This window comes from Oryctolagus cuniculus, chromosome 14, assembly GCF_964237555.1.
Source record: "Oryctolagus cuniculus chromosome 14, mOryCun1.1, whole genome shotgun sequence".
Lineage (NCBI taxonomy): Eukaryota > Metazoa > Chordata > Mammalia > Lagomorpha > Leporidae > Oryctolagus > Oryctolagus cuniculus.
Window position 1 is genome coordinate 3967717 of NC_091445.1, and position 116510 is coordinate 4084226.

The window sequence follows — 116510 nt, forward strand, 5'->3', positions numbered from 1 at the left end:
TAATTTGCACTGGGACAGGGTGTTACACAGGAGTTCAAACCTAGTCCCGAGGTTCTGAACTTGTATTTGTGCCAATGGCTGTGGAAGAAAAATGAAACTATTAGGAATTGGAGGAAATATATTAGCTTCAAACCACTTCATTGGCTGAATCAGATTCCTCAAGTGGGGCTCCACTGATACTTTAGGTTGGAAAATTCTTTATTGTAGGGGTTGTCCCATGCACTGGAAGTCATTTAGCAGACTGCTTGCCTCTGCCTTCTAGCTGTCAGCGCTTTTCTTTCCTTGTGAAAACCAAAAATGTCTTGGCATCGTCAAAGGTCTTCTGAGAGGTAAATCACTACCATCACCACCACTCACTATTGGGAACTACTGGGTTAAATCAATAGTCATTGGTCTACAGTTTGTTTAGTCGGATGATTTCACCTGTTATTTTGACTACTTTACAGATCACAAGTTTTGTGGAATCCAAATAAATTCTCTTCTGAGACATAATTAGGGAAGGTCATTATATTTCTCAAATTCTATATCTATTGCAATGTTTTCTTTAGCTTCAGAATTAAATTCTTCTTTGAATTAAACATTTGGCTTTAAAAGGTAATCAAGGGCTGTAAATCCTACGTATGCAAACTATTACCTGTTCAAAATATTTACCTGGCCAGAAATATTATAAGTCATCATTAGGAAGGAATCGTGGAGTGGTTGTCCAATCCCTGTATCTTGTCCTCAGTTTAGTAAACTAACGAATTCAGGTTTTAAATCCATTTAAAGGGGAACAGGCATGTGGCAAGGCAATTAAGACACAGCTTGGGGCCCCCACACCCAGTATCAAAATGTGTGGGTTTGAGTTTGACTTCACTCTGATTCCAGCCTCTTAACAATGTGTACCCTGGGAGGCAGCAGTGATGACTGAAGTACTTGGGTCTCTGCCACACACATGGAAGACCTGGATGCAGTTCCTGACTCCAGGTTTCAGCCTGGCCCAGCTCTGGATGTTGTGGGTATTTGGGGAGTGAATGAGCAGCTGAAAGAGCTGTCTCTATCTTTCTGTCAAATACATATAAATATATAAAATAAATTTAAGTATTTGAAGGCAATTGCGCTCCAAAGAACTGATGTGCATTAGCCAAATTCACAGAATACTGATTTAACAACATGAATATACAGCTTATAAAAATAAATATAGCCACCAAGAATGATTATTCATTTATACTAAGTGCCGCTTTTGAGCACTTTAGATGGATTATCTCCGGCAGTGCATCGGTTCTATCATCTTCTGACTGGAGAAGCATCTAAGCTTAGCAAATTTAGGTCTCACTGCTAATAGGAGAATTCAAATTCAAGTAGACTCCAAAGACTATACTCTTTAACAATGGGAGGATTAGATTCTTAAGTTCTCTGATCAACTTACCACATCTACTGCTTTATTTTTTTAGAATAAAAATATGCCTTGTAGAAAATTCAGAATGTCCAGGGTAGTATTTGTACACTAGTCAGACATGTTAGTGTATGTTTAAATAAAAAAGACCTATTTATTTATTTGAAAGAGTGATAGGGAAAGATAGAAAGAGGGAGATCATCCATCTGCTGGCTCATTTCCTAAGTGGCCTCAACAACAAGGGCTGAGCCAGGCCAAAGTCAGGAGCCAGGATCTCCCATGGAGGTGGAAGGGTTCCAAGCACATGAGCCACCTTCTGCTACTTTTCCCAGGCCATTAGCAGGGAGCTGGATTGGAGGAGCAACTGGGACTGGAAACAGCACCCGTATGGGACGCTGGCTTCGCGAGTGAGGACTTTCCATGCTACACCATTATGTTGGCCCCATGTTAGTGTATTTCATTCACTCTTTAACATGTATTGGACAAGCATAACGACTTCATACTACACACACATTGATAAATATTTTTAAATATTTAAAATGCTTTATCATGATTTCCTCAAATTATCAGAATTCTTTGTAAAGGTAAATTTAATGGTTTGACACAAATATATAGTCATCTTTTTTTTTTTTTTACTATTTTCTTATTGTATTTTAGAATGTTGTCAATTTTAAAACACAAATATTGTCATGGTAAATATATTTCCATTATGCGTAAACCTTTGTTTTCTGGAGTAACTCCTTATACATTCCAAAAGGAAAATTATAGAATTAGGTCATGTGAACATTTAAAGGGTCTTGATATGATTTGACAGATAACTTTCCTAACTGGGGCAGGGGGATGCTGTGGTGTAGCGGGTTAAGTTGCTACTTGGGAAACTCATATCCCGTGTCAGAGTACCGATTTGATTCCTGGCTGCTGCACTTCCCATCCAGCTCCCTGCTAACGCACACGGGAAGCAGGTGAAGATAACTCAAGTGCTTGGGTCCCTGGCACCATATGGAGACCTGGTGGAATTTCTGGCTCCTGGCTTTGACTTGGCCCAGCCCTGGCTTTTGTGGCCATTTGAAGACTGAACCAGAGGATGCAAGATCTGTCACTTGCCTTTCAAGCAAATAAATCTTGTAAAAAATCCTAACTTGGTCTAATTTATATCCCCATCAGAGTGTGAGTGTTCACCCTACTCTCGCTGATGGAGTTTGTTCACACTCCAAAGTGGCTAAACTGGATCCATGGGACCTGTCATTTTTTGTCTTTATGTGATTAATGAGTTTGAACACTACAATAACTTAGTAAAACGTTTAACTGTTGTATTTGTGGATTCAGCGTTCACGTACACACGTTTTTCCTTTGCCGGGTTAGGGTCTCGGTGTCTCGCCTACTCCTGCTCTCGGTCCTTGCGCTGCTCCAGACTTCTGTCCAGGCTGCACTGGACCCGACAGTGGCTGCACGAGGCCGTGCCCCTCGGGTTGTGTGTGTCAGCCGCGGAAATGCTTCCTGGACTTACTGAGAAGGCCAGCAAACGCAAAGCAGATGCCCAGTACAGTTCCGGGCAGTCAACACTTTACACCTGGACTACAGCCAGGCCACCCCCGCTTCCAGTGCAGGAAGCCCGAGATTCGAGATTCTTTCCGAACGATGGAAAACCGCAGATTGGAAGCTCGACTCTCCCATCCTTCACCACAAACCCCACGTGTCTGGAATATTCTTGAGATAGTATGATTCCTGTCACTTTCGGAAAAGCGGACGTGGGCCTGAGCTTGTTGAAACGCGGGCTTTCGCGTTCGCGGCGGTGCGGCCGCTCGCTCGGATGCGCGCAGGGGCCTCGGCCCCGGGCACGCGCTCGCGGCAGAAACAGCGACGCTCCGCCACACACACACACTCGGGCCGCTTCTGACAGAAGTCAGCGTTTGTTTCCAGTCAGCGCAGCTGTTCTCCGGCCGCTGACTGAAACGCAGAACGGCGGCGGCGACGGCCGGGTGAGCACCGGACCGGACCGGACCGGACCGGAGAAGGCCAGTCGGCACCGGGGCCGACCGGCCCGCCCACTGCAGCGCTGAGTCGGCGACGGGCAGGGGTCGCCGGACGCGGACGAGCGTCACCCCTCCTCACGATCCGAGCCCGAAACGCGCGGCGGCGCCCACCCCAGGGCCTGGTCAGGCACTTCCGGCTCGCACCGCATCGCAGCGCGCAGGCGCCCGGGACCGCGCGGGCGGGGGGCGTGTGCGCCGCGCGGCCTCTCCTGCGCCTGCGCGGGCCGCGCCGCTCGGGTCGGCGGGGGCAGACCCTGCGCCGACGTCGCGCACTGCCGCGGCTCCGGCCGGGGTCGCTCTCGCTGCCCAGCGCGGCGTCCGCGGCGAGGCCCCGAGCTCCGCAGGGCTGTGGGGAGGTAAGTGGCCGCCGGGGCCTCGCCTCAGCCCTGCCGCGCTCCCTCACCAGAGCCGCCGGCTCGGGGCCCGCACTCGACCCCCGCAGCAAGGGGCAGGCCGGCCGGGAGCTGAGGGCCGCAGGGCCGCCGCGCAGTCCGCTCGGGGGTCCCGCCCTGGGGCCGCCGCGGGGCTGACCTTCCTGGCGGCCAGCGCCTTTGTGGGCCCGGGTCCCTCGCGGGCCGGCGCCGGGACGCGCCTTCGCGAAGCCAAGTTGGTCTCTGACGGGCGCCGGCGATGCGGTGCGGGGTTCGCCGCCGCCGGGCGTCCGGCCGAGGTGCGGTGGCTCGCTGCGGTGGAGCTGCGTGGAGTGGTCCCCGCGCTGCTTCCTTCACTGCCTCCGTGCCTTTGCTGAATTAAGAGGACGGGGTTTCGTGTATAGGTAGTGGCATTGGGTGTTTTCTTGCTGAAGTTTGCATTTCAGTTTCCCAAGTTCTAAATAAGCTTCGTAGGCATAACTTTGGCTTTTGGAGTACACGAGCACAACGGAGTTGGAAACGGTGAAATTGCGATGGAAGCCAAGTTCCCGTCGATCTGTGGGCCCCAGACGCAGGGAAAAGTGATGGGCTAGGATAGTGCCACAGTCCACTGAACATTATGACTGGGGGGAGTCACGCTTAAAAATGAACGGCCCCAGAGAGTTTTTGTTCATTAATGCAGTATATTTACCATTTTGGAAATGAAAGCGCAGAACATAATTAACTTGTTCATTTAAAAGTAGCAAGCTCCGCTGTAAGGAAAAGTTAAGTGTTTGAAGAGAAATTGGCTTTGCATGGACATTGCAAACATTTGCATATATATGGAAACACTGCTTGGTATGCCATTGGTCTGTTGTTTTTGAGTATAAAAGATTTATTTATTTATTCGAAAGAGTTACAGAGTGAGGAGAGGCAGAGAGAGAGAGAGAGAGAGAGAGAGAGAGAGAGAGGTCTTCCATAAGCTGGTTCACTCCCCAGATGGCTGCAGCGGCCAGTGCTGCGCCGATTGGAAGCCAGGAGCCAAGAGCTTCTTCCAGGTCTCCCACGTGGGTGCAGGGCCCAAGGACTTGAGCCATCTTCCACTGCTATCCCAGGCCATAGCAGAGAGCTGGATGGGAAGAGGAGCAGCCGGGACTAGAACCAGTGCCCATATGGGATGCCTGCACTTCAGGCCAGGGCGTTAACCCGCTGTGCCACAGCGCCGGCCCCTGAGTATTAAACTTCTAAAGAGAGTTAGTGGATCAAGTTATTAGGAATGTTTTTGAGGCTGTTGATATAAAATATAAATATATATATTTCTAGCCATATTATTTTCTTTAGAGATTGTACCAGTGTACTTTTTGTCATCACATCTTTGCCAACATTTAATACTTTTATTATTTAAAAAAGTAGTTTTCACTTAGTAAGCACCAAAAAAAATGTGGAGCATTACTTTGTTAGTTCATTGAGCATTTTAGTGTAATATTACAGTTCTCTGTTGATATTATTTGCCCAATTATAGTACAATGCCCAAGTGTCTTTATAACAGATTTTTAGGAAAAGAACACAATTATTTTTTCCTGTTTACCAAAGTATTGCTTGTAAGAAAATGAAATGTCATAGAGACATAGAGTGTAGCTATGAAATGCTTACATAATCCCATGTCCAGATTTATGGAATTATTGACAAATGTTCCTCATATTTCCCCATGTGTCTTTGCTAGTGCAATTTTTTTTTAACAATTCATTTGTAATAAGGGGCTTATAACATGCAGAAACTTTGCTGTTTGATTTTCGTTCATTTAACATTGTAGGTTGGATATTTTTCCTCAGCAGTACGTTTAACTGTGTGGCAGAGTTTTACCCAGAGTGGTTTTGGGCACGGGGACCGTGATCTTCAGTTCCCTGATGTCAGGTCTGTGTCCTCTCTTCTGGGTGGTCTCATCCCACAGCTTAGGGTGCTGGTTTCTAAATCTCTGTCTCAGGCGGCTCTCCTGCATTCCGATCCTTGCCCTAGAAGGATGTTCTCGAGGTTGTTCAGGCAAACAGCAGTCCAGGAGTGGGCGCGTGCTTGACTTCATCCCTCTGCTCTTGGTGTTGCCTGTCATAGCCAGTGGCACCACCGTCTGTTTTCAAGATGGAAACCTGGCAGTTACCCTCATCTTCACTCTCACGCTCCATAAAATCTCATTCTTGAGCCTCTTGTACATCTTTCTCTCTTCATCTCCACTACGTTGTCTCGAGTTCTTGTCTTCTCTCATCCTAACCATGTTAGGAGTCTACTTGTCATTTCTGATCAGTTTTTCCTATAACTGCTCTTTGTTTTAAATCCTGAAGGATTTTTTATACGGTAAATAATGTAAAGATTTGTTTGGAGGAGCAGGCATTTACCCCAGCATTTTGCATGCTCACGTTCCACGTTAGAGTGGCTGCATTTGTTTCCTGTCTCTGACTCCTGACTTCAGCTCCTGCTAATTTTGGGAGGCAGTGGTGATAATTCCAGTGTTTGGGTTTCTGCCACTCTGATGGGAAACCTGGATTGATTTCTTGGCTTCTGCCATGGCTGTTGTGAGCATTTGTGGAGTGAACCAAAAGATAGGAGCTTTCTCCATTTCTCTCTCTCCCTCTACCTTCTTCTCTTCCTCTGTGCCTCACAAAAAAATTGTTTAAGAAATCCGAGAGTACATAATGGCCAAGTGAGTAAAAGTTCCCCAAACAGGCTATTCTGTGTATGCATATATAAACTTCGTTAGAACAATCTTACATTTGTTTTTTAAGTAATTGATTAATTTGAAAGGCAGAATGACAGAGGGGGAGAGAGAATGAGAATGATCTGTGGTCCACTGCTTTATTCTCTAAATGGCTGCAACAGGCAGGTCTGGGCCAGGTCAAGGCCAGTATGAACTCTATCCACGTCCTCTGCATGGGTAGAAGGGGGCACAGGTTGGGACCGGCTTGTGGCGTTGTGGTAAGGATACCGCCTGCAGTGCCAGCATCCCATATGGGAGTTGGTTCAAGTCCTGGCTGTTCCACTTCCAGTCCAGCTCTCTGCTATGGCCTGGAAAAGCAGTGTAAGATGGCCCAAGTCCTTGGGCCTCTGCACCCACAGGGGAAACCTGGAAGAAGCTCCTGGCTCCTGGCTTTAGATCTACGCAGCTCTGGCCGTTGCGGCCAATTGGGGAATGAACCAGCGGATGGAAGACTCTCTTTCTGCCTCTCCTTCTGTCTCTAACTCTTTCAAATAAATAAATCTTTAAAAAAAATAGAAGAAAGGGCACAAGTACATGTGCTGTCTACCGCTGCCTTCCCAGTGCGTTAGCAGGAAGCTGGATTATAAGAGAAGCAGCCAGGATATGACTAGGGACTCCCCTACAGGATGTGATTGTTACAAGTGGCAGTTTTAACCCACTTATGTTTCTTTTATGTCTTCTACTATAGGTGATAGTTCGCTGGCACTAAATGTATAGTTGGTTGTTTGAAATGAGAAGTATATGCAGCTTTTTAAGATTTAATGTTAAAAACTCAGCATACAGCATTTACATTGTTTTATTTATTTATTTATTTATTTTGACAGGCAGAGTGGACAGTGAGAGAGAGAAACAGAGAGAAAGGTCTTCCTTTGCCGTTGGTTCACCCTCCAATGGCCGCTGCGGCCAGCCTACTGCGCTGATCCAATGGCGGGAGCCAGGTACTTATCCTGGTCTCCCATGGGGTGCAGGGCCCAAGCACTTCTGCCATCCTCCACTGCACTCCCGGGCCACAGCAGAGAGCTGTCCTGGAAGAGGGGCAACCGGGACAGAATCTGGTGCCCTGACCGGGACTAGAACCCGGTGTGCCGGCGCCGCAAGGCGGAGGATTAGCCTAGTGAGCCGCAGCGCCGGCCTGTTTTATTTTTTAAAGATTTATTTATTTATTTAAAAGGTAGAGTTACAGAGAGGCAGAGGCAAAGAGAGAGACACAGAGAGAGGTCTTCCGTCCGCTGGTTCACTCTCCAGTTGGCTGCACAGCTGGAGCTGCGCCGATCTGAACCCAGGAGCCAGCAACTTCTTCCCGGTCTCCCACGCAGGTGCAGGGGTCCCAAGTCTGGGCCATTTTGTGCTGTTTTCCCAGGCCACAGCAGAGAGCTGGATTGAAAGTGGACCAGCTGGGACTCGAACTGGTGCCCATATGGGATGCCAGTATTGCAGGAGGTGGTTTTACCCACTATGCCACAGCACTGGCCCCACTGTTTAATTTTTTAAAATAAGAAGGATATAAAAGCTTATCTTTCTTTTTTTTAGGCATCTTAAATAACATAATGCAAAGTGGTTGTTTGGCCTAGTGGTTACATACCAGAAAGGATGCCTACGTTCTACATGGGGGTGCAGGGGTTCATTTCCTGGCTCCAGCTCCTGATTCCATCTGCCTGCTAATGTGAACCTGGGGAGGCAGCAATGATGGCTCAAGTTGTTGGGTTCTGCCATTTACATGGGAGACCTGGACTGAGTTCTTGACAAGCATGAGCTCTCTGGCCTCTCTGCCTCTCAAACAAATAATTTTTTTTATTTTTTTGACAGGCAGAGTGGACAGTGAGAGAGAGAGACAGAGAGAAAGGTCTTCCTTTTGCCGTTGGTTCACCCTCCAATGGCCACCACAGCTGGTGCACTGTGGCCGGCCCACCACACTGATCGGAAGGCAGGAGCCAGGTGCTTATCCTGGTCTCCCATGGGGTACAGGGCCCAGGGACTAGGGCCATCCTCCACTGTACTCCCGGGCCACAGCAGAGAGCTGGCCTGGAAGAGGGGCAACTGGGACAGAATCCGGTGCCCCGACCGGGATTAGAACCCGGTGTGCCGGCGCCGCAAGGCGGAGGATTAGCCTGTTGAGCCGCGACGCCGGCCTCAAACAAATAATTTAAAAATACTATAATGCTCAGTGCTTCATCAGACATTGTAATAGAGATAGAAACTTTTTAAATAGATGATGTTCAATGAATTTCATAATTTATTTAAGAAAATCCTTTGGTTTTGGCTAATGAGTTTTCTTGACTTTTCAGTTCCTATGTATTTTTAAAATAGTCTGTATTCAGAGTTCCTTCATTACTTTTTACCATGTTTTTTAAATGTAATGCTTGTTTATCAAAGGGGATACCTAAACAGAATCTACACAGTAAAGTATACTGCAAGACTCACAGTGAAAACCAGCAGTCCTGTGCTGCAGTGTGTCTCATCTCCAATTCCCACTCCCCAGTGGCAGCGTTTCTGTCAGTGGCCCTGTGTGCATCAGAACACAGAACATTATTTCAGCAGCTGTTTTCTTGCTAGTAACTAGTAACACTTCCGATGCAGAGGCGAGAACTTAACCCTTAACTGTATGTGAAGTGGTGCCTTAGTGCACTCGGATTCTATCTCTCAGCTGTTTTTGGGAAAAACTGCTCCAGTGTCAGTGACTTTAACTCTCACCTCCAGGTTTTTTTTTTTCAATAATGTGTTTGGCTATACAAGGGAACTTCAAGAAGTTTGTGGGAAATGGAATTAAAAGATAAGTGGATTAAAATATTTAAAAAAAAAACATGTTTTGGTACAAAAAGATTTTGAACTCTATTGGTAGTTTTTTCATGATACACTTTTCCATGAACTTTTTGTTTTTTTTTTTAAAGATGTATTTTTATTAGAAAGGCAGTTATGGGGCAGAGGGGAATAGATCTTCTCTCCTCTAGTTCACTTCTCAAGTGGCTGCAACAGCCAGGTGTGTGCCATGCTAAAACCAGGAGCCAAGAGCTGCTTCCAAGTTTCCCACATGGATGCAGGGGCCGAAGCACTTGGACCATCTTTCACTGCTTTCCCAGGGTGCTGGATCGGAAGTGGAGCAGCTAGGTCTTGGACTGGTGCCCATATGGGATGCTAATATTGCAGGGAGCAGCTTAACTTGCTATACCACAACACAAGCCCCTTCTGTGAACTTTTTGAAGACCCCTCAAACAATTGTTTACCCTTTTCTCGTCTACCTACCCAAGTTTTAGGTATCATTTTGTATCATAGAAGTAGGAGTTCAGTTTTGTACTGCACTGCATTTCTCTGTCCTTTATTTTCTAAAATTAGTTATATACTAAATTTAGTGTATGTATCATTTTAACTATGTTAAGTTCATGTATAGCTGATGTTATTTTCTTTCTTAAACTTTTTTGGTTTTGGGAGGCCAGAGCTGTGGTGCAGCAGGTAGAGTCGCCGCTGCTTGCAGTGGTGGCACCCCATGTGGGCACCCGTTCATGTCCTGGCTGGTCTGCTTCCGATCCAGCTCCCTGCAGATGTGCCTGGGAACACAGCAGAGGACAGCCCGAGTGTTTGGGCCCCTGCACCCATGTCAGAGACTTGGAAGGAGCCCTCAGCTCCTGGTTTTAGCCTGGCCCAGCTCCAGCTGTTGAGGCCATTTGGAGAGTGAACCAGCAGATGAAGGTCTCTCTGTCTCTCCTCCTTTTTTCTCTCTTTCTCTTTAAAAAGCAAATTTTTTTCATAGAGTAAATAATTATCTTAATTCTTTTCTATATTTACATGCTTGTATCTTTTTTTTTTTTTATTTGAAAGAGTTATACCACAGAGAGAGGAGAGGCAGAGAGAGGTCTTGCATCTGATGGTTCACTCCCCAATTGGCCGCATCAGCCAGAGCTGCGCCGATCTGAAGCCAGGAGCCAGGAGCTTCCTCCAGGTCTCCCACACGGGTGCAGGGGCCCAAGGAGTTGGGCCGTCTTCTACTGCTTTCCCAGGCCATAGCAGAGAGCTGGATAGGAAGAGGAGCAGCCAGGACTAGAACTGGCGCCCATATGGGATGCCTGTACTTCAGGCCAGGGTGTTAACCCGCTGCGCCACAGAGCTGGCCCCATTTTTGTATCTTTATAAAAGTATGTTTTATATCTCCTTTGTATGTCTTTTTATATTCTTTATTTGATCTATTTACCCATCAACCAAGATAGGTCGGTCTCCTCCTAGTCGTCCTGAACAGTCGTTCTACTACCCTGCTTGCCTTGGTGCGGGCTGTTGCCGTTTCACAGTCAACTAAATTCCATCTGTCTCTCCTGTACTGGATTCCCCCTCGTGTTGGTAGAGCACATTTTTTTAAAAAGATTTATTTATTTATTTGGAAGTCAGAGTTACAGATAAAGAGAGGCAGAGGTATAAAGAGAGAGCTTCCGTCTGCTGGTTCACTCCCCAAATGGCCACAATGGCCAGAGCTGAGCCAGGCTGCAGTCAGGAGCCAGGAGCTTCTTCTGGATCTCCCACATGGGTGCAGGGGCCCAAGGACTTGGGCCGTCTTCTGCTGCTTTCCCAGGTGCAGGTGCATTAACAGGGAGCTGGATTAGAAGTGGAGCAGCTGGGATTCTAACTGGTGCCCATTTGTGTTGCCGGCGCTTCAGGCAATGGCTATACCCGCTATGCCATAGAACTGGCCCCAGTAGGGCACATTTTACAGTAGCTTCCTGAGAAAGACTGAATGGGAGGCAAGGGCTTTTTTTTTGGTTCTTGTTTTTTTATTCAGCCCTTATACTTGATTGATAGTTTTGTTGAATATAGAATTCTAAATTATAAAGTCACTTACTCTTAGAATTTTGAAGGCATTGTTTTCTCACTTCTGTGTAGCTGTTGAGAAATCTAATGCCAGATGGCAGAACCAGCCCTTTATGACCCATCATCCTCTGGAAGCTTTTATTTTGATCTGGCAAGTGTGTTTTAAGCACATGTTACGTGCCAGCCACTGTTCAAGGTAACATTGAATATATAACAAATAATAACAAATTTTGGGAGAGAGGAGTTCAAAATGGAAAACAGTGTATACACATAAATAAATTGTACAGAGCATTAGAGGGTCATAAAGTAAATAAATGCTTTAGGAGAAGAAGAGAACAGGATGGGTAGGTGTGTTGGGGAAAGGAAAGGTGGGGATGCACATTCCAGTATGAAATAGAGTGACTTCCCTTAAGCCTCAGGGGTCTGGCAATCTCACACGGGTGTTGTTGGATAAGGGCTTTTCATTCACGTGGTAGGCTCTATGTGGCCTCCTCCCCCTTCAGGTTGGGGTCCATGACTTGACAGTGCCTTCTTGCTCCCTTCTTGCCTCCGCTTTCTGCACCTCTTGGTACTTGCATAACAGATCTCATTAGATTGATCATATGATATTTTTTCTTTTATCTTCCATCCCTTTATTTTTATTCTACTTTCTGGGATATTTTCTCAACTTTATTTTCTAATACCGTGGATTGCCTTTTTAACAAGGAAATTTTTATTTTAGAACAAGTTTAGATTTATAGAATTGCCGCAAAGATGTGCATTTTCCATATACCCCACACCCAGTTATTTATAGCCTATGTTAATGAGATATATATGTCATGATTAGTGAACCAGTAGTGATGTATTATAATTGAAGTCTGCACTTTATTCACATTTTCTCTTTTTCTCTAGATACCTTTTATGCCCCAGAATACCACCTCTGTTGGCTAGGCATGTCTTCCTGGCCCTCTGGTAGTGGCAGTTTCTCAGACATTTCTTGTTTGCCCTTGAGTTCTGAGCATTATTGGTCATGTCTTTTGTAAAAAGCCAGTTGTCTCGTGTTTTTCCTTGAGTAAATTGGGGCATGGGTTTCTGGGGAGGAAGACAACACAAAAAAAGGGCCATTCCCATCACATCACATCACAGGTGTATGAGGGTGCTTCAGAAGTTCTTGGAAAATGGAAATGCAATTCAAAAGATACGTTCATTTTGGTACAGATGTGTTTTGAACTCCATGCATAATTTGTTTTTTAGAGGGGATGTCTTTTTTTCTTTAAGATTTATTTATTTCACATTCAGGGTAAAAGTGAGGGTGGGAGGAGAGAGATGTCTTCCACTGATTCCCTCCCCAAGTGGCCACAACAGGTGAGAGTGGTCCAGGAAGCCAGGAGCCAGGAGCCCAGTCTGAGTCTCCTATGTAGATAGCAGGGATCCAAGCCTTGGGCCACCATCTTCTTCCCAAGCACATTAGTGGGGAGCTGGATTGGAAGTGGAGTAGCGGGGACATGAACTGGCACCCACATGGGAAGACGGTGTTGCAGGTGACGATTTTACCTGCTATGCCACAATATTGGTCGCTCCATGAACTTTTTGAAGTCCCCTCCTATACTCTCAGTGTGATTAATGCTTTTGGTACTAACCTTGATCACCTCTTTGAGGGAGTTTTCAGATTTCTGCACTGTAGTTTTCTGTTCTTTTCAGGGGAAAGTCACTATGTGCAGCGCACACTTAAGGAGCAGGGGATTCTATTTCCTTGAGGGGAAAAATCTGCATGTATTTAGAATTTTAGAATTATTTTTGCACGAGATATTTGTCTTTTTCTTATTTATTCAATTATTTATGGTAGTATGTACACAATCTTTTGATACTCTGGGTTTTTATCAGGTACAACTGTTTTATTTATTTAAAGATGTATTTACTTGAAAGAGTTACAGAGAGAAGTAGAGACAGAGAGAAAGAGGTCTTCCATCCACTGGTTCGCTTCTCGAATGGCTGCAGTGGCCAGAGCCGAGCTGATCCGAAGCCAGGAGCCAGGAACTTCCTCCGGGTCTCCCATGTGGGTGCAGGGGCCCAACAACTTGGGCCATCCTCTGCTGCTTTCCCAGGTGCATTAGCAGGGAGCTGGATTGGAAGTGGAGTAGCTAGAACTTGAACCAGTACGCATATGGGATGCTGGCACTGCAGGCCAGGGATTTAACTCATGGGGTCACGGCGCTGGCCCCTGTATTTATTCTTTTTGCTCACTTTATTCTAGTTGTGACTACTGGGAGCCCTCTCACTTTGCTCCTGTATCCCTTTTACACACTCTGATTAGTGTGTGTGTGTATGTGTGTGTGTATGCGTCTTCTTACTTTCTGATAGTTACAAGATGCTTGTTACTCATCTTGTTTACTTCCTGCCCCAATCCTAATGGTTTTTCCAAGGAACCCTGGTTCCTTTTGTTAGAGAATGGTATTAGAAACCAAAATCTGGGGCCAGTGTTGTGATGTAGTGGGTAAAACCACCTCCTACAGTGCCAGCATCCCATATGGTCACCACTGTGAGTCCTGGCTGCTCCACTTCCAATCCAGCTCTCTTCTGTGGCCTGGGAAAACAGTAAAAGATGGCCTAAGTCCTTGGGCCCCTGCACCTGTGTGAGAGACCAGGAAGAAGCTCCTGACTCCTGGCTTCGGGTCAGAGTCTGGGGAGTGAACCAGTGGATGGAAGACCTCTCTCTCTGTCTCTACCTCTCTCTCTTTAACTCTGACTTTCAAATAAATAAATAAATCTTAAAAAAAAAAAAGAAACCAAAATCTGGATAATATGTCTATTAATTCTAGGCCTTCTCAGCTGACAAGGCAAGGAGACATGTTTCTACTGATGTGTGTATACGTATTTACAAATATTTCTATGTGTATGTCTGTTATGCTAAGCATGAGTTTGTACTGATAGCTCCAAGTCAAATCCATTACTGTATAGATCATTCTAGCTTCCTCCTTTTGCTTACCTAAAACTTTCCCCTTCAGTGGGGAGAAGCCTGGCTCCTTCTGTCACCATCCTTTCACTTAATTGTTCAATTTCAGATTGCATGTATAGACTTGTTAAACTGTGCCCCTGTGGAATGCAGTGCTGTCAGCTAAGATAAAATAGTGTGATCCTTTTGCCTTTAGTCTTGCAGACTCCATTTATTTCCAGAGGTCAGCACTGTATTCCTCCAACCCATGACATGAGGTGGTTTTGTAGATTTGGAATATATTTTGTATACTGTTGCATTCTGCATTACATTCTGGGGTCTCTCTACCTCCTAAATACTTTCTTTAAAACTATGTACACTGAAGTTTATGTTGTAAAGTTCTGTGAATATCGATAAATGCTTAATGTCTTGTAGTCATCATTACAGTATCATATAGAATAGTTTCAGGACCCTGAAAATACTGCTTCACGTAGCCAACCCTCTCTTTCCAGACCACTGGCCCTCACTGGTGTGCTTATTGTTTCTGTGGTTTTACCTGTCTTAGAATTTCATATAATTGGAATCATACAGCATGCAGATTCTTTCACTTAGTATGCATTTTAGACTGACCCATGTCTATTTGTGACTTGGTAGCTCATTTCACTATGTCACTGTGAATAATACTCCATTGTATGGATGTATCATGGTTTATCCGGATGTCCTGTTGAAGGACATCTTGTTTGTTTGCAGCCTTTCATAGTTTTAAATAAAGCTGCTCACATATATTCACATCTGAGTTTCTATGGGGACAAAACTTTTCATTGAGATGTGTAATCACCTAGTAGCGCAGTTACTGGGTCAGGTGGTAAGATCTGTTTGGTTTTGTGAGTGTGCTGAACCCTCTTCTCCTCCAGAGTCTCTGTGCCATTTTGCTTTTCCGGCAGCAGTAAGAGTTCTGTTGTTCGGATCTTCATAACGCTTGGCATTGCTAATCTGTTGGACTTGAGGCCTTCTAAAAGGTGTGAGTGCTCTCATTATTTCAGTATCTCGGTATTTCAGTCGTAGTTGTCGAAAGACAAATGATGTTGAGTATTTTTACATATTTTTATTTGTCATCTGTGTATCTTCTTTGGTGAGGTGTCTATTCAGAGTGTTTGTTCATCTATAAGCTGGTTGGCTTCCTTGTTGGGTTTTTGGAGTTCTTTCTGTATTTTGGGTGCAATTCCTTTATCAGATAGGTGTTTTGCAAACATCGCCCAGTCTGTGGCTTATTTTCTTATTTTTTTTAAAGATTTATTTATTCATTTGAAAGGCAGAGCTACAGAGAGAGAAATCTTCCATTCCGCATGGGATGCTAGCCCTCCAGGCAGCTGCTCTACCTTCTATACCACAGTGCAGGCCTCAACTTTTTTTTCTTTCATAACAATGGTGTTGTATTTAAAATCTCATCACCAAACCAAAGGTGATTTTATTTCTTGTTTTCTTCAAGAAGTTTTATAATTTTACATTTTCTGTTTAGAAATATTATCCATTTTGAATATACTATCATTCAAAGTGTAAGATCTATATCTAGGTTAATATTTTACATGGAATTTTCCAGTTTTTTCAGCATTTCTTGTTGAAAAGACTGTTCTGTTAAATTGCCTTTACTCTCAGTGTCAGAGATAAAGTTGACTATTTGTGTGGGTCGTTTTCTGAGGTCTTTATTCTGCTTCATTGATCTCTCTGTGTGTGTGCTTTTGCCAGGAACACATTGCCCTGATTACTGTAGCCATCTTACATGTCTCAGGTATGCTGATTCCTACAAGTTTTTTATATTATTCAGTGTTGTGCTAGTTATTCTAGGTCCTTTGTCTTGTCACATGAACTTCAGAATTCGTTTCTTAAGGCCTACAAAATAGCTTCTCAGGATTCTGGTTAATACTGCATTGCTTCTACAGTCTAAGTTGATAAGAATTGGTATCTTACTGAGTCTTCTATAAGCAAACCTGGACTGTATCTCAATTTGTTGAGAGTTTTTGCTTTTCTTTTTTCCATTACTATTTTGTAGGTTTACATACATAGATCTTCTATACATTTTGTTAGATTTATACCTAAGTATTTCATTTTAGATGCTTTTAAGTGCTATTTTTAATTACAGATTACTATTATTCATTTTCATGTATAGGGATACAAATGACTTTTGTATATTGACGGTATATCATGCAACCTTGGTATGCTCACCTCATCCACTTTTTGGTTCTATTTTGGGGAATTTTCTGCATAGAAAATCATACTGTTGCAAATAGAGTTTTGTTTCTTCCTTTGCAGATGGCATTTTCTTGTCTTACTGCGCTATCCAGGGCTTTCAGTATGATATTGGATAGGAAAGGTGAGAAAGGACGTTCTTGCTTTGATCCTAGTTCTTGAAGGGTGGCAGTTTCCCATGAAGTATGTGAATAGTCTTCAGAAAGTTCATGGAAAATGTATGTCGTGAAAAAAAACTATGTGTATGTTTCAGAATTTTTGGCACTAAAATAAATGTACTAATTTGTTGAAATGTTTCTGATCAGGATCTGGTTTAAGGCACTAAAAAGGGTAAGACATCAATTGGAATAGAGCCCTTATCAGAGCAACATGAATTCTGCTAAAATTGGAGAAAGAACAGACATTACTGTGAGGCTTGGGTGGAATGTGGTGAAATCATTGATCCTTTATGATAAGTTTATGGGGATAATGCCTGAAAGAGATCAAGTTGCAAATGGATAACTCCTTTTAAGAAAAGGAGGAGACAATGCTGAAGATGAAGCCTACAGTGGCAAACCACCCACATCAGTCTGGGAGGTAAAAAAATGCTGGTTTGTTCCCTGATTGAAGAGAACTGGTTATTAGCAGCAGAAACACAGGGGACATCCTAGACATCTGAATTAGTTCAGCGCACGTAATTGAGACTGAAAAATGGAGCACACTTTCTGATTGGCGAGTGCCAACACTGTTGCCCCAGAGCAGCTGCAGACGACGGCAGAGCTTTCAGCGAAGTGTTAAGCAGTGAGATCAGGATCCTGAAGCGTTTCTGCGAAGACTTGTAACAGGACATGAAATGCGCTTTTACCAGTATGACCTTAAAGCGCAGACACAGCAGTGGCTGCCTGGACTTGGACATGGCTAGTCAAAGGAGAAGCAGTCTGGCCGGGGTCAAAATCAGGGCGTTTTTTTTGTGTGTTGACTTTCTGGAGGTCTGGAGAGTGATAGCATCTGGTTATTAGGAGAGTGTTGTGGGAAACCAAAGCTTTAGCAAATTCCCAGGAAAGCGATAGAGGAGAGTCCTTACCCATAACCATGCTCCTGCTTGCTCTTCTCATCAGTTTCCATGGGAAATCATTAGGCATCCGCCTTACAATCCTGATTTTATTCCTGAGGTCTTTTTGTTTACTGATTGTTAAAGGGCACTCTTCTCATTGTTTAGGTTTAAATTGCTATTTTTCTAGATTTCCAAGGTGGAAACTTAAATTACTGATTTCAGGTTTTTCTTTTTGTACGTATTTAGTGGTAAAATATTGTCAGTGTATTCCACAACCCTTTCTTGAATTTTAAAATTTCTGCTGTAAGTTTCCATGATCATTTTTTATTCTGCGTATCTTTCCAATTTGTGGTTTCCTGTTCTCAGTTTCATAGTTGCATTGCTTTTCTCTCTCTCTCTCTCTCTCTCTCTCTCTCTCGTAGAATAGTAGTTTCTTGGAAATTTCCTTCTACTTCCTACATTGTATTTTCCTCCGAATTCCTCTTTTGATTTGGTCTCAGTTTTGTGCATTCTTCTATATTATGATATAACCACATTTGAAACAGGGAAACAGAAGTGTAAGATTCTTCATTGAATTAGAATGTATTGAAAGTGCTTCTGAAGTATACTTGTTGCTTTTAAGTTGTTGCTAGTCTGATCTTCCTTGAAGATAATCTTCTCTGGCTTTTCTGTCTTTGGTGTTCAATAGTTGCACTACAGTGTATCTGAGAGTGAATTTCTATTTGTAATGCTTGGTATACTGTGTTATCTCTGTATCTGTTGAGTTGTGTTTTTCAGTTATGCTAGAATGATGGTGTTACTCAAATGGTGTTATTCTATATTCTGTTTTCTCCTAGGGAACTCCGTTCTTATTCTGTCACTTGTACCTCAAGCTCTTTTTCATATTTTCATCTTTGTCTCTCTGGGCTTCATTTTAGGAAATTTCTTCAGATAGGTCATCCAGTTCATTTAATTCTCTCTTAAGTTCTAATCTTTTTTTTTTTTAATAAATTAATTTATTTGAAAGTCACAGTTACAGAGTGAGAGGGAGAGACAAAGAGAGGGATCTTCCGTCTGTTGGTTCACTCCCCAGATGGCAGCAACGCCTAGGGCTGAGCCAGGCCAAAGCCAGGAGTCAGAAGCAAGTTCTAATCTTTTATACTCATCTTTAAAGTACTGTTTTTTTCTGGATGTCACGTGTCCTTAGTTTATGACATACAATCATAGTTAAGCCTTGTGAAGTCCTCTCACCTGTTTGTTGTCTTTTATTCCTTTTATTCCTTATTTCTTATATTAAATTTCCCACTCTAGGCAGCTGTTCAGTGTGTTTAATAATGTATATCCTTGTGTGTGTTTTTTTTTTTTTTTTTTTTTTTTTTTTTTTTTTTGACAGGCAGAGTTAGACATTGAGAGAGAGAAACAGAGAGAAAGGTCTTCCTTCCATTGGTTCACCACCTAAGTGGCCGCTACGGCCGGCATGCTGCGCCAATCCAAAGCCAGGAGCCAGGTGCTTCCTTCTGGTCTCCCATGCAGGTGCAGGGCCCAAGGACTTGGGCCATCCTCCACTGCCTTCCCGGGCCGTAGCAGAGAGCTGTACTGGAAGAGGAGCAACTGGAACAGAATCCGGCACCCCCACCGGAACTAGAACACTGGGGTGCCGGCGCCGCAGGCCGTGCTTGTTTTTATTAGACAAAATTTGTTTTATTTTATTGTGTTCTAAACAGTAAGATCAGAAGTATAAAGAAAACCTAGGAAACAGTTTGAAGAACATTGTGTAGAGTGTTCTATCTTCTTGATTAGCTTAGCTAATTGCTTTCTGTGTCATGAACTTAGCCCTCTGTGCTTGAACTTCCTGTACACATGCAGTTAATTCCAAAAATGATTAGATTGAGGGTCAGATTTTTTTTAGGCTATAATAGTTTTTAGATGATGCTATTCTTCCACATTTATTAGTAAAGAAATTGACCACTGTATTTAGATATTTTGACCTGATCTCACCATTGTGAAGTCGCTGATAACCTTTTCCTCTAACAATTTTTTTAAAAGATTTATTTATTTATTCGAGAGGCAAAGTTACAGAGAGAGAGAGAGAGAGAGACAGAGAGAGGTCTTACATCTGCTGGTTCACTCCCCAAATGGCCACAATGGCCGGAGCTGGACCAGTCCAAAGCCAGGAGCTTCTTCTGGGTCACTCATATGGGTGCAGGGACCCAAGCACTTGGGCCACTGAACCAGCACTCATATGGGATGCTGGTACTACAGACAGATGCTTACCCTGCTATACCACCGCACCAGCCCCTCCTCTTCCCAGAGAAACCTTTTGTTTAAGGAATACAGGCTTCATGCATTTCATAAGTACGACTTCAGGAATATAGTGATTCTTTCCACCATACCTGCCCTCCCACCCATACTCCCACCTTTCTTCCTCCTCCCTCTCCCATTCCCAGTCCCATTGTCCATTAAGATCCATTACTATACACACTATACACACTTACTATACACAGAAGACCAGCTCTGTACTAAGTAAAGAGTTCAACAATTTGCACAGAAAACAAAACAAAACAAAACTATTCCTTAACAGTTGAGACAAAGGATGTTCAAAGTCTTTGCATCTCGGTTATTTTCGCTTCTTTTTTTTAGAGAATTAATTAACTTTAAAGAAGCATCCAAGAGTGATACATCTTTTGTGAGCATGTAGACATAACTATAACTTAAGAGATGTAAAAATATCTTCCACTTAATACATTAAAAAAATAAGTACTTGAGAACGAGTTTTATCACTAATTAAGGAAACACCTAAGGAAACAAGGAATGGGGTTGGACACTTAGGCATAACTAAAACTTATGGGACATAAGAATATCCTCCACTTAATATACTAAAACAAAATAAACCTTTGAGAACAAGTTTTACTGTTAACTCTCATAATACAACTCTTTGACAATCGCTTTAAGTAACATTCTGACCTCAGAATCAGCCCTTAAGGCATTCTGGTCTGGCTGAAAAGCCCTGGAGAGCATTTCAGGCATTGGAAGCCAAGACATTGTGGCAAAAAATGTCCTGCATGAAAGACCTCAGTGGGTGTGACCCCAGTGGAAAGAAGGGGCTATCAAAGAAGAAGGTACTTTTCTCTGAAGGGAGAAGAGTATTTCCACTTTGCTCATGGCATTGTCTAAATACTGATGGAGTTTGTGTATTCAAAAGGCTTCCATAGCCTAGGCAGCTCATGTCAAGAGCACGAGTGATCACTGATGTCATACATAAGAGTGTTAATTTTTAAATTAACAACAGAAATCACTGTTTGCTAACTTCCCAAGCAGGACCTCTGTCCTCTAACAACTTTTTAGCATCCATTGCTAACCATCACCTGGTCCATTGATTGTATTAGGGACTATGAATAAATGATTTAAAGATTTTTAATATCCTTCTGAGTTCATTAACTGGAATCCTTATCTTAAGAACTATCCCCGCCACCCAACCCCCTGCAACTATTTTGTTGTCCTAAAATATATTTTGTAAATAAAGAGCAGGATAAATTATTGGCTGTTTTGCTTTATCAGTTTTCAGGGTAATGGGTTAGTGCCTTAGCAGTCCTCTACTAAATAGTAAGTTCTGTTTCTGTTTTCAGTATCATGATCTTGTGGATTTTTATTTTTAAATATTCTAGTTATTTGAGAGGTAGAGTTACAGACAGAGTGGAAGAGACAGAGAGAGAGGTCTTCCATCCACTGGTTCACTCCTCAATGGCTGCATTGGCTGGAGCTGAGCTGATCCAAAGCTAGGAGCCAGGAGCTTCTTTTAGGTCTCCCACATGGGTGCAGGGGCCCAAGCACTTGGCCCATCTTCTACTGCTTTCTCAGGCCATAAGCAGAGAGCTGAATTGAAAGTGGAGCAGCTGGAACATGAACCAGCAGCTGTATGGGATGCCGGCACAGGGTTAGCCTACTACATCACAGCGCTGGTCCCTGATCTGATGGATTTATGTCTGTTGATTTGTGGGTAGTCTTTCACAGTTGAGTTTGACATCCAGTTGTCCCATTTGAATCAGTGAGAGACCGTTCAAATTGATTTCAGTAGCCTATTGATATTACCCTATGGGTTGATTCCTGCAGGCTGTCTCGGGCTTTACTTGGTGGAGTTTCTGCTGCAGACCAGAGATTCATATGCCTTATTCATCTTTTTCATAAATGTTTTAATTTTCTTGGGCCTTTCTTACGTGCCTATTTTCTGTTTCTTTAATTTCTCTTCTTAAATGATTTGTTTTCAGTCTGTATGCTTTTTCTAGTCAAAGACTAAGTATCGTTTCAAATTTCAATTTCTGAATCCCACAAATTTTATATCACTGCTTTGTGTATTTTTTAGCTTTATATTATGAATTCTTCTTTGAGGAATTATTAGATGAATCTTTTAACATTTTTATTAGTCTGTGTATGCAAATGGTATGTGTTAGAGTTGGTTTTCATGTCATTTTACATATAAAGAGGCAGTTTCCCCAGCTAAATTACTGATTCTTCAAAGCAGTTCTCTTTAAATTTTATTCCTAGTTCTATTCCTTATGTTTCCTGGGCATGGACTAGTTGGTGTACTATTTATATGTTTGATAACTAAATGAAATAGCATTCTTTTTATTTTCTAGGCATACAAGAGTTAAATTCGGAATAAGTCTACAGGTAGAATGGACAGCTACTTTAAAGCAGCTGTCAGTGACTTGGACAGACTCCTTGATGATTTTGAGCAGAACCCAGGTTTGTTGATTTTTCATTATTGCCACTAATGAAAGTTTAAAAATAGCTGTAACATAGTTACCTCAGGCATACTCTTCTTCTTTTTTTTTTTTTTTTTTAAAGATTTACTTGAAAGAGTTACACAGATACATAGAGAAGGAGAGGCAGTTGCTTCTCGACCTTTTGGCTAAGATCAAGTGTGGAGAGAAGGAGAGGCAGAGAGAGAGAGAGAGAGAGGTCTTCCATCCACTGGTTCACTCCCCAGTTGGCTGCAACGGCCAGAGCTAGGCTGATCTAAAGCCAGGAGCTTCTTCCAGGTCTCCCACACGGGTATAGGGGCCAAAGGACTTGGGCCATCTTCCACTGCTTTCCCAGGCCATAACAGAGAGATGGATCAGAAGTGGAGCAGCCGGGTCTCGAACCGGCACCCATATGGGATGCAGGCACTTCAGGCCACAGCACCGGCCCCCTTCAGGCATGTTTTTAACATTCTTCCATTTCAGTTTTGGTCACATGGTTATCTCTGCAAAAGATTCACTTTATGTCATTATGTGTAACTTACTGATTTATTCGTTTTTTTTTTTTTTTCTTAAAGATTTATTTATTTTGTTGAGAGGCAGAGTAACAGACAGAGAGAGGGAGAGACAGAGAGAGGTCTTCCCTTTGCTGGCTTACTCCCCAAACGGCCATAATGGTTGAGGCTGGGCCTTTCCAAAGTCAGGAGCAAGGAGCTTGCAGGTCTCCCTTGTGGGTACAGGGACCCAAGCACTTGAGCCATCCTTCATTGCTTTCCCAGGCCATCTGCAGGGAGCTGAATCAGAAGTGGAGCAGCTGGGACTTGAACCAGCACCCAGCCCAAACCACTATGCCACAGCATTGTCCCACTAGTTTATTCTTACACTGAGTGAAATCAATAGCCAGAAATAAAAAGAAGACAACTAGAGTTTCTTCCAGACATAAACTTAATGTATAAAAAAAAAACTTTAAAAACCAGTATATTAGTAAGCTAAAGCAATTTGAAAGCTCTACATAACTTGGAATTTTATTGCTATGAGCAATGAAATACCATTTTCCAAGAATGAAAACTAGGAAAGTAGAGGACAGAGCCAAGAGGTTAGATTGTTTTGTTCCCTTTAGTCTGGTTTTTATAGTACAATTGAATTTCATGGACTTTTTATCACTTTGTGACATCACTTTCAAAAGTAAAAGTCAGAAAGCACTTTAAAATAAAATAAAAATAACTTTGGATATTAATTACCATTTTACAAAAGAATAATATAGCTATAGTCTTTAAAAATGTTTGGTATGGAAGTCTTACAAAATCTACCTTTATAATAATTTTTATTTGATTTGAGTCTACTGAATAACATTGTGTCTTATTTTTAATTAGATGAACAAGATTATCTTCAAGATGCACAAAATGCAAATGATTCTAACCACTGTTCAGTTTCATCAGAGTTAGCTTCCTCACAGCTAATACCACTGCTCCCAAAGGACCAACAATGCATCGATAGTTGTGGCTCATCAGAAACATGCTTTGAAGCAAATGAGATTTCCTTGAATGAGAAAACCCTTGAGGGACGAACTGCTATACAAAATGAAAAAAATGTGACAGGACTGGACCTGCTTTCTTGTGTGGATGCCAATACTTCAGATGAAACCCAGCCTTCATATATGGGACGGTGTAGGAAACCTGTTTGTGATCTGATAAGTGACACGGGCAACTTAGTTCATGCAACTAGTAGTGAAGAGGATATTAAACAATTATTGCCAGATGATATTAAGTCTAGTGCAGATTCTTTGATTGGATGGGACTTACCTTCAGTGTCAGATACTCCCTGTGTTTCTTCAACAGACCGTGGTAGTAGTCCCGTCAGAGAAGAACAAAATGATAACAACTCTGAATTACAAAATAAAGAAATCACTGGAACCAAAGAATTAGGTTTAGAAGCTGACACAGCACTTTTAGATTCTAGTAATCATGACAGAACAGAAAGTTTAGAAGATAAAAAGATCTCTAACCAGCTAGAACCAGTTACTGAGTTTAACACATCATCTGCTTTGACTCAACAAAGTTCCAAAATATTTGACGCCAAAGACAACCTACAACACAGGAGTCAGCCACTTGAATCCTTAAAAGATGATGGCTGTTTGGAAAAAGAGGAGGTAGTAGATGCGGCTGTCATTACTGCCACAGAACTTTTAAAAGAAGGAAGTAGCACAAGTGCTTTGCCTTGCAGTCTTACCAAAAATGAAGGTTTATACTTAAATGATTCACATGCAGAAGATGAAAACTTCAAGTTACCTGATTTATCCTTTGAGGAAGATACACCTGCTTTACTTATAAAGCAGTTTGCTGATGAAGACGTAAGAAGTCTAGATTTTAAAGACGATAATGATGCAGTGCAGGATTGCTCTCCAGCTTTACCTGCTTCCAAAGCAGATGTCTCCTCCCCGCTGTCCTGTCTGCCGTTGGCTGGGTCCTTGTGTGGAGCGTTAATGGAAAGGAAAGCGCACGGTGATTGTTTACCGCAGAGGGAAGACAAGGATAGTGTGCAGGATGCGGTGACTGTGCGGGAAGTACAGGCGCGCATTCCGCATGGCGAGCCCTGCAGAGCGGCGGAGCTCTTGAAAGAGGAGACGTGTAAAAGCACACTTCTGCAGCCATTCATAGAGAAGAGGGGGGATGGAAAGGTGGATCCTGACCCGACAGTAACCCGAGTTGCATCGTTGAGTTACCCTGGTAACACCAATGCCTGTACCGCCTCAGGACCCCAGATGGAACTTCCTGGTGCTGCCGCGCCAGAGCCTCCCGACCCCTGTGACGGCCTCGCTTTCTCATGCAGTGACATGGATGGGCAAGATTTGGATTACTTTAATATCGATGAGGGTATGAAGAGTGCTTCACTAATTAGTGATGCGGAGCTTGATGCCTTTTTGACAGAGCAGTACCTTCAGACCACTAACACACAGTGTTTTGAAGAAAATGTGAATGACTCAGAATCTCAGAGCGGTCCAGGAGATAGGAAAGGCTTAGGAAATGGACATGTTGATAATATATATTTTAATGCCGAAGCAGGAGCTGCCACGGAAAGTGGTAACATTAATATGATTTGTCAGACAGTTGATAAGCAAAATACACTAGAAAATAATGAGCTTTCTTTAGGGCAGAAAAGCATAATTCCAGGTGAACAAGGGTTACCTACCAGTAAGTCTGAGGTGATGAGTGAATTACCAGTCTCTGATACTAACAGTCAGTCTGTTTATGTTGGAGGGGCCAGACCTAAGCAATTATTTAGCCTTCCATCAAGAACAAGGGGTTCAAAGGAACAGAATAAGCTGGATGTTCCAGACACGTCAGAAAGCAAACCCAGCATAGCGAATAGCATCGCTCCAACCAGCTGTACTGCAGATCCTGCAGCTGATCCTCAGGCTAACTTCAACTCTAATTATATCGATATAGAAAGTAATCTTGAAAGTAGAGCCAGTCTTGTAACTGCAAATGAAGAGTCTGTGCCTGAAAACACATGCAAAGAAGGCCTGGTTTTAGGCCAGAAACAACCTGCATGGGTCCCAGACTCAGAGGCTCCAAACTGCATGAACTGCCAAGTCAAGTTTACCTTCACAAAACGGCGCCACCACTGCCGAGCGTGTGGGAAAGTAAGTGCTCAAAGTCTTTGGAGTCTTTTACTCTTTTGAAATAGTTAAAATTAAACCTAATGATAGAAAAGGCTGATTAACAGATGGCTACAAAATGGAGTTAGTTTAAAATTAGCGTCTTTAACCTAACAGCCATGGAAATATATAAGCCATTGTCGTTTTGCAAATTGCTTGATGGTTGAATGTATGTCATGTTTTCATGGGTATTAATTACATTCTGGAGAATGAAGGACACTTATTATTAATTCTTGTAAGATTTAAGAATGCATGTTCTTATCTCTTAGTATTGACACATTAGGGATTCCACATTTATCTGGGTCCCCCTTTATCCTTGAATATTTAAGACCACCCTGCAGCTAGTGTGACTGATGCTCAGGTAGGAGCAGTTTGGTTTGTGTGAGCTTCAGGTTCTCCTGGCTTTTGCCTGACCCAGCCCAGGTTGCTGTGGGCATTTGGGAGTGAACCAGTGGATGAGAGCTCTGTCCTTTTTGACCTCCCTCCCTCCTGTTTTTTCTCTCTCCCCTTTCCTTCCCTCCACCTCTTTTCCCTCTCTGTCACTCTGCCTTTCAAACAAATTTAATGGTTTTTAAGTTTCAAATAAAGAACTACAGAAAGCTGTGTTTTTTGTTTGTTTGAAGATTCATTTTATTTGAAAGGCAGAGTGACAGAGAGTAAGAGGAAGAGATAGAGATCTTGCGTCTGATGGTTCACTCCCCAAATGGCTGCAAGTGCCAGGCCTGGGCCAGGTTGAAGCCAGGAGCCAGGATCTTCATCTTGGTCTACCACGTGGGTGCAGGGGCCCAAGGACCTGGGCCATTTTTCACTGCTTTTCAAGGCACATTAGCAGGGAGCTGGATCCAAAGTGGAGTGGCCAGTACTCAAACCATTGCAGGTCTTGGTTAAATAAACCACGTTAAATAAATATGTTACAGTGCTGGCCCCACAAAGTTTTTAAAAGTGTAAATGCTTTCCTTAAAGAAACCTTTGTTTCTTTTCCAATTAACAACTTTTTTAAAGGATTTTCTTATCAGAGATGGGGTTTTAACTCATAGAAACCTCATTTAAGTAAAAAAAAAATCATGTTGGTACTCTACCTGTGATTATGGTGATTAGAAAAGTAATTTATATAGTAAGGAAAATGGGTTTGGGTTAATTAGGCTTAGAACTTCACCTTCCTCTGCTCTAGTGTTTTGCTTGAAACAAAAATTTATTATTAAAAATTAAAATAAAAAATTTTTTAAAAGTCAGATTTATTATTCGATTCTTTATAGGTGTTTTGTGGTGTCTGCTGTAATCGGAAGTGTAAGCTGCAGTATCTAGAAAAGGAAGCAAGAGTGTGTGTAATCTGCTATGAGACTATCAGTAAAGGTGAGTATCACCCTGACATGTTTTCTTCCAGTAATTGAATGTATCTTAAAAACAACTGGATTGTGACAAAGATAAACCTCTTTATTTTCTTAAGGCAAGGACCTAGTGTTGGCTTATCTGACTTAGGTGGGACGTCCCAAGGCTTGGTTCCTCTTCTTTTTCTTCCACTCTCACAGTTAACACTGCCAGTCTGAAAGGAAGCATTCAGTTTCTGGAGTGGCAGTTCATTAACTTTCCACAGGCACCAAGTCTCTAATGCTGCGTTTCATCTACCTGTTCGTTTTTTATCACCGTTTTCATCTTCATCATCTTAATCTAAACATTTATAGAGTACCTACTTTAATAATCGGAAATATTACATTAAATTGATATTAATAACATAAGGCAAGATACTAGTTTCTACCTTTTAGAAAATAATCTAAAATGGGAGTATAAATGATAAGATAATAATTTATGTCATTTTATAATTTATAGGCTAACACACTCTTTGCACATTTTTGTCTCATTTTTTTCCCCTTCTCAGTTTTAGAGTTGTATGTGCGCACTTCCCATTGTTCCTCTGGCTCTCTAGCTACCCTTAGCAGCAGTAGTCCTGGTGATTTTCTTTGATTTCTCCAATCTTGTGTGTGTGTGTGTGTGTGTTGTGTTGTATCTTTCTCCAAAGTACATGTTTGTTCTTTTGAGTACTTCTTGATATATTCAAAGATTTGTCGACCATTTAATTCCCAGCAAATATTATTTGGGCCCTTTTTGACCAGACCTGTGCACTAGCTCAGGTGTTGTTTCCTATTAGCCAGGAGAATAAATACCTGATAATGATTTGTTTTTCTCTTTTGAATGAAGATAAATTTTTTCAGCAGTTCTCCAAAAAACTCTGATGTGAGTCTGTTAGCCTGAGGTAAGCTGCTCTACTCCCTGCTGTTGACTTCCACTCTGGAAGATAATAGAGTAAAAGTGTTTTTTTGATTTCCACGTTACCATCGTTGTTTATAGAGAGGTTAGTTTAAGTACTCATAATTTTTTTTTTATACACTGTTTCAGTAGCCTAGAACACAACTGCTGGTGCTGTTAGCCTAGGAAATCTGTTAGAATTCAGAAATTCTAGAGCAAGCCCCCACATAATTATCTCCCGTACAGGTCACATTTTGGGGTGAGCATTCCGTTTGTGGAGGTTCAAAATATGAGAAATAGGGTCACTGAAGAGGCTCCGTAGGATACTGAGATAAACTCTGGTTTATCAAAGAACATATTGTGGAATGAGTTATTTCATTACCTATTTTATTTATTTTGATGTGGCATATAGTTTACTTTATGGTGTTATTTATCATTAATTTATACACCACAAGAAAACAAAGTTATTTTAACATCTACTGTAGGGTTGAAAATGATCAATGTGATCATTTAAAATAATGTTATGAAGTAAGAGAAGAAAATGCCTCAAGGAGTGTGAGACACATTGAGTGAAAGAATGGAAGAAAATGTTTGCTTGAATAGAGATCATGGATGAGAAAGTTGTACTCAGGTTGTATGCAGTTTAAAGAAGCAAGAATGTGAATGCCATTAGGTAGATTTGGGTGAACTGGAAGTTGCTTGAAGCCCAGAGTGTAAGGTGTTTGGATTTCACTTAGTGAGACCCATTTCATGGCGTGCTGCCATTCAGTGGCATTTCAGAGCGATTATGTCAACAGTGGAATAATTTAGAGCAGACTGGTTTGTAGAAATGTGGAAGGGAGAGCTACCAGTCGTGTCCTGTTTTCTTGAATGGAAAATCGGGCACTATTCTGCATTCCGGAGCTCCAGCTGAGAACAAAACAGATGTCCTCTTCTCACGGGGGGAGAGAGAGATGCTAAGCAGAGGATACAGATGGTGGTATTGCCCTAGGCAAAGTTTAAAGTGCAGGAGGAATAGATAGTAACAGATGAGCAGCAAGGGGCAGCGTCTCTGTAAGGTGGTTGGAGTATGGCTCTGTGATAATATCACGTGTGAACAGAGACTTGAAGGACGTGAGAGGATGAAGCCAAGTGAGTCGCTGTGGGAAGAACATTCTAGGGAGAGGGAGTAATGAAAGCAGAGACTTGAGATGAGAGAGTACCTGTTTAACTTGTGAAAAAAACAAGGAGGCCTAGGAGATTCGGTAGAACAGGTCACCAGAAGGTGTAGGGGGTAGGGATGCTGACTATGTAGGATCTTGTGAGCCCCTGTAGCGCCCTAAATCACTGCTCCAGCTCCGCAGCCAGTAAAGGATTTTAAACAGGAATAATGAGCCAGTGATTTATGTCTTGAAGAATCAGTGTGAACTGTGTTGGAAATAGACTTCAGGGATAAAAGGACAAAAACAGAAGACAGTCGTATTAAAAGAGGATGATTTTCTGTGGGAGATGTGACTCATATGACAACTACAATACTGAAATACTTCATAGAGTAGCTCATTGCAGTGGAGGGCTGCCAGCTAAAGTAAGGGGCCCGTGCTGACTGAACAGTGTCTTTGCCTAGTGCTACTTCTTTTCCTTGATTGGCTATTTAGTGTTCCTTACAACTTGAAAAATGGAAAACTTACTATAATTTACTGTGGAGCTCAAAAGCACCTGAGATGTTAATACTATTGTTTTCCCCTTTATAGCTCAGGCATTTGAAAGGATGATGAGTCCAACTGGTTCTAATCTTAAATCTAATCAATCTGATGAGTGTGCCACTGTCCAGCCTCCTCCGGAGACCCAAACAGCCAGTGTACCTTCACCTTTGCCCATCTCAGCACTTAAACAACCAGGTATTGAAGGTAATGAGAAGACAATGCTGTCTCAGCCTACCGATGAATTATTAGACCCAAGATAAATAATTAAAATAGAAATGATCTAGTGTAGTCATGGTCCAGTCAGGAAAGAGAGCCCAGACTAGGCTTCTGGAGGAATGTAATGAGGGTATTGGTTGCACACACATGTTAGAAGATGGGAAATGCAAAATGACACCCACAGGTGCTTCAGAGATTGGGAGCTGTAGGAAGCAGCCACCACCACTGGGGTGGGAGGCGGAGTGGGGAGGAGACAGTACTGCTGGAGTTCAGTGAAGGGTGCCATCGTGTGCTTGGTTCTCAGACCAGACAGTCGTGGTTTAGTGCACCACACGGCCAGTGCTGTGTCCTCTGGGGAAATACAAGTAGCAGGGCTGGAGCCATCGGCTGACCTTGTGGGGTTGGTGCTGACGAAGCTGAAGGAGAGTTCAGGGTGCATGCTGGGAGTACTGAGAAGCGTGGGACATGCAGCGTTGTCTGCGGCTGCTGCTGCAAGAATCCTGGCAGCAGCGAGAGCAGGAGGAGTCACTGCCTGTGCTTCCCTCTGGCTAACAAGGGAATTGTGCTTCCCGGACCTCCAGCCTGGCATCAGAGAACACCGTACCAGCGTGGGCTTGGGGCTCAAAGACAATAGGTACATAACTGAAACATCTCCTTTTCATTAAAAAAATCTACGTTAGTTGTATGTTTTGCCACAATAACAAGCTGCTTTTTAAATCTATTTTAAAATCTTTCAGTTATCTTTTTTAAAAAATAATTTGTTTAGAATCTTTAAAAATTTTTTTAAATTAATTTTTTTGAAGAGCAAAGAGACAGTAAGCTTCCGCCCTCTGGTTCACTCCCCCAATATCTGCAGCAGCTGGCACTGAGCCAGACTGAAACCAGGACCTTGGCACTCAGTCTCGGTCTCCCATGTGGGTGGCAAGAGCCCAAGTACTGGAGCCACAGCCACTTGAGGCACTACTTGCTGCTTCCTAAGTGAGCGTTAGTGGGAAGCTGCAGGCAGGAGTGGAGCTGGGCCTGAAACCAGTGCAGGTATCCGAGCAGCACTGAGCTGCTGCATCGGGTGTCTGCTCTCACTTGAATCCTGAGGAAAGCCCATGTATGTTTTTAAACATAATCTCTTCGTCTGTGACATGCTAGAAAATAACTGTTAATAGCAACCTCAGACCCTTTTGACAGCCATTTTGGATTTCAGTTTATCACTCAGCAGCTGTTCTTCATTTATTGTTGTAACTGAAATAGGGAGATTCAGCAAGTGGTTGTGTATTATATGAGATAGCTGTAAAGATGAGTCAGTCATGTTTACAAGTTTTACATATTCTTGGGGCTGCACAGTGGGTTAAAGCTCCAGCCTGTAGAGTCGGCATCCCATATGGGAGCCGGTTCGAGTCCCCGCTGCTCCACTTCCCATCCAGCTCCTTATTAATTACCTGGGAAAGCAGTGGGAGATGGCCCAAGTCCCTGGGCTCCTGTATCCATGTGGGAGACCTGGAGGAAGCTGCTTACTCCTGGCCCAGCCCCAATCATTGCAGCTGTTTGGGGAGTGAACCAGCAGATAGAAGACCTCCTTCTCTCTCTCTGTGTCTACCTCTCTGTGTAACTCTTTCAGATAAATAAAATAAATCTTTTAAAAAAAAAGCAAACGGCCGGCGCCACAGCTCACTAGGCTAATCCTCCACCTAGTGGCGCCGGCACACCGGGTTCTAGTCCCGGTTGGGGCGCCGGGTTCTGTCCCGGTTGCCCCTCTTCCAGGCCAGCTCTCTGCTGTGGCCAGGGAGTGCAGTGGAGGATGGCCCAGGTGCTTGGGCCCTGCACCCCATGGGAGACCAGGAAAAGCACCTGGCTCCTGGCTCCTGCCATCGGATCAGCGCGGTGCGCCGGCCGCGGCGGCCATTGGAGGGTGAACCAACGGCAAAGGAAGACCTTTCTCTCTGTCTCTCTCTCTCACTGTCCACTCTGCCTGTCAAAAAAAAAAAAAAAAAAAGGCAAACAAAGTTTTGCATATTCTTATATTGACAAGGTAAATTATTAAATCATAAAAATAATTCAAATAGAAGAAAGATACCATACGTAATATCTCCACCCATATTGCAAAAATATACTTGGATAAAATTCCCTTTTTTAATGTTATCTCTGTTGTGTCCTAGGAAGTAGATGATTCTTTTGATTATTTTCATATTATCCTAAAATTATCTAGTGGTAGTTTTCATAACCATTCTCAATTGATGTTTTATAAAAAGAAACAACAAATGTTTATGCTAATATTTAGTCATTTTCTTCAGATCTGGGAGGAGATGTTAGTAAATATTTGTGAAGTCCATTATCCACACGATAAGAACAGAAAACCTTATGCTTCTCTTGCTAAATAGAAGTTAGATGACCTCTGCTGCACTGCTGATCGTGTTTCCATGTCCAGACTGTTTTTCTTCTTGTTCTCCGTGTTTTTCTTTGCTTATCTACTGTGTCGTGATCTACAGCGTTTTCACCTGTGTCCTAGTCCTTAACCTCACACTTGCAAATTTGGCTCCAGTAATACAGGTTTACCTCTTTCCGCAGTGTCTTTAAGGTATAATCTCTGCTGTCTACTTTTTTTCAGAGTATGAGATTCCCAGGACTCTCTTTCTATGAATTATACAGAAACGCACTCTGCAGGGTAGATCAATCACAAAAAGTCTTGTGAATTCAGGGCTTGCTAGTGGACAGCAAAAAAGCTTTTGAAATCATTTCGTGACCCATTTGAGTAATCAAATTATTGAATTGAATAATTGAGTTAAATATTGAATAATTAAATTGAACATTGAATGATTGCAATATCATCAGATTAAAATGCTTTATGTTTTCAACTGATTGCAGGACTGTGCTCCAAAGAACAGAAGAGAGTGTGGTTTGCAGATGGCATATTGCCAAATGGTGAAGTTGCAGACACAACAAAATTATCAACCGGAAGTAAAAGATGTCCTGACGGCTTCAGTCCTCCCTCACCTGATGTGCTGACGGTAAAGAAGCTAAAAAATAATTTATTAATTAAATAAAATTTTATTTTATTGATAATTCCTTATATGGTTATTAGAGTACATATCTTTTTAACACTTTGAGTTTTCTAAAATAAGAAATGAATAGGCATAGCTTGTTTTTTGCATTTCACTTCACCAATATTATGTTATTTACAAATTGAAGATATGTGGCAACTCTACATGGAACATGCCCTTTTGTTTAACATTTATTTATTTATTTGAAATGTAGTTATAAAGAGAGTGGAGGAAGGAGATAGAGAGAAAGGGAGTGAGTGAGAGGGAGGGAGAGAATGAACGAGAGAACTTATATATACTGGTTTATTCCCCAAATGGCTGCAATGGCTGGGACTGGACCAGGCCAAAGCCAGGAGCCTGGAAGTCCATCTGGGTCTCCCTTGTGGGTGGCGTGGACCCAAGCACTCGGGCCATCTTCCACTGCTTTCCCAGGGGCATTTGCAGGGAGCTGGATTGGGTAATAGAGCAACCAGGAAGCAAACTGGATTTCACATGGGATGCCTGCATCGTAAGTGGCTGCCTAACCTGTTGAGCTACAACACTGGCCCCTGAATCACATGTTTTTGGTTGCCATTTTTCCAACAGCTCAGATGATTGTTAGCATTTGATAACAATACTATATTTTTAATTAAAGTATGCATTTTTAAAGATAATACTATCGCACACTGAACACATTATAGTGTAGTGTAAACATAACTTTTATATTCACTAGGAAACCAAAAATTTGTATGATTCTCTTTATTGAAATGCTAGCTTTATTGCTGTAGTCTAGAACCAAAGAAATCTTTGAGGTATGTCTTACTGATGTAGTGAATATATGTATACATATATATTTAAAGGGTTCTTTTTAAAAAATTCTAGTGGTGTGTTTTCATTTTATTTTAAAGTCAGAAGCATACAGGTGTCTTCCATATTCTGATTTATTTCCCAAATGCTCACAACAGCCAGAGCTAGACCAGGCTGTAGCTAGGAGCCGAGAGCACAATCTGAATCTCTCACATGGAAAGCAGGGATCCAACCAGTTGAGTCATCATCTGCCCCCTCTAAGGGTGTGCATTAGCAGGAAGCTAGGGGCAAAGCCAGGACTCAGACCCAGGCGCTCTGATGTAAGATGCGGGAGTCCCAAGCAGTGCCTTAACTGCTGTGCCAGCACCCGCTCCAGTGACTATGGATGAGATTTTACTCTTTATAATGTAAGTTGAAGCCCTTGGTTCTCAAACCAGGATTCTTTATATTCCCAGGATTCTTTATATTCCCAGGATTCTTTATATTCCCAGGATTCTTTATATTCCCAGGATTCTTTATATTCTTTTTTTTTTAATTAATTTATTTATTTGAAAGAGTTGCAGAGAGGCAGAGGTAAAGAGAGAGAGAGGTCTCCCATCTGCTTGTTCACTCCCCAGATGGCCGCAACAGCAGGAGATGCACCGATCCGAAGCCAGGAGCTTCTTCCAGGACTCACACACAGTTGCAGTGGCCCAAGGACTCGGGCCATCTGCTGCTTTCCCAAGCCATAGCAGAGAGCTGGACGGAAGTGGAGCAGCCAGGACTAGAACCAGTGCCCAAATGGGATGCTGGCACTGCAGGTGGCAGCTCTACCTGCTGTGCCACAGCGCCAGCCCCCAGAATCCTTTATATTCTTACAAGTTGTTGAGAACCCCCCAAAAATTGAGGTTATGTGGGCTATACTTCTTATTTATTTATTTATTTATTTGCATTTAAGACATTGCTCAGGGCTAGTGCTGTGGTGCAGTGGGGAGTGATCTAGCCTTTGGGGAGTGAACTAGTGGATGGAAGACCTCTCTCTGGCTCTACCTTTCTCTGTAACTGTCAAATTTTTTTTTTTAAAAGACATTCCTCAATTTTTTAAAAAATTGTATTTATTTATTTGAAAGGGTTTTACAGATAGGCAGAGGCAGGTCAAAGTGGTCTTCCATCTACTGGTTCACTTCCCAGATGGCCACAATGTAGCTGTGCTGATGCGAAGCCAGGAGCTCATTCTGGCTTTCCTGCATGAGTGTGAGGACCTGAGGACTTGGGCCATCTTCTACTGCTTTTCCAGGCTGTAGCAGAGAGCTGGATCATAAGTGGAGCAGCCAGGACTTGAACCAGTGCCTATATGGGATGCCAGCACTGCAGGCAGCAGCTTTACTCACTATGCCACAGTGCCGGCCTCAGTGAGTTAAACTTATGAATAATTGTATTAAAATTAAAATTCAGAAAATTTACAAATATTTATTAATTGCAAAATAAACTCAGTACATTAATGGAAATAATGTTTTATGACAATTTTTGCAAAACAAAAGTTCAGTGAGACAAGTGGCATTGTTTTATATTTTTGCAGAATTCATTAGTATCTAACTTAAGACAAATTTTCACATCTGCTTCTACATTCAGTGTTTTATGATTAGTTGTTTTCATTAAATTCTAAGAAGAAAATCCTAGGAGCTCATTTGCTGCCTAGATTCCTGGACCACATTTTGAGAACCACCGGAATAGGGAAATGTAATGGAGATTTAGTCAGTTAATTTAGACTAACAATTACTGAATGGTGTTCAAACATTCAGGAAAGTGATAGTAATGTTGGGCACCAAAAAGTATGTTGTGCCCAAATCGTTAGATCCCCGCAGAGACCCTCAGAGAGTTGGTCACACCGAACTGCAAAAGCAAGGTTTATTCGGGAGTACAAGCCGCCACGGGGACCCCATCCAACCAACCGGCACAGCGGAGGAAGGAGTGAGGCCCCGGTCTTTGTTAGGGAGAAGTTTTTAAAGGAAAAAAGGGCTACATCAGCAGGAAAAAAGAGTTACATACAGCACAGGAGCTCTGGGTACAGGGAGTTACTTTGTTCAGCAGTCTCTACTGTGCTGTCCTTGGTCTACCGAGCTGGCTGTCCCTGGTGAGCTTTGATACCTCTGGAATGCCTGAATGCCTGCTTCTACGAGGACCCGGGTCTGCTATGGGAAACGGAGGCTGCTTTTTTTATTGTTTAAAAATGGAGTCACTTTGGTTCTTCAGTAATATTTATGTTTGCATTTATACAAATGTGCTAGTTGTTAAGTAGAAGAGAGATAATACAGAATTCTAGCCCACTGGGAACTCTTGTAAATCACAAAGTAGCCATAGAAACAATTACTGGTTATGCATTGGAGATGATTTAACAAATATTTATTGAGCAGCTTCTGTCTGCCAGTCACCTAATTGATCCTGGGAACACTGAGTAGACAACAGGCATACTATATAAGCATACGCTTTCTGTGTTGAGCTAGATTTCACAATACCCATAATTATCAGAAGTATATATTCCTTAGTAAGTGCATATTTGAATCAGTATTGTAACAATTTTAAATTAGAAGTAAATTCACTTGATTTCAGTAATATTTCTCATCTAATACTGATGGTGTCAGTCTAAAAAAAAAGGGAGGAGGGGACGGCCATTCAGCCTCATGGTTGAGGCACCACAGACAATCTCAGAATACCTGTTTTCAGTACCACAGCCCATCTCAGGGTACCTGTGTTCAGTACCCAGCTCCATCCCAGGGTACCTGTGTTCAGTACCACAGCCCATCTCAGGGTACCTGTGTTCATACCACAGCCCATCTCAGGGTACCTGTGTTCAGTACCCAGCTCCATCCCAGGGTACCTGTGTTCAGTACCACAGCCCATCTCAGGGTACCTGTGTTCATACCACAGCCCATCTCAGGGTTCCTGTGTTTAGTACCACAGCCCATCTCAGGATACCTGTGTTCAGTACCCAGCTCCATCTCAGGGTACCTGTGTTCAGTACCACAGCCCATCTCAGGGTACCTGTGTTCATACCACAGCCCATCTCAGGGTACCTGTGCTCAGTACCACAGCCCATCTCAGGGTACCTGTGTTCATACCACAGCCCATCCCAGGGTACCTGTGTTCAGTACCACAGCCCATCTCAGGGTACCTGTGCTCAGTACCACAGCCCATCTCAGGGTACCTGTGTTCAGTACCACAGCCCATCTCAGGGTACCTGTGTTCATACCACAGCCCATCCCAGGGTACCTGTGTTCAGTACCACAGCCCATCTCAGGGTACCTGTGCGCAGTACCACAGCCCATCTCAGGGTACCTGTGTTCAGTACCACAGCCCATCTCAGGGTACCTGTGTTCATACCACAGCCCATCCCAGGGTACCTGTGTTCAGTACCACAGCCCATCTCAGGGTACCTGTGTTCAGTACCACAGCCCATCTCAGGGTACCTGTGTTCATACCACAGCCCATCTCAGGGTACCTGTGTTCATACCACAGCCCATCTCAGGGTACCTGTGTTCATACCACAGCCCATCTCAGGATACCTGTGTTTAGTACCACAGCCCATCTCAGGGTACCTGTGTTTAGTACCACAGCCCATCTCAGGGTACCTGTGTTCATACCACAGCCCATCCCAGGGTACCTGTGTTCAGTACCACAGCCCATCTCAGGGTACCTGTGTTCATACCACAGCCCATCTCAGGGTACCTGTGTTCATACCACAGCCCATCCCAGGGTACCTGTGTTCAGTACCACAGCCCATCTCAGGGTACCTGTGTTCAGTACCACAGCCCATCTCAGGGTACCTGTGTTCATACCACAGCCCATCTCAGGGTACCTGTGTTCATACCACAGCCCATCTCAGGGTACCTGTGTTCAGTACCACAGCCCATCTCAGGGTACCTGTGCTCAGTACCACAGCCCATCTCAGGGTACCTGTGTTCAGTACCCAGCTCCATCTCAGGGTACCTGTGTTCATACCACAGCCCATCTCAGGGTACCTGTGTTCATACCACAGCCCATCTCAGGATACCTGTGTTTAGTACCACAGCCCATCTCAGGGTACCTGTGTTTAGTACCACAGCCCATCTCAGGGTACCTTGTTCAGTACCCAGCTCCATCTCCAGACTCCTGCTAATGCGGATGCTGGTGGGCACCGTTGATGGCTCCAGCGATAAGGGTTCCAGCCACTCACATGGGAGACCTAGATTGAGTTCCCAACTCTCTACTTTGTCCTCTTGCTGGAAACTGGGGTGAACCAGGGGGTGGGAGCTTCCTCGTGTGCTTTCCTCCCCACCACCCCCTGCTGTCTCTCAAATAAATTTTTAATAACTTTTGAAGCTGGTGCTGTGACATAGTGGACTAAGACTCCACCTGCGGCATTCGCATCCCATGTGGACGCTGTTTCTAGTCCCAGCTGCTCCTCTTTTGATCCAGCTCTCTGCCATTGCCTGGAAAAGCAACAGAAGATGGCCCAAGTGCTTGGGCCCCTTCACCTACATGGGAGACCTGGAGAAAGCTCAGGCTGTTGGCTTCGGATTGGCCCAGCTCCGGCTGTTGTGGCCATTTGGGGAGTGAACCAGAGGATGGAAGACCTTTCTCTGTCTCTCCCTCTCTCTGTAACTTTAAATCAGTGCATAGTTTTTTTCTTAAAAAAAAAAAAAAATTGATGCTGTGCCTTTAAAAATCAAAGGGCTTTATTGAAGCAGGTTTAGGTCGTTTATTCTAGGTGATTGCTGTCACGGACTGTGTACCTGTCTGCCTCCTAACCATTTACCTCTCCTCATGCCTTTTTCCTTTCTCTACACACCCAGTGACTTCTTAAGTTCTGATGAGAAAAGGAGGGCCGTGGGCTGAGCTAAGTTTGCTCATTCTGTAATATGTACAGAAGTTCTTTTTGCCACACCACAGCGCCAACCCCCTCAAACATCTTTTTTTTTTTTTTTTTTTTTTTTTTTTTGGACAGGCAGAGTGGACAGTGAGAGAGAGAGGCAGAGAGAAAGGTCTTCCTTTTCCATTGGTTCACCCCCCCAGTGGTCGCTGCAGCCGGCGCACCGCGCTGATCTGCAGCCAGGAGCCAGGTGCTTCTCCTGGTCTCCCATGCGGGTGCAGGGCCCAAGCACTTGGGCCATCCTCCACTGCACTCCCGGGCCACATCAGAGAGCTGGACTGGAAGAGGAACAACCGGGACAGAATCGGGCGCCCCAACTGGGACTAGAACCCCAGGGTGCCGGCACTGCAGGTAGAGGATTAGCCTAGTGAGCCGCGGCGCCAGCCAAACATATCTTTTTAATAAGTAAAAACTGAGGTAGGCATTTAGCCAAGCAGTTACCATGTCAGTTAAGATGTGAAGCTGCCATATGCAGTGCCGGCATCCCATGCAGATGCCAGTTCAAGTCCCGGCTGTTCCGCTTCCAATCCAGCTCTCTGCTGTGGCCTGGGAAAACAGTGGAGGATGGCCCAGGTCCTTGGGTCCCTGCACCTGTGTGGGAGACCCCGAGGAAGCTCCTGGCTCCTGGCTTCGGATCAGCACATCTCCAGCCATTGCAGCTATCTGGGGAGTGAACCAGCAAATGGAAGACCTCTCTCTGCCTCTCCTTCTCTCTCTGTGTAACTCTTTCAAGTACATGGATAAATCTTAAAAAAATAATAATAATAAAGATATCTTTGGCTACAAAAAACATTTCACTGTTCATCAGTGAGCGTGAACTGATTTGTTTACTTTGTATTTTACAGATGGCAAACACAGTGGATCATGTCCATTCTTCTACAGTGGAAAAACCAAACAATGAATTAGGAGATACTACAAAAGTGGAGATAATTCAGAGTCCTGCTTCTCAGGTTCCTTCTGTGGGAAAACTGCCTGTATACACAGGAACGGAGGGCTTGCCTCCTCCCGGTTCTCTTGTAGATGATGATGTTTTTACAGAGAGTGAAGAGCCTTCTGCTCCTCCTGCTGTCACGGTTAACAGCACCAGGCCTGCTGCTGGTACTTCAGACTATCAGTTACTGTGTGGGATTGAGAAATGTGTTTGCAACAAGGTCAGTCTTCTTCCTAATGATGAGGACAGTTTGCCCCCACTTCTCATTGCTGCTGGAGAAGAGGGATCAGGTAGGCTAGCAGTTACTTCAATTTAAAAGTAATTTCTTAAAGATTAGATTAATGGATTTTATCTATGATATATGAAATGCATTTTTTAAGAGCATGCTTCCTTAAGAAAAGGTTGTTAAATTGACAGAGCTAGGAATTTTAGTTCCTATCTGCCACTTTCTACATATATAACTTCAAAGATGTTATTTAATCTCGCTGGGCCTCGAGTGCCTTTGTGAAGGAATAGAGCCCAGTTGATCTTTGGGGTCCTCTTCAAGCTGGAGCTACTGTAGCTAGCTCCTAGCTCAGGTGGTTCTCTGTAATGGACATTTGTCACGTTGGCATTATGTTGCCTTGTCCAACATGAAGAGGTGGTTCTTTGCATGACGATTTGGGGAGTGAAACTCAGGATGTCTGTTGTATCAGCAGAAGCCATTTCCAAAGTGAAGTAGCTGTAGTAGAGAAACAAAGTGAGCTCTGTTCTGTGCATACCATGTCTGTTTGCCTGTTGATTGTCAAGATCTTTTTTTCTTTGTGCCACCTGTCACAGAGGTAGACGAAGCAGGCAGGATGTGTAACTTGGGACTAGACTAATTTTACAAACTTGTGAATTTCAGAAGTTATCAGTGGGGTAACTGGCACACTGGAATCCTTTTTATAAAAGTGTATTAAAACTGATGTGGTAAAATTATATTAATAGGCTATTTAACAAATATATGAAATATATTCTATATAAGAACAGATTGAAATTTATATGCAGTACATTATTGACTTGAGTAGAAAGTAAAAGTGAATGTATCACAGTTGTCCAGGGTATTGATTGATTTTATGAAACATGATTGCTTTTGTTGATTTTGATGGGCCATTGGTAGATTTATATATTTTTCATTGTAAGTGTGTTTGAAAGGATATTTATCCTGATGAATGTATAATTCCCATTATTTAGTGCCTATAGTTGAAGAGCACCCAGCTCATGAGCAGATCACTATGCTTCTCAAAGGTGAAGAGTGGCGTCCTGTTACGTTTGTCCTAAATGCTAACCTCCTCGTGAATGTGAAGTTAGTATTTTGTGAGTAGTGGTTCATCTTTCTTTGCCTAATTGGTAAGCGGGATTTCTGAAGTAATTTTATTTTCAGGTTATATTTGGATTTGCCATAGTGAAAAATTAGTAGCATTGTACATTGGTTTTTCAGCCAGATATAACTATATGTAAATTTTACAAATTTATATTCAGTGGAATTTGAAATGTGAGTTTATAGATGTTTACTGGCATTAGTCTTAGGTTAAGGTCATGGGTTCAAAGCTGAGTTGTATTTGGATTTTGTGATACAATTGACTTGTCTTCTATAGCTTTTAGGTAACTTGAAACCAGGATATAAGCAAGAATCCTGGTTTAGTGGCAATAAAAACAGTTTTATGAGTGAATGTTTGGCTTAGCAGTGAGGATGATGGTTAAGACACTTGTGTCCCTTATTGGAGTTCCAGCTCCTGACTCCAGCTTCCTGCTAATGCACACTGTGGGAAGTACTGTGATAGCTCAAGTGGTTGGATTCCTGCTACCTACATAGGAGACCTGGATGGAGTCCCCAGCCACCTGCTTTAACCATCACCATTCCTGGCCATTGCAGGCATCTGGAGAGTGAAGGGAGCGCTGTCCTTTTGCCTGTGTCTCAAATAGGTCATTTCTTTTTGAAAAAGATATTTCTAAAGTAGTTGACATGTGACCTAATTGAAAGTGAAGAAATAAATAACCTTAATAATAAGTAAACCTCACAAATCATATAAACTTTTCATTCCCTTTGAAATTAACCTAATTCTCACTGCTTTTCAGTATATGAGAGTACTTTAAAAAGTTTGTGGAAAAATGGAATTAAAAATAATGTGCATTTCCACAAACCTTTTATAATAACCTTATAATATTGTATCTTTTATTTTACTGTTATTTGTTAATTGACTTCATAGGATAATTATTTTTATATGAATCTGATACAATTCAATTTTAAATTTTTATGAGGAGAACTTTGGGAAAATAATAAATCAGAGAAGGTGTGCTTTATGAAAAATAATTTATTTTGGTTAATAGAAGTTGATGTTTATAACTGTATGTTTCTATCACTTAAGATTCCTCAGACAAATATTGGTACTTCTCAACCAATGGATTGCATGGCTTGGGACAGGCAGAAATTATTATTCTGTTGTCATGCTTGCCAAACGAAGATACTATTCCTAAGGACATCTTCAGACTGTTTATCACCATATATAAGGGCGCTCTAAAAGGTATTGCACTTTGTTTTGAACTCTGCAGACAGGGCTAGAGCAGTTAAAGGCATTTCTGCTTTGAGCTGTGCTAGTTGTACTAAAGATTTTGTTTATGTGGAGATTGCCGATTTCTTAAAAGGTCTTAATCATTACTTTCAGTCTCCTTAAATCTAGCATTCAGTATGAATAGTGAGTAGACACAAAACTTACTATAAAAATGAAAATATATTTGCCTTATTGAGAGACATGATAATGTTTCATTTGACTAAGCAGTGAGGAGACACTAAAGGCATGTGTGGTTGGAAACATTTGCAGATTTTTGTTTACAATTTCTGATGTGTAGAAGTAATTGAGCTTTTTTGCACAGAGGGTACTTCTTTAAGAGTAGATAAAAGTACTTTTCATTGCTTTTGACTTAAGAAAGCTTATTTGAATTCATAATATTTCTTCAGAATACTTAGTAAACAACTTAAAATTTTTGTATGATGAATTTATTTCCAGGAAAATACATAGAAAACTTGGACAATATTACATTTACTGAGAGCTTTCTCAATGACAAGGATCATGGAGGATTCCTGTTCATCGCACCTACTTTTCAGAAACTTGATGATCTCCCCCTACCAACTCGTCCTTTCCTCTGTGGGATTCTTATTCAGAAGCTCGAGATTCCCTGGGCAAAGGTTTTTCCCATGCGTTTAATGTTGAGATTGGGTGCAGAGTATAAAGGTAAGTTTAGAATTATAAGTTATATTACATATTTCAAATATAAGATTTTAGAAAGTTATTAAAATAAACTTTAATGTATTAGTGGAACTCTTTTGTTATGGTATTGTGGGTTTTTTTTTTAAGGATTATTTATTTGAGAGACAGTATCCCTCCACTTGTTCACTCCAGAAATGCCTGCGGTGAGTAGGCCATGCTGAGGCTTGGAACCAGAAACTCCATCTTTGTCTCCCAAGTGAGTGGCAGGGACCCCACTGCCTTAGCCATCACCTGCTGCCTCCCAGGTGTATGATGGTAGGAACCTGGAATTGGAAGCAGAGATGGGCCTTGAACCCAGCACTGATATGGAATGTGGGCATCCCACGTGGTGTGTTAACCACTGTCCCCAGTGCCCACCCCTGAACTTACCTTTTAACTCCTTTTTTCCACAAGCATTTTGAAGTACCCTTGTATTTTGTTTCTGATATTAATATATGAATGCTGTTTTATGGAAGATTATGGTAATAACTGTCAAATCTTAAATCATTATGGAACATTTAATCTGTAAGTATGGCCAGTATTTTGGCCAGTAGAACTTCTAGGTAGCAAGTTTTTTCTTCTCAAGTTGAAGATTGGGAAATCTTGGAGCAATGTGAGAGATTTCTCAGAAGATCACAGGAGTTGGAACTGTGAAATTGTGATGAAGGAGAATCACCAGTTATACATAAAAGTTAACTAGCTTCTGATACATTCTGATGTTCTACTATATTTTAGATAGAATGGCACTTTGATATTATTAGGTCCATGCCTCTTTAGACATGAACTTGGGTCTGTATGTGCTTATGATACACAGATAATGCACAAATAGAAAAAGCTGGTGGCAAAAGTTAAAGTTCCAAGATCTGATTAAAATCCTAAAATGATTAATTTAGTGATTTGCAGATGGGGAATGTCTGCTTTATGCTGAGATTCCTTTTTTAGAACAGTATTAGATGAGATGAGATAACATAGTGTTTTAAATAAAATCGCCTCTACCCCATGGTGAAGGTGCTCTCTCATTCATACAGATTGGGTACGAAACTTTGGCATTTACATTCCTCATGTCCTTTATCATTTTAATGGCTTTTTAAAAAATGACGTATTTACTTAAAAGGCAGAGTTAGAGAGAAAGGGAGAGCCAAAGATCTTCCATCTACCATTTCACTTCCCAAATGGCCAGGCTGAGCTAGGCCAAAGCCTGGAGCTGGTAGCTTCTTTGGGGTCTCCCATGTGGGTGCAGGGGCCCAACCACTTGGGCCATCTTCTGCTACTTTCCCAGGTGCATTAGCAGGGAGCTGGATCAAAAGTGGGGCAGCCAGGATGTGAGTTGGTGCCTCTGTAGGATGCTGGGTTCGCAGGAGGCAGCTTTACCTGCTATGCCACAGCTCTTGGCCTCCATTTTAATGGCTTTTCAAAACTATCTTGTGGTTTCTTTCCAGTCTAGACCCTTTGTCCTCCAAAGTTAGTTGCCCTTTTTAAAAATCACAAAGTACTTCAGCAAGCATGTATTGCTCTAAGTCTTTAAATTACTAACAGATAATTGTCAGGTATGTGACAATTTTAAGCAAGTTTGCATAGTAGATATTAGAGGGTTCATTTAATTTTGAGTGAAGCTGAGAACTGAAGGTTGAAAACACTGCTTCTTTTCACTGTGGAGATAGTCTCGCCTTCTTTTCTTTCACTTTTCTTTTCTTTCAGAGTGCCTGCTGCATTGCCAGTAAGTCATCTTTTCCTGTTTGGTGTTCAGTATTTGTAGTGTCCTTGAGAGAGAGAAAAGTGGTTAGATGACAGACCCTATGTCCCGTTCTCTCTGCTGCATTGGTTTCTCTGACTGCAAGTGCTCCTTTCATCATGCTAAGAGCTATAAAGGTTTACTAGCATTCATGGATTAACATAATTACATGTAAATTATAAATGCCTTAGATGTCTTTCTTTGGAGAGAGAGAGAGAGAGAGAGAGAGAGAGAGAGAGAGGCAGGCTGTGGCATAGTGGGTAAAAGCCGCCTCCTGCAGTGCCGGCATTCCATATAGGCGCCGGTTTGAGTCCCGGCTGCTCCACTTCCAGTCCAGCTCTCTGCTATGGCCTGGGAAAGCAGTGGAAGATGGCTCAAGTCCTTGGGTCCCTGCGGCCACGTGGGAAACCTGGAAGAAGCTCCTGGCTCCTGGCTTCGAATTGGTGCAGCTCTGGCCATTGCAGCCAGTTGGGGAGTGAACCATTGAATGGAAAACCTCTCTCTCTCTCTCTCTCTCTCTCTCTGTGCCTCTCCTCTCTCTGTGTAACTCTGACTTTCAAATAAATAAATAAATCTTTTTTTTTTTTTTTTTTAAAGAGAGATTCCATCTGCTGGTTTACTCCTCAAATAGCCGCAAAAGCTGGTGCTGGGCCAAGCTCAAGCTAAGAGCCAGAAGCTTCAATCTGGCCTCCCATGTGGTTGGCAGGGATCCGAGTCATTGAGCCATCTGCTGCTGCTTTCCCAGGCACATTAGCAAGGAGATGCATTGGAAGTAGAGCAGCCAGAACTTAAACTGGTGCTCATATTGGATGCCAGCGGCTTAACTGCACTAACCGTACTACAGTGCTGGCTGGCCCTTGTATTTATTTTTAAATTATCAGAATTTTTTACACATCTAGCCAATTATTGTACTTTTTACTCCCCATAATTCTGCAGAAACAATATGTGTAATGAGAAGATTAAATACTTTGGAGCCGGCGCCTCGGCTCACTAGGCTAATCCTCCGACTTGCGGCGCCAGCACACCGGGTTCTAGTCCCGGTCGGGGCGCCGGATTCTGTCCCGGTTGCCCCTCTTCCAGTCCAGCTCTCTGCTGTGGCCTGGGAGTGCAGTGGAGGATGGTCCAAGTGCTTGGGCCCTGCACCCCATGGGAGACCAGGAGAAGCACCTGGCTCCTGGCTTCGGATCAGCGCAGTGTGCCGGCCGCAGTGCGCCGGCTGCGGCGGCCATTGGAGGGTGAACCAACAGCAAAGGAAGACCTTTCTCTCTGTCTCTCTCACTGTCCACTCTGCCTGTCAAAAAAATAAAATAAATAAATAAATACTTTGGAAGGAGGTAAGGCCAGTTTCACATCTGTTTCATCAGATATTAATTTAGTCACTGTGTGTCTCACCTTTCTCATCTACAATACTTTCTCATTGTGTTGTGCAGGGTTTAAATAAGATAATGTGTGTAAAGTTCCCAGTCCAATATAGCATGTAGTAGAAACATAGTAAGGGCCACTTCCTCGAGAACCAATTAGGTTGTATTTATACATAATGTTTACTTGAAAGATGAGAATTACAGGTAATAAATTCAAGCCTTGGTGGATTTCTGTTGGCATTAACCTGGTGTCCTTCCTTATCTGTAGCATATCCTGCTCCACTTACCAGCATCAGGGGCCGAAAGCCTCTCTTTGGAGAAATAGGCCACACTATTATGAACCTACTTGTTGTAAGTAATTGGTGTTCTCATACTGTTACCTTAAAATTGCATTTAGCAAATTTCATACATTTGTTTTCCTGCTTTAATGGCACGTTTGGTATAATAAAGATTTATTTATAATGAATCCTATTTGCTAAACATAAATGGGCTCTGTTTGGTGAATTGCTGTTTTAGAACATAGTATTTCCCACCGTATATGTAATTGATTTGAACTCCGGGTAGTGTGTTGTGCTTCAGGTCTTCCATGTGTAGGGAATAGGAGAACCCTACATAGGCTTCTAGGGTTGTTGGAGCGTTCATGAAAGTATTAGTAAATTTAATTTGTTTTGTGGCTTTTGAGCAGTTTCTGTTTTTAGTTTCCTCTTCTGTGTTGGGAAGAATTGGATAATGTGGAATAATCCAGTCACATGGAGTTGCACCTTTGGTTTTTGTAATTTTGTGTTCACCTGTTACCAAAGAAAAGAATTTCAGAGGATTCACTTTCAGTTTTCCATATCTGCGTGTGATTATAAAGTAAATTGAAAGTATGCCATTGTAAAAAAAAAAAAAAAAAAAGGAAGGAGGAGTAGGATGGGAAGTATCATGTCCTTCAAACTGTATATATTAAATACATGAAATTTGTTCCCTTTATATAAATGAAAAAGTTTTTAAAAAGAACTTTTTTCTACCTCAAAAGAGCTGTAATTAGAAAGAGGAGATTCCCCAAAATACCACAGAATTCTTCCTGAGAATGATAGTCTTTATTACTATTGTGGAGTAGCAGAAAGATTTCTTTTCTAGGTGGGTGTTGTCTTTTTAGAGGGCATTTTGATAGTTCTGTGTCAGAAGCCTTACAGTGACGGCTGCCCCTGGGAGATGTGATGGATGGGTGAACTCTCCCGAATGTGGTGGTTCAAGGATTATGGAAATACGTTATCTTATTTAGGACCTTCGCAATTACCAGTATACTTTGCATAATATAGACCAGCTGTTGATTCATATGGAAATGGGGAAAAGCTGCATTAAAATACCTCGGAAAAAATACAGTGATGTAAGTATACTTGCATTGTTCAAATTTTAAATTAAATGTTATAATTCTTTAAAATTGTGTCAAATTATTTTTTGTTTTGAATTAGACTCATAATGGTAATAAATACTGTTCTTAAAACATTATTTTTTGGAGCCGGCGCCGTGGCTCACTAGGCTAATCCTCCACCTTGCGGCGCCGGCACACCGGGTTCTAGTCCCGGTTGGGGCGCCGGATTCTGTCCCGGTTGCCCCTCTTCCAGTCCAGCTCTCTGCTATGGCCAGGGAGTGCAGTGGAGGATGGCCCAGGTGCTTGGGCCCTGCACCCCATGGGAGACCAGGAAAAGCACCTGGCTCCTGGCTCCTGCCATCGGATCAGCGCGGTGCGCCGGCTGCAGCGGCGGCCATTGGAGGGTGATCCAACGGCAAAGGAAGACCTTTCTCTCTCTGTCTCTCTCTCTCTCACTGTCTACTCTGCCTGTCAAAAAAAAAAAAAAAAAACCACTTTATTATTTGTTTACACATAAGGAACTTGTTTAATCCTGTTTTTTATCTTTTGTCCTTATTGTTTGATTTGTTAATTAAGATGATTTTATTTAAAAAAATTTTTTTCTCTCACATTCCCAGGAATTTGTCCAGATTAAAGCTTTATACTTTGGAAGCTTGTCAGTAACGTGATTCTCAGAATAGACATAAAATGTTAGACGTGATTCTGAGCAGGTGCTGCTGTCACTGTCTTTGCAGGTGATGAAAGTGATCAGTTCTTCTAACGAGCACGTCATCAGCATCGGCGCTAGTTTCAGCACGGAGGCCGACTCTCACCTGGTCTGTGTGCAGAGCGATGGCGTGTATCAGACACAGGCCAGCAGTGCCACTGGCCAGCCCCGGAAAGGTCAGCAGCGTGCTCCCAGCGCTCACTGGCACAGCTGCCTCAGCTCGTGAGACTCCTCTCAGAGGGAAGTCTGCCTGTCTTTCCTGTTTGCTGAACTGGTGGTGATAAAACCGTATGCCTAGGAGTTCAGCTGCACACGTGGAAGTTCAAACAGTATTGCTGCTTTTTTTTTTTTGGACAGGCAGAGTGGACAGTGAGAGAGAGAGACAGAGAGAAAGGTCTTTCTTTGCCGTTGGTTCACCCTCCAATGGCCGCCGCGGCTGGCACGCTGCAGCCGGCACACCGTGCTGATCCGATGGCAGGAGCCAGGTGCTTCTCCTGATCTCCCATGGGGTGCAGGGCCCAAGCACTTGGGCCATCCTCCACTGCACTCCCTGGCCACAGCAGAGAGCTGGACTGGAAGAGGGGCAACCGGGACAGAATCCGGCGCCCCGACCCGGACTAGAGCCCGGTGTGCCGGCGCCGCAAGTCGGAGGATTAGCCTAGTGAGCCGCGGCGCCGGCCAGTATTGCTTCTAATGTGTAGTTTTCTCTTGGGCTCCGTCAGGCTTGAAGACTATATTCCTTTTGAAGTCTCTAGTGTCTGAACTCCACCCAGGAGTAATTTTGCTCTGGAATAAGGTGTTTTCAAATTTGTTCCCTCTCTGCGCCAGCCCTCTTAGTTAGGAGGTGCAGATGGGGTAGGGATAAGGAGAAAGGTGATTCAGAAAACCATAAATGCGGTGGAGTGAGCAGAACTGTGGATCCTGTCTGCACTCTGGCTTCGTGGCCTCCGTGCTTGCTGCAATGCCAGAACCTTGGAGCGGAGTGCCTAACAAATGGAAGTGCTTTGGACACCAATGTGTATTATAGAAGAGCATATTGGAAGTTGTTTCACAATCCGACTGCTAATGGAATGTTGTCCTCTAATTGTAGCAGTAGTATGTAGTCATCCTTTGATAGCCACTGCGTATTCATTCCAGAATCCCCAGAAACAAGGCCTAGGTGTTTGCATATAACCTGTAAGACTCCCACACGTCCTTCGTACGCTTGAAATCATCTCTAGGTTGCTTACATCTAATACAGTGTAAGTGGTTATTTATTTTTAAGAGAATAAGGGCAAGAAGAAAAAAATCTCTACTTGTTCAGCACAGGTGCATTTCTTTTAAATATTTTTTTTACCTGTGATTGGTTGACTGTGTGGATGCACAGCCCATGGATTCAGAGGGCCAATTTTGTAGTCACTTGCGGTAAGCTTGAAAAATACATATTAAAAAGTCAAAAGGAGAAAAGCACCAAGATATGGCCATAGCGGACATCCTCTTACCTTCTTCTCTGGCACCCAAACCGGTGTTAATCAGCTTTTTTCAGAGACATTTTCTGCTTTGATGTATGTCTAAGCAAATACACATGCATGCGCATGAGTGTGTCTTCTCTTCCTTTCACTAGATAAGTCATAACATTCGTTCTGTTGGGCATGTTGCTTTCTTTCAGTAACACAACTTAGAGATAATTCTTTGTTGGTATATACTGCTTTCACATTCTATGGAGCTTTACATTTTATATGTGTAAATCATTTAACCGTCTTACTGAGAGTCATAAATTATTAACCATCAACTATTTAAAACAAACGCTTCTGTAAATGACCTTGTGTGCATGCCATTTTATGTACATTTGAACCTATCCATAGGATAAGGTCCTGGCTGTAGACTGGATGTGTCAAAGGATACATTTATTTGTAGTTTTAGTAGGTAATTGTCAAGTTAAATCTCCATTGAGACTGTTTTGATTTAAACTCCTAGTAGTAGTGAATGTTTAATTTCCCACACTCTCACCACCACAAACATGATCATTTAAATTAATAGTCTATCATTTATTAGATACAAACATTAAATTGTTTTATTCTATGTTTTAATTTGGGGGACTTGGTTTTTTAATTCGCTTTCTAAAATAAGTGAAATAGATAGAATGTTTATCAAGCACTTAAAATGCACATGTTGCACATTCAATATTTAGCCAACATAAAAATGAGCAGGTTAAAACATAAATAATCATGTTTCGTTATCAGTGACAGGTGCAAGTTTTGTGGTATTCAATGGAGCACTGAAGACATCTTCAGGATTTCTTGCTAAGTCCAGCATTGTTGAAGGTATGTGTTTCTTTTTTAAGATTACTTTAAAAAAACGGGGGGTGGGGGAGGCTGGTGTTGCAGCATAGTGGTAAAGCTGCTGTATGTGATGCTGGCATTGCATATGGGCACTGGTTCAAGTCCTGGCTGCTCTATTTCCCATCTAGCTCTGCGTGAATGGCCTGGGAAAAGCAATGGAAGATGCCCCAAGTCTATGGGCCCCTGCCACTTAGGTGGGAAAACTGGATGTACTCCTGGCTTCAGTTTGCCCCAGCCCTAGCTTTTGTGGCCACTCGGGGAGTGAACCAGCAGATGGAAGCTCTCTCTCTCTCTGTTACTCTGACTTTCAAATAAATAAATAAATATATACAAAAATTTTTTGATAACTTGCACAAGAATATATGTAAGTTATAAGGCATAGTACCATAAACTTAAGTGAAGTTACCACCTAGCCTAAGAACTGGAGTTATTTATATGTATTGAAATGCTCCTATCCAATAAGAAAGATAATCTCCTATATTTTTCCTGAAGAATTAAAGTTTTGCCTTTTACACCTTAGTCCTTAATCTATTTGGAATTTATGTTGGTGTATTTTGTGAGGTAGGGATCCAGTGGCATTTTTCTGCATTGGAGTGGGAGGTAATCCAGTATCAGTGAAAAGTCTCTTTTTCCCAATAATCTTTAATGTCACATAACACATTTTCCCAAGAAGCTGTTTCTGGGCTCTGTTTAGCTTTTGTTTCAGCCAGTGTGTTTAACCCTGTACAAGGACCATATAATCTTTTTTTTTTTTTAATTTTAGCTTTTTTTGTGGAAAACATCAAATGTATATAAAAGTGAAAAGAATAAAAAGCCCATAATGGAGCCATCACTCACCTTTTTTTTTTTTTTAAAGATTTATTTTATTTATTTGAAAGACAGAGTTACAGAGAGAGAGTGTGTGTTCTGTCATCTGTTGATTCATTTCCCAAATGGCTGCAACAGCCAGAGCTGAGCTAATCTGAAGCCAGGAGCTTCTTTCAGGTCTCCCACGTGGGTACAGGGGCCCAAGGACTTGGGCCATCTTCCACTGCTTTCCCAGGCCATAGCAGAGAGCTGGATTGGAAGAGGAGCAGCCAGGACTCAAACCGGCAGCCATATGGGATGCCGTTGCCGCAGGCCAGGGCTTTAACCCGCTGCGCCACAGTGCTGGCCCCAACCATTACTTACCTTTAACAATGATCTGGGAGCTGGAGCCATGACACACTAGATTAATCCTTTGCCTGTGGTGCTGGCATCCCATGTGGGCGCTGGTTCTAGTCCCAGTTGCTCCTATTCCAGTCCAGCTCTCTGCTGTGATCTGGGAAGGCAGTGGAGGATGGCCCAAGTGCTTGGGCCCTGCACTGGCATGGGAGACCAGGAAGAAGCACCTGGCTCCTGGCTTCGGACCGGCGCAGTTCCGGCCATTGTGGGCACTTGGGGAGTGAACCAATGAAAGGAAGACCTTTCTCTCTCTCTCTCTCTCTCTCTCTCTCTCTCTCTCTCTCTCTCTCTCTAACTCTCTCTCTTTCTCTCTAACTCTGCCTGTCAAATAAATAAATAAATATCTTTAAAAAAAAATCTGTCTTCATACCCCTTAAGTACTTTGACCTCACTGGATTATTTTTATACCATTTCATTTGTAGATATTTCAGTATATAGCACTAATAGTACCATTTCAGAAACATAACCCCAATGCTATTATCTTACTGTAATATTTTATCAGTAGTTCCTATTTATGAAAGATATCTAATCAGTGGTCACATTTTCTCTGTTGTCTCACTTTTAAAAAAAATTTGTTCAAATCAGAATTCAAATTATAGCCTTTTCTTTTAAGCTTCAATTTTCCTTTTTAATTTTAGGATCAACTTGTAGGATTTACATTAAGCCCATTGGAATTATTTTTAGGATTGCATAAAATCATTGGCTTACTTTTGAGAAAATTGGCATATTTCCCACTTTGAGTATTCCTTTCTGTGATTGTGGCATTTTTAAAGTCTTTCAATAAAATTGTAAGGTTTTTTGGCTTAGAATTTGTGTATCTTTTCTTATTCCTGCACCTTGTATCTTTTGAAAAATTTTAGCTGGGCTGGTAAATAGAAATAAATTTTTTAAAAAGATTTATTTATTTTACTTAAAAGTCAGAGTTACACACAGCGAGAAGGAAAGGCAAAGAGAGAGAGAGAGAGTTCTTCCATCTGCTGGTTCACTCCTCAGATGGGCCACAATGGCCAGAGCTGTGCCGATCCAAAGCCAGGAGCCAGGATTTTCTTGTAGGTCTCCACACGGGTGCAGGGGCCCAAGGACTTGGGTCATCTTCTGCTGCTTTCCCAGGCCATAACAGGGAGCTGGATCGGAAGTGGAGCAGATGGGTCTCAAACTGGTGCCCATTTGGGATGCTGGCACCACAGGCAGCAGCTTTACCAGCTGCGCCACAGCACCGGCTCCATTTATTTTTATTTTATAACTATCTACATAGATAAACTCTGATTTGTAATTTATTTGTTGATTTTTTTTTTTAGTTTTTTTCTGTGTGTAGCTAATTATATCATCTAATAATTAAGATAATTTTGCTTGTTTCTCTCTAGTTCTCCTGTATTTTCATTATTTCTCCTGGTTGTTGGCTAGGACTCCTAATATGAAAGAAGCATTGATCATGAACACTTTTCTTTCTTGACTGATGTTTATCAGTTCATGACTTTGAAAAAGAAGTGAACTTTATGATTCATTTCTGTGTGCCGTATCTATTCTGATGTTAGCATGTGAGATACCCAGTTATATTGACCTCTTGTATATCTTCCAAGCTTTTGGGTTTTATTGCTAGAGTGTTTTGTTGTTGGTTTTGACTTTGTTAAGTTTTCTGGGCGCCAGTTTGCTCCGTGACCTTAGTTCTAAGATGCATCTAAGAAGAGTTGTTTGTTTTCAGTTTGTTTAGTATTTTTGCTTTTGTTCTGAGGATAGGAGTGTTGACTTCTAAACTCTTTACATGTTGTCATGGGAGCTGGAAGCCTGTTAGTGTCTTTTGTAAAACAATGCTGATGGCTTTCATTTATCTGAACCTGTCTTTGTTTCATTCTCATTTCTGAAGGATTTTTGCTAGCCATACAATTTTGCTTTGAAGTTTTTTCTCTTAGTATTTTAAAGATACCATTTTGTCGTCTTCTGAGCACCAGATTCTTTTCATTATTACTATTATTTTCTGGTGTTATTGTGGTAAAAATGTTATATGAGGTCTACCCTCATGTCAGATTTTAAGAGCGTGATACTTTCTTGTTGACTGTGGCTATAAATTGCACAGCATATGTCTAGAACATGGAATGAAGCTTTGTGCTTGTTGATCAGTAAGTCCCATCTCCCCTACTCAGCCCCTGGCAGCCACCTGTCTGCTCTGCGATTCTATGCATTCCACTACAAATATCTTGGATAACTCATAAGTTGAGTTATGGTATATTTGTCTTTCTGTGACTGGGTTTGCTCAGCGTAATTCCTGAAGGTCCATCCATGTCGTTGCGTATTAGGCAGTTCCTGCCAGTTTAGAAGTTGAATGACATTCGTTTTCTCTTCCTCTGTGGCTACTGTAAATATTGGTGCAATGAACATGGGAATGCTGATCTCTTGTTGAGGTCTTGGTTTCAGTTTTTTTGTATTAGTATACCCAGAAGTGGGATCCTGGATTGTATGGTAGTTACATTTTTAATCTTTTGAGGAACTTCTGGCCTCCGTTGTTTCTAATGAAAAGTCAACAGTAATTCTGTGTGTGTTTCTGTGTATGAATGTGTCCTTTTCCTCAGCCTGACTTGGAGAAATTCTTACGCTCTTGTTTTTACTGGCTTAATTGTGATTTGCCTGGATGTGGCTGCTTGCATTTATCCTGCTTTGCATTTTTTTTTTAACTTTTATTTAATGAATATAAATTTCCAAAGTACAGCTTATGGATTACAATGGCTTTCCCCCCCATAACTTCCCTCCCACCTGCAACCTTCTCCTTTCCCGCTCCCTCTCCCCTTCCATTCACATCAAGATTCATTTTCAATTCTCTTTATATACAGAAGATCAGTTTAGTATATATTAAGTAAAGATTTCAACACATAGAAACACAAAGTGAAAAATACTGTTTGAGTACTAGTTATCCTGTTTTGCATTTGTTGAGCTTCTTGAATATATATGAAGGGTCTTCAAAAAGTTCATGGAAAATAAGTATTGTGAATAAGTTGTGCATGGATTGCGATTTTTGCACAAAGATAAATTGATCTTTTAATTCAGTTTTCCGTGTTTTTGAAGTACTCTCACATGTCAATATTTTTCATTAAACTTGGGGAATTCTTCCCTTTTTTTTTTCTCTCCAAATTTCTCTTCTCCTTCCAAGACTTGGACCCCATGTGCATGTGTGTGTTGTGTTGGATTATCTTATATTACTCCATCAGTCATTGATACTGTTAATTTTTCTTCAGTCTTTTTGTATTTTTCTTATTGGATTATTTTTATTGGTCTCTATTTGTGTTATCTGGTTAGTTCTTTTCTATCTTCAGTTTATGAAGCCTGTCCATTAAGGTTTTAATTTTTTTCAGATGCACTTTTCCAGTTCTAGCATTGCTTTTTGTTTCTTTTCCAGGTTCTGTTTCTATGTTAGCATTTATTATGTGCTTATTCATTTAGTCCCTGTTTGCTTTTTATTGTTTGAATGTTCCTGTTGGACCTGTGCATGTATTTGTCATAGCTTTTGTAGAATGTGTGCTCAGATAGCTATCACAGGGTTGGTTTCAGTTACCTGTGGGGTTGCATGTTCCTGTTTCTGTCTAGTAATTTTTGATTGTATATATTATTGCTTTACTGTAGGGATTTCAGATTTTATTAGCTTTTTATGAGGAAAGTTTTATTTTTATTTTTATTTTTTGACAGGCAGTTAGAGAGAGAGAGAGAGAGAGAAAGGTCTTCCTTCCGTTGGTTCACTCCCCAAATGGCTGCTATGGCCGGCGCACTGTGCCGATCCGAAGCCAGGAGCCAGGTGCTTCCTCCTGGTCTCCCATGGGGGTGCAGGACCCAAGCACTTGGGCCATCCTCCACTGCCTTCCCGGGCCAGACCAGAGAGCTGGCCTGAAAGAGGAGCAACCGGGACAGAATCGGGCGCCCCAACCGGGACTAGAACCCCGGGGTGGCGGTGCCACAGGTGGAGGATTAGCCTCGTGAGCCGCAGCGCTGGCCTGAAAGTTTATGTTTTAACAGGTGAGTTCATGGTCAGTCACCTTGAGCTTGTGTTGACTTGGTTTTTCATTTTGTTAAGATAGATCTGTGGAAATCCTAGGCCCTTGAACTTGGCGGGTTTCAGTCTCCAAATTTGTCTTGCCTGTAGATTTTTTTCTTTTTTTGAAAGGTTTGTTTGTTTAAAAGGCAGAGTGAGGTAGAAAGAGACAAAGAGAGACCAGTGTTGCAGCACAGGGGTTAAGCCACTGCCTGCACCGCTGACATACTGTGTGAATCCAGGCACTCCAGCCTGGGATGCGGTGTTTTAGCCACTAGACTAGACCAGACCAGTCTCCCATTCCCTAAGCTGAACTCTGACTGAGATCTCATCCTACAAGGGGGTTTGTAGGTTTAGTAGATCACCTTGCGGAAATGGCCAGCCGGAGGACTGGGCTAGTTGTGGGCTTAGCTCTTGAGGTTTGGATGTGGTTTTTGAACGTGGGATTGTGCATACTGAATCTCAGCACGTTTAAGAGATCTCCGTGCTGTATTGTGTAATGTCCAGGCCCTGAAAATGCTGCATTCGTTTTGTCTAGTTTTATGTTTGGTTGTCATGAAAGAGTTGCTTTGATACTAACTATTTCTTCATAACCAAAGCAGAAATTCCAGTTGTTGAACCTTAAGGAAAAAAAAGCTTAACTCATGATGTACTTTTCTTATTTCTTAGTGTAAAATGACCATTAATGTGTTTAATAAATGATTTAAAACTTGTATCTTAGGTAGAAGATATTTTGATGGTGGATTTTATAGCCTCGACATACAAACTGATATTTGACAAAAGGAATGTGAAACATGACTTTCATTTTTAGATGGCTTAATGGTACAAATAACTCCAGAGACCATGGATGGCTTGCGGCTCGCTCTACGAGAACAGAAGGACTTCAGAATTACATGTGGGAAAGCTGACGCAGCAGACCTGAGAGAATATGTAGATATCTGCTGGGTAGACTCAGAAGAAAAAGGAAACAAAGGGTAGGAATTTTCTTGTTACTAATGTATAATTGATCTGATGGAGGGCAAGGATTAATAAAAATTGGATTTTTATTAAAATGTTATGAATGAAAAATAAGAATGATTCCATTAATTTAAATGCTTATCTGCTGAATGCAGTCTGTTTGTTCACCCATGTACCTAATCAGCCCTATGACTGTTTCCTTGGCAAGAAGGCTGTCAATTATTAAGGGGTGGTCAGGTAGGGAGGGGCCAGTGGCGAGAGACTTTTTCTGTCACGTGAGACCTAGTTCTGTTCAGGAAACCTCCATGTGGTTTTGCTGTACTGTGTGCACTCCCACAGCTGGCTGTAGTCACACCTGAGAGGCCTTGCAGAGCACCACTGTTGCTCCTTCCTCGCTGCCGGCACCCCCTTTCTTTTTTTTCTGGGGATTAGTGAGGGGCTTTGGTGCACAGAAGGAAAACAGGGCTGATGTTGAAGGGTTCCACAGGGGAGTTTTCAAATCCGTGGGGCGATTTTCCTATCAGACTGTTTAAGGCACTTTAAACCAGGTCTGGATCTGAATAGGCCATGTAAAAAGGAGATAGAGTTTATGGATAAACAAAAAATTATTATTTAATCAAAAAAATCTTGGTAAATGAACATGAACTATTGATTTAAGTATTTTTTCTTTAATTGAGCTGTCTTGTTTTAAATGTGGAACTTCTGTGATTTTTCTCCTCATTCCATCTGTTCACATTTCAGAATTCATTTCATAAAAACCTCTCTGGTACTAATAGCGACACTGTTTTCCTCTGTAGTGTTATCAGTCCGGTGGATGGACTGTCATTGCAAGGATTTCCAAGTGAGAAGATAAAACTGGAAGCAGACTTCGAAACTGATGAGAAGATCGTCAGGTGTACTGAGGTACCTGAGACAAGTGCTCACTGCCTTGCCGTGTTTGGATGTGGTGTTTGTTTTTTAACCATGTGTTTTATTTGAGGGCTGGCACTGTGGCATAGTAGGCTAAGCCTCCACCTATGGTTCTGGCATCTCTTATGGGCGCTGGTTTCTGTCCCTGCCGCCCTTTTTCCGATCCAGCTCTCTGCTATGGCCTGGGAAAGCAGTGGAGGATGGCCCAAGTGCTTGGGCCCATACACCCTCATGAGAGACCCAGGGGAAGTCCTGGGTCCTGGCTTTGGATCAGCCCAGCCCTGGCTCTTGAGGCCATTTGGGGAGTGAACCAGCAGATGGAAGACTTCTCTCCCTCCCTCTCTCCCTCTCTCTCTGTCACTCTGCCTCTCAAATAGATAAATGAAATCTTAAAAGAGAAAGATTTATTTATTTGAAAGGCAGATTTATGAGGGAGTGGGAGGGAGACATGGAGAGAGAGAGAGAGAGATCTAGCCACTGGTTCACTCCCTAAATAGTTGTAACAACCAGGGCTAGGCCTAGGCCCAGCCAGGACCTGGAACTTCACCCAGCTCTCTCCAGTGGTGGCAGGCCCTCAAGTGCTTGTGCTGTCGCCTGCTTCACAGAAGCACTGGGGGGAGTCGGACCAGAGCAGAGCAGGCGGACTTGAACCAGCACTGGGGGGAGTCGGACCAGAGCAGAGCAGGCGGACTTGAACCAGTGCTCAGATGTGCGATGGGGCCATCCCAAGCACTGGCTTAACCCGCTGCACCACAACTCCTGCTCTGGTGTTTGTCTTTGAACTTGGAGATTGTGCGTAGCTCTGAGTGTCTATGCGTAGCTCATACTTACTACTTTACACTTGGAGACACACACTTGTTTCCACCTCAGACTCTGTGCTAGATTGGATTTCCATAGGCTTACTTCAGGCTGTTGTGCTGCTGTCTGGCAGTACTACTGTCTTCGAACTGTAATGTGTTACTTACCTGTATTATATTCATTTTTCTCTTGGTTTATAAAAACAAAATATTGACATCAATTTATAACGACCTATGAAGTTAATTTTGCATGTTCCAATTTTTTTTTTAAATGTTTGTTTATTTGAAAGGCAGAGTTACAGAGAGGCAGAGGCAAGGAGAGAGGTCTTCCATAAAACTGGTTCTCTCCCCAGATGGCCATAATGGCTGGAACTGCATCAGTCCGAAGCCAGGAGCCAGGAGCTTCTTCCAGGTCTCACATGTGGGTGCAGGGGCCCAAGGACTTGGGCTATCTTCTGCTTTCCCAGGTCATAGCAGAGAGCTGGATCAGAAGTGGAGCAGCTGAGACTTGAACCGGCGCCCATATGGATGCTGACAGTGCTGACACTGCAGGCGGCGGCTTTACCTACTATGCCACAGTGCCAGCCCCTCCAATTTATTTTAAAGTTAGAGCTGCAGACTCCCAACCCCTTAGTTTACATCCAGGTTCTCACTCGTCGTTCCTGTCTGCTCAGGAAATCAGTGTTATTAAGTTCTTATGTATTGTTTATTACTTTATGGAGGTGCAGGATAGAAACCAGAGAGAATACAGAAACTCCAGAACATTATTACTTTGTTTGACCTTAATTGCATATACATGTCCTTATTGGATGGACTAGTACCTGTCTCTAAGCTGAGTTACCAAGGCTCTTACTGCCACAAGTTAATTTAGGTAAAAATAGCTGAGACAATTCAATAATCCTTAAAATTTGGTTTTTAAGGTTTTTTTACTAGATCAGACTATACACATAAAGTCATCTCAAGTAATGATTTTTATGGAACTAGTGGAATTTTATTTAAGTTGAATTTTAAGCAGCAGTTGTTATACCTTTCAAGTTGTTTTTTAATCTTAATTATGACTTGTTTCCTAAATAAATTTTTATTTTTCTTAAACAAATTTCAGGTATTCTACTTTCTAAAGGACCAGGACACATCTGTTTCATCACCTCGTTACCAGTTTGCAAAGGAAATAGCTATGGCTTGCAGTGCTGCACTGTGCCCTCATCTGAAAACTCTGAAGAGCAGCAGGACAAGTAAGGTTGGACTCAGAGTTTCCATCGACACCGACAGGGTGAGCCGTGTTTCGTGATACATGTTTGAGATGAAGGTATCATACATTAGAATCATGAGAATGTTTTTCTTTCTCCTTTCATTTGGGGCTGAAGGAAGAGAACTAAAGTGTGTTGAGCATCACATGTGTGTTCTGCACTTCACGTACATTGTTTCTGTTAACCTCCACAAGGGAGTCAGCAGACGTGTTTTGTACGAGGCCAGTCAGTAGTATGTTGGCATTGTTGGCTGCCCTGCTGTGCGGTCATAGTGGGAAGTGGCCACTGACAAGTGTTGACAGGCAGGAGTGGCTGTGCCCCCGGGAGATGCTGCCCACCCAGCAGGGCCAGATCGGGCCTGCACGTCATAGTTTGCTGACCCCCATTCCATTCCCATCCTGCCCGAGGGGTTTTTAAAGTTACAGATTCTGACTAGATTCTGTATTCTCACATTTGCAAGTTGAACAAGTTTTGAAGTGTGTATATGTATCAGGACCCTTCACTGAAATGTCCAGAGAGTAGCATTCATATTGCATTCTGTTCAGTTAATGTACCCTGGAAATAGTAACGCCAGACTGCTGTGTAAACGGTTCCCAGTGGCTGAGGAGAAAGCGGCCCTGGGCAGATCTCCCTCCCGCCTCCACTCCCAGCCCTCTGTCCATCATCATCTTCCCTCTGCTCAGTCTGTGCCACACATTTCTTATGTATGCTTATAGAGGTGTGTGTGTGTCCTTTTTATTCTCTTTTACAGTTTTTCTTACCATGCTTCCTTAATATATTGTAGAGATAGTAGCTACTAGTACATACTCATTTTAACTGTGGTGTGGTAGTAGTTAGTTAAATGTACCATAACTTAGCTAGTTCTTCATGCATATTTAGTATGTATAGATTGACATTTAAGTTGTTCACAATATTTCTCTTACATATCAATAGGAAAATTTCCTATAGGTGGATTTACCAGGTCCAACCATGTATTCAGTAGATATTACATTTTGCCCAAATAGAGGGCATACCATTTTACGTTTCCATTGGTGATTTTTAAAAATTGTTCCTTTTTATATAAAGGGAGTAGATTTTATATATTTCATCTGTACAGGGTTTTTTTTTGTTGTTTTTTTTTTTTTTAAAGATTTATTTATTTGAAAGGCAGAAGCAGAGAGAGAGAGAGAGAGAGAAAGTCTTCCATCTGTTGGTTCACTTCCCAAATGGCTGCAACAGCCAGAGATATGCCAATCCAAAGCCAGGATCCAGGAGCTTCTTCAGGTCTCCCATGCAGGTGCAGGAGCCCAAGGACTTGGACTATCTTCTACTGCTTTCCCAGGCCCTAGCAGAGAGCTGGATTGGAGGTGGAGCAGCCAGGACTCGAACTGGTGCTCATAGGGGATGCCTAGTACTGCAGGTGGTGGCTTTACCCACTACACCACAGCACTGGCCCCCTATATACAGTTTTCTTTTTTTTTTTTTTTTGACAGGCAGAGTGGACAGTGAGAGAGAGACAGAGAGAAAGGTCTTCCTTTGCCGTTGGTTCACCCTCCAATGGCTGCCGTGGCCAGCACACTGCGGCCAGCGTACCGCGCTGATCCAATGGCAGGAGCCAGGTGCTTCTCCTGGTCTCCCATGGGGTGCAGGGCCCAAGCCCTTGGGCCATCGTCCACTGCACTCCCGGGCCACAGCAGAGAGCTGGCCTGGAAGAGGGGCAACCGGGACAGAATCCGGCGCCCCAACCGGGACTAGAACCCCGTGTGCCGGCGCCGCAAGGCGGAGGATTAGCCTAGTGAGCCGCGGCGCTGGCTCCCTATATACAGTTTTAAGAGCATAATGATACTTCCCACTCTACCTTCCCTCTACTTTTTTTTTGTTAATTTTATTTATTTAAAAGGCAGAGTTACAGATAGACAGAGGCAGAGAGAGAGAGAGGCCTTCTAACTACTTGTTCACTTCCCAGATGGCCACAACAACTGGAGATGGGCTGAGCTGAAGCTAGGAGCCAGAGCTTCCTCCGGGTCTCCCACGTGGGTACAGGGGTCTTCCCATGTGGGTGCAGGGGCCCAAGGACTTGAACCTTCTTCTACTGTTTTCCCAGGCCATAGCAGAGAGCTGGATTGGAAATGGAGCAGCCAGGGCTCGAACCAGCACCCATATGGGATGCCGGCACTGCAGGCAGCGGCTCTACCCACTACGCCACAGTGCCGGCCCCATCTTCCACCACTTTCCCATGCCATTGCCAGGGAGCTGGATTGGAAGTGGATCAGTCAGGACACGAACTGGTGCCCATGTGGGATGCTGGCACCACAGGCAGATGCCTAACCCATTATGCCACAGTGCCAGCCTCAAAATGTAATTTTCACCAGCAATATTAAATTTCAATTTTTTTTATTTTTTTTAATTTTTTATTTTTTAACAGGCAGAGTGGACAGTGAGAGAGAGAGACAGAGAAAAAGGTCTTCCTTTTGCCGTTGGTTCACCCTCCAATGGCCACCATGGCCGGCGCGCTGCGGCCGGCGCACCGCGCTGATCCAATGGCAGGAGCCAGGAGCCAGGTGCTTTTCCTGGTCTCCCATGGGGTGCAGGGCCCAAGCACCTGGGCCATCCTCCACTGCACTCCCAGGCCACAGCAGAGAGCTGGCCTGGAAGAGGGGCAACCGGGACAGAATCCGGCGCCCCGACCGGGACTAGAACCCGGTGTGCCGGCGCCGCTAGGCGGAGGATTAGCCTAGTGAGCCGTGGCGCCGGCCAAATTTCAATTTTAAACACTGAAATGTATTTGAAATATTTTTAAGTAGCTTTTTTTAAAACCTAGGATTTGTATATAGATAATATTGGTAATCATGCAAGCCCTAGACCCCTAGCATATTACATGTGTTTAGGTATTCTTTGAGAAGGAACCTAGAGTATGAAGTAGTAGCAGTTCTACTTAGGATGCCTGTGGGAGGGACAGGTAAACTTGTATAGTGGATGGATAAAAGAAGTACGGAGAGGCTGGTGTTGTCCAGCAGGTTAAGCCTTCACCTGTGACGCCAGCCTCCCATATGCACGCCAGCTTGAGGCCCAGCTGCTGCACTTCCAGTCCAGCTCTATGCTAATGCACCTGGGAAAGCAGCAGAAGGTGGCCCAACTGCTTGGGCCCCTGCGCCGATGTGGGACATCTGGAAGAAGCTCCTGGCTCCTCGCTTCAGCCTGGCACAGTGCCTGCTGTTGCAGCCAGTTGTGGAGTGAACCAGTGGATGAAGCTCTCTGGCTCTCATCCTCTCTCTGTAACTCTGTCTTTCAAATAAATAAAAAATAAATCTTTTTAAAAAGGGAATATGGGAGAATAGAGGAAGCTATTTGGCACAGTGGTTAAGATGCCCACATACCGTATCAGAGTGTCCAAGTTCACAGCCTGTTTCTGATTCCAGCTTCCTGCTAAGGCACAGCCTGGGAGACAGCAGGTGATGGCACAAGTACTTGAGTCGCTGCCATCCACAAAGGGAGACGTGGATTGTATTCCTGGCTCTTGGCTTCAGCCTGGCCCAGCCCCTAGCTGTTAATGGACATTTAGGGAGTGAACCAGTAGATGGAAATCTCTGTTTCTGTCTCTCTCACCTTCAATTAAGTAAAAATAAATAAATTTAAAAAAAACTTAGCTCTAAGAAGAAAATCTGGAAGAATGTAGTGTTTATAAATAATATACCAAGTATTTCATTAACATGCTTGAACTGAATTTCTAAAATATTTTTAATTTATCCATCTGCTGAGCCAAATAAGACTTCTCATTTTCTAGGGTTAGCTCATCAAGGTTTTTCGTTCTTTCCAGGTGGAATTTCAGGCAGGGTCTGCAGGCCGGCTTCTGCCTCAGCATTACCTGAATGACCTGGACAGTGCGCTCATCCCTGTGATCCACGGTGGGACTGCCAGCTCTAGTTTACCGCTGGAAATAGAACTGGTCTTTTTCATTTTAGAAAATCTTTTTTAGTGAAAAGATGTGCCCCACTATGTATTGCAAACTGATTGGTTAAACCTGCTAGCGCTGAAGCGGAAATGCCACAAACACTAAAAGTAAATATGATTGGTGTTCAAAACACACACGCTTTGCTTTTTCGCAGCCATGACCTTTTAAAACATGAGCACAATATTTAAGTATCTGAACATTTGAGAGATCCACAGTTTTTAGAGCTTTACTAAAAACACTAGAATTTCTTGTACCTACAAGGCATTTGTAGCATTTACTCTTATTTAAACGCTAAGCCAAAGCATCTGCACTTAGGTGTAGCTCTTCATGCCAAGAAGGATTTTAACGAAGGCGCTGTTCAGATGTTGCTTGTGAAGGAGACATCTGTGTTGCGAGTGTGCCAGTTGGAAACGCCGACTTCTGATGTCTGTCGGTGTATTTCAGTGGCACGGACCACTTTCAGGATCTCAGAATTATTTGAATAAAGCTGATAACTTATTTGTATAATTGGAGTGGAGACCTACCTCCATGATTAGAAAAACTGTTTGGATTAAATTCAGAATTTTGCCTTTTTTCTTCTCAAATTATTTTATATATACATACATATATATAATTTTCCTGATTAAATGGGTATTGTTAAAATAAGTGCGGGTGCTTCAAGATTTTGTGCTTCTGTATTTATGTTGTTTTTATAGGAAGAACATATGATTTGGTATGTATTTTATAAATCCTTAATATTTATACACAATCAATATTTTTGTATCACATGATGTTTCCTCCTCTTCTTCCAAAGCGTAGTAGTATGGTTACCACCTCGGAGAGTGACTGAGAACAGGCCGGGGACCCTTGAGGTCGGCATGGTGTAGCCACAGACGCAGCCTGAAGCAGATGTTTATTTTCTTTCTTTTTTTTTTTTTCACTATCACATTAATCTGTAGAAATTTCCTGGTAATCCTAAGGAACTTTTTCATACTTTAAATTCTTTATATGCTGGTTATTTTTATAAAAGGATATTAACACAAGTTAAAGTCTTTACATTTGAAACTTGACAGAGCGCTCCTCTTCAAACAGCAAAAAAGAAATTATTGGGGGTCGTGGGGAAAGGGGAGAAAGAAAATAAAGGGCATCTATTAATATATTCTGTCATTTGAGGTGTATGGAATGTAATCAGCTTGACGGTTTTTTCTTGTTACATGAAATGTTTTTGTATCAAAAACACTGTGTATCTCAAGAAAAAGAAACTGCACTAAATAGTCTTAAGAAAAATATTTATGAAGCATTTCAACTTGAAGATAAATCAGGTTTGTAACTCAGGATCTGAAGTGTCAGGCTAGGAGAGACTGAGAATGTCAATCAGTTTGGGCAGGTGCTCCCTACTGAGAGTAGAACCCTACAGCTGCAGAACTAGCCAAAGACACGGGGTGAAGGAGAAGCAGTCTTCTGGAAACAGCTACTTTATACACAGTGTAAAATGTTGCAGATATCAAATAAAATGGCAGCATATTCATAACCTGTGAAATTTATTGAAATGGTGTGAGATAAAAATGATTGCATATCAAACTTTTTCATCGTATAGTGTGTGTTTATATTGCGGTGGAAGTAATTGCACAGTTGAAGAAAACTGCATTTACGTTAGCCTCTGCCATGACAGAATGAAGAGTTGGGGTTTGTCTCCATGAAGTCTTCACATTCAGCTAGAATGGGAGTGGTGTCCCTCAGGGTGAGCACATCTTCAGGCACTCTGTGGAGGCAGTTCACGGCCCTGACTGCGTTGTTACACCCTTCAGTCGTGTTGTTCACATCGGTACTTAAGTTGAAATCTTAGTGAAGGCTGAGAAATACAGTGGCTCTTTGTACTCAGTCTATAATGATCTATTTTTGGTCTTAGGCTTTTTAATACTACTCTTCTCTCAGTTTTGAAAGTGACATATGCAGCTTTCTGACAAACTGTGTGTGTGTACTTGATATGTACAGAGCACTTTATTAGGGTTCATTTGTTGAAAGATCAATAAAATAGTTCTCTCCCTTTTGGAGCCAAATGTGTGAAGCATATCATTAACATGTAGCGGCAGTTTTTAATAGCTGCCGTAGAGACAGGGACTGTGACCAGGTGGCGGAGACTGACGAGACGGGACACTGAGGACCTGTGGCAGTGGGTGTGTTAAGCTTGTCTGGACAAGAGTTGAAAATCCGAGAAGTATGTAATCTTGTAGAAGGACTGAATTTTCTTTTTAAACTGGACTTTGGTGTTTGAATATTCCACCTTTTAATTAGTCATAAAGTAGCAGGCTGGTGTTTCAACTCCCTGGAATAAGCAGCCTAGATTGTGATATTTCATATATAAAGAATAGAAATTTTATTTTTTAACAGTAATCCTAACTTTAATGTGTTTCAAATTTTACAGACAATATCTTGAAATAAAACAAACTTCCAGTCCATACTGTTCTCTTTTTTTGCGAAATAAGAAAAGTTTCATGTAATATATACATGATGCCAAAGGTCAAAACAAATATTAAAACCTAATGTTAAGTTTTGCCTCGCACCACGTACACACCACCCTTAATCTTTCCACTCCTCAGTCCCAACAGGTGACCCTTTTTAAAAGCATTTTCCTATGACTCTTTCCAAGATTTAGGTGCAGTAGCAGCAAAACAGGCTTATTTCCTTCCCTTATCTTTTCCAAGTATAAAATCCACTGACATTCCTAGATTTCCATGTATAGTACAGTAGATCTCTCGAGCTTATTCCACCTAACTCAAATTTTGTATCTCGTAACCAGTGTCTCCTCAGTCCCCTTCCCCCACCCCAGTCCCTGGCAACCGGCATTCTCCTCTCTTCTATGAGCGTGAGCTTGTTTAGATTCCATATAAATGAGATCATTCAGTACTTGTCTTACTGGGCTTGACTTCCTTCACTTAACGTAACGTCCCCCAGGTTCATCCATGTTGTCACAAAATACAGGATTTCCCTCTTTTTAAAGGCTGAATTCCATCCTGTGTCTGTTCCAGTGTCGTCCTCGATTTATCCACTGGTTTGCACTTAGATTGATTCCATCTTGCTGCTAACGACCAGTGTTGGAGTAGACATGAGAGTGTGGGTGTCTCGACACACTAACTTCATTTTCTTTGCATGTATACCCAGTAGTGAGACTGCTGGATAATACAGTAGTTCTGTTTTCAATTTTTGAGGAACCTCTGTACTGTTTTCCACAGTGACTATATGAGAATACTCAGAAGTTCATGGAAAATATGTAATATGAGAAGAAGCTATGCCTGGATTTCAAAAATTCTGTTGCTTAGTTTTTAATTCCACTTTTCCACACACACACTTTGAAGTACATTCCTGCTGATCTTCCCTCTTATAAAAAATGAAGCAGGCTGAAGAACACAATTTTACAGTATCACTTGCTTTGGGTTATATGGCTCATATTTAGAATCTTAAAGATACTTTGCTTAAGGGCCGGCACCGCGGCTCACTAGGCTAATCCTCCGCCTTGCGGCGCCGGCACACCAGGTTCTAGTCCTGGTCAGGGCGCCGGATTCTGTCCCTGTTGCCCCTATTCCAGGCCAGCTCTCTGCTGTGGCCAGGGAGTGCAGTGGAGGATGGCCCAAGTGCTTGGGCCCTGCACCCCATGGGAGACCAGGAGAAGCACCTGGCTCCTGCCATCGGATCAGCGCGGTGCGCTGCCGCAGCACGCCGGCCACGGCGGCCGTTGGAGGGTGAACCAACGGCAAAGGAAGACCTTTCTCTCTGTCTCTCTCTCTCACTGTCCACTCTCTGCCTGTCAAAAAAAGTAATTAATTAATTAATTAAAAAAATAAAGATACATTGCTTCTGTAAGACCTTTTTTACTCAGTGGTTGACACAAGCACCTTAACTACAGAAACAAGAAAAACACATATTTGGAATTATGACATGTTTTAGTAGGAAAAATATTTTTTCCTAGCAATTTTATGACCAAAATACTGATAAGGTTATTTTTTGTTTGAGCTGTCTTTTAAAACTTTGTTTTCCTATGAGACACTAAGCCCTTGCTATCTAAATGTATCTTTTACCACCTAGCTGACACATTGGTATTTTTTCCCAAATCATATTTTCAGTAGTTTCCAGTCCTGTTCCCAATTAATGTTTGTTTTGGTTTTAGTTTCTAATGACACGTGATTTAAAATGAATTCCTGTAGGGAAGCATTTTCTGCATTTGCATTAATAAAATTCACAACTCTATTTTCATGATTTTTACATACGACAAAATAGGCCTAATTCAAGTACTTTATCATGAGGCTGTTAATATAATGCCGGTGGGGGGTGGGGGTTCTGTTTTGTAAGATGTTAACCTCTGAAAGTACCTCCTGTGACTCCCTCTGCCTGGTACTCACACCCTTGCGTGGTCCCCTCCCAGTCTGTACAGTGTGGTCTTTGTGAGTGACAGAAGTAATGGAGGTCACTTCTGAGAGCACATTATGGAAGACTCCGGCTCCTATCTCTTGTGCATTTTCCCTCTTCCCCATATGCCTGTCTGTCTCCAGCTTCCTCCCTTTCTACTAGATAACTCGCGCTCAGGAGACGGAGCTGCAGGCGTGGGCAGCTTCATGGGCAGAACTGAATCCTCCAGCACGTGGAGTGGAAGTGGATCCTCCAACCCTGTCAAACCACATTTCAGTGTCTGCCAAAATCTTGACCACAACTTTTGAAACCACCCAATGAAGCCACCTAGGAATTCCTGACCCTTGGACACTCTAACAAAATAAACCTCTGAGACTGAAGTTTTGTTACATGTAGCAACTAATAGCAAATAACAAGTACAGATTTGTTTGAGCAGCTCTAGATAAAAATAGCTTAAATTGATAATTTATGGATTCCCTGCCACAAATTATATGTGTTAAGTGCAGAGAATGCCAAGAGAAAAAATAGTTTTATCTGTGTAGGAACAAAGACGCACCTCAGGGAAGCTGTTTCTAGAAACTGCATGCTAGGATACTTAGATCCCTGCTCTTTTTAAAAACAACCAAAACTGATTACATCCTCTTAAAGCATCAAAGATATTTTAATAAGGAATGCCCCGCCCAAAAGTAAAGAGAAAAAATGAGCACGGGCTCCTACTGTGACACCCTTACGGCATTAGGGACAATAATCAAAGCTGCAAGGCCCTCGTGAGGTGGTGAATCCAACAGGAGACCTTTGCCCAACAGGCTGAGACGCCCAAAGGCTGCCTGTGCAGGATGGCAGTGGAGCGTATGAAACATGCACATTTAGGACTGCCGGCACAGTCTAAAGTGTCGCACGCAGCACTACACTTGGTGTAAGGTGTTCCCTCCAGGCGCCAAGAAAAAGTGTACATCCTGTCTGCAGAAAAGTATTTCCATTGTAGCTTCACACTACTCTTCAAATAGGATACCAACTAACATACAGTAGACAATAAGTAAATACACAAGGAAGCCAGATTCTGGAAGCAAGAACTAGAACAGTGAAAACAATCACAAAGACTGGGGTATTTATGCTTTTTGTGTTTAAAGAAATAAAGGTAAGTGTGAGGGCACCTGCATAAAATAAAAACTAAAAAGTGATGGAGCTCATTTGGAGAATAAACTGAATATTGCAAGCTTATATAAAAATTAAAATTCAGTAAACAATTAATAGCAGAATAATACATAGCCAGTGGATGAGTTTATACTGAAAAAGAGCTCAGGAGAAATTATCCAGAATGCAGTTGGAGCGACAGGTGGAAGTAAGATAGACCAAAGGTCTTCAAAAAGTTCATGGAAGATGTATATTACTGAAACCAGATTTAAAAATTTTCACACCAAAACATCTCCTGATTCCATTTTCCATCACCTTTTTGAAGTACACTTATCTAGAGCATATAGTGAGAGAAATTCTAACATTTTTAGAAAAAGTTTATTTATTTCAAAGGCAGAGTTAGGGAGAGACATAGATCTGTCTGCTGGTTACTCCCCAAATGGCCACAACAGCCAGGTCTGGGCCAGACCAAAACCAGGAGCTTCTTCCGGGTCTCACACTCATGGGTGCAGGGGCCCAAGGACTTGGGCCATCTTCCACTACTTTCCTAGGCACATTAGCACGTAGCTGGAACGGGAGTGGAGCAGCTGGGATTCGAACCAGCACCCATATTTATGTTGGCGTTTCAGGTGGTGGCTTTTCCTGCTATGCGCAACACTGGCTCCTCTAACATGTTTAATTAGCTGCCAGAGGAAGGGGGGGCGGGGAGTAGGACAGAACAATTATTTTTAGATATAATGAAGAATTTTCAAATCTGATTAAAGAAATGACTCCACAGATTCAAGAAGCCAGATCAACCCGAGTAAAAAACCCCACACAGACACTTAATGGGAACTGCTAGCTGACACAGAAAGGACCCAAGGAGCAATGTGCTGCTCTACTAGAGGGCCAGGAAGTCAGGTGGACGGAGGAACTCGCAGGTTCTGCTCCAGAACAGCCTCCCAAGAGCAGCGGCCCTGCCTTCCTGCCTTCCTCCCTGCCTGCCTCGTAGAACCGTGTGAGAGGTGGAGCCTGTGGGCTCACCAGCTCTACATGAACCTGGGAACATGCAACATACGTAGCGCCCTTCTCTCCCCACTGGTAAAGTCATGGCAGACACAGGGTGGGACACAGGGAGAGGTATGAGCAGGCAAAAGCCATGACTTTCTAGTCGGATCACCTAGGACTTATCTCTGGGAATTCAAGAGTGTGCGTAGGATCATACATAGGAGGGAGCTGAAGAAAATAGATCTGTGTTTAAAATCCCCCAAGGTGTGCATACGTGAAACTGCCCAGAAGAAACTGAGCAAAGACTGGAGGTGAAACACAGTGTAGACCACCGTCCAGGTTTCAGGCTGGCTGCTGGGTGATGGACTATTAGGACAGACTAGTACCAGCTGCATAAAGCACTGGACACTGACGCTGGATCAGAGCCCACAGAAAGCTGGCCAGCGATTGTGGTCCGAAACTAACTACACCAACCAGCTGCTCAAACAAAACAAAAACCTTCTGAAGACTTAGAGAGGAAAGGCCCTCACTCAGACTATCCAGGAAGCAGTCCAAAATTCTTGGCATACATAAGCAACGCTAGGGAAGAGGCATGAACAAAGTCGGTTTTGAGGTTTCCTGATGGAATAATCAGAGACTCCAGACTTGTGATCATCCTGCAGAGAGGAAAGGTAAACACTGGAGTGAGTGGAAGATCAAAGTCCTCAGTACAGAAGCTATAAAAGGAAATTTTAGAACTGAAAATACAACAGCAAAAGGAAAAATTCACTAGAGGAGTTCAACAGAACAGATGACTGAAGGAGAAGTCCATGAATCTGGAGACACATCAACAAATTATCCAGTCTGAAAAATAGATAGAAAAGTTAAAAATTGGACACAACTTGGCAGAACTGTAGGGCAGTATCAGTAAGTAATATTTACATTTAGGAGCCCCAAAAGGAGAGAGAAATTGGAAAGATGAAATACTTGAAGAAATGGCTGAAACTTCCAAAACTTTGGTCAAGACATATATTTGCATAAAATTCTACTTAAAGCAGGTTCATCACAGCAAATGCCACAAGGAAAACAGAAAGCACACCAGGCACATCGTAAACTGGTGAAACCAAATGTCAAGAAAGCTGGGTTTTGAAAGCAGGAAGGGACAGTCAACACTTTGTGTACAGAACAAACAGCTAAGTGATGACAGATTCGTTATCAAAAACCATGGAGACAGAGACAGTGGAACAACATTTATAAAGTGCTTAAAACAACAGCCAACACAGTCCTTTCTTCAACAAATATTCTTCAGGAATGAAAGGTGAGCTAAAGGCGTTTTCAGAAGAAGGGAAACAAACAGAACTCACTGCCGTAGATCTGCCTTAGAAGAAATGTTAAAAGAAGTTCATTGAGAAGGAAAACGAGAGCAAGGAAAGAAAGCAATAGAAATGGCAAATGTATGGGTAAGCAGATGTTTGGTGAAATACATGTGAGTGCTGCAATTTAAAAACAATTGTAGGGAGGTGGGTATTTGGTGTAGCAGCTAGGACACGTCTACCCCACACTGGAACACTCGGGTTCAGTTCCTGGCTCTGCCTCCTGACTTCAGCCTGGGAGGTGGTGGCCCAAGTTCCTGGGGTTCTACCACCCTCATGGAAGACCTGGATCTCATTCCTGGCTCCAGCACTGGCCTGGACCTGGCCATTGTGGGTATTCAGACAGTAAACCAGCATTGGGAGCTTGCTTGTCAGTGTCTCTTGCAAAAAAACTTATGACATCATGTGATAGGATTTTCAGTTTCTACAGATGTAGAATATATGAGAATTGCACCTGAAGGGGACAGTAAAGGAGCCTATGTGGTCATATGGTTTCTATATTTCACTTTAAGTTGTATAGAATTCTAAGAAAAATGCAAAAACTATGCAGACACCGCCACGGTTCGTATGTGACTTCCCCCTCCCCACACGGTTAAGTCTTCTGTTAACGGTATTAAGAGGCTGGAAACTCAGTCCAACTGCTCTGTAGAGGTGGGACCTTTGGAGTAGACCGGGGTGGGGTCCTCCTGACTGCATCCTGGTGAATTTATGAGCGAGGGAGGCCACCGGGACACGGGTGCTCCAGTCACCCCCTGTCCCTTTCCAAAGCTGTTCCGACTTGAACCTCCGACCTATGACCCAAATTAAGCTGCTTTTCTTCAAAAGTAGTTCATTGCAGCAATGCAGAGCGAACCACTGCACACATGTATTTAAAAAGTCTATATATAAATTAAAATGGTACTTTGAAAAATCTCCCTGTAGGCCAGCGCCGCGGCTCACTAGGCTAATCCTCCTCCTTGCGGCGCCTGCACACCGGGTTCTAGTCCCGGTCGGGGCGCCGGATTCTGTCCCGGTTGCCCCTCTTCCAGGCCAGCTCTCTGCTGTGGCCTGGGAGTGCAGTGGAGGATGGCCCAAGTGCTTGGGCCCTGCACCCCATGGGAGACCAGGAGAAGCACCTGGCTTCTGCCTTCGGATCAGCGCGGTGCACCGGCCGCGGCGGCCATTGGAGGGTGAACCAACAGCAAAGGAAGACCTTTCTCTCTGTCTCTCTCTCACTGTCCACTCTGCCTGTCAAAAAAAAAAAAAAAAAAAAATCTCCCTGTAATTCAAAGTAAACTCAGGAAAACAGACTTGAAAAACATAGGACAAACAAAAATTAATAAAAGGACAGGCTGAAATCCAACCATCTCAAAATTTACATTAAATGTAAATGGCCCAAATACGACATAAGATTGGGTAAAGAGACTGAGGAGCTATTTATCAGAACCACTTATAACGGTTCATACGTTAAAAAGAAACACAGCAAAGGATCTATCATGCAAACACGAAAATAAACCCAAAAATCGTGACCATCAAAGCAGACCTTAGCACAAGGAAAACCGCCGGTCAGGGACGGGATCACACGGAGGCAGGAGCTCGCGGAACTGGAATGGAAGGGGAAAAACCCGACAATCAGGACTCGACAAGAAAATTAAATCGGCGCCATTAGATTTACGCAATTTATATTTGGGCCAGGGCGCACCAAGTCAGCGGTGGGAGAGCCGGCTCCAGGCTACCCGCTCAGTTTCGTTTTGCAGAAAACCTCATTTTTATGGAGAAATGATCGCATGACTTTTCAGGACGTCACTGAAAAAAGCGCACCCAGCTTTGGAAATTCGCACTCAACACCAATGGCGGTTCCCAGCCCCACGCGTTTCCAAAAGTTTCAAAAGTCCTGTTTCCGACACGCCCCCTCCGCAGCCTCTGCGCGTGCGCGCCGCTGCCCCGCCCCTTCCGCTTCCGCTCCGGGGACGCGCACGCGCAGGTGGGCCCCAGGCGCGCGCTCGGCCCGGGGCCGCTGTTGGCGGGGTCAGGTTCCCACGCCGCCCGCGACCGGTTGGCGCCTGCGCGGACGGCGGGCGTCCGTTGCCATGACAGCGCTCGCCGGAGGCCCGGGTAAGCGCGGGTTCGGCGGCTTCCCGCCGGGTGGGTCCCTCACGGGCGAGGCGCGGCCGTGCGGCCGCGACGTGGGGGCTCCTGGCGGGCTCGGCCGGCGCTGCCCGCCTCCCTCGGGGTGTCCGCGGCCCTCCCGCGTGCGCCCCGGGGTGGGCGCTGGGGAGCGGAGCCCGTGTGGGCCCGGCGCCCCGCGGGCTGAGGCGTCGCCCGTGACGCCCGGCCCCGCGGCGGGTGCTGACGCGCCGCCGGAGGCTGGAGTTGCGAGTTCGCCCGTGGGACGGCCGCGGGGGATGGCACGGGTGCGTGGGTCCCTGCACCGCCGCGGGAGACAGGTGCAGCTCCTGGCTCCTGAGTGATTCGGCCCAGCCCCGGCCTGCTGGGGCCGTCTAGGGAGTGAACCACAGATGGAGGATTCTGACTGCCAAATAAACAAGCAATTAAAGAAAAATTGGGGCCTGCGCCGCGGCTCACTAGGCTAATCCTCCGCCTAGCAGCGCCGGCACACCGGGTTCTAGTCCCGGTCGGAGCGCCGGAGTCTGTCCCGGTTGCCCCTCTTCCAGGCCAGCTCTCTGCTGTGGCCCGGGAGTGCAGTGGAGGATGGCCCAGGTGCTTGGGCCCTGCACCCCATGGGAGACCAGGAGAAGCACCTGGCTCCTGCCATTGGATCAGCGTGGTGCGCCGGCCGCAGCGGCCATTGGAGGGTGAACCAACGGCAAAGGAAGACCTTTCTCTCTCTCTGTCTCTCTCTCTCACTCTCCACTCTACCTGTCAAAAAAAAAAAATTGGATGCAGACATCGCAAGAGGCAACTTAACCGCTGAGTCAAATGCTCGCCTTTTCCCGTGGGGGTGGGAAGACTCACTATATCCCTAAAGTTGTACTTAAGAAATTTGTACTCATTAAGTAAGAGGTTTCTTTGGGGGGAGGAAAAAAAAAGGATGTAAAACAAAGTTTGTAATAAAGAAAAACGCTCACCTTTCTCCCTTCAATTCCGATTTATTTTTCCCCTGGACAGAATTCTTGTAAGAGTTACTGAGCCAACAGGTGTGAATGTTGTTCAGATATGTGCTGAACCTCCTTAGAGCATTTATTTAGTCCGGGCTGGGCTCTGCATCTCAGTGTGAATCCTTTTAATGCCTGCTTTTCCTTCATGTCCGAGTTTGGGACAAAGCTCACATTCAGAAGATGGTTCTCATCATCAGGCTCTCTTCTGAGTTGATGCAGGATTCACGACGTTTTAGAATAAAACTGTGTTCAGTGGCCACAGCTTCCTGGAGCCACCTGCCAGGGTGCGGCTGGGGTGCTCGCCACACTGGACGCCAGAGCCGGGAGCCCACCACCGAAGCCGTGTCCCTGCTGACCGGCATCCAAGCAAGTGACGAGGTTAAAGGTAGCTTTGCCAGAGGCAGAAGTGGAAAGCACAGACTTCTGAGGATATCTATTGAAAATGAACAACCTGTGGTGGGCTCCTCTTCAGACTCCTGGCATAGGGATTTTGATCCTGTTGTTTTTCCCTGTTGGAGGACAAGCAGCCTTGCTACCTATGATTCAGGTTAGGTCCTCTGAACGCCCAGGGATGTGAATGGATGTTCACTGCCTGGTCCCCAGCTCGTTCCCGTGTTCGTCAGATGTGTGCAGCACCAAGAGCAGCTCTGAGAAGGGAGTTTGCAGGTGGCCACAGGGAAGATGAAGCGTTCGGCGCAGTGAGGGAAGGTGGATGCTCACGTGGGTGTAACATACTCACTGCCACAGTCTCCGCCTGCCCCACGGACCAGCTGAGCAGGGTTAGGGTGACGGCAGATGAGACTCAGTGGGGTACAGGCCGACGTGGGCGTGCACACTCAGCGTCAGACACCGCAAGGAGAGGCATTTCCCCTTTCTCAGGAAGCTTTTCAGGCTCTGGAAAAGTTGAATAACAGCTGAACTATGTGAAGTTGGAAATAGACATGAAAAATGAAATAATTTTGGCCAATACAACAAATACAGAGCTAAAAGATTAGCCAGAGAGGACTCCCAAGGATTCAGCACACTACGATCTTTCTGTGTAAACTCCTCATGAAGGAGACTAGTTAGAGGCCACAGTTTCATTATTCGATGCCTGGATGCACGTGCCGTGTAAGAGAGAGGCTGCTGTATTCCAGCTGCAAGAGCCCTGTGCTGGGAGCTGTAGAAGGACGGCTCCACATGGATGAGACGAGAGAGACGGAGACAGACAGGGGGGCAAGCTGACCCAGACTTCCCGGGTGAAGACCTGCACCCCAGGCAGCACACGCACGAGGGTTCGCAAAACCAAAAGGTCCCGCAGGGAAAAGAGGAATCCGAAGACTAATTAGGGGTCCAGCTGAGCAGAAGCCCTGCTGATTAACATTGCTGCATTAAACATTGCAATAATCATTTTTTAAAAAGTCCAGCATTTAGTACAGGAGAACTGAAATCGTTCCATGTTGTTTTAAAGGAGGGAAAAATTGGAAAAATTGTGCTTTTTGAAAAACGGCACTTTTCACTTCTGTGTGTTTTTAAAATCAATCTTATAGAAGACTCATGATTTCTATTTTTGAGTTAAAATTAGAAAAGGGGGCTGACGCCGTGGCTCACTAGCCTAATCTTCCACCTGCGGCGTCAGCACACGGGGTTCTAGTCCCGGTCAGGGCGCCAGTTCTGTCCTGGTTGCTGCTCTTCCAGGCCAGCTCTCTGCTGTGGCCCGGGAATGCAGTGGAGGATGACCCAAGTGCTTGGGCCCTGCACCCGCATGGGAGACCAGGAGAGGCACCTGGCTCCTGGCTTCGGATCAGCGCGGTGCAGTGGCTGTAGCGGCCATTTAGGGGGTGAACCAACAGAAAGGAAGACCTTTCTTCCTGTCTCTCTCACTGTTCACTCTGTCAAAAAAAAGAAAAGGGTTTAATATTTAATTTTATCACATTGTTTTCATAGTGTTGATTCCACATTTTCACATAATTCTTAAGATTTATATAGTTGGACCGGTTCCAGAAAAGTCCAATGTCTTAAAATAGACTTGTTACTACTCTTCAGTGAGTTGCTTTTTAAGGGAAGAATGACCTTATATTGTTCACACTACGTGATGAATGTGCTAGGGACCAGGTTCGGTGACTTCGTAACCGGCAGTGTTGGTGTGCCTAGGAAAGCCGGAAGTTGCTCCTGCCAGGCTGGGCTCACATCTGCAGCTGTGGGGAGAGTGCTTGGTTGTGGCAGTCTTTCTCTACTTGACTTTTTTTTTTTTAGATGGCATTAAAACTTCAGAAGATCAGTTCACTCTGAAATTTGAAGGGTACCAGGTTTTTTCTATGCTACAGGATTTCTGATGACAGCGAAAGACTTTGAACACAGCCTTAGGAAATTGTAGTGCTTTAAAAAATGTCCATTTTCCGAGTCATTGTAAGTACTGTAAGGCCAAATATGTACTTCAGATTGACGTTTAAATTAATAGCTTTCAAAAGGAAGCGAAACTAAAGTAAAAAATGTTGAAAGAGTCAGGACGTCAAGATCGATGGTTTTCCTCATGGAAAATGCATTTTTTGAAAAGCTTTCTGAAGCCCCCTTGTATTTAGAGGCATTTGTGCTCTTTGTTTTGAGAAAATACTCAGATTTTAAAATGTTTTAAAGCCCTACTGTTTATCAGCCTGATATGGATAAACGCCTAGGATGTCATTTCAGTTAAAATCTTTTTTCAAAACGCACTGAGCTGTTTTCTAAAGCTTTACATTTTCAGTTACAACCCAGAGATGTTGCGCCTCATTGTTCCTTTGATACTTGAATTTGAGGAGCAAGGGCAGTTCACAGTGAACCTGTTGAGCCCGCTGCAGGGCCATGCCTGTGTGGAGTGTGCGGGAGGAACTCTGGTATCTGCGATTTGGAGTTTCTTGATCTAAACTTTGTGCTGCATAGAACAGATCTCAAATGCACATTTCATAGTATGAAATAGGAAGCACTCACATCTAAAATATATTATCTAAGGTAATATATGCACCTTTCTGTGGGGAGCAACTCGGACTAGACTAAGTTACTGGAATTAAGACTTACTCTATGCATCTGCTCTCCCACAATATGGCGCTGGGAGAGGAGTAAACAACTTCTACACAGCTGCCTCCAGTTCGACCAATAACCTGCAGGAGCTGATCCTGCTCCTGATTGGAGGAGAGCAGCGTACTCGGCATGTGGGTAGCAGAGTTGGGATTGGTGGAAGAGGACTATAAAGGAGGAGAGAGACAACATGCACCAGGAACATCTAAGGGGAACATCCGGATAACATCTGAGCAGCCCCTGAGAGAGCTGGCCAGCGGTGTGCCGCTCCCCCGTGGAAGTGGGGAAAGTGGCAGGGGGAACCGCCCTTCCACGGAGGTGGAGGGGTCAGCAGCCAACCTGGGAAGGACCAGCAGCAAACCCGGGAAGGGTCGAGCAGACAAAAGAACAGCGCAGGGTCCTGTGTCGTTCCTCCGCGAAGAGGGGGAGCGACACCTTTCATAAATTCTCTGTGTGTTGAAGTAAAGTGTATTAGAATAGTTATGGGTTGACTTTTTTTCTTAGAATTAAGAGTGTGTGAGGTTTTTTGTTTACAGGTAATCAGACAAATATTTACACATGCGAAATAGTTGACAGTGTTGCACTTGTTTACTACAGATAGTTGTTCCATGAGTGCAAACATGGGCGCTGCACACATAGTCACATTAGGAGAGGAGCAGCTGCGGCTTGTCACTTCTGCCAGGAAGCCTGTGACGGAGAAGAGAGCAGTGGTGAGCGTTTCCTGCGCCATCCGTGTGCAGTTACACTGTAGCTTCCACTGCACTCCATCCGTGTGCGGTCACACTGTAGATCCCACTGCACTCCGTCCGTGTGCAGTTACACTGTAGATCCCACTGCACTCCATCCGTGTGCGGTCACACTGTAGATCCCACTGCACTCCATCCGTGTGCGGTTACACTGTAGATCCTACTGCACTCCATCCCTGTGCAGTTACACTGTAGTTCCCACTGCACTCCATCCGTGTGCAGTTACAGTGTAGATCCCACTGCACTCCGTCCGTGTGCAGTTACAGTGTAGATCCCACTGCACTCCGTCCGTGTGCAGTTACACTGTAGCTCCCACTGCACTCCATCCGTGTGCGGTTACACTGTAGATCCCACTGCACTCCATCCGTGTGCAGTTACACTGTAGCTCCCACTGCACTCCATCTGTGTGCGGTTACACTGTAGATCCCACTGCACTCCGTCCATATGCGGTTACACTGTAGCTCCCACTGCACTCCATCCGTGTGCGGTTACACTGTAGATCCCACTGCACTCCATCCGTGTGCGGTTACACTGTAGATCCCACTGCACTCCGTCCATATGCGGTTACACTGTAGCTCCCACTGCACTCCATCCGTGTGCAGTTACACTGTAGCTCCCACTGCACTCCATCCGTGTGCGGTTACACTGTAGATCCCACTGCACTCCATCCGTGTGCAGTTACACTGTAGCTCCCACTGCACTCCATCCGTGTGCGGTCACACTGTAGATCCCACTGCACTCCATCCGTGTGCAGTTACACTGTAGATCCTACTGCACTCCATCCCTGTGCAGTTACACTGTAGATCCCACTGCACTCCATCCGTGTGCAGTTACAGTGTAGATCCCACTGCACTCCGTCCGTGTGCAGTTACAGTGTAGATCCCACTGCACTCCGTCCGTGTGCAGTTACACTGTAGCTCCCACTGCACTCCATCCATGTGCGGTTACACTGTAGATCCCACTGTACTCCATCCGTGTGCGGTTACACTGTCGATCCCACTGCACTCCATCCGTGTGCGGTTATACTGTAGCTCCCACTGCACTCCATCCGTGTGCGGTTACACTGTAGATCCCACTGCACTCCATCCGTGTGCAGTTACACTGTAGCTCCCACTGCACTCCATCTGTGTGCGGTTACACTGTAGATCCCACTGCACTCCGTCCATATGCGGTTACACTGTAGCTCCCACTGCACTCCATCCGTGTGCGGTTACACTGTAGCTCCCACTGCACTCCATCCGTGTGCAGTTACACTGTAGCTCCCACTGCACTCCATCTGTGTGCGGTTACACTGTAGATCCCACTGCACTCCGTCCATATGCGGTTACACTGTAGCTCCCACTGCACTCCATCATGTGCGGTTACACTGTAGCTCCCACTGTACTACAGCCAAGTATGGACATTCCAGAGTACAGGTGTGATCATATACTCTACACCTGTGACTGCTAAAAATCAGTGAGCATACTCCTTGTTTACAGGATGTTAGCTGGCACCAGGTGTGAATAACGTATTCCAAGTCTGTTTGTAGCAGTAAAGAGTTACACGTCTTCTGTGGATGTTTGATAAGTGCTTTTTATATCACAGTAAAAGGTTTTCTCTTAAAAAAAACAAAACTGTGTTCAGGTGAACAATATTACAGATTCTGCCCCCCCCCCTTTTTTTAAGAGATGTATTTATTGGGGCTGATGCTGTGGCGTAGTAGGTAAAGCCACCACCTGCAGTGCCAGCATCCCATAGGCACTGGTTCAAGTCCCAGCTGCTCTACTTCCCATCCGGCTCTGCTATGGCCTGGGAAAGCAGTAGAAGATGACCCCAGTCCATGGGCCCCTGCACCCATGTGGGAGACCCTGAAGAAGCTCCTGGCTCCTGGCTTCGGATCGGCACAGTTCTTGTCATTACAGCCAACTGGGGATTGAACCAGCAGATGGAAGACCCCTCTCTCTGCCTCTGCCTCTCTGTAACTCTGCCTTTCAAATAAATAATTAAATCTTAAAAAAAAAGAGATGTATTTATTTATTTGAAAGGCAGAATTAGAAAGAGAGACAGACATAGAGATCCTCCATGCACTGATTCACTCTACAGGAGCCTGGAACTCCATCCAGGTCTGTCGTGTGGGTGGTGAGGACCCAAGTACTTGGGCCACGCACGTTAGCAGGGAGCTAGGACAAACATGGAGCAGCCAGGGCTGCAGCTGGTGCTCTCGCAGGATGCTGGCATCTCAGGTGGCAGCCACACCCTCTGGACCACAGCACCAGCTCCACACATGCCATCTTTTAAGAAAAGATCTGTTCTCATTGCCAAAGTGGTGAAGCTAGTTCCTTTTTTTAAAAAAAAAATATTTATTTATTTATTTATTATTTGAGCTGCAGAGAGAGAGAGAGGTCTTCTATCTGCTGGTTTGCTCCCTGATTGGCTACAACAGCCAGAGCTTCACTGATCTGAAGCCAGGAGCATCTTCCGCGTTTCCGACATAGGTTCAGGGACCCGAGGGCTTGGGCCATCTTCTACTGCTTCCCAAGCCACAGCAGAGAGCTGGATCAAAAGTGGAACAGCCGGGACTCAAACCAGCACACATATGGGATGCCAGCACTGCAGGTAGCAGCTTTACCCACTACACCACGTGCCGGCCCCTGAAGCTAGTTCTTAACCAGGTTCTTCCTTTATGTGAGCCATTTTCTTCCCCTAGCTTTTTTTTTATTATAAAGATTTATTTATTCATTTGAAAGAGTAGTAGTGAGAGAGAGAGAGAGAGAGAGCCATAGAAAGAGGGGTCTTCCTCCTGCTGGTTCACTCCCCAAATGGCTGCAAGGCCCAAGGCTGGGCCAGGCTGAACGAAGCCAGGAGCCAAGAGCTGCTTCTAGGTTTCCCATGTGAGTGGCAGGGGCCCCGACACTTGTGCTGTATTCTGCTGCCTTCCCAGGCACATCAGCCGGAGCTGCATCAGACGTGGAGAAGCCAGGACTTGAACCTCCACTCATGTGGGATGCCAGTGTGGCTTTACCAGCTCTGCCACACCTGCCTTAGCGTTTAAAAAAAAAAAAGTATACTTTGTTAACACAGAAGATTCTAGAGGTACAGTAGAATTTGTAGGGGAAGTTGCATCCTGTACTGCAGCCAAGCAGTTCCCTCCAGACAGCTCCCATCCTGACCACTGCTCGCCCGTTCCCGCTGCTGTTTCCTGTGCATGCCCCCGCGTGCTGTGTGTAGGTTTCTGGTTGTGGGGAGCAACTCGGACTAGACTAAGTTACTGGAATTAAGACTTATTCTATGCGTCTGCTCTCCCACAATATGGCGCTGGGAGAGGAGGCAACAGCTTCTACCCAGCTGCCTCTCACCAACTTGACAAGCTGCAGGAGCTGCTCCTGATTGGAGGAGAGCAGCGTGCTCGGCGTGTGGGTAGCAGAGTTGGGATTGGTGGAAAAGGACTATAAAGGAGGAGAGAGACAACATGCACCAGGAACATCTAAGGGGAACATCTATCTGAAGGAACACCTGTGCAGCCCCCGAGAGAGCCGGCCGGTGGTGTGCCGCTCCCCCGCGGAAGTGGGGAAAGTGGCAGGGGGAACCGCCCTTCCACGGAGGTGGAAGGGTCGGTAGCCAACCCGGGAAGAACCAGCAGCAAACCCGGGGAGGGCCGAGCAGACAAAAGAACAGCGCAGGGTCCTGTGTCGTTCCTCCACGAAGAGGGGGAGCGACACTGGTGTTCTCCCATTGTCTGTTTACATTCATATTCCTTTTTCGCAGCATTGATTTTTTAGTGGCTTAGAGCTGCATATGTTTTTGATCCTAGAGTTCTGAAGTCAGAAGTCCGACATGGGTCTCCCTGGGCTACAATCAGAGATGCCCCAGAGAGGCCGGGCTGGGCCGGGGGCACGTCTTAGCTGCTGCTGTTTGGCTGCTGATTGCTCCCTGCACTGCGTTCAAAACCCAGGAGCAGCTGGTGCCTTGTCACGCGGCATCCCTGCCTCCTGTTTTCAGAACTGGAGTGGGCACCCTCAGATAATGTAGTCGTCTCCTGTCTCGTACTCTGCTCTGCATGGCACTGCTGTGGTGAACATAGGTCGTTAATGTGTGCTAAAGCCCAAGGAATGCATTCCCAGAGTGAATTCTCACGTAAGCGGTGCACTTCCATGAATACTGTCAGAACAGCTCCTCACTATTGGGAGGTACAGCACACTAGTGCAAGATACTAAACACAGGGGCAGAGGGGTGGGTGGGGTCATATGGGAGCTCCGGTTTCTGCTTGATTTTTTTCTGTAAGCCGAAACTGCTCAAAATAAGTCTTACTCTCAAAAAAAAAAAAAAAAAAAAAAAATTTGCAGCCAATGCTGTCTCTGTCTTCGTGGCCCTGTTTGCAGGTTGCAGGCACTTAGAGTAGTGACCAAGGCGAGATTCTGTGTGCTGCCGCTCCCTGTGTGCTCGGGGCAGGGGCGGCCTGGGCTGTGCCGAGGACACGGCAGCAGGACAAGGCCAAGAAGACCTTCACAGCTTTCAAATCCTAGCGTGCTAAAGTTGTGTTTTTTATACTTTGGTTGATTTGTAAATTGCCTGTATACACGTTCTGAGTGCTGTGGTTTGATGCAGGCTCTGGATCCTGACTCCAGTTTCACGCTAAAGCAGATCCTGAAGCAGCAGTGATGGCTCAAGTACTTGGTTCCTGCCGTCCATGTGGGAGACCTGGGTGCAGTTGGCAGTCCTGGCTTTGTCTGGCCCAGCCTCAGCTGTTGCAGGCGTTTGGGAAGTGAACCAGCCCTTTTACCGTCTGTTCACATCCCCTGACATCATGTGTATACCTTGAATATACACAACAAATGTACTTGTAAAACTTTTCTTTTTTTTTTGACAGGCAGAGTGGACAGAGAGAGAGAAAGAGAAAGGTCTTCCTTTGCCATTGGTTCACCCTCCAATGGCCGCTGCAGCTGGTGCGCCGCGCTGATCCGAAGCCAGGAGCCAGGTGCTTCTCCTGGTCTCCCATGCGGGTGCAGGGCCCAAGCACTTGGGCCATCCTCCACTGCACTCCCTGGCCACAACAGAGAGCTGGCCTGGAAGAGGGGCAACCGGGACTAGAACCCGGTGTGCCGGCGCCGCAAGGCAGAGGATTAGCCTAGTGAGCCGCGGCGCCGGCCTGTAAAACATTTTTACCCCATAAGAAACAGCATTGTTCTTTGTGTAATATGCAAAATGGATTAAAGAGTTACATGTAAGACCCAAGATTATGAAACTACTAGAAGAAAACACAGGGTCATGTTCATGCTTCGGGACATTGGTCTGGGTAAAGATTTTTTAGATGTGATCTCAAAAGCACTGGCAACAAAGGCAAAAATTGAAAAATGGGATTTCATCAAATTAAAAAACTGTACAACAAAGCAAGCAACCTTCAGAAGGGGGAAGATATGTGCAGACTTTCATCCGACAGGGCCTAATATCTAGAATATATGAGGTACAACAAAAATCGGATTTTAAATTGAGCAAATGCTCTAAATAGCCATTTCCCAAAGGAATATATTCCAGTGAGCACTCAGTATATGAGAAAATGTTCAACGTCACTAATCAGAAATAAAGGTGAAAACCACGGTGTGCTGTCATCTTACTCCAGGTAGAGTGGCTACAATCAAAAAGACAAAATAGGGGCTGGTGTTGGGGTACCGTGGGTTAAGCCACCGCCTGCAATGCCAGCATTGCAGATAGGTGCAGGTTTGAGTCCCAGCTGCTCCATTTTTGAGTCAGCCAATGCACCTGTGGAAGCAACAGAAGATGACCCCAGTGCTTGGACCCCTGCCACCCATGTGGGACACCTGGAAGAATCTCTGGGCTCCTGGCTTCAGCTTGGCCCAGCCTCAGCTGTTGTGGCCATTTGGAGAATGAACCAGCAGATGGAAGATCTCTCTGCCTCTGTCTCCTCCTCTCTCGCTAACTCTGCCTTTGAAAGAAATAAATCTTTTTTTAAAAAAATTAACAAGTGCTGGTGGGGATGTGGAGAAAGTAGAAGTCTCCTAGCTGGCGCTGTGGCTCACTAGGCTAATCCTCTGCCTTGCGGCGCCGGCACACCGGGTTCTAGTCCCGGTTGGGGCGCCGGATTCTGTCCCGGTTGCCCCTCTTCCAGGCCAGCTCTCTGCTGTGGCCCGGGAGTGCAGTGGAGGATGGCCCAAGTGCTTGGGCCCTGCACCCCATGGGAGACCAGGAGAAGCACCTGGCTCCTGCCATCGGATCAGTGCAGTACGCACCGCGCTGGCCGCGGCTGCCATTGGAGGGTGAACCAACGGCAAAAGGAAGACCTTTCTTTCTGTTTCTCTCTCACTGTCCACTCTGCCTGTCAAAAAAAAAAAAAAAGTAGAAGTCTCCTACCCAGCTGGTAGGAAGGTAAGCACAGCCATATGGAAACTAACATGGATATTCTTGAGAACAACCAGGAATAGAGCCGCTGTAACATGCGGCAGTTCCAGGAGGGGTGTATCTCCGAAGGAAAGGAAAGCAGTGTGTCGAGAAGATGTCTGTGCCCCACGTAACTGCAGCAGCAGTCGCAAAGCCAAGCTTGCTGTGCATCAGCCGAGCGAGTGTGATCGAAGTGTGGTGTGTGTACACCGTGCAGAGGGGCATCCTGCCACCTGCAGCAGCACGACTGAGCCCATGGGACACTGTGCTAACTCAGGAACACACAAGGCCACACGCACGCACATGTGGAAGCCAAACAAGCCGATCTCCTAAAAGCAGACACTAGCCTGGTTACCAGACCCGGGTGGAGGGAGGGGGGGGGAAGAGGGTGGTTGAGGGGTGCTGGGGTGGAGGGGGAGAGAGCGAGCTCCCAGTGCTGTGCAGCTCAGGAGGATAACTGCTTGGCCAGCATTAAGTGTGTGTTTCGGAATCACTGGGAGAAGGGTTTTGAGTGTCTCCAACACAAAGCAGTGGCACATGGGGTGGTGAATGGGCCAGCTGCCCCAGACTGATCATTATGCCTTGTATTCAGGTACCGAAATGCCACACTGTTCCCCCAGAAATGTGCATATATCGTAAGCGTCAGAATTTTTTTAGAAGATAAAAATTTTACCTCATAAAAAGGAGTTTTTTTTTTTTTTTTTTCCATGTAAACCTTGTTATTTTAGGGTCTTGGAGTGAAAATATCCTGCAGTATTTCCTGCGAAGGAACCAGATTGCAGCAGAAGATGGCGCTGAGGTCACGTGGTACCATGCAGCCAACCACAAGGCGCAGCTGAGGGAGGCACTGAGCAGTAAGTCAGGGCGGCCGCTGGCGTTGTACTCTGGGTAACAGGTTAATTCCAGTCCCTTTCTGATATGTAGGCATTTTTGCAGGTTCCAGACACAGGTGATCCAACTGTAAATTCTGAGCTGGCAGAGCCATTGAATCAGTTTTATAAAATGAAGAAATTGCATAATTGAAGGATTTTATTATTTGCTAGGTGCAGTTTGCCGTCTCCTGCCTTATTTGAAACCCTGCTGTATGCTGACAGTGTCTTAGGTGTTCCAGTGATTTAAGTAAGGGTTTTAAGATTAGGGTCATGCCTTCTGCATATTTTTGTAGCCCACATAGTGCAGTAAATATCTGTTGAACGGTGCATGAAGCCGTTGTATTCTTACTTACAATTGATTGCCATGGGCAGGATTCATACCTAAGCTACTAAGCAAGGCTCTGTCCACCAAGCGGTCTCCAGGGGTGTGTGTTCCTTCCTATCTGGATGGACGCTAGGGCGCGTGTCTCGGCGTGCAGGGTTGGGGCTGCAGCAGGAGAGGGGGAGACGGTGAGTGGCCCGAGGCCTGGGGGAGCCTGAATGATCGGTGCAGCCAGGACGCTTCCTTGCAGTCCCACGTTCTCAAGTAAGAATTGACGCCTCTTGGCACCCTGCCCCGGTATGTAGGGAGCTGCTTGTACCGTGGAAGCAGCTGGAGATGGCTCCTCCCTATTCCTGCAGGGGAGGACCTTGTCCTGGTGACCATGAGTCCCTGATGCCTGTAGCAGTGTCTAGTGTAGACTCACTGCAGTGATGGATGATTGACCAATGAGCTCTAGCAAGACACCCCCTGCCCTATTGCCAGTGAGCCCCACAGACTCCAGGGCTCCGTGCTGTTCCCGTGACTGGGGGCTGGGAGCGGCTGGGACCCGGCAGGAGCTCCACAGTTGCTGGAGCGTGGGGCCTGAGCTTCTCCGTGGATCTCAGCTCCCCCTGCTTCAGGAAGAGCCGCCGCAGGATGCCCCCACCTCGCAGAGAACCAGGTTCTGGTGAAGACTCCCAAGCGGGGGCAGGAAATCCCCTTAGTCTCTAAGCCGAGGACTGAGAAGGTGCAGATGCAGTTTTCCCTCCCGGAGAATGTCAGCAGACGCTTCTGGAGCCCCTGTGCAAATGCACCTTTGCCAGGTGCCGGGAGAGGGCTCCAGGCCAGCCACGGCCTCAGAGCTGCGGGACCTGGAGGAGGTCGGGCAGCTTCTGGATACGTGTGTGCTCGTCTGTGAAAGTCAAGGGCCTGGCGGGGAGCCTGGCATGTAGTAGCTAGTTCCTTTGCTTTTCTTCCTCTCCTCCTCCGGTGTGGGGCGGCCACTCCCTGCTGTCCCGGCCCCGTTTCACGGGCCCTTACCCAAGACCTTGCCTTTGGACAGGTCCTGCTCTCATGATCGAGGCTGACGTCCTTCTCGCAAGTGATGGATCGGGACACAGCCAGCCAGTCATGGCCCATCCTCCCGAAACGAGCAGTGACAATTCCCTCCAGGAGTGGCTGGCCGAGGTGACCAAAAGCAGTAAAGGCATCAAGCTGGACTTCAAGAGGTATCTGTACACATTTTCAGGTTGTTACAGAACACCTTTGGGGAAGAATAGCCATGTAGAGCCATGCCTGAAAGCCTTGTGTTGTACTTTGTCCAAACTGAAAATGGAATTGTACACTGTGTTATGTTTCAGGAATGGACCTAGGGCCCCCCAGGACACCACAAGAGCGAGTACTGGGCCAGGCCAAAGCCAAGAGCTTCATCCGGGTCTCCCACATGGGTGCAGGGGCCCTAACAGTTGAGCCATTTTCCACTGCTTTCTCAGGCCATTAGCAGGGAGCTGGATTGGAAGTGGAGCAGCCGGCACACAAACTGGCGCCCACATGGGTGCTAGCAGTGCAGGCAGTGGCTTTGCTCACCATGCCCCTAAGTTAATTTTTAGTAATAGGTGCTGCCGAAGCGAGCACCCCCAAGTTAATTTTTATAAAGGAATTTAATGTAAGTGATCATTGTAATTAAAGAGAATGATAAATGTAAAATGCTGCTTTGGTTTAAAAGTTGTCTCAGAGTTGAGAGCATTTTGTTGAGGTAGTTGATGTGTATCTGATTCTGTCTTTGTAAAAGGAATTACGTGTAATTCTTCAATAACTTTTTCTTAAAAATAGTGTTTTGGAGGCGTTGATAATGAAGAGCAAAATTGAATGTCAAGTCTTACGTAGTTTTGGCAAATGTAAAAATTATAGATAAAGCCAAGAATATACTAAGTCCTGGGAAGGCGGCTGCTTTTAGAATCCAGGATGGTAGCAAACCTACCTCATCTCTAGATAATTAAAAATAACTCTTTTTAAACATTTTTTATGTTTGGGTCTGCGCTGTAATATAGTAGGTTAAGCCTCTGCCTGCAGTGCCAGCATCCCGAATGGGCACCAATTCGAGTCCCAGCTGCTCTGCTTGTCCTCCAGCTCTCTGCTACGGCCTGGGAAAGCAGTAGAACATGGCCCAAGTCTTTGTGCCCCTGCACTCTGTGGGAGACCTGGAAGAAGCTCCCGGCTCCTGGTTTCAGACTGGCCCAGCTCTAGTCGTTGCAGCCGTTCAGGGAGTGAATCAGCAGATGGAAGATTTCTCTCTGTTTCTCCCTTTCTCTGTAATTTTCCCTCTCAAATAAATAAATAAATATTAAAAAATAAATAAATAAAATGAATATTTATATTTTTGTGAGACAGAGAAAGGGAGGGAGGGAGCAGAGGAGAGAGGGAGAGAGGTAGCTCCCATCTGCTGGTTTACTGCAGTGACTGGGGCTGGCCTAGAGCTTGAGGCTGGGAACCCAGTCAAGTTCTCTCACAGGGCAGGAACCTAGTTACTGAGCCCTCACTACTGCCCCCCCCCCCCGCCCCCGGTCTGCATCAGCAGGAAGTGAGAATCAGGAGCCTGAGCTGGGGATGAAACCCAGCACTCCAGTGAGCTGCTAAGTCATATTCTTAAATTGAATTAAGATGTGGGAGTCTCGTAGGGTCAGTAAGATGACTGTAGCCGGGTGTTGCGAGGCTGGGTGAGCCTCTAAGCCTCGTGATAGTGTGGATGAGTGAGTGTGCTGACGCCTGACGTCTCTGAGTTTGGATCGGCCAGGACTTACAGGTTCAAGGGCTGTTCTAAGATGAACAGGCCTGTTGAGTGTTCAGTGGTTGAGTTCCGTTTTAGTGACAAAGAAAGTCCTAGCGAGAGTAAGTGATTTTCCTGAGGGTGGGAGCTAGGCCCCGACAGCTGGGCTAGGACCTCATCCTCAGCCTCCTGGAGCCAGTCCGGCAGCCCATGGACCAAGCAGTAAAACATTTGATCATCAGTGCTTGACGACGTAAAACGTTAGACCTCCTTGCCTCTCCGTGTGCTCTGCTTGTTGTAGGTTGCCTTGGAATTGTTCCCAGATGCGGTGTTCTGTTTCTCACAGGTCGGGTCACCTCATTCAGGGCCAAGTGCTCACAGCTACCCGAGAGACCTGAGTCACTAAAGCAGAGATCTTCCTTGCAGGGTTACTTTTGTTTTGTTTCTCATAGCATATTTGAAAGGAAAGGGATGTACACCAGCAGCCCTGTGAACTCACACGGTGTGTCAGACGCCACTCCAAGAGTGTTGTGGGTGTTTTCCACTTGGTTCTCACAGCTGAGCTCGGAGACAGGTTGCTGCTCTTCTCATTTCCCGGCTGAGAGCAGAGGCGGGAGGAGTTAGTAACCTGCTGTGGTCACATGGCTGGGCGTGGAGGCCCTCGGCCTGGCTGGAACGTCCACTCTTCTGTCAGAACAGCTGGATGACGTCATGGTCACGGTCCAGTAGTTCTGGTTTTGTGCTTCTAAGTTAGTAGGACATCAAGTAAAAGATGGCAGTTTTCACACTGTAGCTGAAGCTTTAGCAAACTCCAGTGTTTGACCACGAATTGTTCCCCCTGGGGCAGGCACATCCCCCATCGCAGTGCGGGGGTTTGGTTCCTGGCTCCAGCTTCCCATCAGTGCAGACCCTGTGAAGCAAAGTGATGGCTCAGGTGACTGGTTCCTGCCACGCTCGTGGGGGCCCTGGATGGAGTTCCCGGCTCCTGGTCGCAGCCCAGGGCAGTCACAGTCATTTTGGGCACTAGGAAGGTGAACCAGTGGGTGGGAGCCCTCTCTCTATGTGTCTGTTTCTCTGCCCCTGAAATAAATAAAAAGAACTTATTTTCCTTTAAAATATAATTTTTATTACCATTTTAAATATGAGTTTTTTATTCTCTGCTTTTTAGAAAAAATTAATTTTATTTATTTGAAAGATTGAGAAATAGAGAGATCTTCCATTTGCTGGTTCACTCTCCAAATGCCCACAATATTCAAGGCTGGGTCAAGTTGAAACCAGGAACCAGGAACCCAGTCGGGGTCTCCCAGGTGGATGGCAGAGACCCCAGGACTTGAGCCATCATCTGCTGCCTTCCAGGGTGTGCGTTAGCAGAGCCGGACTGAAACCCCGGCATGCTGCTGTGGAGTGCACACGCCCCAAGGGCATCCTAGCTGCTGCTCCACGTTGCCTGTACATGTTGTCTCTGATTCGTAAATGAAATAAAGTAGGACAGATAGGCAAAGGTTTGATATTCAGACCATTTTTTAGGAAAAATAAATCTGTAGTTGCGAAGTCTGTGTTCCTTCCCAGGGCCCTAAATAAATCCTACCGAAGAGTACCTTGAGGTGGCTTTCTGGTGAGGACGTCCCCCCTGACGGCCATCTTGGCTGTTTCTGAAGAGGACGTCCCCCCCACGGCCGTCTTGGCTGTTTCTGATGAGGACGCCCTCCCCACCCCCACGGCCATCTTGACAAATCTGCAGCAGTTGTTTCTGTGGGACCTAATACTCACATGGGAGAATCAAGAATGTTGGCTGTTGGTGTTTTTTGGTTAGAATCACATGGCATTTGTAGGTTAGTTTGGAGTAATGTGGCATTTTTTTAGTTTTCTAGGCTGGAATCATGGTGGATGTTATTCCCTGTGACGTAATTATTTCATCAAGTTCTGTAACACAAGAACTGCAACAGAAAGCTTTAGGTTCCTTAGTAAGGCTTTATGTTTTAATGTAGGTTTTGTTTTTTTTTTGTAGTTACGTTTCTTTTAAGGGAAAGTATCAGGACTGTAGTGTACATTCATGAAAATGAATATATTGATGTATAATACAGGATGTGTGTGTCAGACTCTTAGGTTTAACTGTGCAGTGCGTTGTGTGTGTGTGTGTGTGGTAGACACTTAAGAACTGGTGGAGTTTTTCAAGTTTGAGGAGAAAGCACTGTTGGGGCTGGAAGTTGTCAGGCCGAGAACCAGTGCTGCAGAGCCCGTGCCAGCCAGCCAGCCAGGCTGAGAGCCCTGCCATGTGACCCGTGCTGTCTCACCCAAGCCGCACAGCGCCACAGACCAGAATCCAGACATGCAGGGAGCTCCATGCAGGGAGCTCAGAACCCCGTGGGACGTGGCGGTTGCAGAGGGACTCACAGCTGAGCAAGGTCTGGAGTCATAGGAGCCAGCTGCCTGGAATTCTATAGAAGTATACAGCTACAGGCCAGGGCGAGAGCTGGTCTCTGGTTTTAGTACACACTTGCTCACTGGTAAACCTAATCCAATAATGAATGGGATTAGCAGTTTCTCTTCTTAAATTGGGAGGCCCAGAAGGAGTGGAGTGAACAGGTAGAAGCACGTGAGGGAGTGCTGAATGTTTCGCCATCCTCTGCCTCCGGGATTCCTGGCCTCCCATCACAGTGTTTGCTACACGCTGACTTTCTCCGAAACAGAGACCCTAAAGGGTCAGAAGACTAGATTATGAGGAGCAGTATGGTTTTCCAGTCAAGTTTGTGCATAATTTTTTTAAAAGATTTTATTTATTTGAAAGGGAGAGTTAGAGAGAGAGAGTGACAGGTCTTCCACCCGTTAGTTCACTCCCCAAATGGCTACAGCAACCAGGACTGTGCCATGCTGAAGCCGGGAGCCAGGATCTTCTTCAGGGTCTCCCACGTGGGTGCAGATGCCCAAGGACGTAGGCCATCTTCTGCTGTTTTCCAAGGCCATCAGCAGAGAGCTGGGTGGGAAGTGGAGCAGCTGGGACTCGAGCCAGTGCCCACGTGGGAAGCTGGTGCTACAGGTGGAGGCTTAGCTTTCTGTGACACAGCGCCAGCCGCTGTGCATACCTTTTTTAAAAGTAACAATTACATAGGCTGATGACAACCTGTTATTTAAACATCAGAATCTTCTGGAACGAGAAGAGGCTGGTGCCAGCCACATGTGGACTGCTTCTGGGTTTTCCCTGCTTCTTGATTCCAGGTCTGTGGGTGTCAGCCAGAGGAGATATGGGGCAGGAGAGCCTGAGGCTGCTTTTGTCCCAAGTGGACCAAACCGTCCCTGTCTCTAGTTGCCAGAAAAGGTGTTCTTGGTACAAGAGAACCAAAGCGCTCATGCAAGATGGAGGCAGTATTGTGAATGGAGACTTCTCAGTCACTTTTAGAAAGGTGTTTATGTGTCCTCACCGGGAATGCATGGAGGGAAAGTGACTCTTCTCCAGGGGCTTGAGGGTGCACTTGAGTAGCTCGTACAGGTGGACTGGTGGCGTTTAGGTATGTTGCATGTGTTACCAGGGTAGACACTCCCTGATAAGTGAGTATTTGTGCCTTTTCTTGGGTTGCTTCATGGAAAAGTCCCATGTGGGCCGGCGCCGCGGCTCACTAGGCTAATCCTCCGCCTGCAGCGCCAGCACACCGGATTCTAGTCCCGGTCGGGGAGCCGGATTCTGTCCCGGTTGCCCCTCTTCCAGGCCAGCTCTCTGCTGTGGCCCGGGAGTGCAGTGGAGGATGGCCCAAGTGCTTGGGCCCTGCACCCCATGGGAGACCAGGAGAAGCACCTGGCTCCTGCCATCAGATCAGCGCGGTGCGCCAGCCGCGGCGGCCATTGGAGGGTGAACCAACGGCAAAGGAAGACCTTTCTCTCTGTCTCTCTCTCTCACTGTCCACTCTGCCTGTCAAAAAAAAAAAAAAAAAAAAAAAAAAAAAAAAAAAAGGAAAAGTGCCCATGTGGAGATTTGAAACCTCGACTTTGTGTGCGGTGGCGTCACTCACACGTGCACCCTCAGGAACTGTGAGCGGAGACCCCACCTTGAGATCGGGCATTGGTCAGCTTCTTCCCCTCGTGCTCGGCGATCCTCCTTTTTATCTGAGTCAGGCACTGTGCTATGTTATTTGTTGTGAACTCGGAAGCACTGGGACCACCAGCCCGGAAGTCCCTTCCCTGTCCCCGTGGGTGTGCCTCCTGCTGACTTGCGCTGTGTTTCAGTCTGGCAGCTGTGGCGCCGTCCATGGCGCTCCTGAAAGGGGTGGAGGAGCGACTGCAGCGGCCCGTGTGGATCAACGCCGACGTGCTCCCCGGGCCCAACGCGGACCGCCGAGCGGTGGAGGCCAGGCCGTTCATAGACACTGTGACGTCCTTCTTCCCGGATGTGACCTTGTCCCTGGGCTGGACGACGGGATGGCATGCTGAGAAGGCCAATGAAGGTGACCGCCCTAATACAGTAGCCTGCAGTGAGACATAAACCGCATCATTAACAGTCAAGTCACAACAACCCCACAGAACTGGGAGCCCAACAGGGAGAACGGCCCGGCCCCACGGGAGCCCGACAGGGAGAACGGCCCGGCCCCACGGGAGCCCGACAGGGAGAACGGCCCGGCCCCACGGGAGCCCGACAGGGAGAACGGCCCGGCCCCACGGGAGCCCGACAGGGAGAACGGCCCGGCCCCACGGGAGCCCGACAGGGAGAACGGCCCGGCCCCACGGGAGCCCGACAGGGAGAACGGCCCGGCCCCACGGGAGCCCGACAGGGAGAACGGCCCGGCCCCACGGGAGCCCGACAGGGAGAACGGCCCGGCCCCACGGGAGCCCGACAGGGAGAACGGCCCGGCCCCACGGGAGCCCGACAGGGAGAACGGCCCGGCCCCACGGGAGCCCGACAGGGAGAATGGCCCGGCCCCACGGCAGAGCGGGGGTGGGGGGTGACCCTCCCTCTGCTGTCTCAGGTGGCGCTGTGCCCGCGTGCTCACTGCGGGCCCCAGGCTGCCTCTTTCCAGACACTGACCGCATCCCGACCTGGTTTCTTTGAACTTGTAGAATATTCTGGACTCTGTTCCCTTGTGACCATTCCTGGGGAAACTCCTGTCAGGTGAGGGATGAAGATGTACTAAAAGCTTGTCAGGTGGCACAGCCAGAGTGAGAGTTGTGCTCCCTGGGTGTTGAAGGTGCTCCAGCTGTGGCCGGCTGGATCCTTGGTGCTGCAGGTGGAGGCTCCCTTTTGGCTGGACAAGGGCACGGGAGACCAGGAGACGCTCCCCGCTGCTCACGGCCTCCTGACAGCTTCTCTCCAGGGTGGAGCTTCTGTGCCGCTGGATCCCCCGTGCTCCTTCACACACCCCTGGGCAGTGGTTCCCAGGTCAGCAGCCAGTAAGGCACCCAGCGTGGAGGGCTTCTGTCCACATGTGAAAGCAGTGACCCAAAAGGGCACCTGGAGCCTGTGGAGACGGGAGCCTCTTTCTTACTGTGCCCCAAGCATTCATTTCTACTTATTTACTTTGACTGTTTTCAGGTGTAAAGTTTCTTTGTTTTTAAACTTGAGAGGCAGGGAGCCCTCATTCTCTGGTTCTCTACCCAGAAGCCCTGCAGTGGAGCTGGGAGCTCCATGTGGGTCTCCCACGTGGGTGGCAGGGACCCAACCAGTTGAGCCCTCATTGCTGCCTCCCAGAATCTACCTTAGCAGGAGGCTGGAGCCAGAGCCAGGAGCCAGAGCCAGGTCCTGCAGTATGGGACGTGGGCATGTTGACCCTCGAGGTGCCTTTACTGTCCAGTGCTCTGTAGTGAGTGGAGATAGGCTGTGGACCCCTAGGTCAATAAATGAGGGAAAGATTATGCTTTAACTTAGCACTGTTTTGATTGTCTAATCATTTGAATTTCTGCTAGTTTCATTAAATAATATAGCATATAATTTAAAACATTTGAAGAGGCTTGCATTGTGGAGCAATGAATAAGCTACCACCTGCAATGCCAGCATCCCATATGGGCACCGATTCAAGTCCCAGCTGCTCTGCTTTTGATACAGCTCCCTGCTAATGTGCCTGGAAGATGGGCTCAAGTGCTTGAACTCCTGCTACCCTTGTGGGAGACCCAGAAGAGGCTCCTGGATCCTGGCTTTGACCAGGCTCAGCCCTGGCCATCACAGCCATCTGGGTAGTGAACCAGCAGTTGGAAGATCTCACTCTCTCTCTCTGTAAAGATTTATTTATTTCAAAGCCAGCACTACAGAGAGAGAGAGAGACAGAGAGAGATCTTCCATCCACTGGTTCACTTCCCAGATGGTCACAGCAGCCAAGGCAGGAGCCAGGAGCTTCATTTTGGTTCTTGCGTGGGTACAGAGGCCCAAGCCCTTGGCCCATCCTCTGCTGCTTTCCCAGGTGCATTATCAGGGGGCTGGATAGCAAGTGCGGCAGCCGGATTCAAACTGGCACCCGTATGAGATGCCAGTCTTTGCAGGGCATGACTTAACCCATGTGCCATGTGCTGGCCCTGAACTAGGAGCCATCTAGTTCCTCTTGAGTGAGCCCAACCTCCACGCCATGGCTGTTTAATCTAACATTGCCCGACCTTCAGTCTTGGGCTGGTTGGGTAGTGTCTATTGGGACAGGTGTCCAGTCTGCTTCTCTCTCCAGCATTTATCATTATGTAAGGTTAGCTTCTGTTAGCAATACCCTTTTGTAATTATAATATAACTTTCCAAATTTTAAAGTAAAGCAGAACATTTCTGTTTTTTTTTTTTTTTAAGATTTATTTATTTATCTGAAAGAGTTACACAGAGAGAGGAGAGTCAGAGAGAGAGCGAGAGGTCTTCCATCCAATGGTTCACCCCTCAATTAGCTGCAACGTTTGGAGCTGCGCCAATCCGGAGCCAGGAGCCAGGAGCTTCTTCTGGGTCTCCCACGCAGGTGCGGGGGCCAAGGGCTTGGGCCATCTTCTGCTGCTTTCCCAGGCCACAGCAGAGAGCTGGATTGGAAGTGGAGCAGCCGGATCTCGAACTGGCACCCATATGGGATGCTAGTGCTGCAGGCCAGGGTGTTAACCCACTGCACCACAGTGCCAGCCCCAGAACATTTCTTTTCATCTGGAATTTAGCTGCTCAACTAAGAGATTCACTTAGGATTTTTGTAAACCATTCTTTTCTGACCAGTACTCTGTGTGTGTGTGTGTGTGTGTGTGTGTAGTTAATTCAAGAATATACTGGTCAGAAAAAAATGGCTTATTTTTTAGAGAGGCAGAGTTACAGCGAGGGAAAAACAGAGAATCTTCCATCTGCTGGTTCACTCCCCAAATGTCCACAACAGCTGGAGCTGGGCTGATCTGGAGCCAAGAGCTTCTTCCAGGTATCCATATAGGTGCAGGGGCCCAAGCACTTGGGCCATCTTCCACTGCCTTCCCAGGCCATTAGCAGACAGCTGGATCAGAAGAGGAGTAGCTGGGACATGAACCAGCGCCCATATTGGGTGCCGGTACTACAGGCAGAGGTTTAACCTATTACGCCACAGCACCGGCCCCAAACTATGTATATATAAAAATTTATTTAGGGGCTGGTGCTGTGGCACAGCAAGTTAAGCCATGGCCTACAGCACCAGCATCCTATATGGGTGTGCACCGGTTCTTGTCCTGGCTTGATCCAGCTCTCTGCTGTGGCCTGGGAAAGCAGTGGACGATGACCCACGTCCCTGGGCCCCTGCACCCATGTGGGAGACCCAGATGAAGCTCCTGGCTCCTGGCTTCAACTTCCCTAGCCCTAGTTGTTGCAGCCATTTTGATGGTGAACCAGCAGTTGGAAGCACTCGCGCTCTCTTTCTCTCTCTCTCTCTCTGCCTCGCCTTCTCTTTCTGTGTAACTCTGACTTTCAAATAAATAAATGAATCTTTAAAGTACAAAAATACAGAAGTAGATTTCAGAAATTTAAAAAAAAAAAAAAGATTTGGGCCAGCTTTGTTGCTGAGTGGGCAAAGCCTTCACCTGTGGCGATGGCCTCCCATATGAGTGCCGGTTCATGTCCTGACTGCTCCACTTCCAGTCCAGCTCCTGGCTAATACGCCTGGGAATACAGCATAGTATGGTGCCAGTGCTTCGGCCTCTGCACCTGTGGAAGATCCAGAAGAAGTTCCTGACTCCTAGCTTTGGTCTGCTCCAGCCCTGGCTGGTGTAGCCATTTGAGGAGTGAACCACCAGATGGAAGATACCTATCTCTCTCTCTCTCTCTCTCTCTCTCTCTAGCCCTGGCTGTTGCAGCATTTGGAGAGTGAACCAGTGGATGGAAAATTCTCTCTCTCTCTCTCTCTCTCGCTCTCGCTCTTGCTCTCGCTCTCTTTTTCTGTCTGTCTTTGTGTGTGTGTGTGTGTGTGTGCCTGTTCCTTTCTCTCTGTAACTCTGCCTTTCAAAAAATTTATTTATTTACTTGAAAGACGAAGTTAAAGAGGGAGGGAGAGGTAGAGAAAGCTTCCATCTGCTGGTTCACTCTCCAGGTGGCCACATTCGGGCCCTCCTTCGCTGCTTTCTCAGGCGCATTAGCAGGGAACTGGATCAGAAGTGGAGCAGCGGTGGCTTTACTGGCACCCATGTGGGATACCGGACCACAGACAGCAGCTTCACCCACTACACCCTAACGCCAGCCCTGTCGTGATTCTTTTAATATGCGCTTCCCACTCGAAGTGTTTTATTGCATTACGTGTTTTGGTCCACTCTGAATTCAGTGGGAATTTCTGTGAGTTGCCTATGAATGTATGAATCCCCTGTGGGTTAGCCTTTTGCTAGGTGGTTGAGTTTCTTTAATTGACTTGAGGATTGCACTTGGGAATGAGCCCTGTCTTGTCTTCTTCTCAGGGTACAGCTGGACGATGGTGAGGGAGATGGAACACCTGTGCCGTGAGCTCCAGCAGCCGGTGTCGTTCCCAGTGCGCGCGGCCCTGGTCAGGCAGTCCTGTCCCGAGCTACGCTGGCTGTTGGAGAAATCAGACAGGTATGTGTTGGCTTGACAGCACACGGTGTGTGGTTGCTCACGGGAGTGCAGTGTGTGTGTGAGAACGACAGAGCCCGAGGGGGAGTGGGTCCTGTGTGAGTGCACCCGTGCCGTTGCCGTGTTGTGGCCCCTGTGAGCTGTGACGGGCTGGCAGCACGTCCTTCACCCACTCTACACAGAAGCTTTTGTTCTTTGAAGGCGCCTAGGAAATGGCATCTTTTCATGAAGTCACAAATTCACTAAAAGTAATGCGTGGGTAAAACAGCTTTTGCTAATTTCATCATAATTTCAGAGATCTTTTCTATGTAAACATTTTATTATTTAATAAAAATTATTATGTAATAAAAATTAGTTGGACCACCTATTAAATATAAAAGTACAGATATTAGACCATTGCGGTACTATTTTTTTAAATAGTCAGTAGAACAGCAAGGGTAATCCATAAATAAACCGAAATCTATTATGGAAATTTATGTAGAAAGACACAGGCATTCCAGATCATTGGTGCTGACTGCAGCATCCTCCCCTAGTCCTTCCTGAAAAATAAATTCAGGTGCATTAGAAACTTGAACATCAAGCAGTAGGTGCATAAAAAAAACAAGGGGTGATTTTTTTTTAATGTAGTTTCCAGATAGGTAAAACCTTTCTCAGTAAGAACAGAACTGAGAAGCTGTACAAGGGAATTTTGGTACACTGGAATACATAGAGCTTCTGGTAAAGTAGTACCCTCAGCATGCATGTCAGACAGATACAGAGCATTCTAGCACAAAACACTTCTTGTAAGTCGTCCAGAAGAGGGCCAGGCTGCTGGCCAGCCGTGCTGGGACGGGTGGGAGAAGCAGACAGGCATGCACTACCGGCAGTGGTGTGAGCTGGCCAGTAACTTCTTGGCAAGACATCTGATGTGCACCCCTGAATTTCACCGGCGAGGGCTCCCCTTGCCAGTGGGAGCTCATGGAAGCAGAGAGGCGTAGGTGCGAGGATTTCCTGAGGTATTATAACAGTGAGAGGCCTGAAGCCAGGCACTTTTTCATAATGAAATATCTTAAGAGATGATGCATGTTTAAGAACAGTGAGAAGGATTAAGATTGCTGGCACCCTTTGTTCTGAAGCTGAATAACAGAATAGCAGAAAAATTAAGTTTAGTAGCCCTTGACCCATATTTTCACAATAAGGGAAAGGTTTGATATTGTTGGGAAAGGGATTTTTTTTAATAACTTTAATAAAATTCCTCATGCATTACCAATATTTACAATATTGGTAGCGTAATGCATTAGGCATACAAACAAAACTTAATCTTTAAAAATAATTTAAAAAGCATTTTGGGATTTTGTCTTGGGTAGTGAAGAGAAATGTTAGTTACAGGAGTGCTGGTTGGTGGAGCAGTTAAGATGCAGCCCATATGTGAGTGCCTGGGTTCAGTTCCCAGCGCCAGCTCCTGGCTACAGCTCCCCGCTGGTGCAGCGGGGGAGGTGGCGAGGGATGCTCACCACCCTCGGGGAGACCTCAGTTGCGGTCCTGGTTCCTGACTCCGCCTGGCCCAGTGCTGGCTGTGTGAGCATTTTCAGGGCTGACCAGGAGGTGGGAGCGCTCTCTGTCTCTTTCTGTCTGTCTGCCTCCCAAAGAAGTTTTTTTTTTTTTTTTTTTAACTTAAAAAAGAAATACATATTAGTTGTAATGCTACTATATTTCATGAATCACGAGTGAGAAAAAGGATGCCAGATAATGTTTATTGTATTTTGTCATTTACTCCCCTTTATGAGCTAAATGTTTTAATCATATCATTTTTAGTCATGTATTGTCACAACCTTTACTTCTGTGTGTATATAAATGTAATTACTTCCCTGTGTGAAAATCCTTTCATCTAGTTGTACGTAGAAATAGAATTGCCTGGAGCCTGGAGGTCTCTGTGGAGTGTGTGTGTGTGTATTTGAGAGGCAGAGAGACAAAGAGTTCCCAGCCACTGGTTCACTCCCTAAATGCCCAGGATGGCTGGGACTGGGCTGAGGCCGTTACCAGAAGCCAGGAATGTAACCCAGGTCTCCCACAGGGGTGGCAGCAACTCGGTTACTTCTGATGCCTGCAAGGCTCTGCATTAGCAAGAAGCTGGAGTCAGGAGCCAGAACTGGAAGTGGAAAATGAGTGTCCCAGCCACTAGGCTCAACAGCTCCCTCTGTTGGGCTGTTAAATACAGATACTTCTCGAGAACCTTCTCGTTCAGTCCATCTTTTAAATGCATACTTGAAGGAGCTAGAAGAGAATGTGTGGCGAAAGAACACTCATAATTACCATTAGTGGAAAAACCTTAGAATTCATTTCATTGTGATATTATTGATGTACAAAGACAGACGTTTGTGTTTTAATACCATACCTATTTTAAATTAGCATTAGAATGTATTTTTTTAAAGATTACCCATTTATTTATTTGAGAGGTAGAGTTACAGAGTGAGAGGGAGAGACAGAGAGTAAAGTCTTCCTTCCGTTGGTTCTCTCCCCAAATGGCTGCAACAGCTGGAGCTGCGCCGATCCAAAGCCAGGAGCCAGGAACTTCCTCCTGGTCTCCCTTGCAGGTGCAGATGCCCAAGTACTTGTACCATCCTCCACTGTCTTCCCTGGCCACAGCAGAAAGCTGGATGAGAGGAGCAGCCGGGACTAGAACCAGTGCCCATATGGGATGCCAGCGCCAGAGGCAGAATTAACCTACTGCGCCATGGCGCCAGCCCCTAGAATGTATTTTTTAAAAGATTTTATTTATTTGTTTTGAAAGGCAGAGTTAGAAGGAGAGACAGGGAGAGAGATCTTCTATCCACTGGTTCACTCCCCAAATGGCTGTAGCAACTGGTCTGGGCCAGGCTAAAGCCAGGAACTTCTTCCAGGTCTCCCACATTGGGTGCAGGAGCCCAAGCACTTGGGCCATCCTCCACTGCTTTCCCAGGTGCATTATCGGGGAGCTGGGTCAGAAGTGGAGCAGCCAAGACTTGAACTGACACCCATATGGGATGCCAATGCTGCAGGCTGTGGCTTTAACCCATAGCACCACAGTGTTGGCCCCAAGAATGCATTTTATTTAACTTCATAATAGCAAAGGTTTGAGATTAAGTATATTTTTGTGAAATTCAGTTTATGGATGGATATGTTTTTCATAGTAGCTAAAATAAAAGCCCAGTACAAAACTAACACATCTATTTATTTTAAAATATTTTTAAAAAATTTATTTGGGAGGCAGAGAAAGAGACAGATGAACAAAAAAAGGGCGCTCCAATCTGCTGGTTCACTCCCCAGATGTCTGCAGCAGCCTCGATGCCAAAGCCGAGGGTAGCAGGGGCCCAGTCACCTGAGCCATCGCCTGCTGCCTTCTCGTGTGAGCCAGGAATCACACCCAAGCACCCAGGATGCGAGGTGGGGGTCCTAACCCCTGGGCCAAACACCGTCCTGTCCGCTTTGGTTCTTTTAAAGATCTCTTCATTCATTCATTTATAAGGCTGGGTGGATCAACAGAGAGAATTCTTGATCTACTGGCTCACTCCCCAAATGGCCACAACAGCCAGAGCTGAGCCAGGAATTCCATCCTGCTCCCCACAGGAGGGACAGGGGCCCAAGCACTTGGGCTTCTTCCCTGGCCTTCCCAGGGGGTTGGAAAGTAGGGCTGCTGGGACTGGACCTGGCAGTCCAATACGGGTTTACTGCACTGTGCCACAGCACCAGCCCCGCCCACTTACTGTTTGAACGTACCTGCTTCCTTGGTCATTTTACTGGCTTACAGAAGTGTATCCTATGACATTTCTTTTTTTTTTTTTTTTTTTTTTGACAGGCAGAGTGGATACTGAGAGAGAGAGAGAGAGAGAAAGGTCTTCCTTTTGCCGTTGGTTCACCCCCCAGTGGCCGCCGTGGCTGGCGTGCTGCAGCCGGCGCACCACGCTGATCCGATGGCAGGAGCCAGGTGCTTCCTCCTGGTCTCCCATGCGGGTGCAGGGCCCAAGCACTTGGGCCATCCTCCACTGCACTCCCTGGCCACAGCAGAGAGCTGGCCTGGAAGAGGGGCAACCGGGACAGAATCCGGCGCCCCGACCGGGACTAGAACCCGGGGTGCTGGCGCCGCAAGGCGGAGGATTAGCCTAGTGAGCCGCGGCGCCGGCACAGTCATTACATCTTGAACTGGTTATTTTATATACATGAAATATCATGTGATAATTTATATACATATAGATTAAGATTGATTTATTCAGGTTGATATTGCACCCAAATGTTTACGCTAAATTCTTTTATTTTTTAATGGTCTTTCAGTTGGTTTTCTAAGCAAAAATATTATATTCTCTTCAAGCACTGTTCATTTTGTCTCTTCCTTGTCGACTCTTGCACATACATCTCCAGTTGCTTTCTCTTTTCCGGCTGTGTTGGTTAGCACCTCAGAACAGCAGTGAGTCTCAGCGAGCCGAGGTTGACTTCTCCGGTAGACAGGTCTCTGAGGACACTGTGCTCATCACACTGTGTGTGTGTATGTTTGTCACATAGGGGTTCCGATTTCTGATTAAAAGTCACCTCTTGGGTTTATTTATTTTTCTGGTTTCTGACTCAATTTCTGTCTTTTGTATTTTCTGCTGTAATTTCCGATATTTCTGTGTGTGTTGGGTGCTTTTTTTCCCCCGTATTTCCACATGTGTATTTGGTAATACGTTTATGTTTATTCATTGTATTGATTAATATAAGACTTTAGTCCTGTCCCTGCCACTGCTTTAGCTGTATCCCATTGTTCTTATATAGGTTTTTCTTTTTTTTAGATTTGTTTATTTATTTGAATGGCAGATTTACAGAGAGGCAGAGAGACAGAAAGAGAGAGAAGTCTTCCATCTGCTAGTTTATTTCTCAAATGGCCGCAGTGGCTGGAGCTGGGCTGATCCAAAGCCAGGAGCCAGGAGCTTCTTCCCAGTCTCCCCTGTGAGTGCAGGTGCCCAAGGACTTGGGCCATCTTCTGCTGCTTTCCCAGGCCATAGCAGAGAGCTGGATGGGAAGTGGAGCAGGTGAGACTTGAACCGGCGCCCATATGGGATGCCGGCACTGAAGGTGACAGCTTCACTCACTAGGACACAGAGATGGCACCCTTTTGTAGGTTTTCATCGTTGTTCATTTTTAGAGATTCTGCAGTTTGACTTTTTCTCTTTAAAAGTTAAATCATGTTAGGCATGTAAGTGGTAGACATATTTATTTTGACTTTGTTAATGAATTCTAACTGTATTAATTGGAATCAGATAATGTCTACTTTGTAAAGTTTACTAAGCTTTTATTAATGGCTAAATAAGTGGATAATTGTATGAGTTTAAGAATTGTATTACAGTGCTATTTGGCTGTAAGAGCAGAAATCTAAACTGGCAGTAGCTTCAGTGAGATTGTCTCTCTCTCATACCTTGCAAAGCTTTCAAGAGTGCAGGGCCTGTGCGGTGTCTGGGCCGGGCCCCTCCATCCTGCTGGCCGGCTGTTCCTAGGAGGTCGGCCTGGCTTCTGTGCTAGGTTGACTCTGGCCGGCAAGAGAGAGGAGTTGAGGCCACACTCTCCTTTCCCTCATGCCTGCCTCTGTCCCCCCCAAGTCTGGTGAGCTGTGATTAGCAAGGAAAAGCCATCTATACATGAGGCGAACAGTGTGATGTTTTGAGACACATTGTGAAATTATTACTTTAAATTTTTTTTTATTTGAGAGAGAGAGAGAGGGAGAGAAAGAATCTCCCATCCACTGGTTCATTCCACTAAACTTGATCCAGGTTTCCTACATGGGTGGCAGAATCCAGCTCCTATAGCGTCACCCATTGCATCGCAGAGTGCACATTAGGAAGAAGCTGGAACTGGGAGTGGGGCTGGGACTCAAAAGTGGGTGCTCATGTGCCAAGCACTGCTGTGACTGCCACGAACGCTGCCCCATTAGGTGTTCGGTTACGTTCGGTCTCCAGGGCGGACCCCTGCCACACAGGGAGCTTCCTCCGTGGACAAGTGCCTCCCAGGGTACCCAGTCCCGCAGCCCCTCAGAACCACACGCTGCCCTCTGCTTTCGTGAGCCTGACGTGGAAGGGAGAGCACGCGACGTGTCTCTCTGTGTCCTCCTCCCTGGGGTGACTCCTCCCCGTGTCCTCCTCCCTGGGTGACTCCTCTCTGTGTCCTCCCTGGGGTGAGTCCTCTCTGTGTCCTCCTCCCTGGGTGACTCCTCCCTATGTCCTCCTCCCTGGGTGAGTCCTCTCTGTGTCCTCCTCCCTGGGTGACTCCTCTCTGTGTCCTCCTCCCTGGGGTGACTCCTCTCTGTGTCCTCCTCCCTGGATGACTCCTCTCTGTGTCCTCCTCCCTGGGTGACTCCTCTCTGTGTCCTCCTCCCTGGGTGACTCCTCCCTGTGTCCTCCTCCCTGGGGTGACTCCTCTCTGTGTCCTCCTCCCTGGGTGACTCCTCTCTGTGTCCTCCTCCCTGGGTGACTCCTCCCTGTGTCCTCCTCCCTGGGTGAGTCCTCCCTGTGTCCTCCTCCCTGGGTGACTCCTCTCTGTGTCCTCCTCCCTGGGTGCCTCCTCTCTGTGTCCTCCTCCCTGGGTGACTCCTCTCTGTGTCCTCCTCCCTGGGTGAGTCCTCTCTGTGTCCTCCTCCCTGGGTGAGTCCTCTCTGTGTCCTCCTCCCTGGGTGCCTCCTCTCTGTGTCCTCCTCCCTGGGGTGACTCCTCCCTGTGTCCTCCCTGGGTGACTCCTGTCTGTGTCCTCCTCCCTGGGTGACTCCGCTCTGTGTCCTCCTCCCTGTGTGACTCCTCCCTGGGTGAGTCCTCTCTGTGTCCTCCTCCCTGGGTGACTCCTCCCTGTGTCCTCCTCCCTGGGTGACTCCTCTCTGTGTCCTCCTCCCTGGGTGAGTCCTCCCTGTGTCCTCCTCCCTGGGTGAGTCCTCTCTGTTTCCTCCTCCCTGGGTGACTCCGCTCTGTGTCCTCCTCCCTGTGTGACTCCTCCCTGGGTGAGTCCTCTCTGTGTCCTCCTCCCTGGGTGACTCCTCTCTGTGTCCTCCTCCCTGGGGTGACTCCTCCCTGTGTCCTCCTCCCTGGGTGACTCCTCCCTGTGTCCTCCTCCCTGGGGTGACTCCTCCCTGTGTCCTCCTCCCTGGGTGAGTCCTCTCTGTGTCCTCCTCCCTGGGTGACTCCTCCCTGTGTCCTCCTCCCTGGGGTGACTCCTCTCTGTGTCCTCCTCCCTGGGTGACTCCTCCCTGTGTCCTCCTCCCTGGGTGACTCCTCTCTGTGTCCTCCTCCCTGGGTGACTCCTGTCTGTGTCCTCCTCCCTGGGTGACTCCGCTCTGTGTCCTCCTCCCTGTGTGACTCCTCCCTGGGTGAGTCCTCTCTGTGTCCTCCTCCCTGGGTGACTCCTCCCTGTGTCCTCCTCCCTGGGTGACTCCTCTCTGTGTCCTCCTCCCTGGGTGACTCCTCCCTGTGTCCTCCTCCCTGGGTGAGTCCTCTCTGTGTCCTCCTCCCTGGGTGACTCCTCTCTGTGTCCTCCTCCCTGGGGTGACTCCTCCCTGTGTCCTCCTCCCTGGGTGACTCCTCCCTGTGTCCTCCTCCCTGGGGTGACTCCTCCCTGTGTCCTCCTCCCTGGGTGAGTCCTCTCTGTGTCCTCCTCCCTGGGTGACTCCTCCCTGTGTCCTCCTCCCTGGGTGACTCCTCTCTGTGTCCTCCTCCCTGGGTGACTCCTGTCTGTGTCCTCCTCCCTGGGTGACTCCTCTCTGTGTCCTCCTCCCTGGGTGACTCCTCCCTGTGTCCTCCTCCCTGGGTGCCTCCTCTCTGTGTCCTCCTCCCTGGGTGACTCCGCTCTGTGTCCTCCTCCCTGGGTGACTCCTCCCTGGGTGAGTCCTCTCTGTGTCCTCCTCCCTGGGTGACTCCTCTCTGTGTCCTCCTCCCTGGGGTGACTCCTCCCTGTGTCCTCCTCCCTGGGTGACTCCTCTCTGTGTCCTCCTCCCTGGGTGACTCCTCCCTGTGTCCTCCTCCCTGGGTGAGTCCTCTCTGTGTCCTCCTCCCTGGGTGAGTCCTCCCTGTGTCCTCCTCCCTGGGTGACTCCTCTCTGTGTCCTCCTCCCTGGGTGAGTCCTCTCTGTGTCCTCCTCCCTGGGTGAGTCCTCCCTGTGTCCTCCTCCCTGGGTGACTCCTCTCTGTGTCCTCCTCCCTGGGTGACTCCTCTCTGTGTACTCCTCCCTGGGTGACTCCTCCCTGTGTCCTCCTCCCTGGGTGAGTCCTCTCTGTGTCCTCCTCCCTGGGTGACTCCTCCCTGTGTCCTCCTCCCTGGGTGAGTCCTCTCTGTGTCCTCCCTGGGGTGAGTCCTCTCTGTGTCCTCCTCCCTGGGTGAGTCCTCCCTGTGTCCTCCTCCCTGGGTGACTCCTCCCTGGGTGAGTCCTCTCTGTGTCCTCCTCCCTGGGTGACTCCTCCCTGTGTCCTCCTCCCTGGGGTGACTCCTCTCTGTGTCCTCCTCCCTGGGGTGAGTCCTCTCTGTGTCCTCCTCCCTGGGTGACTCCTCCCTGTGTCCTCCTCCCTGGGTGAGTCCTCTCTGTGTCCTCCTCCCTGGGGTGAGTCCTCTCTGTGTCCTCCTCCCTGGGTGAGTCCTCCCTGTGTCCTCCTCCCTGGGTGACTCCTCTCTGTGTCCTCCTCCCTGGGTGACTCCTCTCTGTGTCCTCCTCCCTGGGTGACTCCTCTCTGTGTCCTCCTCCCTGGGTGACTCCTGTCTGTGTCCTCCTCCCTGGGTGAGTCCTCCCTGTGTCCTCCTCCCTGGGTGAGTCCTCCCTGTGTCCTCCTCCCTGGGTGAGTCCTCCCTGTGTCCTCCTCCCTGGGTGACTCCTCCCTGTGTCCTCCTCCCTGGGTGACTCCTCTCTGTGTCCTCCTCCCTGGGTGAGTCCTCTCTGTGTCCTCCTCCCTGGGGTGACTCCTCTCTGTGTCCTCCTCCCTGGGGTGACTCCTCCCTGTGTCCTCCTCCCTGGGTGACTCCTCCCTGTGTCCTCCTCCCTGGGTGACTCCTCCCTGTGTCCTCCTCCCTGGGTGACTCCTCCCTGTGTCCTCCTCCCTGGGTGAGTCCTCCCTGTGTCCTCCTCCCTGGGTGACTCCTCCCTGTGTCCTCCTCCCTGGGTGACTCCTCTCTGTGTCCTCCTCCCTGGGTGACTCCTCTCTGTGTCCTCCTCCCTGGGGTGACTCCTCCCTGTGTCCTCCTCCCTGGGTGAGTCCTCCCTGTGTCCTCCTCCCTGGGTGACTCCTCCCTGTGTCCTCCTCCCTGGGTGACTCCTCTCTGTGTCCTCCTCCCTGGGTGACTCCTCCCTGTGTCCTCCTCCCTGGGTGAGTCCTCTCTGTGTCCTCCTCCCTGGGTGACTCCTCCCTGTGTCCTCCTCCCTGGGGTGACTCCTCTCTGTGTCCTCCTCCCTGGGTGACTCCTCCCTGTGTCCTCCTCCCTGGGTGAGTCCTCCCTGTGTCCTCCTCCCTGTGTGACTCCTCCCTGTGTCCTCCTCCCTGGGGTGACTCCTCCCTGTGTCCTCCTCCCTGGGTGACTCCTCCCTGTGTCCTCCTCCCTGGGGTGACATCCTCACTGTGTTCTCCTCCCTGGATGAGTCCTCTCTGTGTCCTCCTCCCTGGGTGACTCCTCCCTGTGTCCTCCTCCCTGGGTGACTCCTCTCTGTGTCCTCCCTGGGGTGACTCCTCCCTGTGTCCTCCTCCCTGGGTGACTCCTCTCTGTGTCCTCCTCCCTGGGTGACTCCTCCCTGTGTCCTCCTCCCTGGGTGACTCCTCCCTGTGTCCTCCCTGGGTGACTCCTCCCTGTGTCCTCCTCCCTGGGTGACTCCTCTCTGTGTCCTCCTCCCTGGGGTGACTCCTCCCTGTGTCCTCCTCCCTGGGTGAGTCCTCTCTGTGTCCTCCTCCCTGGGTGCCTCCTCTCTGTGTCCTCCTCCCTGGGGTGAGTCCTCCCTGTGTCCTCCTCCCTGGGGTGGATCCTCCCTGTGCTCTCCTCCCTGGGGTGGATCCTCTTGTTCACCGTGTTCTTCAGCTGGCAGGCTTCGTGCTGTCTCATGTGTTCTCTGTGCTCATCAGTTCATGAGGAGGCAGAGCAGGAAGCTGAGCTGCAGGCCAGGCACTCTGCGCGATGCCTCCCCAGGATGCTGCACAAGGGCCGCCCCACGCCGTCCGCCTCGCTGTTGGGCTGGGAGGAGGACTCGGGGTGGGGAGGAGCTGAGGGCTGGGGCAGTGACACCCAGGGCGTGTGGTGCTGGCTGTGCTGTGCCTTTGCTTGGGTTACAGTGGACTTTACCATATTGTGTTAAAACCTGCACTCATTTTATGTCCCTTTTTTTGCGTGGTTTAAAAAATGGTTAAAAATTTAAAAATTAAAAAATGGTTTAAAAAATGAAACCTATAGATTGATATGAATGAATATTTAAGTTACTGTTATGCAATTTTGGTTTTCCTATTTCAGTTTTTATTTTAAAGTTGTATTTATTTATTTATTTGAAAGTCAGAGTTACACAGAGAGAAGGAAAGACAGAGAGAGAGAGAGAGAGAGAGAGAGGTCTTCCATCTGCTGGTTCACTCCCCAGTTGGCCGCAATGACCAGAGCTGTGCTGATCCGAAGCCAGGAGCCAGGAGCTTCTTCCGGGTCTCGCACGTGGGTGCAGGGGCCCAAGGGCTTAGGCCATCTTCTACTGCCATCCCAGGCCATAGCATAGAGCTGGATCAGAAGTGGAGCAGCCGGGACCAGAACCAGCGCCCACATGGTACTGCAGGCAGCAGCTTTTCCCGCTACACCACAGCAGCCCCCCACCCCATTTCAATTTAAATACAATGGAAGGGATACTGAAAGAGGCAGAATAACACAGGAAACTTTCTTAACCCCAGTGCTCCACCTGTCGCCATGCGCCCAGATAAAGTCATAAGAAGTACATTTTACCCCATGGGAGACCAGGAGAAGCACCTGGCTCCTGCCATCGGATCAGCGCGGTGCACCGGCCACAGCACGCTGGCCGCGGCGGCCATTGGAGGGTGAACCAACGGCAAAGGAAGACCTTTCTCTCTGTCTCTCTCACTGTCCACTCTGCCTGTAAAAAAAAAAAAAAAAGTGCATTTTAACTGAGAGTGCGTGTTTCAGAACTCGTGTTCACTTTCTCTTTTCTGCATTCTCAGCTGTTGTTTGAAATTCTCTTTGGTTTGTCGAGTCTACAGTGTCACTGATGTGGGAGGAAACCCAGAGTTGCGGCCTCTGGTCTCCAGGGTGGGGTCACCACGCACAGAGCGAGATGCGTCAGTAACGTCAGTAACCGGGAGGGCGCTTGCTCATCGCGGCTCCAGAAGTGCTCTGCGGAGCCCCCTGGAGTCTGACAAGTGCACGTGAAAGAGCGACAGCCCGTGCTCCCCAGCTCTGATGCCACAGTCATAGTGTCCCCAGAAGCAAGGGCAGTTCCAGTTTAGAGCACTAACATTCCGAACGTATTCTCACAGCCATCAAAGTGTGCATGCAGTCTTTTTTCACTCTAGAAGTGGATCTGAGTTTGTTTGGTTTGTATCTTTTACAGAAAGCCCAACAGGGCTGGCGGGGCCGCTGTGAGTGACTGTGGGCGGGATGTCGGTGGCATTCTCCAGCCCTCACTGCCCTCCCGTGTGCTCCCCACTCTGCCCGGCTGCACAGCAGACCCGGAGCATGGCTGTGACTTTTGTCTGGAGGGAGAGACTTCGTGATCCAGCAGCGCGTGCTCTTCATTTTCTTCCCCAGCATCTGAGCCGTTCCCGCGCTCAGTCTGGGTCCCTAAAGTCCTGTAGCACCCCTGTAATCCTGACAGCAGTTCCGTAGTTCCCTGGTCTCACCCCTGTGACGCTGATGAAGGAGTGAATGGGGAGTACAGGTACACCACTGCTGACGATTTTGTTCACCTGTGTGATCGAGCTACCACACAGGGGTCGTCTTGGGCTGGAATTGCTCATCTTCGTTTTACTGTGACTTTTAACGTTACAATTCCTCTGTATTTGGATACAGGTACAGCCTGACTGTTTGGACTGGAAAAGATGATAACTATTCCGTTGAAGATCTACTTTATATTAGAGACTGTTTTGATAAAAGCAAAGTTTTCTATGACCTGTTGGAACCACAAAACCATGAGTTCAAACAAGCCATTGGAATTGAAAGTTGATGCCTGAGACGAAGATTGTCCTAAATTGTTTCCTGTAGTTTGATTTCATAATCCTGTTTGGGGCTGAATTAATGATACTGAATTAATGATACTGATACTTCATCCAGTGAAGAACCGCTCCCTGTGCCAGGTGTGTGCCCTGCACGCACGGAAGAAGCTTTGTTATGCTGCCGTGCACAACACGTTTGGAAAGAGCTCTCTGCCTTGTCCGACCATAATTTAGGAACATGATACTTCGGGCCTCTTTGTAAAAAGCAGTTTTGCCGTACTGAAGATGATTGTGAGAGTTCACGCATGTCATAATGGGAATACATTATTTTTATTGACATTTTCATTACAGAGATTCTGATAAATATGGCACCCTTTTTCTTGGAAAACTGGTCATTTGAGGATAGCAAAAAAAGAGACATAAAAATATTTTTAACTTTGACAGTGAGCAGCTTTCTCATGCCAAGATCAGACCCACTTCCTGGAGCCATGAATTACGTTAGAAGAATCTAGAATCCCTCTGTTGTTGGAGAGCACACCGGCAGGCAGCTGAGCCCGTCTCGTGTCTGTGTCGCTGGTTAGCTCTTACTGTAGTGAGCAGATGCCAGGAAGGGCACACTGACCTGGCACGCGGCATCGCCGTTCCGGTCTCTCAGCTGCCACTCACGCCAGCCCCTGTGGTCCTGTGGGCTGAGGCACGGCTGCTCCGTGACGTCGCTCTGCACAGCACCCGCACAGAGCTTTCCCGAACGTCTCCCTTTATGCAGAATCGTCTGTGAGCCCCTCAGGTGTGACCCCAGGGCCCCAGACCAGCCCCGCCCCTCCTCTCCCAGGCTTGTCGCCAGAGCTCTCTAGCTCGTGCTCTCACACTTCACTGTCATTACCTGAGCTGTTTGCCAGCCGTGTCGCACGTGCTGCGTCTCAGCGGATTGTGAGTTCCACTGTGGCCGTGCAGACTGAAGAATCCTGCACAGCGCTCGGCGACATCCTGAGCAGGGCGTTCAGAACGAGTGTCGCGGCTTTTGTTTGGTGAAATGTAGAGACCGGTGTGGTGGCACTGCCTGGGACACCTGCATCCCAGGACATCGTTCTGGGTGGAGTCCACCTCTGCTGCGATCCAGCTTCCTGCTGATAGACCCCGGAGGCAGCAGGTGATGGCCTGAGGACTAGGGCCCCGCCACCCATGTGGGAGACCTGGGATGGAGTCCCACCTCTGCTGCGATCCAGCTTCCTGCTGATAGACCCCGGAGGCAGCAGGTAATGGCCCGAGGACTAGGGCCCCTCCACCCATGTGGGAAACCTGGGTGGAGTCCCACCTCTGCTGCAATCCAGCTTCCTGACTAGGGCCCATGTGGGAGACCTGGGATGGAGTCCCACCTCTGCTCTGATCCAGCTTCCTGACTAGGGCCCATGTGGGAGACCTGGGTGGAGTCCACCTCTGCTGCGATCCAGCTTCCTGCTGATAGACCCCGGAGGCAGCAGGTAATGGCCTGAGGACTAGGGCCCCGCCACCCATGTGGGAGACCTGGGATGGAGTCCCACCTCTGCTCTGATCCAGCTTCCTGACTAGGGCCCATGTGGGAGACCTGGGTGGAGTTCTCGGCTCCTGTCTTCACTTAACCCCAGCCCCGGATGTTGCAGGCGTTTGAGGAGTGAACCAGCCGTTGAAAGATCTCTCTTTCTCTCTGCTTTTCAAATAAAATGAATCCCTTTTTAAAAATTTTAAGTGTGGGGTTGGTGTTGTGGTGTAGTGGGTAAAGCTGTTGCCTGTGCTGCCAGCATTTCATATGGATGCTGGTTCATGTCCTGGCTGCTCCACTTCCAATCCAGCTCCCTGCTGATGGCCTGGGAAAAGTAGCACAGGATGGCCTAAGTGCTTGGGCCCCTGACACCCATGTGGGAGACCCTGGTGAAGCCCCTGGCTGCTGGCTTCATCCTGGCCCAGCTCTGGCTGTTGTGGCTATCTGGGCAGTGAGCCAGTGCTGGAAGATTGTCCCTGTCCCTCCCTCTTTCTCTGTGACTCTGCCATTCAAATAAATCTATAAATCTTTTTAAAAAGATTTTTAAGTGTAACTTACCAGTGAGTGTCATAAGATATATAATTTGCCCTTTTTTATCAAGCATTTTTCTCTCACAGATTAATTCCGTATAGTGAAAAAGCTTTGATGTTGAATTCAGACTTGCCTTATAGCCCCATATCTATCTGTCTATTTATCTATCTACCTTTCTCTCCCTGTCTCTCTCTCTCTCTCCATAGGCTTTGGGAAATCTATAATGCCATTAGCCCATGGCTTGCTCTGCAGTGAATTGGTGGAAAAAATAAGAATTATCTTGTAGCGCTGTAAGCATTGGGTTTCACATGGAAGAGACGTCTAGCTCAGTGCTCACGACACAGCCAGTGCTCACGACACAGCCAGTGCTCACGACACAGCCAGTGCTCCCAGGTGGCTCCTCTTCTGTCAAACTGGTAGTGTGAGCACCAAGAGATACATTGCGAAGCACTGTGGAGGTAGAAATCCCGGAAGTAATCCCATTATTTCCTCTGGGTTGCAGCCCTAGGTCAGTGCAGTGCTGTTTGTCAAAGAAAGCCTAACTTTTTTTTTTTTTTTTTTTTTGACAGGCAGAGTGGATAGTGAGAGAGACAGGGAGAAAGGTCTTCCTTTTGCCGTGGTTCACCCTCCAATGGCCGCTGTGGCCAGCGTACCGCGCTGATCTGAAGCCAGGAGCCAGGTGCTTCTCCTGGTCTCCCATGGGGTGCAGGGCCCAAGCACTTGGGCCATCCTCCACTGCACTCCCGGGCCACATCAGAGAGCTGGCCTGGAAGAGGAGCAACCGGGACAGAATCCGGCACCCCGACTGGGACTAGAACCCGGTGTGCCGGCACCACAAGGCAGAGGATTAGCCTATTGAGCTGCGGCGCCGGCCAGAAAGCCTAACATTTCATTCTCTATGCATGTTTGCCAAAGGCAAGAGTTCAATTTCATTGTAAAATTTTAACAACTACAATAAAGAACAATTTGTAATTTTTAGTAAAAATATTTAATTTTCAAATTTTCTACTATTGTGCATTACTTTTGGAGAGATTTGAGTTTCAAATGAATTGCAATTTGATGAAATTTGAAATTCATTTGTTTAGACTATTATTTTTGCCAATTACATTACTCTTAGTAATTTTTTTTTTTTTTTTTTTGACAGGCAGAGTGGACAGTGAGAGAGAGAGACAGAGAGAAAGGTCTTCCTTTGCCGTTGGTTCACCCTCCAATGGCCGCCGTGGCTGGCACGCTGCGGCCGGCGCACCGCGCTGATCCGATGGCAGGAGCCAGGAGCCAGGTGCTTTTTCCTGGTCTCCCATGGGGTGCAGGGCCCAAGCACCTGGGCCATCCTCCACTGCATTCCCTGGCCACAGCAGAGGGCTGGCCTGGAAGAGGGGCAACCGGGACAGAATCCGGTGCCCCGACCGGGACTAGAACCCGGTGTGCCGGCGCCGCTAGGCGGAGGATTAGCCTAGTGAGCCGCGGCGCCGGCCTCTTAGTAATGTTTTTAAAAATACTTGTGCTGTAGTAAAATTCTTAAATATTGAGAAATCTTCAAGGTGGATGCTACTTAGATGTAGACTTAAAGGTGTATTTTAACCTGTTCTCAGAAACAAAAGTACGTAAATGAACTATAAACTGTGTTTTCTTGTAAAATTGTAATGGGTGTCCATATAGGAAAAAGTAGCCTTGATCCCTTCCTGAAACCATACACACATGATTTGAGGTGAATTGTAGACCTGCGTGTGAAAGCTAAAACGAAAACTTTTAAAAAGAATAAAGGAGAATCTTGATGACTTTGGAGTAGGCAAGCATTCTTATAACCCAGAATGCACTAACAGTTAAAAAAAATTGGTGGGGTAGGCATTGTGCTGTAGCAGGTGAAGCCATCCCTTGGGAGGAATACCTGGTTCAAGTCCCAGCTACCCCACACTTCCTTTCCAACTTCCTACTAATGGGCTTGGGAGGCAGTAGATGGGGGCCCAAGTGTTTGGGTTCCTGCCCCCATGTGAGAGACCTAGATGGAGTTCTGGCTGCTGGCCTAACTGTGATGCAGCGAGTCAGCCGGCAGATGGAAGATCCCCCCCCCCCCCCCGGCTTCTGTCACTCTGCCTTTCAAATAAAAAAGTGATAAATAGACTCTAGACTCAAAATTTAAAACATGAAAGACACCATTGAAATATCTGATGAGGTCTTATTAAGAATATGTGAAGAACCATATACTTGTAAGAAAAAGGAAAAAAACCCACAAAAACTAATAAAGATGGGAAATGAATAGATACTTGACAAAAGAAGGTAGTCAAAGGGAAAAAAGATACCGAACAGGTATTAAGTGGCATTGCCCAGTGAAATGCCAGGGCATACCTACCCAGAAAGGCTACTGTTATAAAAGACCAACTATACCTCTTAGGGGGAAAAGCAAACAGTATGACAGTCTGATAAATCTCAGCTCCAAGACCCAGCCATTCTGTCTAAGCATCTCCACAGAGAGGAGAGCTCACATAGTCACATAAAATGACTTGTACATGAACGGTCACAGCAGCTTTATTCTTAATGGCCACAACTGGCATTAAACAGTTCCCATCAACAAGAAAATGGAGAACTAATGGTAGTGCCAGGCAATGAACTTAGTACACAGCACTGAGAGAGCCTGGACCACTAATACAAGAATAGAGATGGAATAGTGAAAGCATATGGGAAAGAAGAGACAAAGGAGTACGTCCTGTGTGGATTCGTTGCGTGAAGCTCAAGAACTAGTGGACGGCCACCATGGGGTGGAGTGGCTGCTGTCTGGGATGGGCCGTGTGGGACCCTTTCGGGGGAGTTTTGTTCTGAGGGTGGCCCTTTGGGCGTGTGTGTGGACAGAATGTACACTGTGCATCTTCAAGTTGTGTGTTAACCTGCAGTGGTATTTTTAAAGGCCTCAGTAGACCAAACTGCCACCAGGTGTCATGGAGACACTGAGGAAGCCCCTCTCCATGAATGTGGAAAGATCTGGAGTGTGTCCGTATCTCACAGTGTAAAGCCGCATGCCGTTCCATATGTGAGGAAGGTTTGTGGAAGTTCACCCGTCACGAGGTGACTAGCTGGCTGTTAGCCGTTTGTCCTCCCCCCAAGGTTCTCTGTCTCGTGTATTGGCGTGGAGACCCCGCAGCACCCAAAGGCTGTTTCACCAGACTGGCCAGGGCATCCCAACCCTAGGAGACGTTCTGCTAAGAGAGCCAGTTCAAGCCTTCAGAGCTTTTACGAAGAGGAGTAGTTTATGGCTCTGTCCGAGTGGTGGAGATGCTGACTGACCAGGTGCCCGCCCGTTTATCTGGTGGGAAATTGCTCAAAAGTAATTCAGAATGGTTTGCTTGTTTGTTGGAGCTTAGATCTTGGCAGGGGATATTTCTTGTAATTTTAAAAATGAAGAACCTTGTGAGTATATAGAAAGTGCTTTTTTGCTTCTGTGAGCCTAACTAGGAGGAGCCTACAGCCAATTTATAATCATAAACTCAAGAATCAAAGAAAAACAGGTGGAGAGTATAAAGCTGAGCCCAGTAGTGCTCAAAGGAGTCTTTGCATAGCAAGTGATGGTGGGATCGCGTCTCGGCCTTTGGCTAAGACCAAGTGGAGAAAGTGACAGTGGAATAAGTAGGTGCAGCTGAGCGGAGGGGCTCCAAGGCGTCAGGCCACAGCAGGGGCTTGAGGTCCAGCGTGCCACAGGAACCCTAACGACCCATTACATCCCGTGGAGTGAAAAGGCCCAGGGGCTGGGTTTACAAACAGGCCCCAGCAGTCTCAGCAGTGCAGTGTCCCTAGGGTTGCGTGCAGTCTCACATGTCTGCCAAACATGGCCAGAATTATTTGAAGGGCAGAGAGCCACAGCCCCATCCGCTGGTTCACTCAGACGCCCACAACAGTGGTAGGGGGCGGGGCGGGCCAGGGTTTGCTGCAGGTAGAAGCTGGGATCTCATCCGGGTCTCCCATGCGAGTGGCAGGAATCCCTCGGCGTGAGCATTGCCTCCCAGGGTCTGCATTGGCAGGAAGCTCAAGTCACGAGCTGGAGGCGGGCACTGAACTAGCCACTCGGATGTGGGATTTGGCCATCTACTAGCGGCCAACGGCCCACCCGCCAAAAAAGCCTTAATTCTATTAAACATTTGTCTCATGTTAGAATGGGAATAGCAGAAAAATTATCCGTTCTTCATTTTCTGTAAGGGGTGGCATAATTTCCCCTGAAATTACGTTGAAAACTTGTAAGCTTTTGAGAGAGACATAAAAATCAATAATCCAAACGGTAGTTTAAATCTTTATTGTTACTGGTGTATGCACTAATCTATTTACACCTTCTCCCAAACTATATCCTTCTTGGAAAAATCATTTAGTTTTCTATAAGCATCAGGTACAACTCTAAGTTCTGAATCTCAAAAATATTCCTAATGCAGTTAACATTGATGTTCCTGGAAACATGAAATGGGATAACCTTCATTTACTTTTAAAATACTTGTCACAAGAGCGTAAGTAATTGCTAAGCATATTACAGTTTGCTGAGATCAGGTTACCAAGAAAGGCCTCAGATCAGCTGCTAGGAGAATCTACTCACAGAAAGCAAAGAAACCAAGCTGCGCACCACACTCGGCAAATGGGTACCTCCAGGCTCTGCCCAGGTGGGGTTATTCTTGCTGTAAAACTGCCAGATTGAAATAAGGATTCTTGGTACCAGTGCTGTACTTTGAAGTCATGTGGATAATACTGTCACTTGACAATGTTTTCCAAGCATAGCATGGTCTCCATGTATTTTGTTGTAAGTTATTCAGAGGTCCTAAAATCCTAGACGAGTGGACTGTCACACAAAGGACATCCTTCCGTGTCCCTGTTACACAAATGTCTAATAA

General features: G+C 46.0%; 2 protein-coding genes, 2 long non-coding RNA genes and 1 pseudogene across 17 annotated transcripts; 3 read left to right on the forward strand and 2 right to left on the reverse strand.

Annotated features, from left to right (window-relative positions):
• The first annotated feature begins 2978 nt into the window (after positions 1-2978).
• Positions 2979-65887, forward strand: ZFYVE16 (zinc finger FYVE-type containing 16). Of its 14 annotated transcripts, XM_070056332.1 has the most exons (20): positions 3629-3764; positions 5572-5672; positions 22103-22211; positions 23581-25850; positions 27122-27218; positions 29840-29995; positions 30564-30641; positions 32864-33006; positions 39559-39934; positions 40860-40982; positions 42035-42190; positions 42674-42898; positions 46275-46357; positions 47274-47378; positions 48098-48245; positions 50292-50372; positions 56420-56582; positions 57363-57468; positions 59374-59541; positions 63315-65887. In XM_070056332.1, the coding sequence occupies exons 3-20, from the start codon at positions 22142-22144 to the stop codon at positions 63471-63473; spliced, it is 4707 nt and encodes a 1568-aa protein (XP_069912433.1). In that variant the 5' UTR covers positions 3629-3764; positions 5572-5672; positions 22103-22141; the 3' UTR covers positions 63474-65887. The 14 variants fall into 14 exon arrangements, with proteins under 14 accessions (XP_051710011.2, XP_069912436.1, XP_069912438.1 ...); XM_051854051.2 differs by lacking the exons at positions 3629-3764; positions 5572-5672 and adding an exon at positions 2979-3354; XM_051854050.2 differs by lacking the exon at positions 5572-5672 and having other exon boundaries at positions 3626-3764.
• A 6814-nt stretch (positions 65888-72701) lies between these two features.
• On the reverse strand, positions 72702-73130 carry LOC103349532 (uncharacterized). The gene is made up of 2 exons (XR_007922691.2): positions 72987-73130; positions 72702-72888 (listed from the first exon to the last, which is right to left on the reverse strand). It is a non-coding gene; the product is annotated as an uncharacterized lncRNA (long non-coding RNA).
• FAM151B (family with sequence similarity 151 member B) lies at positions 72995-111018 on the forward strand. Its single transcript, XM_002713903.5, has 6 exons — positions 72995-73399; positions 85283-85408; positions 86791-86956; positions 92713-92930; positions 97330-97465; positions 109456-111018. The coding sequence occupies exons 1-6, from the start codon at positions 73072-73074 to the stop codon at positions 109607-109609; spliced, it is 1128 nt and encodes a 375-aa protein (XP_002713949.3). The 5' UTR covers positions 72995-73071; the 3' UTR covers positions 109610-111018.
• LOC103349563 (twinfilin-1 pseudogene) lies at positions 74452-75887 on the forward strand (annotated as a pseudogene).
• LOC138845124 (uncharacterized) lies at positions 110726-111251 on the reverse strand. The gene is made up of 3 exons (XR_011381852.1): positions 111123-111251; positions 110914-111018; positions 110726-110808 (listed from the first exon to the last, which is right to left on the reverse strand). It is a non-coding gene; the product is annotated as an uncharacterized lncRNA (long non-coding RNA).
• Positions 111252-116510: the final 5259 nt, after the last annotated feature.

What these genes read in the sequence shown, in the direction of transcription:
- ZFYVE16 (XM_051854051.2), top strand. Translation starts at nt 22,142, where the DNA reads ATGGACAGCTACTTTAAAGCAGCTGTCAGTGACTTGGACAGACTCCTT. An exon ending in GAATGTGAAGTTAGTATTTT is followed by an intron (nt 40,983 to 42,034) that starts GTGAGTAGTGGT and finishes CTATCACTTAAG; the next exon opens with ATTCCTCAGACAAATATTGG. An exon ending in ATATAAGGGCGCTCTAAAAG is followed by an intron (nt 42,191 to 42,673) that starts GTATTGCACTTT and finishes ATTTATTTCCAG; the next exon opens with GAAAATACATAGAAAACTTG.
- FAM151B (XM_002713903.5), top strand. Translation starts at nt 73,072, where the DNA reads ATGACTTTTCAGGACGTCACTGAAAAAAGCGCACCCAGCTTTGGAAAT. An exon ending in AGCGCTCGCCGGAGGCCCGG is followed by an intron (nt 73,400 to 85,282) that starts GTAAGCGCGGGT and finishes TTGTTATTTTAG; the next exon opens with GGTCTTGGAGTGAAAATATC. An exon ending in TGCTGAGAAGGCCAATGAAG is followed by an intron (nt 92,931 to 97,329) that starts GTGACCGCCCTA and finishes TCTTCTTCTCAG; the next exon opens with GGTACAGCTGGACGATGGTG.